This window comes from Geotrypetes seraphini, chromosome 6 (genome assembly GCF_902459505.1).
Source record: "Geotrypetes seraphini chromosome 6, aGeoSer1.1, whole genome shotgun sequence".
NCBI classification, from domain to species: Eukaryota; Metazoa; Chordata; class Amphibia; order Gymnophiona; family Dermophiidae; genus Geotrypetes; species Geotrypetes seraphini.
In genome coordinates this window covers 210,791,579-210,899,865 of record NC_047089.1, presented here as the reverse complement: position 1 = coordinate 210,899,865, position 108,287 = coordinate 210,791,579, and the positions used below count along the sequence as shown (strand labels likewise).

Below are 108,287 nucleotides of genomic sequence, written 5' to 3'. Positions count from 1 at the left end.
CTACTCTAATGTACTGTATATTAATTATGGTGGTCCTGAAAACCTGAGATTGAGCAACTGGAGGAAAGCTGGATCTTTCACTTCAGAAATACAATAAACAATAAGCAGCGATATCCATCTTTTATCTATCTACAATGTACAGTATTTATTTTCTCTCATGTCTTCATTGGTAGCTCAAGGTGAGTTATAATCAGGACCAGTAGGTAATGGATTTCCCTACCTCCAGGGCCTAAAATCTAAGGCCTCAATGCAGTGAAATTGAAAAGAAGACTAAGCTTAAATGACACAACATATGCTATGAAAACCTTTTATTCCTTATGCAGTAAACTAATTAGAGGCTGATCAAAACAGCTATCAAAACTGTCTAATCGCTTTCAGCTAAAACCAAAACTATTTGAAACTTATTGCCTGGTTTCAGACAAAATTGAAAACTAAAGTTTGGGTGTGTGAATGTGAATCAGTGAAGCCCACTGGGGACAGTCTGAGCTTGCAGTTGGTAGCCCTCTGTTAAATTCATAGATTATTACCTAGCAAGCACAGGCTAACATCTGGGAGAGCCATTTTAACAATGACTTCTCATCAAGTCTGGCACATTTAAGTTCCCAAGTCAATGCATATGTAATTAAAGAACATGTGTAGCCCTAGCTCCACCCACACGCAGCCACCCTGTGGGCTCCTGCCAGCTCATTGGGTTGGAGACCTGAAATCAGAGCTCACAAAAATATATTTCTTGTAGTTTTTACAGGTCACAACCACAATCTCTCTCAAGTTTGGGCATAGGCCTGGGTCGAATAACTCCAGTAGGCCAGAGGAGCTGAAAATCCAGGGTCTCAGTCGCCACACCAAGTCTCGAAGCATGAAGCAGCAGAGGCCAAGATATAACTGAAACTCTTTATTTAACTTGATTAAAGAAGACAAATTCAAACTATTTACAATTCTTTCAGTGTTGGTAGTCAACAGGTTCAAACACACATTTCATAACAGTCTAGCCAAGTTTCTTTCTCTCCCTCTACTGGGCAAAACCAGTTAAGTCCTCATCCACCCTCCCCCTTGGAACCACAAAGGGGAGACTCCCTCACAGTGGCATAGCTAGGGATGTTGGCGCCCGGGGCAGTGGTACCTAGCAATGCCGCACCATGTGTCCCCCTTCTCTTCCCCCCCCCCCTCCATGTACCTGTTGAAATGTTTGCCAGTAAAAGCAGCATGATTTTTTCAGTTTTGACCCCCCAAATCTGGAACTTACTTCCACTTAATCTAAGAGAAGAAAAACTATTGAACAAATTTAAAAGTCTTCTAAAGAGCTGGCTTTTTAAAGACGCTTTTTAATAGATCAGTCTTACTATATTTTAGGGTAGGACGAGGAGGTTCACTGAAGACGAGGAGGTTCACTGAAATATGTAGGTATTTGTCTCCCATCCTGTGTATACTAAACCTATACCCGATTTTATTTTTTTAATATTGTAATTTAAGCTGCCCTTTTCCCTAATGTTTTAATGTTAATTAGCAGTATATGTGATATATGTGGATTTTATTAATTTATCTGATTTTTATCTGATGTAAATCGCATTGAAATGAGATTTTGTGATCTGATCAAAGAATTTATTAAACTTGAAACTATTCTACCTGCTCTTTGCGTCAGCCTCGACTCCCTTCTGTCATCACGTTCTGCTCCCGCAACCAGGAAGTGACATCAGAAGGGAGCCGAGGCCAGTGCGAGCAGCAGGTGGATGATGCTGCTTATGCCAGTGAATGTTGCAAGAAGTACGTGAAAGGGGGCAGATAGGAGGAGAGGAGCCAGCACAGGCGCCCCTGTGAAGATGGTGTACATATTGTCTACTCCCACCCCCCTTACTAGGCCACTGCTCCCTCAGTATACAGGTCATTGGCAGGAGAACAAGGATAACATTTGTATATCGCAAAACCTTATGGATCCCTGTGGTTAACAATTTATAAAAGAAAAGCTGGAACAGCAAACTATAAAGATCTTTTTTTTCCATAAAACTTCATGATTATAAAAATTTGGCATATAAGTGAGTTTCTAACAATTTTCTAAACCAAGCTCTGGAGTTTCCCTGGGACTCCTCTTTTTTTCCTCAAAAATATATTTTTATAAACTGAAGGTCCACCCGTCCGCTGGCGCTTCCCTAGTTACTTATTTTCTGACGACCACTTTAAAACTTACTTGACATCTAAGTGGGAAGAATTCCTAGAATTTAATGGTCAGCATTGTAATAACCCGACGCTGTTTTGGAGCACCGCTAAGGCAGTGCTCAGAGGAGATTGTATAGCTTATGTCATAGCGCGGAACCGCCGGTTGTCACGGGGCATCATTAGGTTGGAAAAGGAATTAGCACTTGCTAAACGCCACTATACACAACACCCGACACGAACATCTAGGGAACACTTGATCTCAGTGGAGACGACCCTTAATTCTTATATACACGAACGTACGGTAAAAATGCTTTTGTATAAAAAATACCGCTATCATCGATATGGCAATCGCATTGGGAAGTTATTAATACGATTGACAACACAGGCCCGGGGACATCGATATGTAATGGGATTGAGGGATGATGTGGGTCGTCTACAGCATACTACGGCGCACATTGTGCAGATTTTTCAAGCTCATTTTCAGAAGATATATGGTTGCCAGGACTCGGGAGCTGATTCCCTTATTAAGGACTACTTAGTGGACTCTGGTTTATTGCCACTCTCTGATCCAGATGTAGATTTTCTAAATGCAGCGATTACCCCCAAAGAACTGCAAACAGCAATTCAACACCAAAGAAATTTTTCGACTCCAGGGCCAGATGGCTTTATGGCTTTTATCGATGCAGCTCGGTCCCTTTCTAAGGGACTACTATTCTCAGGTAATACAAGATGAGCACTTTCCTATAGAAGCGAATGAGGCTTTAATTACTTTGATATTGAAACCTGGTAAAGACAGCACTGCTCCCGAGTCCTATCGTCCAATTTCTCTTTTAAATGTGGATATTAAAATTCTTTCCAAAATATTAGCTGACAGACTAGCAACTCTTCTCCCAAACATCATCGCTTCGACACAAGTGGGCTTTGTAAAAGGCAGGCAGGCGGTACATAATGTTCGTAAAGCACTATTATCGTTGGCTCACACACAATTTCATGACACCCTAATGCTATTGCTTAGCTTGGACGCCGTGCAAGCTTTTGACCAAGTCAATTGGACATTTCTATTTGAGATGTTGAACTTTTTGGGAATTTCAGGTTGGTACACCACACCGTTACGCACGTTATACTCGACACTGAAGGCGAGACTACTTGTTAATGACATTATTACAGATCCAATCCTAATTGAAAGAGGTACTCGACAGGGATGTCCCTTATCCCCCCTCTTATTCTTGCTCTACTTGGAACCATTTCTTCGCACTGTGTCTAGGGACCCTGATATTGTAGGAGTGGACTTCGGGGACCACTCACTAAAAGTGCTAGCCTTTGCAGATGATCTATTGTTTCTGCTCACTAAACCTACTCACTCCATTAACCATCTTCTGCAGGCGCTAAACGAATTCAGATTTTTTTCAGGCTTTACTTTGAATTTTTTTTTGTTTGAAATAATTTTTATTAAACAGAAAAGCACTGCACAGCCAAGAAAAACATTGCATTACAGACAGGACTGGGAATGAGCAAAACATCAAATCAAACAGGGGAGCACTCCCCCCAAATGGGGGGAAAACCAACCCCACCAGGCCCCGAAGAGGGCAAGTCAATTCAAAAGCCACCCCAACTCAGTCCGCATAGGCAAGAGGCACAAAATGCATGCAAGCTGAGCAGTACAAGTCAACGTTTTATAATTAACAAAACCCCCAAGTGAAGCACATGGAAAGAAACCCCAATATCCAGCCAGCTCACACGCACATCTTCCATACTCCAGTCACACCCCAGTCGCACCGACCCGCACACTCATACACCATCAACCATCCAAACAAGCGAGGAAACAGATATCCCCCCCACCCCTCCAGTCCAGTGAAAGTAAATGTGGGCAAGACACACATCCGTTCACAAAGAGCCAACCTCCAATATGGTAGCATCCCATAGAGAGCGGTACAGGTGCCGGGACGCTGACAGCGGCTCCGGGTGGACACGAAGCTCCCAGCGAGCCACCTCGAGTAAGGAGCGCTTCCATCCTAGCACCTCAGGCGCATTGACATCCATCCAGAGACGGAGCATTCCACGCTTGGCCACCAACAGAGCGGTGTACAGAAAGCGCCAGTGCTCCGAACTAAGGCCCTGGTCTAACACCTCTCCCTCACACCCCAATAGAATAAGTAAATATGACCACTGAAAACGCAACTGCACAACCCGAGCCAGAAATTCCAACACCCCATTCCAGTAAGTTTCCAGCTGCGGACATTCCAATAACATGTGTACAAGGGTGCCACGCATACGCTGACATTTAACACATAGATCAGATCCCCAAAGGCCCGCCCTCCTCCCCCGTGTCCTAGTAAAGTATGTGCGGTGTAGTATTTTGAATTGTATTTCCTGCAGGGAAACGTTCCGCGCCCCTCTAGGGATGCTGGAAAAGCATGCAACCAACATCTCAACCCCGACCGGCTCCCCGAGCTCCTCAGTCCATTGGGAAGCCAAACCAAGGAGACGAGGGTCCGGTCGTTCCGCCCGGGCCATCCTATACCAAGTAGAGAGAGAATTCATAGAGGCAGGAAGAGAGAGAAAGATGTGGTCAACCTTCAAGAAACTATAGCCAGTAGGGGTGCCTTTTCGATAGGCCTCATAAAAATGACGTAACTGCAAATAAGCAAAGAAAGGCATATCAGGGAGGGACCAGTGACGGCGGAGGTCAGCAAGGGGAGGGAAAATCCCATCCGCAGATGGCGATGTTGCAACATGCCCCAAACAGAAGCAAGCGCCAAAGCTGGCCTCCAGGCCTCGTGCTCCACCGACACCTGGTGGGAACGCAGGGTTACTCCTAACAAATTGAAAAGCCCAGTTGTCCCGCGATCCCCCCCTATCCGGTGCCGCCACCAGAGCAGCGCACGCCTCAACGGATCCATCCAAAGAGAGTTACAACCCGTCCTGGGGCGTCGCCACCTAGGGACGTCAAGACAAGCCAGCGCACAGTGCGGGGCCACCCAGGAATCAAACAATCTCGGGGGAGCAAATCGGGAACTCAGCGTGTATAGTTCATGCACCCAGCGCATCAGGGCCGCCACATTATATAACCGGAGATCCGGGAGTGCTAAACCACCCCGGTCTCTGCTCTGCGTGAGTCTCCAAAACCCCACACGGGCCCTCCGGTTCCGCCAGATAAAAGATCCAACAAAGGACCTGTAGGCCCTCTCCTCGGTCGTTCGCAACCACAGGGGAATCATCTGTAAAGGGTAAAGAATCTTGGGCAACAGAACCATTTTTACTAAGGCAATACGGCCAAAGAGCGACAGGGGGAGGTCTCCCCATCGATGACAAGCATCCTGAAGTTGGGCAAGGCGACTCACAATGTTGCTTCGATAAACGGCCCAATCAGCACTGAGAAAGATCCCAAGATATTTAAGCTCTCCCACCGCCCACCTAAAAGGGAAAGAGGGCAGAGCTCGCGATGCGCAAGGCAAAGTGACAGGGAGCGCCTCAGACTTACTGAAATTAATACACAGTCCGGAGAAAGCCCCAAAAGAGTCAATGAAGGTAGTTATGCAAGGGATAGAAACCCGGGCATTGCCGACAAAGAGTAGCATATCATCCGCAAACATGGTAATCTTGCACACCTCCGCCCCCACTCGGATGCCCTCTACACCCGGGGCGTCTCATATCTTAGCCGCCAGCGGTTCAAGCGAAAGTATAAACAACAACGGCGACAAGGGACACCCCTGCCGGGTCCCTCTCCGCAAAGGAAAAGGAGCCGTGCGCTGGCGGTTAATAAGGAGCTGAGCGGTAGGAGCCGTATACAAAGGGACCACCCATTCAAGAAAAGAGCCTATAATGCCAAAGCGGCGCAAGACCCAGAAAAGGTAAGGCCAAACAACCCTATTGAAGGCTTTTTCTGCGTCTAAACTAGCCAGCAAGTCGTCCCCAGAGCGTCCCCTGCCCTCCCTCAAAGCCACCAGTGTCTTAAGAATGTTAGCCGAGGAAAAACGGCCAGACACAAAACCCACCTGGTTAGGATGTACAAGCAAAGGGACAACCTGAGCTAGGCGCTTAGCCAAGATAGCCGTAAGGAGTTTCATATCCTGGTTAAACAGGGATATGGGTCTATACGAGCCCACCAAGGTGGGATCCTTGCCCGGTTTAGGAAGCACCACGACATGAGCATGGTTCTGCTCCGGGAGAATTCTATCCGAGGCCTGCATATCACCAAACATGGCGCATAAGGCAGGGCCCATATGATGTTGTAAAATCTTATAGAACTCAGGCCCCATGCCGTCCGGTCCTGCAGCCTTAGCAAGTTTCAGACGCCCAATGGCCATGGAGATCTCTTGACAAGTAATAGGAGCATTGAGTAAGTCGCGGTGCGCCTCCGAGGCAGATGGGAGGTTCAAGTCTCGAAAGAAAAGGTCTTGAGCCTCAGTATCGTACACGCCCGCACTATATAAATCGCTATAAAAACGTACGAATTGGGTCTGGATAGCCGTCTCCGTCCGATGCGACACATTCGAGGAGTCCCGAATATGGGAAATACACGCAGCGCAACGGTGTGGGCGAACCAGGTTGGCCAGGAGCTTCCCCGCCCGATTACCCCACCTATAAAGTTGAAACTTGTACACATCAAGATGAGTTAAAGCCCGTGCAGAAAGAATGGCGTCAATTTGTTTACGCAGACGGAGATACGACTGTCGAGCTTCCTCAGAACTGTGCCGCAGATGATATAACCGACATTCCCTCATCTGTTTTGCCAACGACGTAAGTTCAGCATCCCGGAGCTTGCGCTTGCGAATAGAGTAGGCTATTATGCAGCCGCGGAGATAAGCCTTCGCCGCTTCCCAGAATATGGTGTCTGAGACCTCGGTCCCTTCATTCGTCTGCTTATACTTAGACCATTCCTCGATGAGATAGGTGTGAAATTCCTCGTCTAGATACAGGGAGGGATTAAAGCGCCAAATACGATCACCCAGAGAGCCACTTGAGAGTCAATGTCACAGCAGCGTGGTCACTAAAAGGGACATCCAATATGTGGGTGCGCATCGTCCGCCCAATGGAACGAGAGGGGAGTAAGAAGTAGTCCAGACGGGAATGACAGTGGTGAACCCCTGAGAAAAAGGTAAAGTCCACCTCCCCAGGGTGGTAAACCCTCCACACATCCTGGAGGTCCAGCTCTCCCATCAGGAAGTTCACCCCCCTACGCTCATTATCCGCCACCACTGGTCTCGGAGGCTTACAATCAATGGAAGGATCGCTAGTGATATTGAAATCCCCGCCCACCAGGAGTTCATAATTCGGTAATGCTATCAATTGGGCCACTAGAGTAGAGAAGAAAGAGGGAGTGTAGACATTAGGAGCGTAAACATTGCAGAGCACCACAGGTCTATCATTCAAAGTCCCCACCCAGATGACAAAGCAGCCCTGAGGGTCCCGGATAACCCTGTGTGTGACCGTTACCACCGCCTTATGGATGAGGATAGCCACCCCCCCTCTGTCTAGATGAATAAGAGGACGCCACTACAACCCCCACCCAGTCACGCTGCAACTTCTGATGTTCGCAGGCCGTGAGGTGAGTCTCCTGTAGAAAAGCCACAGAGACCTTTTCCTTCTTCAAGAACGACAGGACCTTCGTGCGCTTCATTGGAGAGTTGATGCCTGCCACGTTCAACATAAGACACACCAAGTATTAGTATACAAATATTAGTATAAGGATATATTATACTATGTTATTAGCATGGAGTAATAAGTATAAAACTATAATTTATTTTTTAGCTTGTAATGGAGTAATGTTAAACCTGATCTATGTTGTGTTTCCAAGTGATCGTATACAAATGGGGTGGGAAGGGAGGGAATGGGAGGGTATTAAATTTTAAGGGTAGGGGCAAAATAGATAATTCCTCAAACTATCTTATTTATGGGAAAATGAAGTTCATAAAAAACATTGCAGATGGGATTGTTATAATACATATTACATTAAAATTAAATGGATCTTAAAATAATCTCTTTAAATGTTAATGGTCTAAATCACCCGATTAAAAGAAAAAAGGCATTATTATTTTTGAAAAGGCAAAACGCTGATATATGCTGCATACAAGAGACCCATTTATCAAATAATGAATCCATAAAGCTAAAAGATGATTGGGTCAAGCAATGTTACTTTTCTGCAGCAATAGGAAAAAAAGCTGGAGTTGCAATATTAATAAATAAAAAATGTTCCGCTTCATTTAAGTTTAAGGCAGCTGATCCTTTAGGAAGATGGATATATATAGAAATGGACATGGGAAATACCACCATGACGCTTTTCAATATATATGCCCCTAATTCAAATCAAAATGAATTTTTTAAAACTCTGCAACAGTTGATTCTTCCACTGGCTACTTCAAATTTAATAGTGGCAGGAGATTTCAATGCTGTGATGGATCCATTGATAGATAAAAGCCCGAGAAGATTTATAAAATCATTAGGTCTTGACAATTTGGTGCAATCTTGTGATTTAAAGGATATTTGGCGTATACTTCATTTTGATGGTCGGGAATTTTCGTTTTGTTCACAAGTCCATAATTCTTTTTCTAGAATAGATTATATTTTTGTTTCTAATCAATTAGTACATCAAGTCACACAGGCTGTCATTGATCCAATTGTATTATCTGATCATGGTGGAGTGTGGATTGAAATTAAAATAATAGATCAAAATATAAACAGACCTATATGGAAATTGAATAATACATTGCTTGCAGATAATGACTTTTGTACAAATCTTATAAAAAAAATAGAAGAATATTTTCAAATTAATGATACAGAAGAAATTTCCATAGAGACTTTATGGGATGCGTTTAAAGCATATACTAGAGGACAAATTATTTCTTATTCAGCAATGAAAATAAAAAAAGAAAAACAACAATTTATAGAATTAGAAAAATTAATAAAGTCTCTAGAATCAAAATTAATTGAAAAATGGGATTATTTGACACAACAAGAATTGTTAAAAGCTAAAGGTAAATATAATGAAATTTCTTCAAAAATCATTAGAAAAGATTTATTTGTACAACAAGCTTTGTATTATGGAAATTCGAATAAGGCGGGAAGATTGCTTGCAAATTATCTCAAAGCAAAAAGGAAAAAAAACAAAAATAATTGCAATTCAAAATGAAAATAAAGAAATGTTATCTCAAACTAATCCCATAATAAAACAATTTTTAAAATTCTATAAAGATTTGTATTCTTCCAAGCCCTATTCAGAAAAGGAAAAAGATGGTATAGAATTTTTAAAGTTAATAAATGGACCAAAGATTCCTGAACATATAAAACGAAGTTTAGAAGAACCAATATCCTTAAAAGAATTAGGTACAGCATTGAAGTCCCTCAGAGTTGGATCCGCTCCAGGTGGAGATGGTTATACAGTAGAGTTTTATAAATCATTCCAAAACATCATAATGCCCTATTTATTAAAATTATATCAGAAACAACTAAATAAAGGTTGTATTACAGGTACTATGGCTGAATCAATAACTATAGTTTTACCTAAGCCAAATAAAGATCCTACTTTGGTATCAAACTATAGACCTATTTCTTTAATAAATGTGGATGGAAAAATTTTAACTAAGGCAATAGCATTAAGATTGGCTAAAGCTCTCCCTTTCATTATTGATATGCATCAAACAGGTTTTGTTGCTCAAAGACATTCGTCTCATAATACTAGATTGGCACATCACATGTTATATTTGACAAAATCCATCAATGACCCAGCATTCTCTATTTCATTAGATGCGGAAAAAGCTTTTGATAGAGTGGAATGGTCCTTCATGTTTCAGACAATGGAATGGTTTGGTATAGGATCCGGTTTTATACAAATAATAAAGGCATTGTATAACTCCCCTGTTGCTAGATTATATATTAATAATGATTTTTCAGAAAAATTTATTCTACAAAGAGGGGTTAGACAAGGATGCCCACTATCTCCTTTGCTTTTTGATATCGTTTTAGAACCCTTGTTATTAGCTATAGAACAGATAAAGGAGATACAGGGTATTCCACATTCAGATAGAGAATATAAATTATCAGCATATGCGGATGATATATTACTTTATTTGAGAAATCCGGAAACAACCATTCCAAAGCTACTCGAACTGATTGAAAGATTTGGAAAATTTTCAGGATATAAAATAAACTGGAATAAATCAGAAGTACTTCCACTCAACGTACATTGTACAAAAAGTTTATTTGACTCATTTTCTTTTATTTGGAAAGAGGAAGGATTAAAATACTTAGGAATTTGGATTACAAAAACTATAGAAGAAACTATGATAATCAATGAAAAAAATTTATTACAAAAAGTGTCAGAAATGTGTGAGCAATGGAATCCTTTGTACATATCTTGGTGGGGGAGAGTGCAAACTGTAAAAATGATGATTTTACCAATAGTTTGTTATCAAATGGGTATGATACCAATTTTTTTCCAGGGGTCTTTTTACAAAAAATTGGATAAAATATTAACAAAATTTATTTGGCTTGGAAAAAACCCCAGAATTGCTCTAGTATCTTTACAAAGACCAATTGAGGAGGGAGGGGTAAATTTTCCAAATTTTTATAGGTACCATCAAGCCTATATTATGCGTCATGGTATGTATTGGATCCTCCCAGAACCCATTGAACATATACCAGATTGGTTCTGGTTAGAATGGAGATTAATGTTTCCCTTACGTCTGAGTCATGTGATAAGTATTCAAATGCCAAGGTTATATAAAGATCATAAAATATTAATGGATACTTGGAAAACTATAAGATATATAAGTAATCTAACTCCTATTCCAATAACTAAATCAACGACTCAAACAATATGGCTTAACCCAAAGATCAAAGTTGGCGGTTTTAAAATTATCTGGAAACATTGGATGATGGCTGGAATTCGTATTTTAGAAGATGTAATAAATAAAGGTAAACTGCTTGAGTTTTCACAATTGCAAAATAAATTTGGTTTAAATAAATCACAATATTTCAGATGGTTGCAATTGAAGCAGGCCATTCAGACAGGGTTCTCTGAATGGAAAAATCTTAATAATTATCATAGTATGGAATTCTTATGTTTTCAGATAGATTCCATGGGACACCAGGCTGCAATGTGGTATAAATTAATATCTGGATTTATACATAAAAAAAAAAAAAATGGTCTTAGAGATATTTGGAGCATTGAGATTAAGCATCAAATTAATGCATCTCAATGGCCACGACTTTGGTCTTGGAGGATAAGATGTACAATGTCAGCATCTATGAGACAAACTTGGTTTTTTATTTTACATAGAGCTCTATGGACCCCTACACGTTTACATAGAATTGATAGCTCTAAGTCTAATAGATGCTGGCATTGTCATCTAGAAGCAGGGACATTAGATCATCTTTTATTCTATTGTCCATTCATATTAACATTTTGGAAATCAATTTGGCCCCAAATAAATAGGATGTTAGAAAATCCAGTAGCCTTGACATATGATACAATTCTATTTGGTACTACAATGAGAGCCCATAGTCAAATCTCATCAAATAACAACAAACTTTTATTTATAATGACTGGAATAGCAATACAGCAAATTACACGTAATTGGAAAAATTGGGACAGATTGAACTATAATTTCTGGTGGAACTCAGTTTGCCATATATATAAGATGGAACATGCATTTGCAACACAAAAAGGATATATGAATAAGTTTAAGAAGATTTGGGGACCATTAACAGAATATTGCAATATTTGAATTTCATTTTCCCATAATAAGAAAATAGTATAAAGAAGGAGGGGGGAGGGGTTAAGGGGAGGGAATTATTCTCTTTATCATATATTATAAATAAAATATTATAATAGATGATATTCTTACATGAAAATAACGTAATAAAGGGAGGGGGAAAAGGTTCATATTTAAATAATAATTGATAAAATCATTACAATATATATATTGTATAACTTTATAAGAAAAATAATTACAATTATATGATATATAAAACCATAAGAAAAATAAGACAAGAAATGTTATATATAAAATATATTATAAAAATATCAAGTGTAATGTTAAGATAATTGTATGAAAATTTATGACACTTGTTGTTAAATGGAAAAAAAATTCAATAAAAAAAAAAAAACTTAAAAAAAAAAAAAATATTGTAAAAAAAAAAAAAAAGACACACCAAGTCAGCCATAGCCATGGGAAGAACCCATCACCAATGCACCGTCCCAACGATCCATCACAGAATCCCTGAGGGTCTCCCAGCCAAACCCCCAAGTACAAGCAATTGAGCCCCAAACCCCCCACTGAACTAGAGAATCGCCCCCCCACAACCCAACCCCTCCTCCCCGCCCCTTGTCCATAGCACGCAAACATGCACACCCAAGCACACCCCACACAAACAATCCACAGCTCACCAGACATACAATACCCCTTCCGCTCTCCCTCCCACTTCTCCCACCCCCGCCCATCCAACACCCCAACCATCCCCCCCATACTAAAAACATATTTCTGAAAGCCCCCCCAACCCCCTCACGCAAAAAGACCCAGAAAGCCTCGAAAATCTACCCCACCCCCAATAGCAAACCTTCCAACACCAACATGTCCAAAGGTGACAAATAAGCCAAGCAAACAGAAAACAAGGGGCATAGTTTGAAATACCAGACACCCTAAGTCCAGAGTCCAGGATCCCTGCGTGCAAAATAAGAAAGCAGGAACCTAGTCCAGGGATCCGGATGGGCATGTCCTGAGCAGGTATCAAAGCTGAGGTAGCAGCAGGTGCAGCAGGATATCACACCCCGAAAACAGCCATCAGGGCAGCTATGAACCTGACAGAAAAGAAAAACATTGTTGGCCCCGGAACCCCCCCAGAAGTGAAACACAGGGCAAAGGCTCAAGACTGTCCGACCCCGGGTTCAGGCACCAGAAAGGCAGGATCTGGAGAAAGTCTTAGGGAAACAAAGCAAATCTTCTCAGGGGTCCGGAGGTATAGGCGCCAAAGATCTTATATAGGCCTGTAACGCCTCCACAGGTCTTCACAGGTCCTCGCAGGTCTTCGGTCCCCCGGCCTCAAAGACCCGGACCCTTGCAGGATATTGCACCACGAAGCGTAGGCCTCTGTTGCGGAGCTCGGTGCAATGAGGCGCTAGGGCGCGCCGGCGAGCAGCCACTTCAGCGGAGTAGTCGTTGAAAAGTAGGATCTTTGCTCCCTCACGCTCCAGCGCGCCCTTTTTTCTGTACAGAGCCATGACCTGGGCCTTGTCAGCAAAGTTCAGATACCTGGCAATAACAGGTCGAGGCCTGCCCGCGCCCTCTCGGCGCTGGCCCAGATGATGCACCCTCTCCACCAAGGTGCGCGATCCTTCTGGGGTAAAGCCCACCGCGCCAGGCAGCCACCTCTCCACTAACTCGCGTAGCTCAGCGTCTCTGATATTTTCCGCCAGGCCCACCAGTCGAATATTGTTGCGGCGGCCGCGGTTCTCTTGGTCTTCCAGTCGCTCGTGGAGGGTCACGCACTGAGCCTGCAGGGCCCGAACCTGCGTCTCCAGCGCTCCAGAACGGTCCTCCTGGGCAGCTATACGGGACTCCGCGTTCTGGAGTCGCTGACCATGTCACTCCAGGCAATCCCGCACATCCTCCACAGTTGCCTGGAGCTTAGTGAGCCGCTCATCTATTGCCGCAGAGATGGTCCGGGTCAATTCCTTGACCGCGTCGTCCTGGAGTAGCACTCTCGGCGGGGTCGCAGTTCCGGACGCCATCTTGGGAGCTCCGTGCGCACGCTGAGCCCGAATCGGCCGCGGGGTCTTAACAGGCATAACTTGCCCAAAAACTGCTGCAGAGAGCCACCGAAGCAGCCGTTAGCTCCCCACAGCGTTCCGCCCTGCACCGGAGAAATGAGAGGAGCAAGGCAGGAAGGCTTTAAAAAGCGAAGATTTAAGCGCGAGAGGGTCGGAGCACGAGCAAGGAGCCGCCGCTCAGCTCAATGTCATCACGTGACCCCCCAGGCTTTACTTTGAATTATCAGAAATCTGTTGCCTTAGCTAGCCCGGTGACACTGCAACAGACATGGAGGAGACACTTTCCCTTTACATGGGCAACGACCGCGATTCGATATCTGGGTATTTGGATTCCTAGAGACCTTAAGACTATTTACGACAGCAATATTTTCCCACTGTTGCATGACACCTTACACAACTTACAAAACTGGTCCACTTTCCCCCTTTCAGTAGCGGGACGGGTAGCCCTTTTTAATATGGTGCTCTTTCCCAAATGGTTATATCGCTCTCAGTTCCTGCCTCTGCTCTTATCTTACACTCATAATGCACGTTTAACCAAAGGTATACAATGCTTCCTAAGGAGAGGTAAGCGACCCCGTATGCAATTCCAGAGGATATGCTTGCCCAGGGACAGGGGGGGCTATGGCTTATTAAATGTACGTTGGTATGCTATGGCTTGTAAGATGAGACACATTAATGACTGGTTTAGGGGGACATCTGATTTTACTGCCAAGCCACTGGAGTTATCTTTGCTGGCTCCGTTTCATGTGAGCTATTTTTTGCACGTGGCGGATCCGCAGATACATCCTTTGGTGTCCCACTACCCGATATTTGCGCCGGCTAGGCGAACCTGGAAGTGGGTTTGTAAAACTGCTAAATTGTCTTCTGGGGTTTCCTTATATTTACCCATCCAGGGCAATGGAGCCTTTCAGCCTGGATTACAAAATAGCTCCTTCCAGCGGTGGAGTGCGCAGGGACTTCAATATCTTTTCCACCTGTTTTTGGAGGAGGGGAGAATAGCAACCTTTGCGGAATTACATCAGACATTTGAATTACAGCCTAATGATCTTTTTGCCTATTACCAGATTCGACACTACGTCCAGTCTCTCCCAGTGGTTCATCTTACTGAGGACAACAGGGAGGCCCTTTCGGAACTCTTTAGCCTCTCTGCTCAACAGAGGATTCCCCTTCGGTTTCACATTGTGGGAAACCGGGACTGCCAACCCGGCCCGAATTTGGCCATTTTAGCGACAGCATGGGCAGAGGACTTGCAATGCATGCTAACGGCCCAGCAGTTACAGCGGGTACTGAAGAATATTCAGGTGTCTCTTAATATCACCCACTGGGAAATGCAATTGAAAATTGTTCTGAGACTCTATATTCCACCGGAACATGCAGCCTGGATGGGGATTACTGCATCTCACTCTTGCCCGAAATGTGATCAAGCTCATGCTTCTTTGAGTCATATGCTTTGGGCCTGCCCCAGAATTTTACAGTTTTGGAGACATCTAGGACATTATATTACAATGCTTTGGGGGAGGCGCTGGCTCCCTCAACCAAGAGCATTATTTGGATATTATAATATAACCACGCCTAAACCCAAGGAATGTCAGCTTTCATAACCAGAGTGCTCTTGATGGGGAAGAAAGCAATCCTCACTAACTGGCTGTCCCGCGATCCCCCTTCCTATGCCCAATGGAGATCCTTGATGATAATCCATGCTACGCTGGAGCGGAGACTGGTGGGAGACCTGGATCATGGACCGGGTCGTAGATTTTGTCAGACCTGGGAATGCTTCTGGCAGGACCTCACACCGCATGCTCGCAGTTGACTACTGAATCTTTAAGTTTGACTCAGACTCTCAGTTTTTGTTATGGCAAAGGACTCTTGGGGTGGGGAGGGACAGGGAGGGTGGGGTGTGTGCTTGCAGTGTTATTTACTGGTTGATTCTGCTAATTGTCCTTGCTTGTTTATCGTTGAACCAATAAAAATCATTTGAACATAAACTGAAGGTCCATCAAGCCCAGTATCCAACAGTAGCCAACCCAAGTCCCAAGTACCTAGCTAGATCCCAAGTAGTAAAACAGATATATGAGGTTTTTATTTTTCATATAAGTACGTCAAATGTAAAGAAATGCTTATGCAAGCTGTGGTTTGAAATCATGCAAGGCTTTCATGTGAATAATTGAAAAGATTCAAGATGAGGTTGGCAAATACAGACATGCAGTAAGGCTCTCTTCCATACCATTTGTTATGTAACAAGGTACAAAGGGTTTCTTGTAGTGTGTGGGATGCACCAAGTTAAGGGCATTAAAAATTACTAGGAATTAATTTTACTACTAAAAGGGGTTTTGGTCTTAGTTAGTAGGAGATGAAAGAGTGAGAGTAATAGGGTTGATACATGGAACTGGCCACAAGATTGCAAAGGGAATAAAAATATTATAACACATTTTAAAATATGCATCCAAGATCTGTAAAGTTAAGACTGTTATTTTGTAGATGCTACTAATACTTATTGGGCTGCTATTCTGCTAATAAAGATTCTGAAAAACTACATCTCCTTGCTGGTAATGAAGTGAAACCAGCACTGGGTCAGCCTGGAACTGTCTGGTCATATTAGAAATGTTTTGACTCAGTCCTGGTTTTAATTCTGTAATCATTCTAAGATTTATAGAAGCACTGCCAAGTTACTTGGTTCTAATAAGGAGATTTGTTTTGTCCAGTCCTGGTTTCAAACTTACATCCCAAAGCAGTGTGGTATTTATAGTCTTTGATTGTATCTTGTGAAATCAGTGCTACATGTCCCATAATGCATCAGGATGAGGTTGGCAGAAATCCAGAATGGACTAAAATCTCCCTCCTGGGACTGGATAACTTGGAAGCTCTGAGATGAAGAATGCCACATCACAACCGTAAAAGAAAAAGAGTACATAGAGGGAGGTGACAATGGTATTTAAATTTTTTTTTTTAATATAAAGAGCTGACTCTGTGCTTTACTTTTTGCCTACATTTAAATGGAAAAACTGGCAACTGTTAAAGTCTGCTATCTTTCACCCCTGTCCTTATTTTTGACTGGTAAGGGTTGGATGGACTTATATGTGGTCCCATGAGTGATGTTTCAAAGTCACCAGCCAAGACAGTAAGCTATATCCTTAGACAGTGGCTTAGGGCCTCCCTCTTTCTTGTTAGGTGATCCACGCCAGATTAGTTCACAAAGCAACCAGCTTTAAAACTCCCTACACAATAAATCTCCATCCCCTTATTCTGGAAATCCCAAGCAAATGACCTTTGCTGTTAATTGTCAGTTGCTGAAAGTTTAAAGGATTACTAAATAGACATGAGGAAATCAATCAAAATGGGCTTTAGTCTTTAAAAGGCCGATTCTATAAATGGTGCCTAAATCGGCCCGCACTTAGAACAAAGGTGCCAGCCATGGTGCCAATCACACTTAGGCACCATCTGCAGAATCGCAGCTCACGTGCCTATGTAAAAAATTAGGTGCCTGAAATGTAAACCAGGGTTTTGTAAAAACATCCAGGGCAAAAGAAAAAAAAAAAAGAACAATTTGGCTAGACCTGTTTCAATAACAACTAAGTGCCAAAAAGGCCCCCAAACTGACCAGATAATCACTGGAGAGATAAAGGCATGACCCCCCCATAATCCTCAAGTGATCATCATCCCCCTCCCACCCCAAGACATGAGTACAAACTAGGTTCTATGATAGCTGTAGATATAATAGCTATTCCTCTTTGACCAGCAAGTTAGTCTCTGGAGTAGTCTAGTGGTCAGTACAGTGGACTGTAGAGAAGGGTACCTATAGAAACATAGAGTATGATGGCAGAAAAGGGCTAGTGGCCCAACAAGTCTGCCCACTCAAAAACCTCCCTCAGTAAATTTGCCCACTCTAGAATCCCCTCTCCCATGAGAATCCATCTTTTAAGCATAACTCTGTAGTAACCCCACTTGTTTGTCCCAACGTCTCTTTGAAGTCGAGAACGTTACTGGCCTCAACTACTTGGCGTGGAAGACCATTCCATCGATCAATCACCCTTTCGGTGAAGAAGTATTTCCTGGTGTCACCGTGAAATCTTCCCCCTTTAAGTTTTAGTGGATGCCCTCTTGTCGCCGTGGGACCTTTGAGAAAAAAGATTTCTTCCTCCACTTCGATGCAGCCCGTGATGTATTTGAATGTTTCTATCATGTCCCCCTTTCTCTGTGCTCTTCGAGAGAATACAAGCGCAGTTTGGTCAGACGTTCCTCATAAGTGAGATCCCTGAGTCCCGAGACCATCCTAGTGGCCATTCTCTGGATCGACTCCATTCTCTTCATATCTTTTTGATAATGTGGCCTCCAGAACTTGGCACAGTACTCCAGGTGAGGTCTCACCATGGATCTGTACAATGGCAGTATGACTTCAGGCTTTCAGCTGATAAAGCTCCTTCCGATGCAACTCAGCATTTGTCTAGCTTTTGCTGAAGCTTTCTCCACTTGATTTGCAGCTTTCATATTGTCCCGGATGAGTTCTCCTAAGTCCCTTTCTGCAGTAGTTCTTGTTAAGCTTTCACCGTTCAAGGTGTATGTTCTGCATGGATTACTGTTTCCAAGATGCATTACTTTATATTTTTTGGCATTAATGTTTAGTTGCCAAATACTGGACCATTGTTCCAACAGAAGAAGGTCCTGCTCCATAGTGTTGGGCCTGGTAGCGCTGTCAGGTTCCATTGCCCTGCCCACAACGTTGCATAGTTTAGCGTCATCAGCAAATAATATAATTTTGCCACAAAGTCCCTAAGTCAGATCCCTTACAAAGATATTAAACAGTATCGGGCCCAAGACCGAGCCTGTGGCACTCCACTGGTCACTCTCGATGTTTTTGAGGGAATACCATTGACCATTACCCTTTGAAGTCTGCCGCTAAGCCAGTCTTTTACCCATGCTGTCAGTGTTTCTCCAAGCCCAAGCGTGTTCGTTTTGCTCAGTAACCTACGGTGTGGGACACTATCAAAAGCCTTGCTGAAGTCTAAATATACAATATCTAGGGATTCGCCCCCATCCTGTCAAAGAAGCTTATCAGATTGGATTGACAAGACCTTCCCTTCGTAAAGCCATGCTGGTGGGGATCTCTTAATCTTTCATTATCCAGAATCGTGTCCAATCTGTTTTTAATTAACGTTTCCATGAGTTTACTCACTATTGATGTAAGACTCACCGGTCTATAATTTTCAGCCTCTGACCTGCATCCCTTTTTGTGAAGCGGGATAACGTTGGCAGTTTTCCCGTCCAGGGGCACTTTTCCCTTGCTTAGGGAAAGATTGAAGAGCTCGGCTAACGGTTCTGCCAGGACATCTCTCAATTCTCAAAGTATTCTGGGGTGCAAATTATCCGGGCCCATAGCTTTGTTCACTTTTAATTTTGATAGCTCAGGGTAGACGTCGCTTATGGTAAATTCCATGTCCCGGAATGGGTCCTCTGAGCTCCCTTTTGTCTGTAGCTGAGGACCGGATCCTGGAGCTTCGCAGGTGAAGACTGAGCAGAAGTAGTTATTGAGTAGTTCTGCTTTGTCCCCGTCCGAGTCAGTAAAGTTGCCATCAGGTTTCTTTAGGCGCCCAATACCGCTTGTATTATTTTTCCTGTCACTAACGTATTTGAAGAAGGATATCTCCCCTTTCTTTACCTGCCTAGCTATGTTTTCTTCCATCCGGAGTTTGGCCTCTCTGACTGTCGTTTTAACTTTTCTAGATTTTGCCAGATAGGTTTTTTTAGCTTCCGGTCATTGTGCTTGCTTGTAGATAAGGAAAGCTCTTTTCTTTTGCTTTACTAGTTCTGAGATTTCCACGGAGAACCACTGTGGTCTATTTTTTCTGCATCGCTTACTCACGGTTTTTATGTATATGTCGGTTGCTTTTTGCAGTGTAGATTTCAGAGCCAACCATAGTTCCTCTACATTGTCCGTTGTGCTTTGATTTTGCAGCACTTCGTAGACATAGTCCCCCATGCCCTGAAAGTTAGTACCTTTAAAATTTAAGATCTTAGTCAATGTGTTTGACCTAGTGGTTCCTTTCTTGAGGTGGAACCACACCATGTTGTGGTCACTGGAGGCCAAGGTACCTCTGTGACACTGTCTCCGTTGGTGAGTAACAGGTCCAGGATTGCCAGATCTCTAGTGGGTTCTAATACCAACTGCTTGAGGCATGCTCCTCGCATGGAGGCTAGTTTCCTCTTGCTTCCGCTGGTTGTAGTGGAAGGTTTGTTCCAGTCCACATCGGGCATATTGAAGTCTCCTATCAGCACTGTATCTCTATGCAGTGTGATGGTCTCAATGTCTTCTATTAGTTCGTCGCCTGCATCCTCCTTTTGTCTTGGTGGTCTGTATACAACACCAAGATACCGGCATTTGTTATTGCCCCTGGCAAGGTTTACCCAGAGGGATTCTCCCGAATACTTGATGTCTGTAATTTTAGTAGCTTTGATGTCTTCTCTAATGTACAGAGCTACCCCTCCTCCTGATTTGCCTTCTCTGTTGCAACGGAGTAAGTTATATCCTGGAATGACCATATCTCAACCATAGGACTCCGAGAACCATGTTTCTGATATCGCCACTACATCAAGGTCAGCATTTCTCATTTCTATTTCCGGTTCCAGTATTTTGTTGCCCAAGCTACAGGCATTAGCATACATGGCTGTCCATTCTTTCCGTTTGCATGGAGTGTTCTCTGTCTGAGATAGTTTGTCCCCTTCAATCTTGCCTTTGTTGCCCTTTCTATTGCCTTTGTCTCCTTTAGTGTACACGTGATTCCTTACCTCTGACTCCAAGATGGAGTCTCTGTCACTCCCACTGCCCCTCAATTTACCGACTCGATTATTTACCTCAGATACTAAGTCTCTGTCTCTTGCTCCGCCTCTCTCTATATTGACGCGAGATAATTTGTCTTCCTCGAACAAGCCTTTGGTATTGCCTCTTTCCCCTTTAGTATTTGCGCGATTACTTACCTCAGGTTCTAAGATGAAGTTACTTACCCTATTGGTGTGAGAGTGGGTCCCCTCCCCCGGCTCGCTTAGTTTAAAGCCTTCCGGAGCAGGTGAGCCAGGCGTCGTCCCAGGACATTCTTCCCTCTTCTGGGACAGATAAGGAAAATGCTTGAGTACCTGATTGTAAAAACCGCTTAGATAACCTTGATAGGCGGTATATAAAATCCTAATAAACTTGAAACTTGATCTGGTCCCTGCAGTCCCTGAAGTGCCTCTCCGTGGTCCAGGAAGCCGAAGTTCATTTCTTTGCACCATCCCCGAATCCATTCGTTAGTCCTCTTGATCAGTTCTTCTCTCACTCTCCCCTTGTCTCTTACTGGTATGATTGAGGAAAAGACCACCTGTGCTTCCAGTTGCTTCAGCTTCTCACCTAAGGCTCTAAAGTCTTCCAGTATCTTCTCCGGTGGGTTTCTGGCAGTGTCATTTGTCCCAATGTGGATGAGGAGCATTGGGTAGTGGTCTTGGGGCTTGATTATTTTTCCTATGCAAGTAGCAACATCCTGGATCCTGGTAGACAGCAGACCTCTCTTGCTTGTAGATCTGGTCTGCATTCTGGTCCTTCGGTTCCCCGCAGCATAGAGTCCCCAATGACAACCACTCTGCGCTTCTTGGGGGGGGGGGGGTGCTGATTCGTAGCTTCTTGAGTTGGGGGTCGTCTGGGTTTCCTAGATGTCTTCCTGAATATCCTCCTGGGTTCTGCTGATAGGTCTTTCTTGTAGGAGCTGAAATCTGTTGCTCAGGGTGACCTGTAGAATCGATGTGAGGTTGCTGTGCTTGCTTGAGGATAACCATGAGGACTGCCTTCTGTGTTTGCTTGCAGAGGTGACTAGTTGCCAGGTGCCATCGTCTCGAGTCTCTTCTTGTACCCCAGTTGTTACTTCCAATGCTGCATGTCCTGTTGGTTCGGGTGTCTTGAGGATGGACCTGTCTTCGTGCACTTGCTCAGAGACCTGAGACAGTTGTAAGAGGACTTCGTCGATGAACGCTACGCTATCCCGGATACTTCTTAGCCACCACACTTCTTCCCTCAGACTCGTCAGTTCCTGCAGGATGTCTCCGTTGAGCTGTTGCTGGGTGTCATCTTCTGTCTGCACAGAGACTGAAGTCCTGAGGAGGGGGCTCAACTTCAGTCTGTACAGAGATCTCCGCCGTCCATCATGGGGGGATCTCTTCGGTCTGCACGGAGACTGTGGCCTTCATCTGGATCTCTTCTGCAGCCAGGGCGTTGATCTTGATTGCAGTCTTGGTACTTCTTGTCTTCTGTGCCATTCCTTGTCTTGTCTTTGTTACTTGGGTTCGCACTCTGGTTGTTGATTGGTTTGCCTTCTGTGTGTTGGTTAGTCTGCCTGTTTGTGTAGGTAAGTCTGCCTGTTGAGTGTTGGTTAGTGTGCCTGCTGTGTGCTATTTGTTGCTGCTAGCTAGTTATGCGCTGGGTGTTATCTTTTTGTTCTTACCTTGCCGCCCTTAGGCAAGAACAAAAGGGGTTGGTTTGCCTGCTGCATGTTGGTTAGTCTGCCTACTGTGTGCTAACTATTGCTGCAAGCTAGCTGCGTGCTGTGTGTATGTTTTTGTTCTTACCTTGCTGCCTCTAGGTGTCCTTACGTCGGTGACTTTTCTCTTCTTAAGGCTCTTCGCTAAAGTGAGCGCCTTTGCCACTCGCCTTCTTTTATGGAGGAGCCCGGATGCTAGCTGCTGATGCGGTGGGGGTGGGCGGAGCTTCTCTCACTGCTGCCCCAAAGTGTTCTCTGCTCTCCCTTGCCTCTCAGCTCTTTTTCGCCTGCCTCGTGCGGCTACGCCCGTTGGCTCGCCTCCTTTTATGGAGGAGCCCGGAAGCTAGCTGCTGATGCGGTGGGGGTGGGCGGAGCTTCTCTCGCTGCTGCCCCAAAGTGTTCTTTGCTCTCCATTGCCTCTTGGCTCTTTTTCCTGCCTGCCTCATGCGGATCTAACTAGTACACTTATGGTGGAAAGTTTGAGTACTCCCAAAACCACAAAATACCTACTGAACCCACATACAGGTGACATCTGTAGGCATAAGGGTTAGTATAGTGGTATACAGTCACATAAGAACATAATAGTCATACTGGGTTAAACCAATGGTCCATCTAGCCCAGTATCCTGTTTCCACATGGTCAATCTAGGTCACAAGTACAAGACAGAAACCCAAACAGTAGCAATATTCCAAGCTACTGATCCCAGGGAAAGCAACAGCTTCTCCCATGTCTGTCTCAATAGCAGACTATGGACTTTTTCTCCAGGAACTTATCCAAACCTTTTTTAAACCTAGCTGTGCTAACCACTGAGTTCCACAGCTTAACTTATTGAGTGAAAAAATATTTCCTCCTATTTGTTTTAAAGGTATCTCCCTTTAACTTCATTGAGTGTACCCTAGTCTTTATAATTTTGATGGAGTAAAAAAATGATCCATTTGTACCCATTCTACCAAACTCAGGAATTTGTATTTCAATCATATCTCCCTTCAGCCATCTCTTTTCCAACGTAAAGAAACCTAACCTCTTTAGACTTTCCTCATATGAGAGAGTCCCATCCCCTTTATCATTTGTCGCTCTTCTTTGAACCTTTGTACAGTACATTTTTGCTGTTCATGGAGGGTTCACCATACAATATAAGGGGGTTAGGATATGATGTGCATTAGTGCTGCCTGATTCAGGAAAAAAAATGATTCGATTCACCCTGTTGAAGCAATTTTTCAATTTGATTCGATTCACTTTCAATGACACAGCTTTTTAAGTTTAAACATGTTTAACATTTTATTTAACCAAGGTAATATAATGTAAAAAATAGGAACATCCAAACTATAACACAGCTGTAAAATTAGAAACATAGATTCACAGCTTCCCCAAAGCAAATCATCCCCAAAGCTTCCCCAGCCCCCCTGCCCAATTCTCAGCTTCAAATCCCCAAAGCAAATCATCCCCAAAGCTTCCCAGCCCCCTTGCCCGATTCTCAGCTTTCCCAGCCCCCTGCTCGATTCTTAGCTTCCCCAGCTCCCCTACCCGATTCTCAGCTTCCCTGCCCGATTCTCAAACTTACACTGTGGAATCGCAGGGAGATGAGAAATGCTTCTGCGGAGCGAAAGAGAGCCAGCTCGAGGTCCGCTCGGCACTCCCAAGTTATTCTGATGTAACTTCCAGTTTTGCAATATCAGAAGTTACATTAGATGAGAACGACTTCGGGAGGGGGCGGTGGCAGCAGAGGGAATGCATGAACGCCATGAATGGGTCTCGGGGCCAACTTGAATAGGCGAGTATGATTTTTTGCCAAACTAAATCGATTCGAATCGATTCACCCAAAGTGAATCAGTGAATCGATTCGAATCGTGAATTGGGCTGCACTAATGTGCATCCCTTGTCATTCTTTAGTGTCTATCTCAAGCTAAGTCCTTCTACAGCAGCATTCTTCAATGCAAGGCTTTAGGGTCAGTAGCTGTGCCCATTCATACTCTGATTCTTCCCTTTCTCCTTAAAGAATGACACGGAGATTGTTTCCCACGATTATGTGCAGCGACGAATTCCACCACGATTATGTGCAGTGATGAATTTTGTCGCCATGTCATTCTCTCTAAATATGTACCTCAGAACTCCTTTTTTAAAAAGTACACTGTAGTGTCCACTAGGCTGCCCCACTGCTGTGTGGCCTGCTTGTGTGTGTGTGCTTTTCCATTGTATATTTTTGTTTGAAAATAGCCCTTAAAGATGCACTGAACACAAATACTTCTAAAATAGGGCAGTTTTCAAACCAAAATGATTTGGATGTCAACATGCCCTCTGCAATGTGACATAAACACGCTCGAGAAATGGGCTGCGACATGGCAAATGAGGTTTAACGTGGATAAGCGTAAGGTGATGCATGTTGGTAACAAAAATCTTATACACGAATACAGGATGTCCGGTTCAGTACTTGGAGAGACCCCCCATGAAAGAGACTTGGGAGTACTGGTCGACAAGTTGATGAAGCCGTCCGTGCAATATGTGGCGGTGGCAAAAAGGGCGAACAGAAAGCTAGGAATGATTAAGAATGGGATCACGACCAGATCGGAGAAGGTTATCATGCCGCTGTACCGGGCCACAGTACGCCCTCACCTGGAATACTGCGTCCAGCACTGGTCGCCGTACATGAAGAAGGACACGGTACTACTCGAAAGGGTCCAGAGAAGAGCGACTAAAATGGTTAAGAGGCTGGAGGAGTTGCTGTACAGTGACAGATTAGAGAAACTGGGCCTCTTCTCCCTAGAAAAGAAGAGACTGAGAGGGGACATGATCGAAACATTCAAGATAATGAAGGAAATAGAGTTAGCAGATAAAGACAGGTTGTTCACCCTCTCCAAGGTAGGGAGAACGAGAGGGCACTCTAAAGTTAAAAGGGGATAGATTCCGTACAAACGTATGGAAGTTCTTCTTCACCCAGAGAGTGGTAGAAAACTGGAAAGCTCTTTCAGAGGCTGTTATAGGGGAAAACATCTTCCAGGGATTCAAGACAAAGTTAGACAAGTTCTTGCTGAACCAGAACGTATGCAGGTAAGGCTAGTCTCAGTTAGGGCACTGGTCTTTGACCTAAGGGCTGCCGTGTGAGTGGACTGCTGGGCACGATGGACCACTGGTCTGACCCAGCAGCGGCAATTCTTATGTTCTTACTGGTACAGATTTGCATTTAGCACACCCATAATATGAATATGCAAGAGAGAGATTTGCAAATGCAAATTCATTGTGGGTATCCCAAAAACCTGACTGCCTAGCTGTGTCCTAAAGACTAGGCCAAGAATCCCTGTATTACGTGGATGTAGAATCACTTAAACCACCAACAGATTTCTAAAATGAAACTTAAAAAGCTGAGAAATGCAGAATCCTATGTCTTGTATGTTTTACTACCTATTCAGGTACTGTAATGTCATCAAGCTTTGTCAAAGGGACCTTGTCATTTTTATTTCCCACTACTAAACCCTGAATTAATTTTTTTTGTTCAGAATAATATACTCAACCATTAACAGTATCTAGGGTCAAAAGTAGTATTGTGAAATACCCTCTGTAATGCTCTCTTGGTTTATTACATGGTGTCACAGGGTTGTCTATGAGTCGTCAGCTGATATGTGGGTGTGGAGTCACTTCTATGTGCCACACATTCAGGCTGATTACTGCATGCTGACTGAACATTCAACACTTCAGCTTGGCTCCATTTTGGGCACCATTCTAGCTGCATGTGGATATTAGTCAAAAACCTGAAAAAGAAGATTGCTGATCAAGGTAAGCTGCTTGATAAAATCTTCCCCACCGATCATTCTCCAGGCAATTCACTGTGATTGAATTTTTGGAATGAATATGTTTCCTAGCTCAGTTTGACTTAAAAATCTTTTTATTTCTGCATTCATTCAGTACCTCAAAAGTCTTTTTTTGTGTGAACAGAACATGAAATGGTAAATATTATCCAGCTTAAACCAAGTTTGGCTGAAAAACATCTCTAGCTTTAAGCTGCAGCATGCAACGAGCTTCAGAAAGTGGAGCCATTTGCTGTGAACAGTTCATCTGGTAGTGCAGGCACTCCAGAGCTGGCACTATTATGTGATCTTTATGTAGTATTGGGTAGAAGTGCCTAATTTAAGAACTCTTTTTCTGCAATGCACTAAGCCCTATTGTAAGCTTAGTACAGGACATGCTAAAATATGGTCATTTTCCCTATTATGTGAGCTAATCATATGATATTTATTTTTGGAGGGGGCATGTCGGGTGTAGAGAATGAGCATGGAAGCACTATTCAGCTCACATTAGTGTGTGCTAACTGAATAATGCAGGGTTAAGGTAGGAGCCCTTAAGAGTCTCCTAGAGAGGAGGTGTTAAGTGCTCCTGCATTATTTATAGTTGCCATGCACTGACATTAACGCAAGACTGTACATTAACAAAATAAAAAATAACCTATTTTATGGAGGTGCTAGAAATGGGCTTAGCATGTGAAAAAAAATCCTGTTAAGATGTGCTAAACCCATTTTGAAGTGTATCTTAGTAAAAGAGTCCCTTTATGAACATTTCTATAACAGTGTGATGCTCTGGCCCTGCCTACTCGAAGGTGTAGTCTCCTCCATCATTTACTGCTACAGTAGATGACAGCATTTGACCTCCTCAAGGGTTGCCCGTGGACAGAGTCCCCATTTCTAGGTCTACCTTGCTCCAAAGCTCCTAGCAGCAGGTTCTCCTTTCTCTCAGGAGTCAGGAAAGGGGACCCCCCTCCTCTCCAGGGTCAAATTTAGAAGTCTCTTTCCCCTCTGAGAAGCTCCTTTTTTTATCTTTTCCAGTTTATATGCAAATGACTGTGCAAATCAGTTGAGTAAGTTCATAATAAAGGTAACCTAACTCTTTAGCAAGCTCAGGATAACCTATTCCTGTCTCCACCCAGCCTCTTGGAGAGGCTAGTACCTTGCAATCATGAATTAGATTGACCTGGCTAACCCCTGTTCACTTCTGGATAACTACTTGCGTCCCTTGGCAAACCTTGGGAGAGTTAAGCTCTGGGTATCCCTGCCTTGAGAAAACTCACTCTCACAAGATGGTACATATAACCCATCACAATAGCATGTCCATTTAGGCATCTCAGTGTGGAGAGTGCCTAGTCTGGGTGCAATGATTCTATTATAAAACACTAGCGTAAACCCGCACTAGCACACTTAAATTTAGATGGGACCATTTATACCAGGTCTTTGGCTAGCATAAGTGGGTGCACCTAAAAGCACAATGCAACAAGTATAACTTATATTATTTAAGCTGTGCACATAAGCTGGATACCCACCAATACACTCATATTCCACCCAAGTGTATACCCCACCTTGCAGTTATACACTATAGCGCTTACACACTATCTTACAGAACAGCGCATAGAGAACTTAATCAAGCTTCAGATGCACAATTTTGGACATTTAGTGCAGATCTGCATGTAAACTAATTGGCTAAATACTGTAGGTGATAGCAATCAGTTACTGGATTTTGTATTCCTTACATTCCTATTCTATTACCTGTGTGCCTAACTTATTTCACATATACACACACACATCCAAAAGTGGTATGGCCAGGGGAGGGGCCTAGGTGGGTCAAAGCATTCCCAGAATTTCAGCAAATGGTTATAGAATACTGTACTTGCATTTCCACTCTTGAAAGTAGTTGGGTGTGAGCATTTACACCAGCCTATGGCTGGTATTAAGTGATTGTGCCAAAATTACCACCAGAATTTAGTATCATTGGGATGTGCCCCAAATTATGCAAGAAATTGAGCACTAAACTAATATTCTACAAAGGCAGTTAGTTGCACGTGGACCTGTTTCTATAGAATTCGTTCTTAACAACTATTGCAACTCTCTCTTCAACGGCATCACCACAAAGGAACTCAAACGGCTTCAGCGGGTCCAAAATGCTGCAATCCGACTCCTACACAATCTCAACTTCTGTGACCCCCACCTCTCCAAGCAAAACACTATCAGGAAATGCTGCTTCTTCAAGACTCTAGTAATTGCCCACAAAAGATTCTACAACATAACCCCCACATACATAGCTTCCAAATTACACCAGTACACCCCCAATCGCCCCCTATGCTCAACCGCGGAAAGACTGTGCATCCTCCATGGAAAATCCCTCCAGGTGGAAACGGCCCGGAAACGCTAATACAGTCATTTCATCCCCCAGCTCTGGAACCAGCTGCCTAATCAGATAAGATCCCAGAACTCACTGATGACATTCTGGAGAGCAGTGAAGACAATACTTTCAGCTGATCTGCGAAAAGTAGCAAAGATCATTCTTTTCATCCAGACTGACAGACTACCCCCCTTTTCTGTAACCTGCCTTTGTACCCCTGTATTTAATAACCAACCTCTAACTTAATCTCTGTGAAATTTCAACAATTTTCCCTTCGTACCCTCTTCCCTAAGACCTGTCATATCCCGGATTTTGTATAATGTCTGCACTGTGAATGTCCTGTTGTAACCCATTCTGAGCTTCGGGGAGGACGGGCTAAAAATCGAAATAAATAAATAAAACAAGCAAGCATCATTCTGGCATCTAACTCCCTTTTACTGCAAAAGGGGTGCTTTTCTGTGCACTTTGGCCCAGATTCTGTGTAGGATGCCCAGTCTCAGAAGCTGCCTAAGCAGCTTTTGAGAATCGCACACGGACGTCCTATACAGAATCGTGCCTAAGCTCGCATAAAAGAACCCGGTTCTCTAACTGACGTTCATGTTACAGACGACGGTTAGAGAATCAGGTTGCTGCTGAGCTTATTATGGCAAGGGATCTCCCTGCCGCGATATGTTTAGCGGCACCCCTTCCCCCCCAGTAGATCACGCAGACAGTGAAGAGCAGCTGTAGGCAAAACATAATAATAGATGTTGACAACCATACAAACTCAGCTATCCATGTTTACTTTTACCTGCAGGAAGAACGGGGCAATTTTGAAACAGTCTATCTACTTAAGTAAATGCTGCAAAATGCCCTCATTATCTGGATGAGAGCCACCGCATACAAAAAGACAACAAAGTTTAACATTTAAAAATATAATGTCTTCTGCAGCAAACAGATCTGGGGCCTGACAATTAACTGAAGGGTAGCGTAAGGCTGAAAGTTCGTTTATGGTGCCTAATCGCCTTTACACCGGCCCTGAAACCAGCAGCACCGAGACACCAAACTTACTCAAAACTGGAAAATGGTTCTTGTTTAGATCTGCTAAAGTTATTGTTTTGCTTTCTCGCTGCCAGAATGTAGGTAAGTACCAGCTCCCAAACTGGTTATTTAGCTACGAAAACAAATTAGTCCTTGTTTCAAAACCGAATGGCCACGGTGATATTCAAGGTTGTCCCAATTCACGCAAACACTAGAGTAAGAGTTGGCTATAAATCGAGAGAAAATCCTCCTCCCTTCCCTGCTGGAGCCGTAACATTTGTTGGGTGGCGAATGGGACGTGGAAGCCGGTTTCCCGCTTTTACAGAAACTAACGGTGTTTAAAGAAAAGTGGGCGAGCATCAAGATGAGATGAGTCGCTCTTCCAGGGCGCCACAGCCGCGCCCAAAACCAACAACGCGCCATTCGACTAATTTGAGCCGTCCCGGTGCCTGTACTTTTGCCCTGATCTCGCGAAGGTTGTTGCGGACGAGTGCCTGTGGGGCTCAAACTTGTCAGGTAGCGCTGTAGGGCTCTCGCGGGAGTCTGAAAAAGAGAGAGAGCTTTGCCGGCGCTGGCCGAGGTGGGCTCTGAGGGAGGGGGGAAGCTGAGAAAAACGGCCTCAGGTTGACAAAGGGAAACAAGCGGGCTGATTTGCTGGAGTCGGGCGTGGAAACAGTTGGATGTGACAGTGAGAGAACGGGGCCATTAGGCAGTTGCCTAGGGCAGCAGTTTCGAGGTGGGCGGCAAAACGGAGTTGCAGCCAAAACAAAGCTGCAGTCCTGACAGCCAAGCAAATAAAAAAAAAACCCCAAAAACAAAGAGGCGTGATCAACCTATTATTTTATACATAGTGAGAGGGGGAGATTTCTAAACAGCCCCATTAGTAATTGCCCTCTTTAGCTATGTTCAGAATACTGTGTATGATGGCCAGTTATGTATTTTCAATCAGTGGCTATGCGTGTTGCCTTATCCTTAAACAGTTTTATATTCGGATGGGAAAGACACTTCAAGCGCGGATGCGGCACCACGCATGACCACTGTTTGTTTTAAGGAGACCATTGAACTGAGAGGAATTTGGATTTTCAGTTATGCATTTTTACAGGACTGTTCTGGGAGGGGTGGTGTTGAAGTTATTAAGATCACTTCGTCAGAATATTGGGGATGGCTGCCTGAGGGTCTTTATTTGTAGGATTTGTCCGTCAAGCCTCTTCCCTTGTTTAAAAGCAGCCTGAAAACCCACCTTTTTGATATAGCTTTCAATCCTTAACCCTACTCCTCTGCCCTCCAACCCAGCCCGCTGATTAACCGTTCCCCTTAACGGTATCCATGACATCTTTTTTGTCTGTCTTGCCTGTTTAGATTGTAAGCTCTTTCGAGCAGGAACTGTTTTCTTACTCCTTGTGACTCTGTACAGCGCTGCGTACTTCTGGTAGTGCTGTAGAAATAATTAATAGTAGTATTTACCACCTGTTTGTAGGAATTAGCTCAAGAAATTAATTGAGGGGCCCAAAGCTGAAGCTTAGCTTAGGGCTCTTAATACTTTATCGGCTCTTGGGTCAGAGTGAAAAGGGATGGTTGAGACCGATGGTATGAGTGGTAAATCAGGCTGGGGAGCTGGCTAACTACATCTACTCACTTGTAAACTGGCTGAAATCTGGTTTGGAGAGGGGCAGCTCCTTTCTTTACCCGACTCTGAGAATGGTTTCTTTTCCATATTGCCACACTCTGAAATCTTACTTTCTCATCATATGTCTCGGAGCTGCCAAGTTACCCAGTTCTGACAGCCTCATTCTGATGCATGGTAAGATCTGCAGCACTGATTTCAATGGGGAAAATAAGAGACTAAAATAATAGATTGCCTTTAGAATGTAAGCTCAGAACCAACACTAGGTAACTTGGCAGCCCTCCAGTTCTTCTTGCCTTTCTCATACACACACAGTCTGCCTCTTCCTTCTTTCTCGGTCCCCTGTTGTATATTTATTCAGACCGAAGGTCCATCAAGCCTAGTATCCTGTTTCCAACAGTGGCCAACTCAGGTCCCAAGTAGTAAAACAGATTATATGCTGCTTATCCTAGGAATAAGCAGTGGATTTCCCCAAGCCATCTCAATAATGACCTATAGACTTCTCTTTTAGGAAATTATCCAAGCCTTTTTTAAACCCTGCTAAGCTAACTACATTCTCTGGCAACGAATTCCACACGTGTGTAGAAATATTTTCTCTGGTTTGTTTTAAATCTACGACTTAGTAGCTTCATTGCATGCCCCTTACTCGTAATATTTTTGGAAAGAGTGAACAAGTGATTCACATCTACCCTTTCCACTCCACTCAGTATTTTATAGACCTCTATTATATCCCCCCTGAGCTGTTTCTTCTCCAAGCTGAAGATCCCTAGCTGCTTTAGCCTCTCCTCATAGGGAAGTTATCCCAAACCTTTATCATTTTCGTTGCCCTTCTCTGCATCTTTTCTAATTCTGCTATACCTTTTTAAAGCTATGGCAATCAGAACTGTACATAGTATTCAAGTTGCGGCCGTACCATAAAATGATACAAGAGCATTATAACATTTTCATCTTTGTTTTCCATTACTTTCTTGATAATTCCTAACATTCTATTTGCTTTCTTAGCAGCTGCTGCACGTTGTGCTGAGGGTTTCAACGTATCCTCAACAATGACACCTAGATCCTTTTTCTAGGCAGTAACTCCTAACATAGAACCCAGCATCACATAGCTATAGTTCAGGTTCCTCTTTCCCACATGCATCACTTTGCACTTGCTCACATTAAACGTCATCTGCCATTTTGACGCCCAGTCTTCCAGTCTCACAAGGTCCTCTTGCAATTTTTCACAATCCTTTTGGGATTAACAACTTCGTGTCATCAGCAAACTTAATTATCTCACTAGTTATTCCCATCTCTAGATCATTGATAAATATGTTAAAAAGCACAGACCCCTGGGGACCCCTACTATTTACCCTTCTCCATTCAGAATATTGACCATTTAAACCTACTCTCTGTTTTCTATCTTCCAGTCAGTTTTTAATCCATAATAGGACATTGCCTCCTATCCCATGACTTTCTAATTTCTTCAGAAGTGTCTCATGAGGTACCTTGTCAGATGCCTCCTGAAAATCCAAATACACAACATCAGCTGGCTCACCCCTATCCACATGTTCATTCACCCCTTCAAAGAAATGCAGTAGATTGGTGAGGCAAGATTTCCCTTGACTTCCCATGTTGACTTTCATTAATCCATGCTTACGGATATGTTCTGTCATTTTGTTCTTTGTAATAGTCTCTACCATTTTGCCTGGCACCAAATGGATTACAATATTACATACGTAGAACATTCTTTGGAGTGTGGTTTCAGTTGCAGATGATTAATACATGGTGCAAATTAGCTTAACAGGTCTGCCCCCCATGTCAGTCTATGCCCCTAACTAACTAACATTGCCCTCTTCCCCTTCCCCAACAACTCATTCCCATTTCTATTGTTAACAATAGTAACCCTAGTTAGCCAGTTCTCTAACCTTACTTTGCCATTTAATCAGTCAACCTGCCTCATCTCTCTTAGCCGGCCTGTCTGCCTACTTGTCTCCAGCTCCCAACCCTCAGCCCTCAACAAGCCAGCTTGTTTTCAGCCTTTTCCTCCCCCCCCAGCTAGTGTCTGCAAACCTTATTGCTGTTCTGTCTCCCGGTGCTGCTGACTCTGGCCCTACATGGCTTTGAATGTGGTTTATGGTTTATTTTATATAAAATACTTCCCATCACTGCACAGGTATCTGTATTTTGATGCTGGTCTCATAAGATCAGTGTGAGGCTTCAAGCTACTACTACTATTTGTCACTTATATAGTGCTGAAAGGCATACGCAGCACTGTACATTTTAACATTTAATAAATGGTCCCTTCTCAGAAGAGCTTACCATCTAACTTGGACAGACAGACATGACATATAGGGTTAAGGATATAGAACTTACGGTGAGAGGAGTTAGGAGCTGAAAGCAGTCTCGAAGAGGTGGACTTTTAACTGGGCATTTGCTCAGTCATATAATGCTAGAGTCATCTGCTTCAGAGACTGGGGGACAATGAAGACTACAGAAAAAAAGTTAAATAGAATGAAGCACAAGTAGCCTGAAGGCGTAGACGCCATTCCAATGCCTGTGGCTAGAGAGAGATGAACAAAATGGGCAACTCATGTGCTTCATATTGATTTGATCTCTTGTTCCTCTAGGTAGCTGTGATGTGTGCAGCGGTGCTACAGGACCCATCCCAGGTGGCAGTGGCAGCAGCTGCACCAGACAATTCATTGGAAGTGCAGGATGCAGAGCATTTATATGAGCCAGTGGCACCACATTGGTTTTATTGCAAGGATTCCTGGGCTCCATTCAATAAAGAGGATTCACAGAGATTGGAGGCTGCACTCACTTCAGGTAAATGAAATAGCTATGTGCCATCCATGCTGTCTCTCAGAAACTTTAATAGGGGCGAGAAAGCCACCCAGCAAGGGGTCATAAAAATGACCACAATGCAAGTGTGGGCTGATAGCAGTTGAAAGTCTCCTATCATCTGGGAGAAAGCCTGGGGATAAATGCAGTGGGGATGGCGTTATATGAGTAGAAAAGCAGCAAAGGGGTGCAAATGTGCTAACCTATCCTAGCTGCTAAAACTCTCTTGGGGTAATTTTACAAGTAAATTGAGCATGACAAACGGAGTTATGTGCTCATATTGTCTCTTTTATAAAATTGTTGGGGTATATGCATGCACAAAATAGGTGCGCAAAACACCTTTTTATATGATGTATTCATAGGCATTTGGGGGGGGCGAACTTTTGGGGGGTTCGCGGGGTATCAGCAGGAAGGACTGGGCATTCCTCCTGCCACCGATCATTAGGAGGGGTTCGCGGGGTGTCGGCAGGAGAGATTGGGCATCTCTCCTGCCGCGATCATTCGTGGGGGTTTGCAGCGGGTGTCGGTAGGAGATATCGGGCATCTCTCCTGCCATGATTGTTGCGGGGGGGATCTTGGTGAGTGCTGGGCAGGAGGGACTGGGCATCCCTCCTGCCGCGATCATTATGGGGACAGGGGGACGGGTTGCCTGGGCCGTTGAGCTGATCAGCTCAGCGGCCCAATCCGGAACTTATATACCTGTTTTGACTTGGTCTAAGTTAAAACGTATAAGTTCTGTCCAGGCAACCTGTAATACTTTCGATTATGGCTGCTGGACGACTAAGTCTAGGTCGGCCCACTTCCAGCCCACTTCCCGCCTACACACTCCTCCAATAATGCCCTTTTTCGCTCTGGGCGCACAGAGGCATGGAAAAGGCCTAGGCCTAGACATTTTAGATATGTCTAAAACCCTGTTCGATTATTGATACTTGGACGACCTGTCTTTTTGATCGTCCTAAGTACCAATTTAGGTGAGTTTTTAGCCATTTTTAAAATTTTTTATTATGTACCTCATAGGGCACATGTTGCCTTGTAAAATGGGGACTGCATAAGCAAGTTATCAGAACCAGGGTGCTAAACTCCTACACCTTTTAACCACCCTCTCTGTGTGCTTGATGTCCACTATGCCCAGATCCAGCTTTTACTGTGACAACACCCTTGGTGGCCTCAGTAGATTTGAAGAGTAGGGGCCTCTCCTGTTTCTGTCAAGGCACATTCTACTGGGAGTGTGGCTGCTTTGTGGGCCGAAACTAGATCTCTCTCTCCTGAGGAGATTTGCAGAGCGGCAATGTAGTCTTCTCTTCACTCGTTTGCCAAGTTCTACAGAGTGGACGTGGCGGCAAGACAGGACTCCGCCTTTGGGTCCTCAGTCTTAAGGGTTGGCGCTGCAAGCCTGCCCTAGCTTTTTGGGGGACTGCATTTGTACTTCCCTACTGTCTAGAACAGATATGGGCAACTCCAGTCTTCGAGGGCCGGAATCCAATCGGGTTTTCATGATTTCCCCAATGAATATGCTTTGAAAGCAGTGCATGCAAATAGATATCATGCATATTCATTGGGGAAATCCTGAAAACCCAATTGGATTCCGGCCTTCGAGAACTGGAGTTGCCCATATCTGGTCTAGAACGTTTCACCTATTGCATTGGAAAAAGAGATTATGTACTTACCCTGGTAAGCTCTTTTCCAGTAGATAAGTGAGACATTGTAGACTCCCGCCCTGTCCTTCCTGTGCCTGCTTACAGTTTTCAGTCTGTTTATGCTTCTCCAAGCTGATTCTTGGATGTCTGTCAGACCTTGTGGGCTGGGAAGAATTTGTGCATATGTTTCAATTTATTGGGGAGTAGTTTCTGAGCTCATTTGACATTACTGTTTAGTTACTTTTGAGCAGAACAATTTGTTTAAGCCTGTTTCTACAGGCGCCTCTACTTCACATATATTGGGTGGTTCTATGTGCTTGGGTACTAACTGAAGGTGGAGCTAGAGAGCCCATTGAAGTGCAACAGAGGCAGAGAGAAAAATCTGGAGTGAATTCCTTCAGCAGCAGCACGCAGCTATAGGGAAATAACCCTACTAGAACGTCTCACCTATCTCCTGGAAAAGAGCTTACCAAGGTAAGTACATAATCTCTTTATCTGTCTGTCATTCCCCCTACCACCTTTTAGCCCCCTCTCTGTGTCTGTCATAATTAGACTGTAAGCTCTTCTGAGCAGGGACTGTCTCTTGCATGTACAATGTACAGCACTGCGTGCGCCTGGTAGCTCTATAGAAATAATAAATTATTGTTGTTGTAAGCTTTAGTGAAAAGGCCCCTTAGTTTGCGGTGAAAATAGAGGTAGGTGATAAGCACATACTTCACTGCTTGTTGCTGCCACAGCATTTCTCCCTCTTTTTTTTTGTGGCCTTTGTTTTGATTGTAGTATTTGAGGTTATGGCCCCTGGTTTGTGGAACTCTCTCTACAAAAATAAGGCTTGAGTAAGATTATCTAAGTTCTGTAAGCCATTAAAATCATGGTTATTTCATAAGAATGTAATTTAATGTTTCTTCAGTATTATTGGATTTTTTATTCTCTGAGTATTATTGATACTTTATACTGTACACCAGGGGTGTTCAATCTGTGGCCTGAGGGCTGCATGCAGCCCAGTGAAGTATTTTGTGTGGCCCCGGTCGAGGGCAATGCAGTGTTTTCCTTTGCTGCCCCTGGGTGTTTACCGTCTTGCTGGCTCCCTCCTGTGTCTTACTGCAGCGTTTTGTGCGGCCCCAGAAACATTTTTTTTGGCCAATGCGGCCCAGTGAAGCCAAAAGGTTGGACACCCCTGCTGTACACCATCTAGAACTATTGGCATTTGACGGTGTATAAAAATTATGTATTACTATTATTCCTTTTCAGAGGAGGACCCTATTATTGCTACTGATGGGGGACGCTATGATGTGCTGCTGGGACAGAGAATGCGTTATGCTGTGTACTGGGATGAGCAAGTTTCAGAAGTGAGACGCTGCACCTGGTTCTACAAGGGGGAGAAGGATAATAAATACATTCCTTACAGTGAGGATTTTAGTGAGGTATTAGAGGTAAAGCAATACTCTCTCCAAACAGCTTAATTTTGTATAAGTGTACAGGTGCCCTAGAGTAGTGCTTATCAAACTGTCTTTGGCTCTGGCCCCGTTATCATAGCCACAGAGAGAATGCAACTCCTGAAGGCCTACATCTGCTTCCAAGCTACTGCTTCCAGCTCTCCTACATCCTTCCACCTTTTGTGGAACCTATGCAGGCCTAATTACAGTGTGGGCTCATTGAGAGGCACAGGCCTATGAGAGTTCTTTTGTTTTTGTTTTTTTTGGCTCTCTTAAGTCAGGACCCCAAATGCAGATTTTACAGTTCCATTTGGGGTGTGTTCCCGCTAAGCTGCGCTGGGGTGCGCTGGCGCACAAAATATTACCTCGCAGCGCACAAGTTTCTCGTCACAGCGCACACAGTGTAGAGCACAGTTCTTCAACCGCCGGTCCGCAAACAAAATCTTGCCGGTCCGCGAAGGATTCGGTCCCCGCCGCAACGAAAGGCCGGCGTCAGCTGACTTGCAACTTCCTGTTGTAGTCGCTGTGCCGGGACTCCTGCCTTCGCCGGGACTCCTGCCTTCCACCGCGTTTGCCTCCTGCCTTGTCTCCGCACCTCCAGACCAGCAGCGGCAGCTGTGTATGCTTTTAACTTCGGCACAGAGCTGCCCCTAATCAATAGTTTAGCGCGGTTTCATAAGGCAGCCTCGGGGCCTTTGCTAGGCCGGCCCACATCGCATCATCGAAGCGGGCCGGCTATCAAAGGCCCCGAGGCTGCCTCATGAAACCGCGCTAAACTATTGATTAGGGGCAGCTCTGTGCCGAAGTTAAAAGCATACAGAGCTGCCGCTGCTGGTCTGAACTCTTGGGCCGCTGAAGGAGGGCAAAGAGCAGCTGTCCTGGAGGTTTCCCTTCCTCTCGCCTTTACAGGTTCCTTTTTTCCACCTTTTTTTTTTTTCCTTCAAACGGCAACGGGCCCCAGCATCGACATCAATCAAGTAAGTTCCACTGTCAATCAAGCGGTTCTGCTCGGCCAAAGCTTCCCCTGTGACATGAGCCACCCTCAGGGGAAAGAAAGTGACCCACAAAGGTGAGGGGAAGGGGGGCAGATGATGGAAGTTGGGGGGGGGGGAGAGAGAGAGAGAGAGAGAAGGGGACAGATGATGGAAGTGAGAAGAAGGGAGAGAGAGCAGAAGGCAGATGGATGTCAGTTGAGAAGGGAGAGCAGATGCTGAATGGAAGTGGGGAAAGAACACATACTGGATGGAAGGAGGAGATAAATAAAGGGGGAAGAAAATAGTAAGATAATGGAGGGGTGAGGGAAAGGGGTGACAAGCTGTGTGTAGACACAGTGAAAAGAGGGAAACGGGACTAAATAGTAAGAAAGAATTTAATTTAGATGGAGGCAGAAAATAGAGAAGGAAGACCAGAGAAGAAAAGGGAAGAGAGAGCAGAGAATGATCAGATCTGAGTGGAGGAAATGAGAAGAGAGATATGCTAAAAACCACAGGGGGGAGGGAAGGATAGAGATGCAGTTATTTTGAAGCTACACTGTTAAGTTAATATGCTGTTGGTAGAGTTGCAGTGGCATCCTAAACATATTTCTGGCAAGCCAACTGTATATGGTGACATTATTAGAAGATGACTGTGTGAAACTTTAGGGAACTTGGATGCCAATCAGTTTTTGGAAGCCAAAGGAAAACATACATTTTTTGTATGCTATACTGTATGTTTGGCTCGTTTCTACTTCAGTTTTGTTCTTGCCTTTTCGTTTTGTCTTCCTTCCACCATCTCTTATCTGCCTTCCTTATCATCCTTTTCAATGTGATTTGGCAGCTCCTGTCAATCATAGGCTGGCTGTGCAAGATTGCTAATTCTAGATGCCTGGGTGACCTAATGCCTGTGCATGTGATTTTCTGTTTTTGTGTTTAAAACATTTTGCTGAAAGCACAACAGTGCAAAAGAGTAAAACAGATTTTATGCTGTTTATTCTAGGAATAAGCAGTGGGCTTTCCTAAGTCCATCTTAATAATGTCATGCAGATTTTTTAAGGAAATTATCCAAATCTTTTTTTAATTACATGTTGAATGAAAAATATTTTCCCAGGTTTGTTTTAAATCTACTACTTAAAAGCTTTATTGCATGCCCCTTTACTCCTAGTATATATTTATTTTTATTTTTTATTTTTTAGTATATATATATTTATCTTTTGGCATGGCCCATCAGTTATAGCATTTGCTACATGATGGGCCATGCCAAAAGATAAATGTAGCATTTGCTACATGAATTGATTTTTTGTCACGTATGGTTAAGGGGCTGGAGGAGTTGCCGTACAGCGAAAGATTAGAGAAACTGGGCCTCTTCTCCCTTGAGCAGAGGAGATTGAGAGGGGACATGATAGAAACATTCAAGGTACTGAAGGGAATAGACTTAGTAGCTAAGGCAGGGAGAACGAGAGGGCACTCTCTAAAGTTGAAAGGGGATAGATTCCATACAAACGTAAGGAAGTTCTGTGGTAGAAAGCAACATATTTATTTGGCTCATAACTTGCTGGCGCCCGATATTTTTAGCTCACAGTGAAAAAAGTTTGCTCACAACACCCGCCCGCTTAGAGGGAACACTGTGACTCACAACACACAGTTTGGGAAGCCCTACTCAAAACATACATAGTAACTTAGTAGATGACGGCAGATAAGGACCCAAATGGTCCATCCAGTCTGTTTGGACATTTCTACTAAGCCAGACAGCAGAGGATGCTATAACTTGGTAAGATTAGTGGCATAGTAAGGGGGGGTGGACTGCCCTGGGTGCCATCTTGATGGGGGCACTGGCACCTCTATGTCCTCCCATGCCATGCCCCCTCCTTTCCCCGCCCCCCCTACCTCTTTAAAATCTTTGCTCACTTGGCCTGACTCCGTCTGAAATCACTTCCGGGCTGGAGAAGCTGCTCGTGCTGGCAAAGATTTTAAGAAGTATGGGGGTGGGAAGGGAGGGCACGAGTGGGGGAGCGTAGAGGAGGGCCCGGGGGGGGGATTGGTGCAGAGGGGGGTAGAATATAAGAACATAAGCAGTGCCTCTTCTGGATCAGACAAGAGATCCATCAAGCCCAGCAGTCCGATCATGCGGTGGCCCATCAGGTCCAGAACCTGTATAATAATCCTCTATCTATACCCTTCTATCCCCTTTTCCTTCAGGAAATTATCTAATCCCTTCTTGAACCCCAAAACCGTACTCTGTCCTATCACACCCTCTGGAAGCGCATTCCAGGTGTCCACCACCCTTTGGATGAAGAAGAACTTCCTAGCATTGGTTCTGAATCTGTCCCCTCTTAATTTTTCTGAATGCCCTCTCGTTCTTGTAGTTTTTGAACATTTGAAGAATCTGTCCCTCTCCACTTTCTACTTGCCCTTCATGATCTTGTAAGTCTCTATCATGTCCCCTCTAAGTCTCCACTTTTCTAGGGGAAAGAGCCCCAGTTTCTCTAATCTTTCAGCGTATGAAAGGTTTTCCATACCTTTTATCAATCGTGTTGCTCTTTTCTGAACCCTCTTGAGTATCACCATATCCTTCTTAAGGTACGGTGACCAATATTGGACGCAGTACTCCAGATGTGGGCGCACCATCATCCGATACAACGGCAGGATAACTTCTTTCGTTCTGGTTGTAATACCTTTCTTGATAGTACCCAGCATTCTATTCGCCTTCTTAGAGGCCGCCGCACACTGTGCCGACGGCTTCATTGTTGTCCACTATTACCCCCAAGTCCTTTTCTTGGGTACTTCCACCCATTACCAGCCCTCCCATCCTATAGCTGTACTTTGGGTTTCTATTTCCTACATGCAAGACTTTACATTTCTCTACATTAAACTTCATCTGCCATCTCAAGGGTGCATGGGGGTATCACTGGCCCGGGCACCTCCTACCCCCGCTAAGCCACTGAGTGAGATGGTAACTTGTTGAACTTAGATATAGGATGTCTCTGAGCAATAACTTCACAATATAAATGTAAAACAGACCCTGTTCTGTGACAAGAATAGACCTAAGTTACAAGGCAGGGCATGGATGTGTTCTCGGTGGTATCTGTGAAATACATTGTGGGTCTTAATCCCACCTCTGCTACTCAGAATGAGCTTCATCTGTTTGAAAAGGCATATGCTTAATCTAGTATGATAGAAACTTATAAGATCATGAAAAGAATAGTGAAGGTAGAGAGGGCCAGATTCTTCAGACTGGCGGGGGCAACAAAAACTAGAGGGCACTCAAAAAAATTGAAGGTAGATAGGTTCAAAACAAATGCTAGGAAGTTCTTCTTCACATAGAGAGTGGTGGACACCTGGAATGCGCTTCCAGAGGAGGTGGTAGAGCAGAGTACGACTTTGGGGTTCAAAAGGGGATTGGACGAGTTCCTGAAGGAAAAGGGGATCCAGGGGTACAACTAGAGGGTTACTATTCAATTCAAAAGGCTGTAATGGAATAGAGTAGTAGAGTAATAGATCACTACAGGTCATTGACCTGGGGGCCGCCGCAGGAGCGGACAGCTGGGCATGATGGACCTATGGTCTGACTCGGCAGAGGCAAAGCTTATGTGCTTATGTGCTTAGTAGTAACTCAAGCTGTGTAGCATTCAGGTTTTACATCTGTGGTGGGCAAAAATGAAACATAGAAACATAGAAATAGACGGCAGATAAGGGCCCACGGCCCATCCAGTCTGCCCATCTTAATGTCCCTCCCTAATGTCCTTTGCCCTGTGAATAGATCCCATGTGCCGATCCCATTTTGCCTTAAAATCAGGCACGCTGCTGGCCTCAATCACCTGTAGTGGAAGACTATTCCAGCGATCAACCACTCTTTCAGTGAAAAAGAATTTCCTGGTGTCACCTCGTAGTTTCCCGCCCCTGATTTTCAACGGATGCCCTCTTGTTGTCGTGGGACCCTTGAAAAAGAAGATATCTTCCTCTGCCTCGATGCGGCCCGTAAGATACTTGAACGTCTCGATCATGTCTCCCCTCTCTCTACGCTCCTCGAGCGAGTATAGCTGTAATTTGTCAAGCCGTTTTTCATATGGTAGATCCTTGAGTCCCGAGACCATCCGGGTGGCCATTCTTTGCACCGACTCCAGTCTCAGCACATCCTTGCGATAATGCGGCCTCCAGAATTGCACACAGTATTCCAGGTGGGGCCTCACCATGGATCTATACAATGGCATAATGACTTCCGCCTTACGACTGACGAAACCCCTTCGTATGCAGCCCATGATTTGTCTTGCCTTGGACGAAGCCTGCTCCACTTGATTGGCAGACTTCATGTCCTCACTGACGATTACCCCCAAGTCTCGTTCTGCTACCGTTTTTGCTAGGATCTCGCCATTAAGGGTATAAGACTTGCATGGATTCTGGCTGCCCAGGTGCATAACTTTGCATTTTTTGGCATTGAAGTTGAGTTGCCATGTCCTAGACCATCGCTCCAGTAGGAATAGGTCGTGCATCATGTTGTCGGGCACTGAATCTTCGTCTGTTGTGCATTTGCCCACTACATTACTCAGTTTGGCGTCATCGGCGAATAATGTTATTTTACCTCGAAGCCCTTCTGCCAAGTCTCTTATAAAGATGTTGAATAGGATTGGGCCCAAGACTGAGCCCTGTGGTACTCCACTAATCACCTCCGTCATTTCGGAGGGGGTGCCGTTCACCACCACCCTTTGGAGCCTACCTCCAAGCCAGCTCCCAACCCATTTCGTCAATGTGTTACCTAATCCTATAGAACTCATCTTGCTCAGTAACCTGCGGTGTGGTACGCTATCGAATGCTTTGCTAAAGTCCAGGTACACGATGTCCAGGGACTCCCCAATATCCAGCTTCCCCGTCACCCAGTCAAAGAAGCTGATCAGGTTGGATTGGCAGGATCTCCCCTTAGTAAATGCTCATTTCCGAGGCAATGGATGGGGAATTGACTTGCACAAGGTCACAAGTAGTGCTCATATACCAAACAATATTATTTAGCAAACGTATTTTCCAATAGAGGCCTAAAGCAAAGCTACGTCAAACACAGTAAGGGGGTAGTTCTTGAACTGGGTACCTGGTAGGGGCCTATTCTATAAACACAGGCCTTCTTTCTTTGTAGGATACTAGTGTAACGGCAAAAATACATGCCTATAAGCTAGGCGTGAGCACTTACACCAGCCATACAGCTGACAAAAATGTGTGTTCCTAAGTGATGAAAAAACATGCAGAACATATAATAATAATTTTATTTCTTGTATACCGCCCTGCCATTAGTTCTAGGCGGTTCACAACAGTAGATAAATACAATCGTATACACATTTCTATGGGCAGAATTATACATCATGGTTAAAAAAACAACTTAAACATGCTAGTATGAATATCTTAATTAAAAATACAACCTAATTGTAAAAAAAAATTTTACAAACACGGCATGATAAAATCATTAAGAAGCTTGAAGATCAACATTCTTGGTTATCAAACAGATGAGTTTTTAATAATTTCCTAAATATAGGATAAGAATACGCCTGAGCAATCGGGGTCATTTTAGAAAGGACATCCAGTTCAGAACATGGACATCCCATCTTGCATGTATTTTAGAACAGTACATTTCATTTGTGGTTTCAGCCTGTTCTAAAATACATGTGGAAACATCCAGCATGAGCATCCATTTTACAAACTGAAACATCCAAATTTATGAATTAGGAAAAATAAGGGGCATGGAGTCTTTCTGGCAGCAGAGGACCATCCGTATTATAAAATGGCCTCACAGCCATCCGTGTGGAGGAATAGCCTAATGGTTAAAGCAGCCAGCAGAGAGCCAGACATCACCAATTCCTACTGCAGCTTTTTGTAATTTCTAATTGTGAGCCCTCCAGGGGTAGAAAAATACCTATTGTGACTTCCCTTACTCCCTTCAATGTAGAAAGGCTCAATCAGAGCAACATTATGCAACATTTGATGTGCCAAGTACCAGGTCTAAATATGGACGTCCATCTTTGTAGACCTGGACGTCTCTTTCTCTTCTGTAAGAGGACTAGGAAGACTATAGTCAGGTCCCTAGCCCTGCCCAAACCACCCTCCTTTGCTATATGGACATACTTAAGTGTTAGATGTCCATATCCTGCCTTTCCCTTTGTAAAACTGGGATTTGGAGTATGGGCTTCTAAATGCCAGTTTTATAATCTCTGGTTTCTCTTCAGATCGAATAAATCTTTCGCCTTTTACTAAATGCTAGTTTTCAGACATCCAAAACAAGAACAGAGCTTCCAAATTAACCACCGCAGTATCTATATGTTAAGCATATGAGTTTAAGCAGACTCCAGCTATTTTTACACATACCTGTAAGATATGTGCGTGTTTACAGAGTGGCACTTAAGTGGTATTTGACATATACGCACATATGTGCGTATATTTAATTATTTATTTTAAACTTGATATACTGCCTTAGCTAATTGGCAGAACAAAGTGGTTTACATTATTAGTTACAAAATCAGAGAAAAAGGAAAAGAACTACAATCTGATAGGAAAAGTACATTTCACCTGAGTTCGTTATATAGGAAACATTAAGAAAGGATATGCCATTATTCTAATGAGCTATGTGAATTGCCCTGCAAATGAATACATATTAATATACAAAGATAGTAATACAATTGGTTATTAAAAAAATAAAAGAACCAAGACATGACGAAGACAGTTTCTAACTATGAGAGATGAAACGAGGGTGCTGGGTGCTTCTTTTATGTTGGCCTACCCCTGTAAATGTATTGTTAAATACTTGGGTCTAAAATATGTTTTCTTCATTCCGGATCATTTAAGATTTTTTTTGGACCTCAAGGGGTTAATCAGTGGTGAGGGAGGAGGCTCCAAAACTTGAAGACTGAGGGATGTAGCCATGTTATCGCCTATACCTTGAATTAATTCTTATAATTTTCTTCCTTTAATATTCCATTATATTTTCTCTCTCTCAAATTTTTGAGGTCTAATGAAGAATTCCACTTTTTTTATTGTTTAATCTTGCTTTTTTAAGTCTTGTTTATGTTTGGATATGATTCTGAATTTCTGTAACAAGATTTACTTGCAAGATATGTTAAATTAATAAAAATTAAAAAAAAAAAGAACCAAGACATCTTTTAATATTTGTAAAGATATAAAAGCTGGCAGCAGGCTGTGGCATGCAGCTGGGAGCAGGGAATGTAAATGACACAGCTCTGTTTACTTCAAAGGCAATAAATACACTTTAAAGTTGCTCATCGGTCTTCTGGTAGTTCCAGCAATGTAAATTGCCCTCAAAATGGTTGGCTGCAGAGAAGAGACAACCTGCAGTAGTTATACCAATTGGGGAAAGGGAGAGTTGGGTTTTTTAGGGGTATAAAAATGTAACATGATCCATTTTATGAAGATTCCCTTTGAGAATTTACCATTTTGTGTTTGTTCCTGCATTAGAAAGTATTTTGATACTTAGGAGTTGTACACTTAGGGCTCCTTTTACTAAGGTGCGCTAGTGTTTTTAGCGCACGCTGCATTGCCCTGGGCGCTACGCGCCAAGAACTAACGCCAGCTCAATGCTGGCGTTAGCGTCTAGCGCGCGCGGCAATGCAGCGCAGCTTAGTAAAAGGAGCCCTTAGTGGTAATAGCTCCTTAATAAAGAAGATGAATAAAAAAAGCCCCCAAAACAAAATCGAGAAACAAAGGCTATAAAAGACCAGTAAAGTAGGTATGATAGCCCCAAGTACATTAGATAGATTGTGAGCCCACTGGGACAGATAGGGAAAATGATTGTAAAAACCGCTTAGATAACCTTGATAGGCGGTATATAAAATCCTAATAAAACTTGAAACACCAGATACCCTTTGCTTTACCCAGATGTTGCACAGTACGTGGAAGCAGATTCCGATAAAGCCGAACTACTGAATGAATACTTCTGCTCAGTCTTCACCTGTGAGGCACCGGGACACGGTCCGCAGTTGAAGGCAACACAAAGCACAGAAGACCCGTTTCAGAATTTTGAGTTCACACCAGGTGAAGTTTACAGTGAACTGGCAAGACTCAAGGTGAACAAAGCCATGGGACCAGACAATTTGCACCCAAAAGTGCTCAGAGAATTGAGCGATGTCCTGGCGAAACCGTTGGCTGAGCTATTCAATCTCTCCCTAAGTAAGGGGAAAGTTCCCCTGGACTGGAAATTAGCTAATGTCGTTCCTCTGCATAAAAAGGGTTGCAGGGCAGAGGCTGCGAATTATAGACCGGTGAGTCTCGCATCAATAGTGTGCAAACTCATGGAAACGCTAATTTGAAAGCAAATTGGACACGATCTTGAATGAAGGGAATCTTCGGGATCCCAGTCAGCATGGATTCACCAAGGGTAGGTCCTGCCAATCTAATCTCATCAGCTTCTTTGACTGGGTAACAAGAAAATTTGACTTGGGAGAGTCTTTGGACGTCGTGTACCTGGACTTCAGTAAAGCTTTTGACAGTGTCCCACACCGCAGGCTACTAAGCAAGATGGAATCGATGGGGTTAGGAGAGACACTAACTGCATGGGTCAATGATTGGCTGAGTGGCAGACTTCAGAGGGTGGTGGTTAATGGTACCCTCTCTAAAACATTGGAGGTGACCAGTGGAGTGCCGCAGGGCTCGGTCCTGGGTCCACTCCTTTTCAACATATTCATAGGGGATCTGACTCAAGGGTTTCAAGATAAAATAACACTATTTGCCGATGACGCCAAACTATGTAATATAGTAAGTGAATGCAGTTTACAGAATTATATGGCGCAGGACCTGCTTACATTGGTCCTCAACCTGGCAGTTAGGCTTCAATGCTAAGAAATGTAAGGTCATGCACCTCGGAAGCGGAAATCCATGCAGGACGTACTTCTTGAATGGAGAAACTTTAACTAGGACTTCAGCAGAACGAGATTTAGGAGTAATCATCAGTGCAGACATGAAAACTGCCAATCAAGTGGAGAAGGCTTCATCTAAGGCAAGGCAGATATTGGGTTGTATCAATAGAAGTTTCGTCAGCCGAAAGCCTGAAGTCATAATGCCGTTGTACAGGGCCATGGTGAGACCTCATCTGGAGTACTGTGTGCAATTCTGGAGGCCACATTACAGTGCACAGAATTGAATTGGTTCAGCGGACGGCCACCAGTATGATCTTGGGGCTCAAGGGTCTCTTGTATGAAGAGAGACTGAACAAATTGCAGCTCTACACTCTCGAGGAACGTAGGGAGAGGGGAGACATGATCGAAACATTTAAGTACCTCACGGGACGTGTCGAAGTGGAAGATGATATTTTCTTTTTCAAGGGACCCTCGGCCACAAGAGGGCACCCACTCAAACTCAGGGGCGGAAAATTTCATGGCGACACCAGAAAGTATTTCTTCACAGAGAGTGGTTTATCATTGGAACAAGCTTCCAGTGCAGGTGATCGAGGCAGACAGCGTGCCAGACTTTAAGAATAAATGGGATACCCATGTGGGATCCCTACGAGGGTCAAGATAAGAAAATTGGGTCATTAGAGCATAGACAGGGGGTGGGTAAGCAGAGTGAGCAGACTTGATGGGCTGTAGCCCTTTTCTGCCGTCATCTTCTATGTTTACTGTTTTTTTTCTCCTGCTCAGACTGAGCTGTCCTGCCTTCCTGAGGTCAGTGCTTTAAATACTTTGGCTGATGTGCTCTGGTGTTCTGTTTGAGAATCTTCTTGATTGCATCTAGCAAACTGACTCATGAGCCACTGGTTCCAGTGAATCTCAGGAGAGAAGCAAGTGGGTCTTGTGAAAAAGCCCTAGTTTTTGTGCTCACTTAGTCTGGAATATGAGATGACATTCCTTTTTTATTATTTTTTTTTAAATACATTTTTATGACTTTTGTGGCAGTAATACAAAGAGAATAAGTACAGCAATAACCAGCTATAGAATGGGCAATAGAAAGCCATTCACGTTGGTTCTTCACAAAGGCATAAAAATATGAACAAAAATCAGAAAATTTAAACATACCCCCTCCCCTGATGACGTTCCTTTAATATAACAAAGTAATGCCCTTGGCATCTTTGACATAGCAAAAAAATCAATATTTAATATTTCTTTTTTTGTGACTTTTTATTTTTTATTTGCTAGTTCAGAAAGCAGAAGCCCTTGGTTAGTATTTGTGCTCTGATTTTTGGGAGGGTCACTTGCTTAATGAGATTCAGTGCTTCTCTGCTGCTGGATTTTCTGTGGTATAGCCTGTTGTTGCTTCTTGCAGGAGGCTTACATGCTGGCTGTGACACAAGATGAATGGAAGAAAAAGCTGGAATCTCCTTCCAGGGATGTGATTATATTACACAACCCAAAGGTACAAACATGTCCATGGATTTCTTTCCAGGAGGATAGAATAGGAAAAGAGACCTGACGTGTGGAGGCGCTTCTTCTGTAAAGTATTTCTGTCCCAAAGAATTGAAGGAACCAGAGCTGTCTGCAGCATCCAGGTTTAATCCAGGGATGTATCCTTTGGGTGTAAGAACTATTTGTTTGGAATTGGGTTGAATTGTTTAACCAGTTCCTGACATCAGTTTGTCAAATATGAAAAGACTGAATCCGTTGTACACGGTCTCCGAGTGAATGGGTGTAATCCCTTGGATGTAAGAAGAGTGTTTGTTTTACTGAATGAACATTAATTTAGCTATTTTAAGGGATAATCTGAATATGAAATGCTAAAATAAGCCAAAGGTTGCTGTAAAACGTCTCTCTTATTCAGCTAATGGTGCACTATCGGGCAGCTGCCAACTCTGATGAATGGGGCACTTCACCTACAGAGCAAGGCCGTCCACGGACTGTGAAACGAGGAGTAAAGAACATCTCTGTGACTATTCCCCCTGGTAAGTACTCTGTTCATGCATCCTAACTGCTGGGGAAGTATTACCCAAATAAAATTTGGGTTTTATGCTATATGGTTAGGAGATTCCCCATAGGAAATCAGTTGGTTTATATCCATGTGTCTGCCACACATCCTCTGATGAAAAACTTATACCATTAGTAGCTCCCTTGAGAAGCTAAGTGTTCAGAGAGCAAAACTAGGAAAGGAACTGCTTCACTGATAAAAAAAAAAAAAAAAAGGCTGCCAGTGTTGCTGACTATTCTTAAGCTATGAAAAACTTCAGGAATCCTGAAGAATGGGACTTCATCCCTGATTAATTACTAAAAGTACTGGAACTTCCTTTGTATTTGTTCTGTGCTGGTAAGTATTGGAAGTGAACCCTTGCGGTGGATGTGACAGGTCATATCAGTGTTAAGCATTTAAACATTGGTCCCTATATCAACTCTGCACTCTTGAAAATATAAACTCCTTGACTGGTCTTCATTATCTTACATTTATGAAAGAAGTGTCCAAGCAGGGTTTCAGAATCAAATCTGATGTGCTTAAATGACAGACTAGGCTCCTCTAATCTTCACATTTGGAGGCAACCCTGTCAAGATCTTCTTTCACTCTTCACAGATTAATTTATTTTATTAATCTTCTTTATTGTTTTATCGCAATATGGAATAAATCTGTTTGGATCTATTAATTCATCTTCCCCTTTCTCCAGCTCCCACCAGTACTCAATTTCCTCACACACACAGTCTTGGAGTCAATTTACATAACACAGATATTCTTACTAAGGCTATGCAGAAGGGCATTTTTAAAACGACATGCAAGTCAGAACATCCCAAATACATGTACATCCATGTATTTTTGAATAGGAAATACGTCAAGATTTCCTATTGAAAAATACATGAGATAGATGTCCATACACTTGAAGTGTCCAATATGAACCCTCATTTTACAAACTGGAACATCCAAGTTATGAAAAACGAGGGGAAAATGAGATGTGAACATCTGTCTGGCAGTATTGTTTGAAAATGGCTATCCGTGCAGAGCAAAGGGGTAGCCATGTTAAAGAAAGGTGCTTCTTATTCCAGTGGACAGCTGCTTAGAGATTAAGGCACAACACCACCTTAATCTCCCAGTGGTTGCCGTCTCCTTCCCTCTCCCCTGAAAATGAAACCAGGGGATACCAGACTATATGACAACTTTAGGTATTATAGGCATTCCTAAGAGAGTACGAAGCAGGTCTCAGTAGCAGCCTAGTAGTTAGTTCAGTAGACTGTAAACCAGGGGACCCATGTTGAAATCCTACTTTTAACTCTTTATTTTTTAAATTGTGAGCCCTCCAGAAACAGAAAAATACCTACTGTACCCTTATATATAAGACACCTGCAAGCCTGAAGGCTATTGAAGCAGTGTATGTAAGGTACAATAGGTATTTCTTTAGCACTCTCCAGACCAGTAGAGGTTAACTTTACGAATGGGTATATATCTAATCATGACCAGCAGGTGGAGACTGAAAACAAAACTTTGGGACAGTATATCCTAGCCCCTCCTCTCTATTTCCCTCAGTCTTCTTTCAGTCTCCAGCAGGTGTTGAGTGATCTGTACCCATCTCCCTTGGTAGGGCTGTTGGAATTTGTTTAGGGGTTTATTGTCCCTGTTTTTAGCCGGACGGAGCTTGGACGGACTCTGTTTGGGGGTTCGTCCGACCTCGGGGGTGTCAAACCCGGCGGGTCACGAGCGGGGTCCCTCCCCCCACTTCCTCCACCTCCCCATATTTTTTTAGAGGAGCCTCAGCAGTAAGCCTTGCCCCCTAAATCAAGCAAGGCATATTGCTTCGAGAGCCTGTGGAGTCTGTTCTGTAAAAAAAAAAAAAAAAAAAAAAAAAATCCTGAGGTAGTGCTGGTCTGGAGGGTTGTATCCCTTTAAGAAAACTGTATTTTACTGTATTTTTTCAACTAACCGGCACTTTTTTACAGCTAGGTCGCGTATGGAGCAATGAGCACTTCTAAAGGGAAAAAGTGCTCATTGTGCTCCAGACGCGAGGCACTCGCGGCCGGCCTGTGCAAGCGGTGTTCAGGCCGGTGCGGTGGAGGAGCTCCGTCGGCAGCGGCTGCAGGCGCCCAGAGCTCCCCGCCGATGGTGCCTCGCGAGTCGGCAGGGAACGGTGGAGCAGCCCGGTCTTCTCCGTCCGCCCACGGAGGGATTCCCCGAGCCGCCGACGGTCGGGTTTTAGAGGATTCCCTCTCAGCTGATATTTTGACAGCTGATGCCGGCTTGCCTGTTTTAGCGGCTAAGACTATTCAGGTCTCTCAGCCGCTGCAGGCTATGGAGGGAGCTGTTTTGGCGGGAAAGACGCCATCTTCTCTGTCTGGCCCCTCCATTTTGTCTTCCACCTCAGGTGACCTTCCCCCTGTTTTGGCTAAGCAGGGGCAGGTTTCTGCTGGGTCCCCTGCTGTGGCAGGGAGTCCCTTGGGACCCTCGGGGGGGTTTTCCCCTGATTTTTTCTTTTCATTATGCAAAGCCTATTTTCAGGCGGCTGGGGGTCCCGGTTGCGCCCAGGGGGTCTCGGGGGGTGGGGTTTCCTCCGCGCTCCCTGCGGCTTTGCCTCTCTCGTCTGACGTGACGTCCCCTCCGCCGCCTCTCTTGTCCAAGCGTCCGCGGGTGTCGTGGGACGAGGATTTGTGGTCGGAGGAACGTGTCGGTCTGGAGGAGGACCTGGACCCTTCTGAGGAATTCCAGGACCCTCTGGAGGGGACGGAAGCTGGCGGCGGGTTGTCGGGTTTCCCGTTCTCCAGTGACGAGGCGTCCGTGGTGCGCCTTTTTCAGAGAGATGAGCTGCCTGACCTTATTCAACAGGTTTCTTCGGCTTTGCGTTTTGAGGACGCGCCGCCGGAGACTCCGCGTGTGGGGGACCCTCTGTTGCGGGGGATCCGTTCCGTTTCCCGCTCTTTTCCTATGCATCAGGATATTCGGGATATTATTCTTGAGCAGTGGAAAACGCCGGAGACGCCGTTTCGGCTGGCGCGCAGCATGGCTCGCCTGTATCCCATTCCTGAAGGGGATCGGGCTACGTTAGCTTCGCCAGTCGTGGATGCGGTGGTCTCGGCTATTTCCAAGCGGCATACCGTGCCTGTTGAGGGCGGTTCTGCCTTGCGGGACTCTGAGGAGCGCAAATTGGAGACCATCCTTAAGCAAAATTTTCAAGTCTCTGCCTTTGGGGTCCAGGCGGCTATTTGTGGGGGACTGGTCGCTCGCGCCGTGTTTCGGTGGGCGGAGCGGGTCTTGGATCGAGAGTCTGACGACTGGTCTCTGGTGGATCAGGAGGTAGCGAAGATTGAGATGGCTGCCTCATTCCTCTCGGATGCTCTGTATGACTTGGTGCGGATCTCGGCTAAGTCCATGGCTTTTGGCGTGGCCGCAAGGCGTGTGTTGTGGCTGCGCGCTTGGGCGGCGGATGCTGCGTCCAAAGCTAAGCTTACTAAATTTCCCTTTCGGGGGTCGTTTTTATTTGGAGAGGACTTGGATAAGTTAATTCAGACTCTGTCGGACTCGAAAGTTCCCCGTTTGCCGGAGGACCGTGCCCGCCCGGCGTCTCGGGGTGGTGCGGCCCGGGGGCGTTTGCGGGAATTTCGCAAGTATCGCCCTGGGCGTGGGGCTGCTTCTTTCCAGTCTCCGGGGTTTTCCCGGGGTCGGTTCTTCCAGCGCATGCAGCCCTTTCGGGGGGCCCGTCGGGGGGCAGGGAATCCCTCCGCCGGTTCCCCCGCTTCCCGTCCTGCACAATGACGCCTTGCCGGCGCCCCCCTTGGTTCCGGTGGGGGCCCGGCTGCGCGACTTTTTTCCCAAATGGGCCGAGATCACGTCCGATCAGTGGGTCCTGGAGGTGGTGCGGGACGGTTATGCCCTGGAGTTCGCCCGCTCTCTGCCGGATTTTTTCCTCGCTTCTCCATGTCAGACTCCTGGGAAGACGCTGGCGTTTCGCCAGACCCTTCAGCGCTTGCTAGATCTCAGGGCAGTAGTTCCGGTGCCCCCCCCGGAGTGGGGCACGGGCAGGTACTCCATTTACTTTGTGGTGCCCAAGAAGGAGGGGACTTTTCGGCCCATCCTCGATTTGAAAGGGGTCAACAGGGCTCTCAAGGTTCCCTCTTTCCGTATGGAAACGCTGCGGTCGGTCATTCTGGCGGTTCAGCCGGGGGAGTTTCTCACTTCTCTCGATCTGACGGAGGCCTACTTGCATGTTCCTATTCGGGCCTCTCATCAGCGTTTCCTGCGCTTTGCGATCTTGGGTCGGCACTATCAGTTCTGTGCGCTTCCCTTTGGGCTGGCCACGGCTCCCCGGACGTTCACCAAGGTGATGGTGGTCGTCGCGGCAGCCTTGCGGTCGGAGGGCATCCTGGTACACCCCTACCTGGACGACTGGTTAATTCGGGCCAAGTCGTTGCAGGAAAGCTCCCGGGTTACGGCTCGGGTGGTGGAGTTTCTCCGGTCGCTGGGCTGGGTGGTCAACCTTTCCAAGAGTCGGTTGGTTCCGGCTCAGCGTCTGGAGTACCTCGGGGTGCTGTTCGACACCTCCTTGGGGAAGGTCTTCCTCCCAGAGGCCCGGGTGAGCAAATTGCAGTCTCAGATTCGCCTGCTTTTGGCGTCCCGGTGTCCTCGGGCGCGAGATTTCCTCCAGGTCCTGGGGTCGATGGCGGCGTCCCTGGACGTGGTGAGGTGGGCGCGGGCCCACATGCGTCCTCTCCAGTATGCTCTGCTCCGGAGGTGGTCTCCCCAGAGGCACGGGATGGATGTTCCAGTTCCCCTGCGAGGCTTGGCGCGCTGCAGTCTGCGTTGGTGGCTCCGGACCCCTCACCTGGTTCAGGGGGTGGGTCTGGATCTTCCGCGGTGGACGGTGCTCCTTACGGATGCGAGTCTCCTGGGTTGGGGGGCCCAGTGCCTGGGTCACTCAGCTCAGGGAACCTGGTCCACGGAGGAGGCCTCCTGGTCGATCAACGTGTTGGAGACCAGGGCGGTCCGGCTGGCGCTGTTGGCTTTCCACTCCCTTTTGTTGGGCAAGTCGGTCAGAGTCCTGTCGGACAATGCCACGGCGGTGGCTTATGTCAATCGTCAGGGGGGCACCAAGAGCACTCTGGTGGCGCAGGAGGCGGCTCGGCTCATGGTTTGGGCGGAGTCGCATCTTCTGGACCTCTCGGCCTCTCACATTGCCGGGGTAGAAAACGTTCAGGCGGACTTCCTCAGTCGTCACTTCTTGGATCCGGGAGAGTGGTGTCTCGGCGCCGAGGCGTTTCAGTTGCTAGTGCGTGCTTGGGGGCAGCCCCTGATGGATCTGATGGCGACAAGTGGCAACGCCAAAGTACCCCGCTTCTTCAGTCGTCGCAGGGACGGTCTGGCCGAGGGTCTGGATGCTCTGGTCCAACCGTGGCCAACGGAGGGGCTGTTGTATGTGTTCCCTCCTTGGCCATTAGTGGGCAGAGTACTGCTTCGCATTGTTCGCCATCCGGGGCTGGTGGTCTTGGTGGCTCCGGATTGGCCTCGTCGTCCGTGGTATGCGGATCTGGTGAGGCATCTGGTGGCGGATCCTCTTCCTCTGCCTCTCGGGTGCGATCTTCTGACGCAGGGTCCCATTCCCATGTTCGACCCGTCTCCCTTTTGTCTTACGGCTTGGCTCTTGAGAGGGGCCGCCTGAGTAAGAAGGGATATTCCGACAAGGTGATCTCTACACTTTTGGGGTCCCGGAGGCTTTCTACCTCTCGGGCTTATGTACGGGTTTGGCGTCTTTTTGAGGAATGGTGCCGAGCGCGGGGAGTGGTCTCCTTTCGTGCTTCTCTGCCTAACATTCTAGAGTTTTTGCAGGATGGCCTGGATAGGGGACTGGCCTGGTCTTCCCTCCGGGTTCATCTGGCGGCCCTGTCGGCTTTTCGGGGGCTGGTGACATGTCAGCGTTTGTCAGCCATTCCTGATGTGATTCGCTTTCTTAGGGCGGCCAAGTTGATCAGGCCTCCCATAAGGCCCTCGATTCCCTCTTGGGATCTCAATCTGGTTCTCTCTGTTCTAGTGCGCCCTCCTTTCGAGCCGTTGGATGGCTGTTCGTTGAAGGACCTTACGCTGAAGTCGGTCTTTTTGGTGGCCATTACTTCCGCTAGACGGGTGTCTGAGCTACAGGCTTTCTCTTGTAGGGCTCCCTTCCTGGAGTTTTCGAAGGAGCGGGTTGTTTTGCGGCCTGTTCCTTCCTTTCTGCCGAAGGTAGTTTCTCCTTTTCATGTCAATCAATCGGTGGTCCTCCCGGTCTTGGGTAGTCGGGAGGGTTCTTCTGAGCAACGACAGCTGCGCAAGTTGGATGTCGGTCGGGTCCTCCATGCTTATGTGCAGCGGACCCGGGATTTTCGGAGCTCCGATCATCTCTTTGTGCTTCTGGCGGGTCCTCGTCGGGGGGCTGGCGCTTCTAAGGCTACTATTGCGCGCTGGATCAAGGAGATGATTGCTTCCGCTTATCTTCTGAGTCAGAAGCCGGTTCCGGAGTTTCTCAAGGCTCATTCCACTAGGGGTCAGGCGGCTTCTTGGGCTGAGTCGTCGCTCGTGCCTCCGGTGGATATTTGTAAGGCTGCGGTTTGGTCCTCCTTGCATTCATTTGTTCGGCATTATCGGGTAGATGTTCAGGCGCGTCGGGACGCGGTGTTCGGTGAGCGTGTTCTGGTATCGGCCCTTCGGGGGTCCCGCCCGTGAGAGGGACTGCTTTGGTATGTCCCATTCGTAAAGTTAACCTCTACTGGTCTGGAGAGTGCTAAAGAAGGAGAAATTAGGTTCTTACCTGCTAATTTACTTTCTTTTAGCTTCTCCAGACCAGTAGAGGTCCCCACCCTGTCTGTTGTTGTTGTTGTTGGGGCTGTTGCGCGGGCAGTTTTTGGTTTTTGCTGCGGGTTCTAGTATTTTTCTAGGGCCGGGGAGAATTGAAGAACAGCGGCTGTGGCTCGGCTGGCTTAGCTGGCGAGCTGTGGGGACCTTCTTCCTTCGGGAATTTCTCCTCTGCATTTTCCAACAGCATTTTTGGGTATGTTATTTGTTACTCCTTTCGGAGTATTGTTTTTTCTCTCTGTTGTTTTCCAGTTCTTGGTTCTGCTTGGCTATTCGGCAGACTGAGGGAAATAGAGAGGAGGGGCTAGGATATACTGTCCCAAAGTTTTGTTTTCAGTCTCCACCTGCTGGTCATGATTAGATATATACCCATTCGTAAAGTTAACCTCTACTGGTCTGGAGAAGCTAAAAGAAAGTAAATTAGCAGGTAAGAACCTAATTTCTCCTTTTCTGTTACTGGAATTCTCACAATTTAAAAACCAAAGAGTTAAAATAGGATTTGAACCTAGGTCCCTTGGTTTACAGTCTACTGAACTAACTACTAGGCTGCTACTGAGACCTGCTTCGTACTCTCTTAGGAATGCCTATAATACCTGAAGTTGTCATATAGTCTGGTATCCCCTGGTTTCACTTTCAGGGGAGAGGGAAGGAGACGGCAACCACTGGGAGATTAAGGTGGTGTTGTGCCTTAATCTCTGAGCAGCTGTACACTGGAATAAGAGCACCTTTCTTTAACCTGGACGTCTCAAATACCAGGTCTAAATAAGGGCATCCTTTTTAGACATAGATGTTTTTGCCACGTCAGTAATTGCTGTTGGATGTCCTGATTTCAGGCCTGCCCTAGTCCCCCTTGCTATTTGGATGTATTGCAGTGTTGGAAGTCTCTATTCTACCTTTGCAAAATCGAGATTTGGATGTTTCAAGTACGTGGACATCCATTTCACCTTTTGAGACATCCATATGCTTAAAAATTGAGTACCTTAGTATACTCCCAGCCTCATTCCCTTGTCCCACTAAAGCTCGACCAAATAGCCAAGCCTTAAGCTGCTTCCTAAAATTCAAATATGATGAAAAGGGCCTCTGTCCTAATGTTCTCATGTCACACCTCTGCTGCTTTGCTGTGGATTATAGCAGTATTTGAATAGTTTTGTCTCTTGTTTTCTTTTTTAGAGGAGCCATTGAAAATTGATCACTTAGTGTTTATGATCCATGGAATTGGACCGGTCTGTGACCTTTGGCTCCGTAGCATCATTCAGTGCGGTGAGTCTGTTGGAATGAAACTGAATCAGATCTGTATAGTTAAGTGTTCCCACAGTACTTTAGGGGAAGTTCTTATGAAGGAGTAGAGATTTTAATGGTCAGTGTGTTGGAGTATATATGAGTTAGGAGGATTTCTGGGTGCAGGTTTCCTTTCTATTGCAACTCTGAGTCCCTTTAGTTTTCAAAAGGGTAGTAGAAATAAAAATTTGTCTTAATTGAATTTGGTCACTTGAATTTTTTGTGTAGTTAGTTTTGTTTTGGAGACAACTGGATTCTTAGATGTCTGTAATTCCTTTTCTCGGGCCAACTTGAGATGTTATAGTGACCGACTGAGTTTGAGACAAGTGTGTCTGCCCTGCCCCACCTTTCAGGCAATGTGATATTTTTCTGATATTCTGAACCATTCAACCTGAGATACTTACTGATTAGAAAGTATTCAGGGGAGAAGAGCAAACTTTTACAATTTTGGAGTTAGTTTGAATTATTTAAGCAGTTCCATTCAGTTCCTGACATCAGTCTGTAACCTATAAAGAGACTGAAGACATTGTACACAGTCTTCCAACAATCATACATAAATGAATCCACGATTGTTCATCTGCAGGATCAGAGCTGCATGCAGCCTGTGGTGGGTTTTGAATTCTATGACTTGATGCAGAGCTGACATTTTCTTTCCAGTGAATGATTTTCGTGACATTTCCCTGAACCTGCTGCATAGTCACTTCAAGGAAGCACTGGAACAGAACAAGGTTGGCCGAGTGGAGTTTCTCCCTGTGAATTGGTACAGTGCTTTGCATGCGGATACGACAGGTGTAGACAAGTAAGTACCTGTCATCTGTTGAGGAATACTTTCTTTGAGTTATACTATGTTTCAAAAGGAGGACATGATTTTGATAGCATACTTCCATATTGGACGTGCTTTATCGTTTGATTGGTTTTGCTATACTGCCTCAATTACAATACAAGTCAAAGCAGTTTCTGTTGCAAAGACAAATGATTCTGTACTGTAGCTATTCCTTCCCCCTAGTCCAAGGATGTCAAAGTCAACTCCTCAAGGGCCGCAATCCAGTCGGGTTTTCAGGATTTCCCCAATGAATATGCATGAGATCTATTAGCATACAATGAAAGCAGTGCATGCAAATAGATCTCATGCATATTCATAGGGGAAATCCTGAAAACTCGACTGGATTGTGGCCCTCAAGAGGTATTTTGACACCCCTGCCCTAGTCACAGACTTTGCAGAAAGATGTCACTCAAATCTTTCAACTCCTCCCCTTAAGCATTGGAAAACTGCTCCCCCTTCAGTTTTTCCTTCTGCAACAAACTCAGAAGATATGTTCTGATCTGCTTTGCTTTCTTTTTCTTCAGGTATTTTTTGCCATCGGTTTTTTGATTTTCCTACATGGCTTTGGTGCCAGAGGAAAAGCTGCAGTTCAACGTGGGCAGACTGCTGCTCACAGGCCAATCTCGCGCTAAGTACTCGTGGAGTCAGCCCTTCTTTGTGGCCCTTCAGAAGCTCAGGGTCCATTCCTCTGTGAGCTTGCTTGCCTGTTGATTTATCAGAGACTTGAATGCAGGCTATGGTGCCCCTGTGTGACAACCCTCCAGATATTAGGGAGCCAGCTGTGAATTTTCTCCCCCCCAACGTGTCGCATGGATTTTCAGGGATGGGAGTCCATGTTCGGAGTTCACCTGACTGACAACCAGAAGATCTACAGTGTGGACTTATTCCTGGCACTTTCTGAGGCAGAAATCCTTTCCCTACTGGCAGGATGCTGCAAGCTGACAGACAAGTAACAGTGAGAACTCCCATTATTCCCTTTGGGGAAAATTGTGTGTGTGTGTGTGGGGGGGTGTCTGATAAAGCTAGACTAGAGGGTTTTTTGGGGTTAGAGTCGGGTTCCCCCACCTCCAAAACTCAATTTTCAACATTTTTTGCTTTTCAAATAAGCTCCTGCAGCCGTTTTTAGTGCAAGTTTTCTGGTGGTGACCATCTTGGATTTATAGCTTTTTTTTTTTTCAAGTGCTTTTTTTTTCTGCCTCAAACCCCTCATTTTGCCTATGGATCATCTGCAATGAATTCCCAAGGCCACTCTAACTCTAATTCATATAATTTATTGTGCAGATTTGCCATATGAGGAGTGGCCATGTTCCACATGCTGTGGGGTATGGGAAGAAGGGGTGGGAGCTTTGGGCTCAGCCTCTCTTGAGTCCTCCAGGGTGCTAGCACCCCAAAAAGCCTGGTCTTTGGGGAAGAGAACCCAACCAGAGGGCATACGCAACAAGGGGGCGAAATGCAAGCGCATGGAGGCAGAGGAGGTATTACCTCTCCATTCTTGCAGGGATCCTTGGGGCCTCTGGTCCAAGGATTCTCAGATTTTGTCAATCATCTGTGGAAAGCCTACTTAAGGGGTCTGGGAAACACTACACTGCCTGTGAGCACTCCATCTCTGCTACATGGGATTTCACATTCCAAGCAGGCCTCTCTGCCTCAGAACACATCAGCTCCTAGTGTCAGTGACCATTCAGAGCAGAACTGGGAGGACTGAAAGTCCCTTTCCATGCTTTTATTATTGCAAGGCTCCCAGGAGGTCAGGAAGCGGTGGCAGCTTTGGGATCACGGTGAGGATCCCTCACTGCACTGTCTTTTAAAATTGGCTTCCATTTCACGTCATTTCTGACACCCTCTGTGCGTTGAAGCTGGATCCCCAGTAGCCTTCCTCCTCTCAATGTTCCATTATGAGCGGCGCTAATGCACAATCTACCTTTTTTCCAGCTCATCCAGACATTGCCTTCTTGGTCACCGACCAATGGGAGTTACCTAAAGGCTCTCTGAAGGTGGCCAAAGCTATGTCTAGGCTTTATCCTAGGGCTCTGGAGTGCCAACAACTGTTTTCTCAGCTGAAGGTAGATTCTGCAGTAACACAACTGACTAAGTGCACCTTCTTTCCTAGTGATGGAGGAATGTGTATGTAGTACTTGAAGCACACTTTTGGGGTATCAAAGTGGCAGCAGCTGCCTCCTTTGTGGCACAGGCCTGTCATACCAGATTGTGGAGTGGTCCTTTGTAGCTGGGAGATGCCTGTCCTCACATGATTATGGAAGGAGTGGATTATGTGGCCAATACTCTCTATGACATTATTAGAGTCATGGGCAAGGTTTCAGCTTATTCCATTTCTTCCCGCCAGATACTTTGGATCACACAGTGGGCGGGCGATTCTTCTTTCAAGGCCACTCTCAGCAGATTACCCTTTAAGGGGCAGATACTTTTTGGCAAAGGTTTTGATGACCTTATGGCCAGCATGGCAGTTCGACGTCCCAAATTCCTCCCAGACATAGCTGGCCTCTCATGCTTTAGGGCTCGGAGAGGTATGTAGTTGCTGGTGTTTTACCCAGATGTCACTTGGTTTTTGAGGGGAGCGCTCAGATTGCGTCCCCTATGCATAGACTATTTCTGTCTTGGGACCTTAATGTTATTCTGAAGGGTCTCTCTCTCAGATTCCATATGGGCCCCTGCCAGACACATCCCTCTTAGATCTTGTAGTCGAGACCATGTTTTTAGTTGCTATAGTCTCTCAGTGAGGCAGATCTTCGAGTTACAGACTCTGTTCTTTAGAGAACCATTCTTCAAGTTTACGGAGTCTGGTGTTTCTCTGCAGACGGTCCCTCGGTTTCTGCAGAAGGAGGTTTCTGCCTTCCACGTCAATAAGAAATTTGCTTACCCGCGTTTCACCTCACCAGCAGGACAAAATTTTACAGAGGCTGGATGTGCACAGAGTCCTACTCCACTACCTGGAGAGGACTAATGATTTTTGTCTCTTCAACCTTTTTGTCTCGTCAACCTTTTTGTGCTGACCAACCAATCAAAATGGGGCAAACCAGCTTCCAAGGATTTATATGGCAATTCTTCTTCCTACATTTCCTGTGGAAAACAGCCTCCTGTTTCCATTGCAGCTCATTTGACTAGAGGTGTGTCTACTTCATGGACAGAATCCCGGGCTGTTTCTCCTGATGAAATCTGTAGAGCAGCTACCTGGTCTACTCTCTTTATGAGGTTCTACAGAATGGTTGTGGTGGCTCAAGAGGAAGCCGCTTTTGGATCCTCTGTCCCTTTCTAGACATCTGGCACTGCTTTGGTACATCAGCTACAGTACAGAATCCTATGTCTTTGCAACAGAATGGAAGATTAGGTTCTTACCTCGTTAATCTTCTTTCTGTTATAAGGCACATAGGATTCTGTATGGCCCACCCTGTGTAGACCTTTAATTCACCTGATTTGTACCTCTGATGTTGCCAGAGTCTGTCACAGGACCTCTCTTGTATTTAAAATTTAGCAGAGAGAAAATTACAGAGCATGAAGGCACATATTCCCTTTCTCCTTTAAGCGGTTTTATGGCTCCTACTAGTTGCACTTAGCAGGTTGGTTTCTAGCTACTCGTGCTTAATTTGTTGTTCAGTGTTGATTGTTAATTGTTGTTAATCATTGTTCTTTTGTCATAAGTTACAGAGCTATAGTACAGAATCCTATGTCTTAGAAAGAAGATTAACAAGGTAAGAACCTAATCTTCCATCACAGTATACTAAAAAAACAGAACAAGGAAAAGGAACTCCAAAAATACTGGAAAAGATACAATCAAACAAGGGAAAATCTTTCAGCTGCAGAAAGAGTTGGAGGAGGCAGGCGTTTTACCACATACCGTATTTTCGCGGATATAACGCGCACCAGTGTAAAACGCGCACAGGGGTATAGCGCGCAGAAATCAAGATGATATGTACAAAAACTTTTCTATACCGCGCTCAGGCATATAACGCGCATGATGCCCGACGCTCCTTTCGCCCGCCCTGACTTTCCGTGCGCTGTCCCGACTCTCCGTTCACCCCCCCTGACTTCCGTACACTGCCCTGACTTTCCGTGCGCTGTCCCGACTCTCCGTTCACCCCCCCTGACTTTCCGTGCACTGTCCCCCCTTGAAGTCCTGTCCCCCCTTGAAGGTCTGTCCCCATCCTGAAAGCCTGATGCCCCCCCCCCGACGTCCGATACATCCCCCCCCCCCCGGCAGGACCACTCGCACCCTCACCCCGAAGGACCGCCGACTCCCAACAATATCGGGCCAGGAGGGAGCCCAAACCCTCCTGGCCACGGCGACCCCCTAACCCCACCCCGCACTACATTACGGGCAGGAGGGATCCCAGGCCCTCCTGCCCTCGACGCAAACCCCCTCCCCCCAACGACCGCCCCCCCTCAAGAACCTCCGCCCGTCCCCCAGCCGACCCGCGACCCCCCTGGCCGACCCCCACGACACCCCCACCCGCCTTCCCCGTACTTTGTGTAGTTGGGCCAGAAGGGAGCCCAAACCCTCCTGGCCACGGCGACCCCCTAACCCCACCCCGCACTACATTACGGGCAGGAGGGATCCCAGGCCCTCCTGCCCTCGACGCAAACCCCCCTCCCTCCAACGACCGCCCCCCCCAAGAACCTCCGACCGACCCCCCAGCCGACCCGCGACCCCCCTGGCCGACCCCCCCCCCCCCCCCCCTTCCCCGTACCTTTGGAAGTTGGCCGGACAGACGGGAGCCAAACCCGCCTGTCCGGCAGGCAGCCAACGAAGGAATGAGGCCGGATTGGCCCATCCGTCCTAAAGCTCCGCCTACTGGTGGGGCCTAAGGCGCGTGGGCCAATCAGAATAGGCCCTGGAGCCTTAGGTCCCACCTGGGGGCGCGGCCTGAGACACATGGTCGGGTTTGGCCCTTGTGCCTCAGGCCGCGCCCCCAGGTGGGACCTAAGGCTCCAGGGCCTATTCTGATTGGCCCACGCGCCTTAGGCCCCACCAGTAGGCGGAGCTTTAGGACGGATGGGCCAATCCGGCCTCATTCCTTCGTTGGCTGCCTGCCGGACAGGCGGGTTTGGCTCCCGTCTGTCCGGCCAACTTCCAAAGGTACGGGGAAGGGGGGTGGGGGGGGGGTCGTGGGGGTCGGCCAGGGGGGTCGCGGGTCGGCTGGGGGGTCGGTCGGAGGTTCTTGGGGGGGGGGCGGTCGTTGGAGGGAGGGGGGTTTGCGTCGAGGGCAGGAGGGCCTGGGATCCCTCCTGCCCGTAATGTAGTGCGGGGTGGGGTTAGGGGGTCGCCGTGGCCAGGAGGGTTTGGGCTCCCTTCTGGCCCAACTACACAAAGTACGGGGAAGGCGGGTGGGGGTGTCGTGGGGGTCGGCCAGGGGGGTCGCGGGTCGGCTGGGGGACGGGCGGAGGTTCTTGAGGGGGGGCGGTCGTTGGGGGGAGGGGGTTTGCGTCGAGGGCAGGAGGGCCTGGGTCCCTCCTGCCCGTAATGTAGTGCGGGGTGGGGTTAGGGGGTCGCCGTGGCCAGGAGGGTTTGGGCTCCCTCCTGGCCCGATATTGTCGGGAAGTCGGCGGTCCTTCGGGGTGGGGGTGCGAGTGGTCCTGCCGGGGGGGGGGGATGTATCGGACGTCGGGGAGTCGGCCGGGCAAGAGGGCTTGGGCTCCCTCTTGCTCCGATCGTGGATGCGGGTGCGGGTGGGAGCGCGTGCGAGCGGTCGTTCGGGGTGGGGGTGCGAGCGGTCCTGCTGGGGGGGTGAATCGGGCGTCGGGCGGGGTGGGAACTATGTTTAAAAACTTTTGCATACCGCGCTCAGGTATATAACGCGCGAGGGGTATGCGCGGTACGTAAAATCACGTATAACGCGCGCGTTATATCCGCGAAAATACGGTAATTTTACCTAACATGTGGAGCTGAAATCTAAAAATGTTTAGATCTTTGTGCAGTAGATGACTAGAGAAAACCCAGATATTTTATAGGGTGAGGATGCACCACTTTAGTGAGATTTTGTGGAGACAGAGGAACTTTAAAGTGCTAAGAATAGTTTCCATGGTACTGTAAAATCCTCCCTAATGGGGCATAAATATTTAGAACAGAGCGAGAGCTTGAAGATGGCATTTCATAAAAGGGCTTGTATATTTCTCAGGTAAGGGTAATTCTTTCTACACTTGTGTCTGGAGGGACAAAAATGACTTTTTTCAAATAACCCAAATATGTCATACTATAGCAGAAACTTCTGCCTGAAATTCAAGACATTCTAGCATATCAACCTTGCAAAACAGTTGAGCTTTTAACATAGTAATATAGTAAATGACTGCAGATAAAGACCTGAACGGTCCATCCAGTCTGCCCATTAGTTATTTTCATTAAAAATACATGATTATAAATAATGAATAATTTACACTTTTCCCAATTTTAATTCTTACATGTGGATCGGGGGGGGGGTTGGATTTCTGTTAATAATATATATGAATGATAAGATATTATATTCATGTGGTATATTTTTTGTTGTATATGGAAGTGGGAGGGGGTGGGGGTTATATCTTTTTGTTGTATGATATGGTAGATTTTCAAGTGGTATTGTATTCTAATTGTTTGATATTTACTGTACACTTGTGAATTATAAAATGAATAAAGAATTAAAAAAAACAAAACATGATTTATTTTTAATTTTTTTTAAAAACTTTATTCATTTTCAAATCAAAACAACAAGTGCACAAAAATACATCATACAAGTAATTCCAATATAGCACTATATTATCTAACACATAAAATCTAATAGTGTAATAACCCCTACCCACCCACCCACCCTTCATCACATTTTCAATAAAATAGAATATGCACATGTTATATAACATATTATAACATATCTTATAAAATTATTCCCCAACTCCATCCTCCCCTTTGAGTGTGCTAAATACAGCTAAGAAAGAAAAGAAAAGGAAAAGAAAAGAAAAGTGATGACTATTCATCGCAATACTTTGCCAAGGGCCCCCATATCTTTTCAAAGTTATTATATGTCCCTTTTTGTATCGCTATTGCCCTTTCCATCTTAAAAATATGGCATAATGAATTCCACCAGAATATGTGATTGAGATTTTTGTAATTTTTCCAATTATTGGTAATATGTTTAATGGCAACCCTTTCATGACTAATAAAAGTTTGTTATTATATGACGATATTTGACTTTTTTTCCTCATAGCCATTCCGAATAAAACAGTATCATAGGAAAGCGCAACATGGTTTTCCAATAAAGAGTTTACTTGAGACCAATTGAATTCCAAAATAACTTGATATAGGGACAATAATAAAGTAGATGATCTAATGTCCCTAGTTCCAGATTACAGTGCCAGCATTTATTGGACTTAGAACTATCTAATTTTTGTAAATGAACAGGGGTCCAAAACACTATGTAACAAAAAGAACCAAGTTTGCCTCATAGATGCTGACACTGTACATCTCATCCTCCAAGACCAAATTCGTGGCCATTGAGATGCAGATTAAATTAACTTGTCTCTTCTTAGATATGTCTAGGCCATAGACTAAAGTCCACCTGGGTTCTAACTGCTAAAGTTGCCATCTAAACTCACTCCAGCCTATCCAATCATCTCGTTGTTTGCAGGATAAATCGGACAAAGATAGCAGTGTGGAATCCATATGGATATAAATTTTATGTGTGAAGGGAAGGAATATACGTGTAGGGTTATACTACTGTTGGGTCATAGACAACGGTGCGAAAGACAAAGGCGCGCCCTGACAATTGAGCGCAGCGCGGAGGCGCGTGCCGCTCAAAATTACTGTTTTTAGGGGCTCCGACAGGGGGTTTTGTTGGGGAACCCCCCACTTTACATAATAGACATCGCGCCGGTGTTATGGGTGGTTTGGGGAGTTGTAACCCTCCACATTTTACTGTAAGCTTAACTTTTTCCCTAAAAACAGGGAAAAAGTGAAGTTTTCAGTAAAATGTGGGGGGTTACAACCCCCCAAACCCCCCACAACGCGGCGCGATGTCTATTAAGTAAAGTGGGGGGGTTCCCCCCACGCCCCCCCCCCGTCGGAGCCCTAAAAACAGTAATTTTGAGCGGCGCGCACCTCCGCACTGCGCTCAATTGTCTGGGCACGCCTTTGTCCTGGCGCGCTTTTGACCTGACACCCTACTGTCTCCTGGGACAGAATGAGCAGACAGATGAAGAAATGTTTTCAGAGATTAGGAAAGCTGCCAAATTGGGCAACAGTATTATAATGGGTGATTTCAACTACAATAATCAACAATCCACTGGGTGGGAGAAAAAAGTCCTCATATGGGCCTCATGGGCCACAAAAAAAACAAAACTTCCCAATCCCCTTCCATTCCTAACCACACTCATCTGCACTCGCAGAACCACTGTCACTTCAAAAGTCTTCAATCCAAAAAGGCCAAACACAGCACTCTTAATTAATAAGCTCCAGATTTCACTGAGCCAACAGCTCAGTGGCATCGAAGACTTCATGAATGTATCGGGAGTGAAGGAGGACACTTTGAACACAAATTATGAATAAACTAAGAAAAAAACCATTATACTAATGTACTTTCAAAGGTCATACTAACCCCCTCGTTTACTAATGCAAAGTGCGGGTTTTAGCGCCGGCAGTGGTGGTAACTACTCCGACACTCATAGGAATTCTAAAACCTGCACTATGCGTTAGTAAAGCAGGGGGGGTAGATGTTTAAATAATTGCAAAATACTTTGAAAATATGTAAGAGGTCTCATTGTTTCCAGACACCATGTAGAAAGAAAGAAATTGAAAACCTATTGAAGAATTTCCTTTCCTTCCCATGAAAGAACTGTGTGCAAACTCTTTTTACTTTTGTGAAGGTCACTGAGCTTTTGAAATTTGTCCAGCATGAGGACTGCTCACTTGTGTGAATATCAGCAATGTTTTCAGGGCTGGCCTTAGCAATTGCGGGTTCCTGTGCAGTAGTTTGGTGCCCCCCTCCCCTGTGAAACCAAAGGGTGAGGGTGAGTGAGAGAGAGGAGATGTAAAAGCTGGCCAGCGGTGAGGTGGGAGGAATATAGATTGTCAGTACTGAGGAGCATAATTACTGAGGGGGAGGGAAAAGAAACTTTAACTTTTGGTCAGCTGCCAGTTGCAAAGCTGACTCAGTTAAGGCTAGGCCCTGTGCCGCCACTTCTGTTACCCCTACTTTAACCCAGTCCTTAAGAGTTGTAACCTCTGACAGAAATGGGTGTGTATAACTATTTTAAGACAAAGTACAGACATGGAGGATGTTCTGTTTGCAGAAAGGAAGCAGTTTTTAGAAGAATATTTACTTTGTCTCATTAAGAATTCTTCAAGCCTTAAATTCAAAATGCAGAGACATTTCTACTTCTTCTAACCTGTAATTCATTGCTCATAACCACTGGCTTGAAATCTTGTTAACTGCATTGAATCCTTGTCAAAATTTGCAGTATAGAAGAAATGTATGGTATAGTATGGTATGTGTAGGGCTAAATTTGGAAGACTTCATAGAAGCATAATTTTTTTTTAAATGTATTTCTCTATCAAATAGTGACATTCAGCGAATCACATTGCCAAGTATCAGCCGCCTGCGCCATTTCACCAATGAGACGCTATTGGATCTCTTCTTCTATAGTAGCCCTACATACTGCCAGACCATCGTGGATGCAGTGGCGGGAGAAATGAACCGACTGTACAGGCTCTTCCAGCATAGAAATCCAGACTATCGAGGGACTGTTTCTGTAACTGGTCATAGTTTAGGTGAGGGGTTAACCGTGTGCATCACTTCAGAGCCAAAAGATCTTATAACTTTCTACAGTGAGACATCTAAATCTTCTAGCCTGTTACTAAAGGAAAACCTTTGCTGCCAATTTATAGGATGAATTACTAACGGCTTCTTTTACAAAGCCGCGCTAGCGGCTGCACTGCGTTAATGGCCCCGAAGCCCATACAGATTTAAAGGCATTTTTCTGGCCTACATTGTAAGCATCTCTTCCTCTACTAGGGAGACGCATAGGGCCACCTAGGTTTGCCTAAGGCTTTTAGGCAAGCTTAGGCGTCTTGCGGGCCTCCCTATGCTCCCAGAGGCGCCTTCAATATAGGTGGCCTGCCTGGGGAGCATTTTTTTAAAAAACGTACATCCCGATTGGCTGATTAGACAGCTGTAGGACACCTACAGCTGCCTAAAATCAGGATGCACTTTGCAGAATCAGGGCCTATATACCTGTGTAGATGATGTATTACTACTTTATCCACTTATGGAAGCGACTAACTTATTACAAACAAATTAGTTCAGTAGTTCAGAAATGTTTTTGCTGACTGCGTATGATACTTTCAAAATTACTGGACTCGTCACCTCTAAAAATCTTAATCCACTCGCTCATGATCACTTCTTATCAGACAGTTCAGACGTTGAATAACCTGAATTCGTATATTATTTTTGTAAAGTTTTAAAGACCTACTTTTTTGCTAATGTTGTTCTTGATATTTTATCTCTTTATGCAATATTTTTAAAGTATATGTGTGCCCCTTAATGTAGGGCTCTTCTTGTTGTAATCTGCTCTGAATCTGCTCTGAATTGAAAAATAGCAGAATAAAAGATTACTGATTAGATTAGAATTCATTAAAACCTCCTGTTGTGTTCCATTGACTTTAGTCATGTTTTTCCAGAGATGTCCATAGTCAATTTGTTTTTCTTTTAAAATGCATGCAGGATTTTCTGTTTTATATTTCTAACTGTATACCTCCTAGAGGTTCTTGAATTATCACATACATTTATATACATTTAAATCCTCTTCATTTTGAAAATAAACTGCATTTTCAGGTCCTGGCAGTTCTCGAAAATGAATCCAAGTTTTTAATGCAGATAACATTGCATCTCGTTTTTCATTCAGAAGGTCATAGAATGTGTGATTTTTTTTATTTTTATTTTTTTTAATTAATTTATTTTTTTTCCATCTCAGATAAAGTGGAATATTTTTGTCTACTTTTTTTGTATGTGTGCAGGACTGGAAGTTAAAATTAGTGTTTTGTAATTTAAGTGCATTGTGGCTGTGTGACCCGGTCCAGTTATCCTTTACTGCTTTTGTTTCCAACAGGCTCCCTCATTCTGTTTGATCTTCTGACTAACCAAAAAGAACTGGCGAAGAGCAATAATCCCCCAAAGAGGGTAATTTCATTTTATTTAGATACTGATTACTCCCACTACTGTCCTACTCTTCCACCCATCCTTGTATCTACCTGCCAGCAAAGCTGCTGGTGTTAAATAGACATTTCCCCTATTTTGCAAAAAAGAAGATGTGTTTATTTCTCATTTTTTAAAACTTGCCAGTAGCCAAATGCAAGGACAGGGTGAAGATGAGCAATGGGAAGAACTTCAGCTGCTGAGAAGGCCAAAACCAAACTTTTTGGTTCCCTTAAGCTTTAGTGCCTTCAGCCAGTGCCTCACTGACTCATCTGTTAAGTCAGCACTGTTTGCAGCTGTGTTTGAGCCATAACTGAAAGACTGAGAACTGGAATGGCTGAAATATCTACTGAATTATTTCCCAGCTCTGGTTCCTTATTGAGAAAGAGGCATCATCTCTCTTAAATCAGGATCATTGAGTGCAGAGCCAGCAAGAGACATCCTGAAGAAAACCTTGATAATAAGAGAACATAGAGGATAAGAGAACATTCTGTGATTGTTTTCAGGAGCTAAAGGAAGGTGCTGGGGGAGATGCTGAGACCCTTCTGGGTGTCCTTCAGAAGCTGGAACTTTCAGAATATTGTGCTGTTTTAGAGAAAGAGAAGATTGATAAGGAAGCTCTGGTAAGAACCTCATGTGGCCACATTACTTCATGTCAAACACACTATTTAATTCGTACCTTTCTCTATCATGGGTGTGCCTTGAGTTGCCAGCGAGGAGAAGCACCAGCTGACTGCCTACAGGACGTGCCTCTCACGGCAAGGTAGGTAGTCAGCCAGTACTTCTCCTTGCCGGTGCCTCTCCTGCTCCAGCACCCCCCGCTGTCAGCTCAGGGCCTCGTCTGGAGGGCCTTCGCTCATGCGCAGTTATCAGCGTGATGATTTCATGCATGTGTGTGATGTCATTACGTCGACATCCAAACATTTCCAGGTGCCCTCCAGCTGCAGCCTGGAGTTTACTGTATCGCCAAGTAAAAACGTTTGCGGGACACTGCTCTATCAGATACAAGAGCCATTCTTTATATTGGGATCCAGGTTCTTCCAAGCTATATAGTGAAACACTTGAAAGGAAAAAGTCATGATGTTTGAAATGTTTTATTGTATAAAGGAAAGCCTCAATCGGAGAAACATGAAGGGTTTGCATATAGAAAAGGGAAGCAATGCTGAACTGCTAATCTAAACAAAATAAGAACTGGAAAAAAAAAATCAGAAAATGTAAAATTAGATTTAAGTCAATTGGAGGCAGCGCCATAGAACAAAAAGTAATTTTTTCCTTTATCCTGGCACCACCTGTTGTAGAGGAGTTTAATTTCTCAATATGTGTATTGTATAGAATATGTACATTTTTTCCCCTTCCCCTCATCCTCCAATCCAGGTTCTTTGTTCAGAAAATGACCTGAAAGACTTGGGAATACCCGTGGGACCAAGAAAGAAAATATTGAACTATCTAAAGACCCAGAAGAGCAGGCAGGTAATGCATAGCAGGAGGGTAAGGAAACCCTTAATTTTCTATTGCATGAGTGGAGCAAAACATTAGTTTTTGGTGCAGCTGAAGGTTCAGCATGTCCAGTTCTTGGCGTGGCTATTATTGATGCTTGGCTGGAGAGTGGGAAAAGCAATGTAGATTACCCACCCCCACTGGTGGTACCCATGTTCAAAGCACAAGTGAACACTCCAACAGATGCACATCTCATTTTGGCTTACTGGGTATGTGCAGGGACTCCCGCCTTCCAAAGCTCCTCCCCTTGTCTATCATTTTTGTCTTTACCTGAAAAATATGTATATTGTAGTGGGGATGGTGGGAGGATAAGTGTGGCTGCATTCCCCTGCTGTCTACGGAGAATCCCTGTTATAGGTAAGAACTTTGCTCTCTCTGGAGACAAGCAGGGGATATGCAGCCACAGTTGATAGTCTAAGGACTTCACCATCAAGTGTGGCAGTATTCCCCTGCTGACTAGGAAGAACCCTTATTACAGGTAAGCAAATTCGCTTTCTGGGCAAGTGCAGAGCACTGTATAAGCGAGTGGCAATACACATTTGCATGAGTGTTAAGTAGAAACCTACCTGTCTAGGTAATGTCTTGTCCCGCACATGGGTGCGAATAGGAGGTATAGCAGGAGAAATATATTTGTGGTGGTCCTAAGAATGGCAGAAATTCTTGCAGGTTTGATACTATTCTATGCTAAATGGTTTGGTGAGCTGGCCTCTGTGCTGATAGCTGCCTAGCAGAGTAGGCACATCTCTTAAAGATTTGCCATGGGAGGGAAACAGTAATTGCTACTGTGAGCACAATACTGTCTTGATATAATAGAACTACAATAGGTGTATAGCAACAAATGCACTAGATATATACTAAAAAAAACTTCTAAAAATAGTCTAAAAGAATGATATAAATATGTTTAAATATGTTTTTATTAACAAGAAAAAAACACACAGCAACGAATGCAAAACATCAGACAAGAAACATAGAAACATAGAAATAGACGGCAGATAAGGGCCACGGCCCATCAAGTCTGCCCACTCCAATGACCCTCCCTATCTATCTTTGCGGATAGATCCCACATGTTTGTCCCATTTGGCCTTAAAATCTGGCACGCTTCTGGCCTCAATAACCTGAAGTGGAAGACTATTCCAGCGATCAACCACCCTTTCGGTGAAGAAGAACTTCCTAGTGTCACCGTGCAGTTTCCCGCCCCTGATTTTCCACTGATGCCCCCTTGTTGCCGCGGGACCCTTGAAAAAGAAGATATCCTCTTCCACCTCGATGCGACCTGTGAGGTACTTGAATGTCTCGATCATATCTCCCCTCTCTCTACGTTCCTCTAGTGAGTAGAGCTGCAACTTCCCTAACCGCTCCTCGTATGGGAGCTCCTTGAGTCCCGAGACCATCCTGGTGGCCATTCTCTGGACCGATTCCAGTCTCAGCACATCCTTGCGGTAATGCGGCTTCCAAAATTGCACACAGTACTCCAGGTGCGGTCTCACCATGGATCTATACAGTGGCATAATGACTTCAGGTTTACGGCTGACGAAACTCCTGCGTATGCAACCTATGATTTGCCTTGCTTTGGATGAAGCTTGCTCAACTTGATTTGCAGACTTCATGTCTTCCCTGACAATCACCCCTAAGTCTCTTTCTGCTTCAGTTTTTGTCAAGATCTCGCCATTTAGGGTGTAAATCTTGCATGGATTTCGGCTTCCCAGGTGCATGACTTTGCATTTTTTGGCATTGAAACTGAGTTGCCAGGACCTAGACCAGTGCTCCAGTAGAAGTAGGTCATGCATCATATCATCTGCCATTGAATTATTGTCTGTTGTGCTCTTGTTCACTACATTGCTTAGCTTGGCATCATCGGCGAATAATGTTATTCTTCCTCGGAGCCCTTCTGTCAAGTCTCTTATGTAGATGTTGAACAAGATCAGGCCCAGGACGGAGCCCTGTGGCACTCCACTTATCACCTCTGACATTTCGGAGGGGGTGCCATTCACCACTACCCTCTGAAGCCTACCTCCAAGCCAGTTCCCAACCCAATTTGTCAATGTGTCGCCCAAACCTAAAGAACTCATCTTGCTTAGCAACCTGCGGTGTGGTACGCTATCAAATGCTTTGCTGAAATCCAGGTAGACGATGTCCAGGGACTCACCAGCATCCAGCTTCCTCGTCACCCAGTCAAAGAAGCTGATCAGGTTGGATTGGCAGGATCTCCCCTTAGTAAATCCATGTTGGCGGGGATCCCGTAGTTTCTCCTCGTCCATGATTCTATCCAATTGGTGTTTGATTAGGGTTTCCATTATTTTGCTCACTATCGATGTGAGGCTCACTGGTCTGTAATTTGCCATCTCCATCTTGGAGCCTTTCTTGTGGAGTGGGATGACGTTAGCTGTCTTCCAGTCCATCGGGACGTTACCTGTACTAAGGGAGAGATTGAAGACCGCGGATAGCAGTTCCGCTAGGACATCACCCAACTCCCTGAGCACCCTAGGGTGTAGGTTGTCAGGCCCCATTGCCTTGTTGACCTTGATTTTTGACAGCTCGCAATAGACGCTGCTGGGTGTAAACTTGAAACTACTAAACGGGTCAACTGATTTAACCCTTGTCTGTGGCTGAGGGCCGATTCCCGGCGCCTCGCGGGTGAAGACTGAGCAGAAGTATTTATTTAACAGTTGGGCTTTTTCCGAGTCCTTTTCTACAAAGTCTCCGTCTGGTTTTCTGAGACGTACTATCCCGCCCGAGTTCTTATTTCTGTCACTGATCTACCTGAAGAAAGATTTATCTCCTTTCTGGATGTTCTTTGCTAGAGACTCCTCCATGCGGAATTTGGCCTCCCTAACTGCTGCTTTGACGGCCCTTGACTTGGCCAGATATTTTACTCTAGAGTCCTGTGTCCCTGATTGTTTGTAAGAGATGAATGCTTTTTTCTTCTCTTTGATGATGTCCGAGATCTCCGTAGAGAACCACTGTGGCTTGTTGTTCCTACTCCGTTTGCTTACTGATTTAACATAGCGGTTTGTTGCTTCCTGTATGGTGGCTTTCAGAGTTGACCACATTTCTTCCACGCTGACGGTGTCTGCTTGGCTTTGTAGCGCCTGGTGAACAAAGTCTCCCATGTCTTGGAAGTTTGTGTCTTTGAATTTGAGAATCTTGGTCATTGTGGTAGATTTCGTGAAACCTTTCCTGAGATTGAACCATATCATATTGTGGTCACTGGAGGCCAAAGTTTCACCCACCGAGACCTCTGTGATACTTTCCCTGTTGGTAAGTACTAGGTCCAGTATTGCCTGATCCCTTGTTGGTTCAGATACCAGTTGCCTGAGTCTTGCTCCATTCAAAGAGTTTAATAGCTTCCTGCTGTTGCCGGAAGCAGAGGAAAGTGTGACCCAATCCACATCAGGCATGTTGAAGTCACCTACCAATACTGTATCACCCCGCAAGGTGATATTCTCTATATCTCCGATTAATTCCTTATCTAGGTCATCTTGATGTCTTGGGGGTCTGTATACTATGCCAAGATACAGGCATTTGTCCTTCCCTCTGGCCAAATTTACCCAAAGGGATTCCCCAGTGTACTGTACATCTGTGATTCTGGTGACCTTAATGTCCTCTCTAGTATATAATGCTACACCACCTCCCATTTTACCCTCCCTGTCCCGGCGAAGCAAGTTGTAACCTGGTATGACCATGTCCCACCCGTGGGAGTCTGTGAGCCAGGTCTCAGATATCGCCACTACATCCAGGTCGGCATTCCTCATTTCTGTTTCCAAGTCCAGGATCTTATTTCCCAGACTGTGGGCGTTGACGTACATAGCCCTCCACGTTGTGTGTTTGTTGTATCTCAGTGGGGACGATCCCTCTTTATCAACTAGGACCCCATTAGCATTATTCGCATGTCTCTTGCACTCCCTAGCATTATTCGCCTGTCTCTTACACTCCATAGACCCAGAGCTAAAGCTTGAACCTGTCTCGGACTCCCCATGACTATAGTGTGCTCCTATTGAAATTATACAGAACAGGGACCCCCCCCCAAGAGGACTGGACTCTGATGTCCTCCTAGGGTACAAAGGCACCCCAACCCTCAAGCCCCCCCAAACAGACCCCCCCCCCTACTGCCCCACCCCCACAACACCTCCCTCCCCCTCCCCCCAGTTCCAAAAAGCAAGGTCAGACAGGTGGGGTAGGATACAACTGCAGTCTGTTCAAAATGTGACTACGACTCCGGAGAGGCAAAATGTCCAAATAAATAATGTTCACATAAAATTATAAAACTGAGACAATTGGACTTATGATAGTCTGCATGTAGATTATTTACCAAGACTAGTTCTAATGGTAATAACCGCAGACGCTTGAGATCCATCATCTCTTTTTGAAGAATATTACTTTCTCTTTTTAACAACAGCTTATAAGGTTTAGGAGTTTTAGTGTGTAGCACTTGAAGTATTTAAGATATTAAGTTTGATATAATAGAAGCATAAAAGACCTTCTAGACTCCAAAAAAGGTGGATGGAGTAATTTATGGGATCTGCATATATCCTTGACACTGTGTGCAACTCCTCTTAGCAGTACTTCCCTAATTTTTCTGTTGCTCTCTCATAGGATGGCGGAAAACTGGGTCATCCAGTCCTCAGCGGAGATGGCCTGAGCAAACCAACCCAGCTGCCCGTCACTAGCGTCGGCTTGCATGATGGGGTGGACTATGAGTACTTTGACATCAGAATTGGACAGGTGATGAGAATAAAATCTGTTGAATAGCTAGATATCCTGTATGAGAATAAGGATTTGAAGTTAGCAAAGGTGGCTTCAACAGACCATTTATAATAAATGCCTCTGTTGCAAATTAAGGAACCTTGAGAAAACATTGAAGCTGACAAGGATCCTGCATCAGTCATTGAAAAACATGCCCTGCACTTCATAGCGGCGACATTTAGTTTAACCTTTTATTTGGCATTGTTGCTCAGAAGCAACATGTATCTTCTATGGCTCTTATGGGAGATCTGCCTCTCCAAATGTCTGTTACTTGACACTGCTGCTCTCGTTCAACATCAAGTTATGTAAAGCAGTCATTTTCACCATCTGCCAATTAAAAGGTTAAAAAAAGTAGAAAGATAAATATTAAAAAAAACCATTACTATACAAAAGAAAGCTATGAAAATTAAATCAGTTATTTTAAAGTATTAGTAAGTAGATAACCACTCCTATCTCATCTAGAGATGGCAATACAGAGCTGTTGAAAAGGCAAGAAACTATAAAAAGTGGAATAGAGAAATGCAAAAGTCTGAGTTATGTAAAGAATTTAGATTAAACCAACAAGGATAAAGGAAGGAGAGTATTAAGCAAGATTGTACTTGGTTTCCCTTAAAATCTCTTCCTTTGCCATGTTATGGTAATTCTCGATGGATAAGCAGGATATGTCAGCCACACACTGGTGAGGTCATCTGATCATGTCATGGACAGATTAGATCTCCTAGAACTTGGAAAAACCTGGAAGACCCTTCTGAGCATGTGCAGGCCGTCCACCCATTTCCTCCTCAGTCTGTTCTATCTGCCCTGCCAGACAATTGGATCTTCCTACTCTCCTTTGTTTTTTGTCTTCCCCCCCTAATTTATTTTGCTGTTAAAAGTAAATTCTCTTCCATTGCTGCTTTTGTTCCCTTCCAATCTCCCTTTCTTACTAACTTGATTGCTCAGGGGAAAATAATTTTCATGTTGACCTGCCAGTGATATATACAGCTGCTTTGACTGAGAGAGACGCACCAGAGTCACAGCAAGACTCTCGCCACAAAAGATCCCTCTGTCTACCTTGTCTACACTGGGTAGAGAGTTCATCAGCTCCTGACAACGGCTGCTGGTGAGCCACCTCTCCTCTCTCGATGGACTAGACAGTCGCCAGGAGAGATCTCCCAACCAATGCGCCTGCGGCATAAACCTTTGTACTCTCTGGCTCCCAGGCAATTTCCTAGCGGGCTTGCACCGGGATGAGTCGGACACAAAGGATTTCTGCACAGCTGCAGCAGGATCTTCTTCCATCTCATTGCATACACCACAGCTACTCGGACTGTACATAATTGATGCCCCATCCAAGCTGCATCAAAACTGCCTTAACACTCACTGAATGGTAACATCTCCTTGATAGAACCATGTCATCCTCTGATTGTCCCTGATAGTATACTACAGGGGTGCCCAAAAGGTCGATCGCGATCGACCGGTAGATCGTGAGGGCAACGCATGTAAGGCTTTGAAACTCTCAATATGAAGAATTTTTACTATCCATACATAGCATATGCTCAGAGACTTGGTGCCCACCTGGGAATAAAATTCCCAATGAAGGACTCACCACCCAATCATCACATATGTTAAAAAAAAAATTTTTTTCATTCAATGGTGAATTTTTCTTTCAATAGTGAAAGAATAATCAGAAAAAGAAAAAACTTATCTTTGGAAAACTTAGGGGTCCCTGATGAGGACCACGTTTCGCTTCCTTCTTCAGGTGACCCGATTCAATATATTGTGTGCATTAATTGTTACAGATCTGTGTGAATAAAACAATCCTTGTGTCAATATAATATCATCAAAAACATTTTCAACATGCAAAACATTTGTGTCAACTTAAGGCTATATCAGGAAGGTACCTATCAAGAATATAGTTCTTGATGTTGCCAACTCTGCATTATGAATTCAACTGGCACAAAATGTCACTGAACTCATCTTTTAAAATAATCGCATCAAATACTGCAAGAGAAAAAAAAAATTTGAAAACAAAATTATTGGAAAAACTATTACAAAAATGCTCATTCAGTTTCACTGTTGAGACCACGTGGTTGAAGGGTATTTAATTTATATATCCACTGCTGTTCTCAAAATTTGGTGCCAAAAAGAATCACACAGTGCTGATTACCTCACTTAATTTTAGGTGCTGAAACTTGGTGTAAATGCAGGTATCTTTTGATAAAGTATGCAATGCTGTCTGCATAAGGATTCCATCTTGTTGAATATCTTCCCAGCAATGCACAGATTGCAAGTTCTTCCTCCTGAAGATGCGAAACTTGGGTTGAGTAGAGGGAGTGACAGTTCTGTATCAAGCTTAGATATATGGTTTTGGGGAGATTTCTGATATATTTGGCTGAAGAAGTTCTATTATGTATTTTGAGTTATTTTTAGACATTTGAATGACTATCATAGATAATCTTTATAATTTTTTTGCACTCAGTTGCCATATAAAGATACTTATTGCAGTTATTTACATAAATTCTATTGTGGGAAGGAGATTCCAGCTCATCGACAATTGAGCAGATAAGAAATTTATTTACTGTACATACTAGCTGATTACCTGGCGTTGCCCGGATATTTATTTATCCCAGTCATCTGTTGTGTTCGATAATTTTTACATGTCATCCCCTTCCCACCCCAACAGTTTTTTTTTCCAGATAGTAAGTCATATGTTTACCAAGTTTGGTTGAAATCTCTCCATGCATTTCAGAGTTATGCTGTATAGATGCCATATAGAATTATTCCATTTAATAAACTATTGAGGCAGGTATGGAACAAAGTGTGGCTGTGATGGTTTCTTCCCACTATTGGTCCTAATATATGGTGACTGGAATGTTGGAGCACTGAGCACACTTTATACACATATAATCAGTATTAACTATATTTAATTTATAAATTTAGATAGAGGGTATATTTGTTTTTCAGCAGGATAAGTTAGCCACACAAACCTACCCACTTCAACTCAACAATGAATATGCTGATAGTTGGAGAACACACTGAGGCAGAAACAGGTGAACACAGTAGTCAGGAGTAACAAATACTGCTCAAAAGGGCCTTTGAGGCATATCTGAGTTTCAGGAGAGCTAATCCATCTTGGGCTCCATCTGATGATGTCACCAGTGTGTGACCAACTTATCCTGCTGTCCATTGAGAATCCACATTACAAGTAACCTCACTGATTGGTAACCATACGACTGAGATGAAACAATGGCCTTAAACTTTACAGCTTAAATTTAAGAGACTGTTCTGCTTCTGTTGGTACAGTGAATAAATCTTTCCTTTTATTTTTGGTACTTCCAGGTTCCTATTACCTACCCACAGCTGATCTTCAAACCACTGATCTTTTTTGCCTGGGGATCTCCCATTGGAATGTTCCTCACTGTTAGAGGTCTGAAGAGGATTGACCCACGCTACCAATTTCCTACATGTGGACGCTTTCTCAATATTTACCATCCTGTATGTGAGATCTGTGACAAAGGGGAAGTGCTGGGAGTGTGAGAGATTTATGCCACTCTCACCTTTTCATATGGGCAACTAGAAAAGGGGTCTGACCTGGTGGCTCAGTGATAGTGCTGTACTCTTGTGCAAGAGACATAAATTTGATTCCCAGGTCTGGATTTCTACTCCTGGGATAAACTAGGACTGAGGTTCCCACAGAAGTGGCATGAATAAGCTCTTGGTGTAGGTGGGATAGTGAGGGAGTCCTGGCCTTTGCACATGAGCGATACCTACTGGCTGGCTTAAGGTTGCATTTTGTGAGAGTTGTGTGATGATGGGCTAAAGGGGGTTTAAAATAGACATAGGCTAGAGTAGTAAACATGCATAGTTTGCCTGTTCATTTTGGAGGGGAGATGGTAAGAAGCAGGGAGGCCACCCTGGCAGGAGGGTTACCTTTTATCTTCTTCTCTCAGTTGAGCATGGATAAGAGGGGAGGGGAGAGGTGCAAATTTGCACGCTCCCATCCCTAAGATCTAATTCCACTCGCTTCACCTCTCCTTCCTGTAGCAAAGCAGTTCAATAATATTTCAAACAGTGTTGTGGGTTTTTAAAAATTCTTTCAGTTTCCATTTCTCTACCCTTTCCTGATCTGTCCATTTTCCTGTCTCCGCTTGATTGATCTTTTTTAAAAATCTTCATATGCCCAGTGAACAAAGCTCTGAGCACATTAACATCTCAAATCTGCCTTTTCACTAAATTGTTCTAACCTGCTTGCTTTTTTCATACCTGTATCTCATTTCTTTTGTTTTCATTTTCATATGCTTGAGTACCTGATTGTAAAAACCGCTTAGATAACCTCGATAGGCGGTATATAAAAACCTAATAAACTTGAAACTTGAAACTTTTATCCTAGCTATATTCCTCCATTCTTTCCCCCACTCCTCATACTAGTCTACTTCGGTTACGTCTCACCTTGCTTCTTCCTCTTGCCATTCTCTAGAATTCCATCCTCTTTTACCAGCACTCCTCGAGGTAGGAGGTACACTAGTAGTGGACAGAAAGGACTGTGAAGATCAGCAGTAGAGAATGACATGGTGACAAAATTCGTCACCGTTCCCGTCCCCGCGGATAACCGCGGGAAATAATCCCATGTCATTTTCTAGTGTCTATTTCAACCTCAGTCCTTCTACACCAGCATTCTTCAAAGCAAAGCTTGTGGGTCAGTGGTTGTGGCCATTCATACTCTGATTCTTCCCTCTCTTCTTAAAGAATGACATGAAGATGGTTTCCCGTGGTTATCCGCGGGGACGGGGACGGTGTCATTCTCTAAAGCAGCACTGAGCATGCTTTGAGTCCTAGAGACATTCTTTAGTAGGGAGAACAGAAAGCACAGAACAGCTGCCAACATTTTACCATTCTGGTCCACACAGGCCCATATGATGCTGCTTCCTTTTTGAACCTGTAGAGACTTAAAGATAGGGCATGGCTATCAGTAGGCATGGCTATCAGTAGGTTACCCATTCCAGAAGAGAGACTTTTTGGCCAGTTCTGGTTTTAAAATTACATCCCAAAGCAGTGTAGTATTTGTAGTCCATGATTCTATCCATTGAAATCGGTGCTCCAGGTCTCATAATGCACCAGGATGAGATTGGCAGACACCCAGGACTGGCCAAAAAGTTTCCCTTCTGGAATGGGTAACTTGGTCACCCTAGCTCTCAAGCTTGTTCCACTTGAGCTTGGAAGCTCAAGGGAGGAAGAGGAGGAAGCCACATGGCCCAAAATGTTTGGAGAATTAAAAAATCTCTCTATTGGCTATAATATTTCCAGACACAGAAATAAGAGAATAGGTGGAAAGTGACTGGTGTGAGCAATCAAGTAGATGGGTCCTGAGCAAAGTTTCTGCATTTGCTGTTCCCATCCGTAGAATGCTCTGGATCAGATTTGGATCTGTGCAAGAGATTCATCCTCAAAAGCTACACTGAACAAATTGCCATTTAAGGGTCAATTGTTCTTTGGTAAAGGGCTGCATGATCTTAAGGCTAGTGTGCAGGATTGAAAGCAGACCAAGGCCCTCTAGGGGGTCAGGTCAAGCTAATTTTCGTGGCTCTGCATGTTCACCAGTACTTGGGAAGACCTTTGGTCTTAAGATCTTTTTAAGACTCGAAACAGAGATTTAGAGGTGCTAAGCTTTCACAGTCCCACCCCACAGCAACTCCCAAGAAACAGCTCTTGACGCCAGATCAGGAGCTGTACCTTTTAAGGATAGGAGAGAGGTTGTCAGCTTACTGGGAAGCGTGGGTGAAGATCACATCAGACTGCTAGGTATTGGTACCGTATTTGCCGGCGTATAAGACGACTTTTCAGTACCTTAAAATCCTCCCCAAAGTCGGGGGTCGTCTTATACGCCGGGTACTGTTTACATGCCCTTACTTTACATGCCCTAACATCTCCTTCCTTACCTCCTTACGGTGCTTACGGTACTAGTAAACCTGCCGGGACATCAGCGGGGCCATGGCGGGACATCAGTGTGACAAGGGTGCAAGCTCCTTCATCCTGCGCAGCGGGAAGCAGCGGCGCTCTGGCCCCACCCCTTTACGTCTCTCGCACATGCGGCCGTGTGTGGAGTCTAGCCCTTAAGGAAGTTGCGGGGGCAAGCAGGAGGCGTGCCGCTGTGTATGGCTGTGTAGGGCTGGCACTCCTGTCCCATTGATGTCCTGCAATTTTACAGTTTACATTAAAGGCAGTGTGTAATAAAATACATAGTGCAACTATAGTACTGATAAAGTACCGTATGGTATGGTACTATCCATATATGGATAAGGGTGGACCAGACTGCTGCTAGTGAGATAGAGACAGGGAGGGCACCAATCAAATCAGGTTTGTATACAGCCAACCACAGTACGGTACTTATTTGTTGTGCAGAAGGTGTGCGGAAGAAGGGGTAGTCTTATACGGCGAGTATATAACAAACTCTATATTTTAAGTGTAAAAGTTGGGGGGTCGTCTTATACGCCGGCAAATACGGTAATTATTCAGGAGGGGTACAAGCTCAATTTCTTTTGTCTCCTTCCAGACCTTTTTCTATTTTTTTTCCATGAGGAAGCAAGAGAAGGCAGTCTGAGTCCGAGCGACAGTAAAGGGGCTACTAGATCTAGCACCATAGAAGCTGTCCTGGAGGAAGAATCGGGCTCAGGCAGATACTCCATATACTTTATCTTACCCAAACAAGACTCAGAAGATTGGATCTGAAATCGGTCAATGCGGCTCTCAAGATACTGTGTTTTTCCACATGGAGATGGTAGGGGTCGGTCATTGCCTCCATGGCACCAGGAGAATTTCTTGCCTTGCTGGACTTAACAGAGGCCTATCTGCATATTCCCATTTTCCTGGATCACAGGATGCTTCCGAGGTTCCATGTTCTGGAGCACCATTTCAGTTCTCGGCTCTTCTGTTTGGACTAGCCATGGCACAATGCACCTTCACCAATGCACACTTCTGTAAGGAGGGGCTACAAGTGCATCCATACCTGGATGATTGGTTGATATGAGCTCCATCCAAATCTGAAGGAAGTTCGGCAGTGGATTGTGTGTTCCAGCTGCTACAGAACCTGGGCTAGGTCATAAACTTCTGAAAATCCATCTGAAGCCGACACAGTACATGGAGTATCTGGGAGTCCTTTTCAACATGAAAGACAACAAAGTTTTTCTCTCTGAAGTCCACAGGATTAAGCTCATGCGTTAGATCAGGGAGTTTAGGGACAGACCAGCACCGATAGCTTCGCATTACTTGCAAGTGCTAGGGTCAATGGTGGCCATGATAGATGTGGCCTCCTAGGTGAAGGCGCATTTATGTCCTCTCCAGGATATACTCATCCCACTGGTCACCACAAACAGATGCATTGCAGATGCCCCTACCTTGGACAATGGAGGCATGTCGCAGTCTGAACTGGTTGCTGGAACAACAGTATCTATCCCTGAAAGTACCGCTTTGAATTTCCTTGTGGGTGATGACAGATGACAGCCTTTATGGCTGGGAAGCTCATTGTGAAGGTCATCTGGTGCAGGGATGCTGGTCTCCTGCCCAGAGAAAGTGGTTGATCAATCATTTGGAGCTGAGAGCCATCCGCCAGGTGCTGCGGCTGCTCAGAAGATTACTGCAGGACAAAGTGGTATGAGTTTTCTTGGACAAATCAACCATAGTAGCCTATGTCAATCGGAAGGGAGACAGAGTACTTCACTACGAATGGAGGTCCAAGTGCTGTTCCAGTGGGTGGAGACCCAACTTCTGGTCCCCTCTGCAGCACATGTTGTGGAGTAGACAGTGTGCAAGTGGATTTCCTCAGCCGGCAGACTCTGGATCCCGGAGAATGGGCTCTGTCTTGGGAAGAGTTCAACAGAATTGCGAGTTGGTGGGGTGCCTGATGTTTGACCTCATGGTGTCGACAACCAACAAGAAAATGACTGGTTTTCAGTTAAAGATACAAGCCAGAAAGCACCGGTGTGGACACTGGTGTAGCCATGGCCACAGAAATGGCTTCTGTACGTGTTCCCACCATGGCCCATGATAGGCAGAGTCCTATAAAAAATAATGTCACATCCAGGACTTGTAGTTCTCTTCACACCAGACTGGCTGATGCATCAGTGGTTTGCATACCTGGTCTGTCTAAAGAGGGACCAGGGTCTCAGACTACCCTGCCATCCAGGGTTACTCTCACAGGGCCCAATTGCCCTGGAGGATCTGGAGCACTTTGGTCTTACGGCAAAGGCTATTCAGAGGTGGTGGTTGCCATTCTCCTATAGTCCAAGAAGCAGTCAACCTTGGCCACCTATGCGAAGGTCTGGAGGTGCTTCCAGGGCTGGTATGCCCAGAAGAGTGAGGACCTGGATACAGCACCTGTGTCACTGGTTCTAACTTTCCTTCAAGAAGGGCTTAAGAAAGGACTAGTGGTTGGCTTCCTCAAAGTATAGATAGTGTGTCTCTCGTGCTTCATATCCCAATCTAATAGAAGAGCATTTGCCTCTGACCCAAATTTTTGAAAGGAGCATTACTTCTGCATCCTCCAGTACGTCGACCTTTTTCAACTTGGAATCTTAATCTCATTCTGCGGGCTCTCACTAGAGCTCTGTATGAGCCTTTGGAGATGGTATCATTGATGGACTTGACAGTCAAAACAGAATCACATCAGCGCATCGGGTGTCTGAACTACTGGCTTTATCCAGCAGAGATCCCTATCTCAGGGTTTCAGATATGGGGTTTTCACTGAGAACAGTCCCCTCTTTCTTACCAAAAGTAGTCTCTAGTTTCCACGTCAACTAGGAAGTATGGCTGCTGGCCTTCACACCCTCAGGGTACAAGAAGATGACAAAGCTCTGAGATTGCTAGATATTCAAAGAGTGTTGGTTTGCTATCTGGATGTAATGAATGAGTTTCATCTGTTGGATCATCTCTTTGTGCTAGCAGGTACCAGCCGCTGGGGCCAATCGGCTTCAAAAACAACCATTTCTAGATGGATTTGTATGGCCATTTCTTCAGCTTACATCAGCAGTAGAAAGCAACTGCCAGCAGCCATAAATGCCCATTCCACTAGGATTGTAGCTTCCTCCTGGGTGGAGTCCAGAGCAGTTTTCCCTGAAGAAATTTGTAGAGCAGCCACATTGTCTTTCTTCCATATTTTCACAAAGTTTTATAGAGTGGATGTAGCGATCAAATTAGATACCACGTTTGGATCTTCAGTAATTTCAGCTGGCTCATCTATCTGGCCTTAGATCTTAAGGGACTACTTTGATACAGTGTGCAGGATTGAAAACCAGCAGTGTTCCAGAGCGATGTGCCTATTGCACTAGAAGGAAAGATTAGGTACTTACCTTGATAATCTTCTTTCTAGTAAATAGGCACATCATTCTGGAAGCCTACACTATTAGATATTCATTAGCCTGCTTGTTGTCTCGGATACCTTGTTTCTTTCCTCTGTCCAGTATAGTCAAGGATAGAAGGAACCACTGCTATTGTGAAGAGACCTTGGCGTATCTTTTAGAACTTCAAGACTGTTAGTGCAGATTGCGCTCAGGTAAGTGGCCTGTTCATTCCACCACATTATATGGCTAAATGACTAGATGTTTCATGATTATTTCATGTTATATGTTATGAGCAGAATAGACGTGTTTCTTGGGGAGAGTTCCTGTACCCCTCCCTGTTATGTTTTCTTCTCTAGGGCTGACCATCTGCTTTGATACGAACCGAGGTATTAGAGGACAGCCCAGAGGGATGGGAGACGGAGTCCAAAAATGTAAATGAGGCTCTCATGAGCATAGATACACAAACCAAGTATTCCAGAATGATGTGTCTATTTACTAGAAAGAAGATCAAGGTAAGTACCTAATCTTTCCTTAGTCAGCATGGGATTAGCAAAAGCAAGCCTTACTTTTACAGCTTTTTGGACTCTCCTTTTTTCCAAAGTATAAACAAATGTGAACACATGCAAATTTGTTGATATAGTATATTCAGTTTTTAGAAGACATTCAAAAAAGTCTCCCATGAGATTAAAAAACATGGGAGAAAGTATTACTATAATGGATGGAAAAGTGGCTAAAAGACAGGAAACAAATTGTGACTAAATGACTCATTTTCTAAAAGGAAAAGTGTCCCAAGGGTCTGTACTGGGACTTGTGCTGTTTAATATGTTCACAAATGATCTGAAGATAAGAATGATGAGAAGTGTTCAGATTTGCAGATGACACAAAATCATTCAAAGCTGTTAAAACAGCAGAGGACTTCAGAAGAATATTGAGACTAGGAGAAAAGGGATGGAGAAAGAAACTAAGAATAGGATTATGCCTCTGTATAGGCCCCTGGTGTAATTGCACAATTCTGATTGCCCCTTCTGAAAAAAATATATAGAATGACTAGAAAAGATTCAAAGGGCAACAGAAGGAGAATATATGGAGATCCTCTTATGAGGAAAGGCTAAATAAGTTAGGACTCTTCAGCTTAGAGGGGATATGATAGAAAATCATGAGTGAAATTCAGGGGTTACTTAGGGGATGGCTGTTTTAATCTTTCAAACAAAACTAATACAAGGGAACATGACATTCTTTAGCACTCTCCAGACCGGTAGAGATTAATCTTACAAGTGGGTTTATATCTCATCATGACCAGCAGGGGGAGACTGAAACAAAACTGTGGAATAGTACATAAGAGGTACTTTCCCCTATTCCAGTGGTCGGCAAACCGTGGCTCGTGAGCCGCATGTGGCTCTTTAGCCAAAATTTTCCTGCACAGAAGGGCTCCGACACTGCAGCTGTTCTCACAAGCTGCTGGCGGCTGCCCCAAAGTTTTCCCTCTTCCACAACTTCCTGTTTCTGACAGGGCAGATCGCCACAGAAGGAGAGCTTCGAGACAGCCACCGGCAGTTTGTGAGAACGGCTCCATCAGTGCCGGATTAAAGGATAGGGCCCAAAATGGTCAGAGGGGCCCGCCGGTGCGGTGCTTTAGGGCCGTTTGGGCATCTCCCTCACCTTCGCTGGATTTGCAGCAGAGTCATCCCGGGCCCCCCCAGCATAATCGTTCCGGCTCCCCCAACATCATCATCCCGGGCCCTCCCCATCAACCCTCCCACCACGAGAAGACCGACAAACCTCCCTTCAGCACTCGTTGGCAGCCGCAGCACTCTAAACAGGTTGCTTCGCAGTTCGCGGCCTTCTGCTGATGATTCCCTCTGCAGTGTCACTGATGACATCATCAGTGACGTGGCAGAAGGAATCATTTGCAGAAGGCTGCGAACTGCAGAGCAGCCTGTTTAGAGTGCTACGGCTGCCGACGAGTGCCTGAGGGAGGTTTGTCAGTCATCTCGGGGTGGGTCGGTGGGGTTCGCATGGGAGGGAGAGCTAAATGCTCTGCCCTAGGCTCCAAGGCCTGGCATCTTTAACGTCTTTGGGCAGCAACAGCGTTTACAGTTAGCTGTTATTGCCGGCCCACTTGGGAAAAAATTGTGCTTCCCTGCCTAACATCTTAGAGTTCTTGCAGGATGGCCTGGATAGGGGACTGTCTTGATCTTCTCTCCGAGTTCAGCTTGTGGCCTTGTCAGCCTTTCGTGGGTTGTTGAAAAGTCAGCGTTTGACTGCTATTCCTGATGTGATTCGCTTCTTGCGGGCGGCCAAATTGCTCAAGCCTCCCGTATGACCCTCTGTTCCATCTTGGGATCTGAATCTGGTTCTTTCAGTACTAGCGCGCCCTCCTTTTGAACCGTTGGGCGACTGCTCTTTGAAGGACCTTACTCTTAAAGTGGTCTTCTTGGTGGCCATTACTTCTGCTAGATGTGTTTCTGAGCTGCAGGCTTTCTCTTATAGGGGTCCCTTCTTGGAGTTTTGTAGGGAGCGGGTTGTCTTAAGACCTGTTCCTTCCTTTTGGTCTAAGGTAGTTTCTCCTTTTCATATCAATCAGACAGTGGTGCTCCTGGTGTTGGGTAGTCAAGAGGATTCTTCTGAGTAGAAGCAGTTGTGCTGTTAGATTTTGGTCGGGTTCTTCGCTCTTCTGTGCGGAGGACCCAGGAGATCCAGAAATCAGATCATCTCTTTGTCCTTCTAGCGGGTTCTCGTCAGGGGGATGGCGCTTCTAAGGCTACTATTGCATGCTGGATCAAGGAGACTATTGCTTCCACTTATCTTCTGAAGAAGAAGCCTGTTCCAGAATTTCTCAAGGCTGATTCCACTAGGGGTCAGGCAGCTTCTTGGGCTGTCTTCGTTAGTGCCTCCAGTGGACATTTGTAAGGCTGCAGTTTGGTCTTCCTTGCATTCCTTTGTCAGACACTACTGGGTAGACGTTCAGGCGCGTTGAGTTGCAGTGTTCGGTGAGTGTGTTCTGGTGTCGGCCCTTCGGGGGTCCCATCCATAATGGGGACTGCTTTGGTACGTCCCACTTGTAAGATTAACCTCTACCGGTCTGGAGAGTGCTGAAGAATGAGAAATTAGGTTCTTACCTGCTAATTTACTTTATTTTAGCTTTTCCAGACTGGTAGAGGTCCCCACTCTTTCTATTGTCGTGTTGTTGTGGCTGTTGTGCGGGCAGTTTTTGTTTTTTGCTGCAGGTTCTAGTATTTTTCTAGGGCCGGGGAGAACTGAAGAACAGCGGCTTTGGCTCGGATGGCTTAGCTGGCGAGCTGTGGGGACATTTTTCTGGGATCTCTCCTCTGCATTTTCCAACAGGGTTTGGGTATATTAGTTATTACTCCTGTTCGGAGTATTGTTTATTTCTGTTTCAAGTTCTTTGTTCTGCTTGGCTATTCGGCAGACTGATAGGAATGTATGTACTATTCCACAGTTTTGTTTCAGTCTCCACCTGTTGGTCATAATGAGATATATACCCACTTGTAAGATTAACCTCTACCGGTCTGGAGAAGCTAAAAGAAAGTAAATTAGTAGGTAAGAACTTAATTTCTCCTTTAAACTAACAATCAGCAGGCTGCAATTCATATAATGGATAATTAGTAACCTAGGGAATCTGTTACTAGAAGATGTGATTTAGGCAACTAAGGGTTTGGACAAGTTCCTGGAGGAAAAAAAAAATATTAAAGCCAGGTAGATTTGGGAAAGCCATTGTCCCATCCTTGGAAATAAACTGTTGGTTGGAACAAACTGGATATTTGTTACCTGGACTGGGGGCTTGATGGACCTTGGTCTGCTTACTTTGCATGTTTTGGTGTTGTTGTTTTTTTCTTTCTTATTTTGTGGTTTCAAAGCGGATCAATGATTGCATCAAATGTAAGTAGGTTCTACTAGCCCAGTTTTCTGCTTGTATTTCTTATAGTTTGATCCAGTGGCCTATAGAATTGAGCCTATGGTGGCTGCAGATTTGGAGTTTGAGCCCATGCTCATACCTCACCATAAGGGCAGGAAGCGAATGCATCTAGGTAAGTCCTTGGCAGTTACTCTTCCTTTCATGAAAGAGTCTGATGTACCTGCCCCATGTTTCTTGCCCTGTACATTGAGGTGGAGCATCTATATTGGCCATCAGGGAATGCATGGATATCAAAGAGGAGTTTTCATTCAGTGGCATAACCATAAGTGATTTTTGATGGGTCCTGAGGTTAACATGGGTGAGCAGTAGGTGAGAGGGATACTGACACTGCCTACAGTTCTGTTCTTGGTTTGAGTCATTGCACCTGATAGGATAGGCCTGACAGCACATTGGGGTGGTCATGGCTCACCCATATCTATACCCAAGGAGTACTTTGCATTCACAGGTTCCTCTCATTGTGATCTACAGTTTTTTTATGTCCTGGATAAACTGGGGGAGACTGTGTGACATGGGTTAGTTTTTCAATCAATGGTGGAGGTGGAGTTCAGGGCAGGCAGTCAAGTAGTTCTCCTGGTGTGTAATTCCTTATTTCAGTGGTTATGCTGCATCTACACAAAGCTACATTTCATCTGAAATAAGTTTAAGATCCAGGTTGCTGCTGTTTTGGGTACTTATTTCAGTTAATGGCAGATTTCACTTTATCTTATTATCTATTAAAAGTGACAGCTGATTAGTTGCTAGGCTGCTTCATTATGAATATTCTCTGCTCACCCTTCTGTGAATCCATATACAGACCAAAGTTGCTAGCTTCAGAAGGAACTTTATCTCTAGGTGTCCTGTAACTTTTTCTTCATTTTTTGTTTTGTTTTTAAAGAGCTGATGGAAGGTCTAACAGATATCAAGAAAAATTTGCTTGGATCCCTGAGGACTGCTTGGGAGTCCTTCACCAGGCCTCCTGGAGCAGTAGGAGTATTACAAGCCATTGATACAGCACCAGAGTGCCAGTCTAGTCCAGGCACACACAGTGGTGAGTTGGATGGGGAAGTGGTCATTTAGCAGGCCAGCAAATCTGTGTCGCATATTAAGAGTTTCTCCCTTTCATTGGCACTGATGTATGTCTTGGAATATGCACTCTGTGAAGAGCTATTCTCAGACCTGCTCTAATATGCAGATGTACAGGAAGGGAATACCTGAATCAAACCCGTTTCCGCTTTCTCCCTCCCTGCCTCCAACACACATTTTTGGTCAACTGTGACTTTCATCAAATCTGAGGAATGAGATTGATGCCTCACTCCATCACATACTGTTTCTCTACTAAAATGTTCTCATCTCTCACCCCTTTTACTCCATGTAGTATCCTTTCGCTCTTTCTTTCAGTAGCAGGACTCCCATCACTGGGTCTCTAGATTTGTTGATAGGTGACAAAATCTGGGTTCCTTATATTCATTGATAATGTTTAATTTTCATTTTTGGGTTTGTATTTATTCAAATTCATCTTTTTCCCACAAACATCAAAAACGAAACGCCTTTAAGTTTTTTGAGGTTGTTTTTTTTTTACACTTCGTCTCAAATGCAGTTTAATTTTTGGGTGTGCTGAAAATATGCAGTTCTGCCTTTTTCTTTTTCTTTAATATAATTTGATATGTAATGGTTCAGCTGCTCATAGCTACTCCTTGCAAGTCCAGTGCTCTTTATGCCCACCCCTGATGTGCGGAATGCAGTGTTGTCATTTTCCAGTGTAGTACCATTGTGTTGCAATCCTGTGTTGTCTTGCTTAAGTTCAGATGTGAAGCTGGAGGAAGTCTCGCATTCAGCAGAGAAAGAAGAATCTTCACTTAATGTTGGGATGTTAAATGGAGGTCAGAGGTTTGACTATGTGCTGCAGGAGAAGCCCATCGAAAGCTTTAATGAGTATCTATTTGCTCTACAGAGCCACCTCTGTTACTGGTAAGACCTTTGGCACTTTCCCTTCTCCTACAGTGGTGCCCTCTCTGTCACTGTTGAAACACTGTACAATGCCCAAAAATGATAAAGATCAGTGGTACCTTTTTATAGACTGATATTATTGAAACATGAGCTCTCAAGAACAAGAAGGACTCTTTTCTTCAAAAGCTCATACTTCCATAAATTGCTTCATCTTTGTGGACTGGCATGGCTACCTGTTCTAGTAGGAACCTAGACTCCCCATCTCTTAATGGTAATGCTGCAGCCCTCTTCCTGTTGTATATATGCAGCTCTTTCTCTTGCTACCATACTATTAGAGAATGACACGGGGACAAATTTGTCCCCGTTCCCGCAGGAGCCCAATTACCCCATCCCGTCCCTGTGAGTTTTGTCACTGTCCCTGGCCTTGCCACATTCCTGTATGCTCTGCCTTAACTGCACAAGCCTCGAACACTTAAGATTTTAACGTGTTTGAGGCTTGTGCAGATGAGGACGGAGCTTGCAAGAATGGGGCAGGGATAGGGAAAAGAACGGGATGGGAAAATGAATTCCCATGGGGACGGGGAAAAATGTGTCCCCGTGTCACTACAGACTAATGGTCTCTTTCCTGCAAATTGTAGGCTATATTCCATGTTCTAATTTGGGGGAACATGACAGGATAAAGTTGAATAAAATATGTCAGTTCTAGGTCAGATCAAAAGTCTATTAAGTGCAGTAACCAAATGTTGCTCACTTGCAACAGGTGTTTTCCCTAGACTGCAGGATTAAAGAGGCATAATTTGGGCGACATCCTCTAATCCCGGGTATTCTATCAGTTGGTTCAACATAGCAGCACATAGGGACTGCTTTAAGACCCACCCACTGGTGCAGAATTACTTGTAACAAGGAGAAAAAGCGCGCCAGGTTCTGCAGGAACTGTGTTTTCTTTCATCTCTCCTAACTGCTACTCTTTCTGGGGATTCTATCAGCTGGTTCAATATTGTAACTCGGAGGGACTCAGATGTGTGATCTACAATCCAAAAAGGGGTCATCTAACAAACCATCTAAAATGAGCCAGCATTTATGGCTGGTGGTGCAGTGGCACTGCCCTAATGGCATGGAGAATGCCTCTTACACCCAGCTTTCAGCCCAGAGCCTCCGCTTGCATCCAGTTCCCAGCCTATGACTTCTAGAGTCCCATGGGCTGGCGAAGTAGGGAAATTGAAGTGGAGGAGACACTTTTGTGGTACCAGCCCGGGCTGGTGTGGCTCATTTGGGGACATGGAATTAGAAGCTGACTGAGGGTGGTGAGAATGACGGGGGGGAGGGAGGGGTTATTTTATTTTTGTTGGGCTTGTTTAATTTTGCTTTTTTCCCCCTGCTTTTATTTTTAGGATTTTTCTTTGATATTGAAGTTTTTCCTTCTGTTGTGCCTTTTATGCACCTATAGTATTGAATGTATTGTATTATCTTTTCCCTCTTCCTTCTCTTTATGTGGGTAAATGTAAGTAATTATTTCTTTCATAGGTACTATAGTTAGATTGTGAGCCTTTTGGGACAGAGAGGGAAATTCAAAGTACCTGATTTAATTTTTGACCATTACTTAAGTCAATTTAATTGTTTTGTAAACTGCTTTGAATCTTTTGAGAGATTTAGCCGTATATAAGACACCACATTAAATTAAATTAATGTTACAGGGGCAGAACTGCAGTAAGGAGTCAAAAACTTGTGGCAAGTGATATTGAATGCTGCAGAGGGTCTTTGATTTTACTTTTGGTAGGAGAGTGAAGAGGGGAAAAGTGCAGTGCTCATTCATTTTCTGTACCTTTACACAGGCAGTCAGAGGACACAGCACTTCTAGTTCTAAAAGAGATCTATCAGAGCCTGGGAAATGTACTCCATCAGTCGTTGTCATGAATTCTTGCCCTTCATCTGGTAAGTGTTACCTCATTTAATACACTTAGCAAATGGTTAAAAAGAAAAATTTAAACATTGTAATTGGATGGACAGAATCCCACAATGATACATCAGGAAGTTCTGATTGGCCTGTAGCAGGGGTAGGCAATTCCGGTCCTCGAGAGCCGGAGCAAGGTCAGGTTTTCAGGATATCCACAATAAATATGCATGAGATAGATTTGCATCTCAAGGAGGCATAGAAACATAGAAATAGATGGCAGATAAGGGCCACGGCCCGTCCAGTCTGCCCACCCTAATGACCCTCCCCTATCTTTCCTCTGTGAATAGATCCCACATGTTGATCCCATTTGGCCTTAAAATCAGGCACGCTGCTGGCCTCAATCACCTGAAGTGGAAGATTATTCCAGCGATCAACCACCCTCTCAGTGAAAAAGAATTTTCTGGTGTCACCGCACAGTTTCCCACCCCTGATTTTCCATGGGTGCCCTCTTGTTGCCGTGGGACCCTTGAAAAAGAAGATATCTTCCTCTGCCTCGATAAGGCCTGTAAGATACTTGAACGTCTCGATCATGTCTCCCCTCTCTCTGCGCTCCTCGAGCGAGTATAGCTGTAATTTATCTAGCCGTTCTTCGTACGGGAGATCCTTGAGTCCCGAGACCATCCGGGTGGCCATTCTCTGGACCGACTCCAGTCTCAGCACATCCTTGCGATAATGCGGCCTCCAGAATTGCACACAGTATTCCAGGTGGGGCCTCACCATGGATCTATACAATGGCATAATGACTTCAGGCTTACGGCTGACGAAACCCCTGCGTATGCAACCCATAATTTGTCTTGCCTTGGATGAAGCATGCTCCACTTGCTTGGCAACCTTCATATCCTCACTGACGATCACCCCTAAGTCTCGTTCTGCTACCGTTCTTGTTAGGATCTCGCCATTAAGGGTATAAGCCTTGCAAATCCATCTCATATATATTCATGGTGGAGATCCTGAAAACTTGACCTGGCTCCAGCTCTTGAGGACCAGAATTGCCTACCCCTGGCCTGTAGTAATGCAGCTTTCACCATATAACCTTTTAAGTGCACAAAAATAGTAAACGTGCACATGTATAGGCAATATTAGAATTTCCATTGGTAGTTCAAGATGAGTTACATTTAGATACAGTGGGTATTTTCCTGTCTCCAAAGAGCTTATAATCTCTAAATTTGTAGCCAAAGCAATAGAGGATTAAGAGAATCGCCCAAGGCACTAAATATGTGCATAAGCAAAATATATTTGAATCTTTTTTTTTCAGAATTTTTTTTTTGTTCATTTCACACATTGTTTAATTTTAACATCTATTAAGTACTTTTTGATGCACCCAAATCAGTTGAACGCATATTTAATTTTGTATGCACTACATTTAAGATATAGGAGTAGCCTAATGGTTAATGCAGTGGGCTGAGAACCTGAGGAACTGGGTTCAGTTCCCACTGCAGCTCCTTGTGACCCTGGACAAGTCACTTAACCCTCCGTTGCCCCTATAACTTAAGATTTTGAGCCCACTAGGAACAGAAAAAAGGGTGACGGGACAATTGCACACCAGACACCAGCACGCCGACAATTGAGCACTGACAATTTGGCACAAGACACGAGTGCACCGCGGGAAAACTTAGTTTTAAAGAGCTCCGAAGGGGGTGTTGGGGAGAGAACCCCCCCACTTTACTGCATACTGTTCACGCTGCTGTTGGGGGGGGGGTGAGAGTACAACCCCCCACATTATAGAGAAAATGGAACTTTTCCTGAAAATATCTGAAAAAAGTTCCGTTTTCTCTATAATGGAGGGTTCCAACCCCTTCAACAGCATGCAATGCTGCTTCCATTTGGGTTTTTGCCAGGTACTTGTGACTTGGATTGGCCTCCATGAAGACGGGATACTGGGCTAGATGGACTGTTGGTCTGAATGCAGTAAGCTTATTCTTATGTTAACTAAAACATTTTTTTCTTTTGGTTGTTTTCATTTTGAAATATACTATTGAGGTGCTGATGGTATCACAGTCCCCCTGTAGGGGGTGCACAACCTATTTGTATGGATTGATCTGCCAGCATTAAAGGAAAACAAATTCACAGATTTAAATTCCACCATTGTATTGGACAGACTTGTACAGTTTGTATCCCATATATGGTGATTTGGTGTGAGATGAGCTGGGGAGGACATCAATGGAACCTCCATTAACTTGGAATATGAGGACATTACTGGCCAGACTTTATAGTAGATATTCCGGAAACAATGGGATGGTTGGATAGGCTGGAGTTAGCTTAGATGGCAACTTCAGCCATCTTAATACAACTTCCGGCACAGCACATTTCACAGATTCATCACTGGCAGAGCTTGAGAACATCAAACAAATTAACATTTCTAAAACATATCCACTAAAACTGTTATATGAAATAAATAAACCCAAATCAACATGAATCGGTACAAATTAAGGCAGATTGCGGTCCCCATTCCATTATTCAATTCGGGAGAGCCACAATACCAGGTGGACTTTTAGTCTATGGCCCAGAAATATCAAAGAAGAGACAAATTAATTTAATCTTGTATTTTTAATGAGAATAACTAATGGGCAGACTGGATGGACTGTCCAGGTCTTTATCTGCCATCATTTACTATATTATCATATCATTTTTTTAAATAAATTATTTGCTCAATGGGGTTATTTTTTTTTCTGTTATCAGGATTTAGCTCAAGAGTAATCAAAGGTTTAGTAAATCCAGTGATAGATTATTGGACTGTGGGGTACCACAAGGCCCAGCCCTTTCACCTATTCTGTTTAATATATTTTTGAATCATCTTGCAAGATGAATTCAGGAATTAGGAATCAGTATATATATATCTATGCAGATGATATTTTGTTGGTATATGATTTATCCCCTTCAACATTGGATAGGATTGAAGAATGATTGGAGGAACATGGACTAGTATTGAATATGTCAAAAACAGTAGCATGTTGTGTTTCCAGTGACAAGGTAACACCACAACTAGATTTTTTACTATACCATCAGCATATAGAGATAGTAGATAGTTTTAAGTATTTAGGGAATTATAATTGACTGTCATTTGAATTTTGAGAAGCAGGTTTCATCTACAGTTGCGAAAGGATTTGGGGCATTAAGACAACTTAGAGCTATTCGAGATTTCCTGAATGAGAAATCGTTACATACTTTAATCCATGCTTTTTTTCTATCTAAATTGGATTATGGCAACTTGGTATATGTGGGAATAACAGCAGGGCAACTGAAACGTTTACAAACAGTACAAAATGCGGCAATTTGGCTGTTAGGTCACGCACACATCTATGATCATGTAACTCCATTATATTTGAAATTCCATTGGTTACCAATGGAATTTAGAATTAAATTTAAAATCCTGATGCTGGCACATAGGGCACATTATTTGAGTTACAACCATTATATCTCTCTCATCTAGTGTTATTTTACACACCTAGTCGCTCGTTGAGATCTTTAAATGGCAATAGAGTATCTGTTCCCCATATCTCAATGGCTCACCTTGCCTCAACCAGAAATGGTGCGTCTTTCTACTTGGTTCCAATATTGTGGAACAATTTACCAGTAGAGTTAAGGAAGGAAGAATCATTTCAAAATTTTAAGAGACATCTAAAAGCACATTTTTTTCAAATGGCTCTCCCGAATTGAATAATGGAATGGGGACCGCAATCTGCCTTAATTTGTATTAATTTGTACTGATTCGTGTTGATTTGGGTTTATTTATTTCATATAACAGTTTTAGTGGTTATGTTTTAGAAATGTTAATTTCTTTGATGCTCTCAAGCTCTGCCAGTGACGAATCTGTGAAGTGGGCTGTGCCGGAAGTTGTATTAAGACCTGCACTAAAATATGACTCTTTGTTATCAGGCCTCTTCAGAGACTTTTGTATCTCTTAAATTTGTTTTATTTTATTTTAAATTTTTTATCTTCTTTCATTATTTCTATTTTCTATTTCTTTTATTTTTGATCTTGGAAATATATCATGTTATTACTTATTTTTAGTTGATCAGGTACTTTAGCTAGATTGTGAGCCTTCGGGACAGATAGGGTAGTTTTTCTCAAGTACCTAATTTCATTTTAGTTTGATACATTGTAAACCGCTTAGGTCAGTAAAATGCAGGAGCGGAATATCAAATCTTAAACAAACATAAATTATGCTAAAATACAGAATTATCCTAAGACATTCACAAACTTTCTCAACTCTTTATCTATGTATAGAAAGAGAGAGGGAGAGAGAAAATGCTGATGCTTGACTCTCCATTCCCTCTAGTACAAACTTAGATTGTTAGTCCTTTGTAACAGAGAAATACGTACCCCCTCTTCTATTAAACTGCACTAGCAGTTTTTAGCGTAGAGAGCCGCGCTGAACGGCCCACGCTGCTCCCGACGCTCATAGGAACTCTATGAGCGTCGGGAGCAGTGTGGGCCATTCAGCTCGGCTCACCGCACAGTTTAATAGAAGAGGGGGTTAGTGTACCTGAAAGTAACTTACCTGAAGCTCCTACTGCAGGGGTGTCAAAGTCTCTCCTCGAGGGCCGCAATCCAGTCGGGTTTTCAGGATTTTCCCAATGAATATGCATGAGATCTATTTGCATGCACTGCTTTCATTGTATGCTAATAGATCTCATGCATATTCATTGGGGAAATCTTGAAAACCCGACTGGATTGCGGCCCTCCAGGAGGGACTTTGATGCCCCTGTCCTACTGTAAAAGATGTAAGCTAAAGCCGGGTAAGTGCAAACATACGTGGGGTTTCCTACTCTGGCCTTGAGGGATGCAATCAGGTCCACTTTTCAGGATAACTAACTACTCTATGCAAACTAGCTATCTTAAATCTTAAGGCTATGTAAATACAACTACTGTATTCATAGTGGATCTCCAGCAAAATCTTCTAAAAACTGGACAAGCTTGAAGCCCTGCTTCAGTGCCCTCTGTATCTTACTCCCCTCCTTCTTTCTTTCCTTTTTGTGTAGATGCATAAGTTCCTGCAAACTTTGCCAAAAAGGTCCTGCTTTCATTTCGAATCACCATTCCAAACGCCTTCCAGCCCAGTGTCGGTTCCAGCTGGGGTTTGGGGCAATAACTATTTTTTTCAGTGGACTGATATCCAGGATCTTCTACAGCCTGTTGACCTGTCTCTAGCAATGGTGAAGAGCAGGCGTTGGCTTCCATTTTTTATTTCCTTGGGAGGAAAGGGAGTCGGGTTTAAGCTGAGGCAACATCAAAAGTGTTATGTTGTTGGTACTATTGATGGTCTTTGTAGTTTGTGGGTTGTTTTTTTGTTGTTTTTTGTTTTTTTAGGGAATGTGTGACTCCTGTTTGTAAGGAGCAGAGTTTGGTGTTGAAAAATTCAGGCAGGGAAGGGCAATGGATACAAAGGGTGGGAAACAAGAAAGGCAGGGGCAGCCCCTTCCCATTAATTCACTGTCTTTTTATACAAGCAGGGCTTATGCAAAATAATTCATGACTGGGTAAAAGATTCTGGGGAGGGACTTGATGGAAGGCCACAAAGACGGACCTCATCTCACTCCCCCCTCCCTTTAGTGTTTATCTTTGGCCCTCACTGATGGAATTACACTGGTGTTGGCTGTGAATGTTTTTACTCTATAGAGCTAGCACAAGCCGCTAGTGTTTTGTTGCACTATGCAAGACTCTGCATAGCAGCAACGTGTATGGTGCTAAGGCTAGACAAGGAAAAGGACATTTAAGATCTGGTTTCAGCAGGGGTTGCATATGTTTTAACCAAAGAACTATGGGAGATGCTTCACTACTTTTATTGACTGAGGCAGCCAGGGATATGGAGCTGGGGCTTTAATATCTTGTCCTTGCATCTGCTCTAGAAAACTGTGTGGCTGATTTTTTTTTTTAACAAAAGTGTAACCTTGAGAGTGTTTTTCACTTATATGACTTTACCTTATTTGTATGCGTTGTTGAGCTGTATTCCTTGTGTAGGATGGAATTGTGCTTGCTGATAAAAAGCCTTTACCACATGACATATTACAAGTGGAATAAGTCTGTATTGAAAGGAGACTATCTGAAATTAGACCCATGTTGCACAGGGTGGAGGGAGGTAGATGCACTTAAGCAGATTAAAACCTTGCATAGGGCTGACTCTTAATACCTAGCTCCTATGCACCACCTAAAATATTAAACATCAAAGAAGCTTGCAAGATAGATTGGATAGAGAAGAAAGACTTCAAATAACACAAACTGTTAATACCAGTTATAGCAATGGTCTTCAGCAAATTCTCCATGTAGGAATAGGGTAATTTTTGCCTCTCATTCTTATAACTGTGCTTGTTGCCAAATTATTCAAATATCCTAATGTGCAAAGTTCATCCACTTATCGAAACTATATAAAGTCTGAAAAAATAAGGCTGACTGCTAAGCTGATAGATTTAATAATTTTTCAGCTTTTGTAGTGATTGAACAAATATATGGATTACTTGCAAGAAAAATAAAATTTATCTAATTCAATAAGTGGGTTTAAGTTTGGATGAACTTTGCATATAATAATATTATAGTTAATCGTTTGATGCCAAATTTATTCAAAAAATGAGGAAGAATTACCCTATTCATATGTGTTTATGTGAATGGTACCAGCAGCTTGAGCTCTAAGTTTGAGCTGTTATCTCACTGGTCTTTTTTTTTTTTTTACCCCTCCTTGCCTTTTATCTTGTAAGCTTATTTGATGGCTACTTAATATTTGGTTTGTGGATTATTGCAGATTCTGCACTTTACTTCTGTCATAACCCCATACAGTAGCAGTATTGGCTGCAAAAGATGGACCAACTCAAAGTAGCTCTTGCTGGTGTGCACTTTATAGAGAAAATAAAAATATTTTTGGCCAGCGAAAACCTTGTATTTCAGTATTGTGTTAATGAAATAAACCTAGAAACCAATCAATGTGTGTGCTGTTTTGAACTTGAGTTGATAAGGTGAACTGATAGCGCTGTAGAAGGCTGTATTGATCTGGGTACTTATCCAACTCACTGTAGAACAGTAAGTGTTCATGTTGTGTTACATGAACTGTCAAAACCCAGCTTTGTCTACCAGTTTAATACAGCCAGTGTACACTGCCTGGAACAGTGGCAAGAAGCAGTGTGTACCCTCTACAGGAAAGAATAAGTGTTAGAACCCTGCACCCTCATTGCACATTTCAGAGGAGCAGAACAGATGGGCTCGGAACGCTCATCCGGAGGCTGTTATAGGGGAAAACTCCCTCCTGGGATTCAAGACAAAGTTAGACAAGTTCCTGCTGAACCGGATTGTACGCAGATAGGGCTGGTCTCAGTTAGGGCATTGGTCTTTGACCTAAGGGCCATCGCGGGAGCAGACTGCTGGGCACGATGGACCACTGGTCTGACCCAGCAGCGGCAATTCTTATGTTCTTAAGCCCGTATTTATAAAACCGAAGTACTTTTAGCACAGTCTAACGCCTTCTGCATGCAGCAGACTGTTGAATGGTTAACTGCAACGCTTTTTGACTGTAGCGTGAGAGACATTTTTCTTCTTTGAGTTAGTGTGGGTGGGGGGGCTTTTGTTAAATTGGTTATTGGTTGTGTTTGTATTTTGATTGTTATTTTGGATAAACTTGAATAAACACATTGAAACATTAAAAAAAAAAAATATCGAAGTACTAATAGGAATAACCACACAACTGGACAGAAACACTACCTACACCATCTGTTAACACATTTTTTCCAAGACCAAGGGCTATATTCACTAAGCAAACCGATCGGTTTGTGACCACTTAACTATCAAATTTCCCTCTGGCCTGATTCACTTACCTCTCCTGTGATCCGCTTAGAATCCTTGCATGCAAATTGGACAGCGACCCAATTCACTACCCAAAATTTCAGATCTGACTGGGCTGGCCGCTCAACCCAACAAGCAACTGCTGGATACCAGTCGAAAATGACTTTTTGACTCTCCAGCTCCATAGAAGCCCTGCTCTGCCCCATGTCTCCTGCCTGCTCACCCCGATCTTCCAGCCCAGCTTTCTGCCCTGAGCTCCTACTTTCTGCCGCCTTCCCTGCAGTGCAAGCCTGCGGGTTTAAAGCGGGGCTGCACTGTGGGGAACTGCAGGAGAGAACTTCCCTAGACTCTTCCCTAAGGAAGTCCCTGATTGGCTGAGGTGCCCAGCCCCTCCAAAGGGAGGAGCCTGAGGCACCTCAGCCAATCAGGGCCTTAGGCCTCTCCCTGTGCATCAGATGATGTGATGTGCCAGGGTGGGGCCGAAGGCCACTATTGGGCAGCGGCAGGGCAGGAGAGTAGGAGCAGGAGGAGTTTGCTCCTGAAGATATTGCTGGTGCGTAGGAGCAGGAGAGACCGGGCACCCCTCCTGCTCTCATCAATTTTACAGGTACCGGGGTGGACCGGGCCCGACCAGGGGTGGGAGGCCTAGGAGCAGGAGGGACCGAGCACCCCTCCTTCTCCCAACTTTGGTGTCGGCAGGGGGGGGGGGGAGTACCACGCTGCTTTTCTATAATTTTTTTTTTTTAATTCTGTTTTAACATGATGGGAGGAGGGAGTTGGTATCCCTCCTGCTTTTTTTCTCCGGGGAAGGGAGGGTCATGGCAGAGCAGGACAGGCAGGAGAGATCACAGCCTGGGGGGTTGTCGGACAGATCTCTGCCGCCGTTCCCCGCAGTGCAGCCCCGCTTTAAACCTGTGGGCTCGCACTGCAGGGAAGGCAGCAGAGAGTAGGAGCTCAGGGCAGAAAGCTGGGCTGGAAGATCGGGGCGAGCAAGCAGGAGACAGGGGGCAGAGCAGGGCTTCTATGGAGCTGGAGAGTCAAAAAGACGTTTTCAACTGGTCTCCAGCAGTCGCATCTTGGGTTGAGCGGCCAGCCCAATCGGATCCGAAATTTTGGGTAGTGAATTGGGTTGCTGTCCAATTTGCATGCACGGATTCCAAGCGGATCGCAGGGGAGGTGAGTTAATCAGGCCGGATGAAAATTTGATAGTTAAGTGGTCGCAAACCGATCGGTACACGATCGGTTTGCTTAGTGAATATAGATCCCCAAATAAGGCTAAGGTCCCTAGGGCTTAGGCTGTATTTTAAGACACTCAAGTTTAGGCTATTGTTGTAAGGCAGCATTTGCCAGGAACAGTGTACTGTAGTGCTGACAGTAAAGTCTAAATTCAAATCTGTGACTGGCTGCAGGTCCTGAAAGACCTATACAGGAATGTGTGTATAACAACCGAGAAATAAAAATACTATTTACAAACAGGTAATAAAATCTTCCTTTTGTAGCAGCTCGGGTGGTATAATACTCTCCCCTAATTGTAAGGCCACCTGTTGCAACCCTCATATTTCATAGCTTCCATGTACCTCATTTTACCCCCAGAGTGTGTAATCAACTGGAATAGGTGGGGTGTGGAAATAAGCAAATGAAAGATGACCCTTTAGAACAGGGGTCTCAAAGTCCCTCCTTGAGGGCCACAATCCAGTTGGGTTTTCAGGATTTCCCCAATGAATATGCATGAGATCAGTGTGCATGCACTGCTTTCAATGCATATTCATTGAGGAAATCCTGAAAACCCAACTGGATTGCGGCCCTCCAGGAGGGACTTTAAGATCCCTGCTTTAGAACATTATTGCAGCATCCTTTAGCCATCACAGAAGAGCTGTTTTGAATTCCTAAACAGTGTATGCAAGAAGCAAATTTTTTTTAGTCCCATTACCACCCAATAGGTAATGCTCAGAGCTGCCACTTGTGAGCTCAGACATAAAAACACCTAGGGGCCAGTGGCTCCCTAATCCCCACTTTGTCCTGAACAACTGCTCTATTTTTTTTCACAATTGCACAGCTGTCAGTGAGTTTCAGTTACAAGACTTTGTGACTAGTGAAGACGTTTGGACTGCACACTGATCAAACTCGCTGAGAGCTATGTGATGCTGGAAGAAAACAGAACAGTTGTCCTAGAAATGGGGCCTAGAGACAGATTGTGAGAAAGGACAGGGAACATTAGCAAATCAGGTGGAGGCATCCTGCTTAGAGAGATTAGGGATGGCAGATGGGAGTTGAAAAGTGTTGGGAGACAAGATGGGTTTTATTTACACATATTGCTCCAAATGTTCACGAGCAGCTTTTATCACCCAGGGTTCTGGATACCATTTGCTTGTGTTCAACTCCTTTTTGCCTGCTTCAAAACATAGTAAAGCTCACTGGGTCAGAAGATAAACAAAAAGGTAGTCATGTCTCTTATAGATATGTATTACCACAAAGAATAAGGTTATCATATGGCTCCAGAAAAAGGAGGACAGATTGAGACATCTGAGTTTTATTTCCATTACTTTCAATGGAAGTAAAACCCAGATGTCTCTGTCTTGCTTATTTCAAGTTTCAAGTTTATTAAAAAAAAAATTTATACCGCTTATTCAAATTTCTAAGCAGTGTACAGAAATAATAAAAAAGTAATCTTTAAAAGAAACAAAACCAATTAGTGTTAAAATATTGTACAATACAGTATCAAGTTAGTAGACTTTAACATAAACACATATACTAACTGGACACAAATGGGAAAGTAGGACTGAACTACAATAATTTAAGATAAAGCACACCTAGGGATAAAACAACAGGTAGGGAAAGGGACTGTAGTTAGCTAAGTCCTAAAAAGGACAATTTTATCTAAAAGCATCCTCAAATAAAAATGTTTTAAGTTTTGCTTTAAACTGCTTTATCTAGGTTTCCACACATAAGTGGCTGGGCAATTAATTCCATAGAGTGGGTGCAGTGACAACGAAATGATTAGATCTCAACTTATTAATTAATTTCAGAGACGGTACAACTAAAAGGTTTTGCGATATGGAACAAAGAGATTTAGCGGGGTGATAAGGAGTAAGCAGTCTATCAATAAACTCTGGTTGGCTGTATGAACAAGTAGTAAATGTTTTTTTTTTGGGTTTTTTTTTTAGTTCAATAGTTTTTTATTGAGTATTTTTAGAAAATACAGGAAGCAGTTCAAATACATGAAGTCAAAATAAAGCTTTCTGTATAAAGAGCATATAAATCTATATTTAACTATAGAGGAACATAACAGTGAGAAATGTTCCTACTATTAGAACTGCATGTGAAGAGAATATAAGAAGAAAGTGAGGGAGAACAACAGAAAAAAGGGAGAAAGATGAAAGAAAAGGAAATCAAAGAAAAGGAGTAAATGTTAATAGTAGAATTTTATAACTGATTCTGTGTTCGATAGGCAGCCAATGAGCATCGATTAGAAGGGGAGACATGATCATGTTTCTTTGCGCCATAAATGATCTTAACAGCAGTATTCTGTATATCTGAAGGCGTCTTATTTCCTTTTTTGTGATGCCCTTGTACTTACATTGCTTTCAGTGAAAATAAAACCCAGGTGGCTCAGGGGCAGATTCTCGAAATTAAAATCTGCCTTTAACGTGCTTGCTAAACTGGATCTAGCCCGTTTAGCTTGCATGTATGTTAGTAGCTTACCGAGGTCTTTTCCAAGTTTTATAGCAGTCTCCGATACTGCCATGCAAATGTAGTACGAGGTCATTCATATTAAAATGAGCACTCCGAGCAACACTCTATACTCACTGAATGATTCTCTAATATTGTGCCACATTTGCAGACAAAATTTACCGATAGGTCTGAGCTGTTGTTGCCTTACTTTCTGATGTGCCTGTGTGCTAATTGGCTAAGGCACTGACAGGAAAGTAAGGTTTGACAGCTGAGACCCCCCTCCCCCAATGCAAATTAAAATAAATAAAACAACAACCCAAATTGAAGTTCAGCTGGAGGGATGCCCACTCTGCTGCTGCGTCATACAATCATCCAACACTAATAACCCTTACCCCCACAGTGGGAGAGATGCTCACTCCCGCTTCCATGCAACCCCCCTCTGACACACCCTGTGTCTGACGACTGACACCCCCGCCTCCTTATCTTGTTTATGATGGCTGGCCAGAGGATGCCTACTCCCTCCAGCCAGCTGGCCCTCCTCTTCAAAATGGTGGATCTTCCTCTCCCCAGTGCATTCTGGGATGCACTAAGGAGGGGGCTGAAGCTCTGATTGGCCCAAATGGCTAAGGCCCCTGCCATTTTGAAGAGGCAGGCCTGCTGAAGTAGGCATCCCTCCAGCCAGCCATCGTAAGTAAGATAAGGGGGGTTGGGAGGTCGGAAGCAAAGGGGGTTGTATGGCAGCAGGAGCAAGTGGGCATCTCTCCTGCTGCTGGGGGGAGTGGGCATCTATCTCACTGCCAGGGAAGGGGGGTGCATTGCATGGCAGCAGGAGAGAGTGGGCATCTGTCCTGCTGCCAGGTGGGATGGTATGGGGTGGCATTTCTCCCACTACCGGGGGGAGGAGGGGGTGTCAGGTGGGAGATTACTTGATTTCAGTGGCTCAATTTGTTTTGGATTTTTTTTGCATTTGAGTCACCAGCCACAAAGTTCGAGCAATGGCAGCATCTGTAGCTTTCCTCAGATCTACTCCTATTGAGGAACTCTGCAAGGCTGGCACTTGGTCCTCGGTTCATACATTCACCTCTCATTATTGGATTAACTACACTTATGGATTAACCAGAACGCCCAGGACACCTTTTGGCTCCTACACTTCGTTCAGAAGACTCCAGAATCTGTTATATTGCTGTCAAGAAACAGGAGGAAGAGGAATAGATAGAATATCAGCAGCTCCTGAAAAACAGAAGAAATGTAAAAGCCAAATCGGGATATGACAATTTTCAAAGCCCTTTATTCAAATAATCCCCTGATGCAGCTGAGGTGCGAAACAGGGCCTGTCGGGATATCTAAATGAAACTTACAAATGAGATTTAACTTAGTTTTCCAAGTGCGGTAGACCTGCACTGGATCTTTAACTGCAGAATGCGGTGATTTTGTAATATCAGAAGAAACTACTAAGATAAGTGCCTATTTCTTACTCCATTGAATATTTATGAAAAATTATTTAATAAGGACCACTTGAAAAATGAAACAGTGAGTTCTAGAGCAGCGTTTTGTGAGACCAAGGATGTATTTCTCTATGATAATGAAATATTTGCCATAGGTAGTTTCACAGGAATGTTCCTGAGAAACACTGAGGTCTTTTCCGCTTCTAAAAATTAAAAGATTAAAGGATATATGGCATATAATTTCTGATATTAAGAGTGTGGATGAATATCATTTTGGTGTGGTTATATTCCTTATTCTGGGGCCATATGGTAACCCTAACAAAGGATGGCGTTGTAGCAAGAACAAAACATTTTTTTTTTCTCACCTGTAACAAATTTCTTTAGTAGACAGGACGAATAGTCTGGTATTGAATTGGGTGATATCACTGAGATGGAACAATTCTGCCAGAGTTCAGACCTAAATGTAAAAGTTAAGAACATGCACAGCCTTTCCACACTCAGGAGTCTCCTTAGTTCTTCTGCTGGTGCTTTAGCTCAAGGCTGCTCAATTTATCTGTAATTTTTCCATAATCTAGGACTATAGTCATACAAGAAAGAGGTGAGACTCACTAATATTACAGATACAGATAAACCAACACAGCTTGACTGAGCATGCCATTTCCAAGTACTCTAGTGCTTGCACTAGTCCATAAAGCAATGTCTCGCAAACTTTGTCAAGCCATGGCACACTCGACATAGTGGCTGTGGCTCAAAGCATCTGGAAGTCCACCGACATCAACACGATGATATCACGTGCAAGCATGATGTCATCATGTCAACATCTGCGAAGGCCTTCCAGATGTGCCCACCATTGGGTGGGTGCCAGAAGGGAAGACACGCAGAGAGGAGAGGCACTGGTGCCGGCTGATTGCCTAAATGATGTGCCTTTGCGAGAGGTACGTCCTGTAGGCAGTCAGCCAGCACCAGCACCTCTCCTCCTCCCCAGCATCTCGCAGCAGACCTGAAATCCCAGGAGGCACACAGTTTGCAATACACTGCCATAAAGTGAAGGTATGAAACAAGGACCACATTGCTGTTTTGTATATGATATTCAGCAAAGTGGTTTTTACTAGTTAGAATACCAGTTTATTCATAACAGAATTGGACACAGGACACTGATCAGTTTGCAAAGATGCACCTGCTGGGAGCAAAGGTTTAGTTGTCTTGCCCGAGCTTGGGGTAGAATAATTTCAACCTTCTGTCATCTTCCCTCCTTTGCCTGCCCCTTTCACTTATACTCTATAAGGAAATTAAGGCAAATTTTCTCTCCTACCCAGCTGTCAATTTGGTTATGTAGCAAAAGGGACAGTAAGGCTTCAGGTCAATCAGCAAGGGGCAGAATGTCTCATAGTACAGGCCAATCTCCTTTTTCAGACTAGAGCAGTGGTTCCCAACCATTTCCTGGGGGATCACCAGGCAGTCAGGTTTTCAGTATATATCTAATGAATATGCATGAGAGATTTACATACCTCTCACTTCCATTATATGCAAATCTTTCTCATGCTTATTCATTAGAGATATTCTGAAAACCCAACTGGCGGGTAGTCCTCCAGGCCAGGGTTGGGAACCACTGGACTAGAGTATGAAGGGACTTCTAGCATTAATTTTTACAAGGTTTAGGCAAAACCTTGGAAGCGCCATTTCCTCATTGACACAAAAGAAATAACCACCCTTGGTAAGAATTTAGTTTTTATCCTAAGAACTACTTTGTTGTGATAAAATTGAGTTTTAGTGTAAGTAGCCAAGTTTACTTATTCTTCAATCAAAGTAACCACTATAGGAAAGAGAGGAGAGTGTGGTGTAATTGTTAAAGCTACAGCTTCAGTACCCTGAGGTTGTGAATTCAAACCCCATACAGAGGTTAAATTTAAGATTTTTGAATTTTCCTCAATCTTCTTTACTACAACCTATTGAAATGTTAAAGAAATTTTTGAGAGAAGTCTTAACAAATCCCTGTTGAATCTATGCCCCTAACAGCGAAAGCTTACTATATAAATTTGGGTAGACCTTTGAAAAAACCAATCTCAGTTCAGAACCAAGAGGCCAGCCTTGATGTAAGTGGCCTATTGGAGAATTCTGATTTGGATTTGAATAAAGCAACCCTAATTGCTACATTTGCACTAGAGTATGACAGGAATTGGATTCTTCGAGTGTATTTCAGGTTTACAGATGTAAAATTTATGGGTAATTCTGTGATGATATTTCCTGACCGTTGTAGGTCTACTCAACAGAGAAGAAAGGCCTTTTTGGCTCTTAAATCTCAGGTATTGGACCTCAAAGGGACATTTTTCCTACAATTTCCATGCAAATGTATTGTTAAGGTAGAGAAGAAAACCTACATATTCTTTAACCCTGAACATTTGATAAATTTCTTGGAAGCAAGAAAGCCTTTAACTCCAATGGCAATCTCTACTCCTTTAAAAGTGAATGCGGAATTAATTTGATATGTAAAACTTAACCTGTCAATTGGAAATCTATCTGTTCGTGTATAATTATTTTCCATATCTTGCCTCCCTCTGTTTCTTTATTAATGGGGTTTAAATAGTCACATAAATTATCTTTGCTGATAGATTTCTTTTTATTTTCTATTGTAACTATTTTCTTGAAGATTTAGGCTTGTAAAAAATTAAAAAGTACCTGGAAAAAGCCCTAAAAGTAGCAGCATTGCCACCAATCCAGGGCAAGCTGGAATTTCTTTTATGGCATAGTTAACATAGGAAATAGCAGCATGGGTCTGCATAGCTCTAGCATTGACCACAAGACTTTGCAAGCATGCAGAATACAGCTGCACATTGAAAATGGAAATCTCCAAGGAGGCTTCTACAAATTTGGAGGATCACTGATGCTCTAAGAGGTAGGGGCACTGGCAAACCAAAAGTAGTGAGGGAGGTTTGCCCTGGGTGCAGACTCTACACACATGTACAGTTCCACGTTCCTCTGCCTCCACCTCTGCTTC

At 44.4% G+C, this 108,287-nt stretch overlaps 1 protein-coding gene across 10 annotated transcripts; it reads left to right on the top strand.

The window, feature by feature from the left end:
- Window positions 1-29,479: 29,479 nt before the first annotated feature.
- On the top strand, window positions 29,480-98,671 carry DDHD2 (DDHD domain containing 2). Of its 10 annotated transcripts, none has more exons than XM_033948843.1 (18): window positions 29,484-30,090; window positions 33,805-34,003; window positions 36,907-37,079; window positions 48,314-48,403; window positions 48,806-48,926; window positions 56,939-57,028; window positions 57,704-57,845; window positions 67,406-67,614; window positions 68,952-69,022; window positions 69,544-69,660; window positions 70,412-70,507; window positions 75,128-75,256; window positions 78,599-78,754; window positions 88,538-88,640; window positions 89,403-89,555; window positions 90,313-90,475; window positions 92,287-92,386; window positions 97,391-98,671. In XM_033948843.1, the coding sequence occupies exons 1-17, from the start codon at window positions 29,944-29,946 to the stop codon at window positions 92,366-92,368; spliced, it is 2,241 nt and encodes a 746-aa protein (XP_033804734.1). In that variant the 5' UTR covers window positions 29,484-29,943; the 3' UTR covers window positions 92,369-92,386; window positions 97,391-98,671. The 10 variants fall into 10 exon arrangements, with proteins under 10 accessions (XP_033804738.1, XP_033804734.1, XP_033804733.1 ...); XM_033948842.1 differs by having other exon boundaries at window positions 29,487-30,090; window positions 36,907-37,088; XM_033948845.1 differs by lacking the exon at window positions 29,484-30,090 and adding an exon at window positions 30,099-30,154 and having other exon boundaries at window positions 36,907-37,088.
- Window positions 98,672-108,287: the final 9,616 nt, after the last annotated feature.

Bases quoted from the DNA above. Each gene is read 5' to 3' on its own strand.
- DDHD2 (XM_033948842.1), top strand. From the start codon at position 29,944: ATGAGTCGCTCTTCCAGGGCGCCACAGCCGCGCCCAAAACCAACAACG. The intron at 69,661-70,411 runs GTAAGAACCTCA...CCTCCAATCCAG, and splicing joins AGATTGATAAGGAAGCTCTG to GTTCTTTGTTCAGAAAATGA. The intron at 78,755-88,537 runs GTATGTGAGATC...TATTTCTTATAG, and splicing joins TTCTCAATATTTACCATCCT to TTTGATCCAGTGGCCTATAG.